This window comes from Capricornis sumatraensis, chromosome 6 (assembly GCF_032405125.1).
Source record: "Capricornis sumatraensis isolate serow.1 chromosome 6, serow.2, whole genome shotgun sequence".
In the NCBI taxonomy this organism is placed as follows: domain Eukaryota; kingdom Metazoa; phylum Chordata; class Mammalia; order Artiodactyla; family Bovidae; genus Capricornis; species Capricornis sumatraensis.
The window spans coordinates 112,501,301-112,603,212 of NC_091074.1; the positions used below are offsets into that span (position 1 = coordinate 112,501,301).

The window sequence follows — 101,912 nt, forward strand, 5'->3', positions numbered from 1 at the left end:
CTTCATTCCAGACAAAGACTCCGGCATCGGGGGATAGGCCAGGTCCTAGCTGGCCAGGGAGCACTAAACCCAGAGTTACAGGCCCTGGGAGGCTTCAGGTGAAGACACAGGTGCTCCACCCTTCCCTTTTCTTTCTCCCCTTCCTGAGGTTTCACGCTTGTATTGAGCGCCTACTGTATACCAGGCATTGCATTATACCCTGACTTGACCTTCTGTTTGCCTCGCCCAGCTCTCTTCTCCTGGTTCTGGTCCAAAGGGCCAGTATGGAATGGGGGGAGGGATGTCTTCCTGCTACCCTGGCCATGCAGCTCCAGCCCCCGAAGGAGCTCAATAGTGCCAGGAGGGAGGAGGGACCAGGGCTAGGGGCTGGGCAGCGATGGGAGGCCCTCCGGCCTCGGCCCCTAGAGCAGCACGTTGAACTCGGTGACCAGAAAGTCGATGTAGTCGCGCTCCTTGGTCTTGAAGGCCTCCGCAATGATGCGCGCGGCCTCCCGGTGCTCCTTGCCCCGAAGCGTCACCCCGTTCACTTCCAGGATCACATGCCCCACCTTGAGCTGCCCGCAGTTGTGGGCTGAGCCGCCTCGCTGCAGGAGTGAGACACAGGATGTGTAACCTGGGACACCCTAGGGCTGGCCTGGACTGCCCCCCACTGCCAACCAGGGAGCCACAGTCTGTGTGTCCACGGCCCTGATGAGGAAAACTGAGGCTCGGCGAGAGCCAAGTGCTATGAGCCTGGGGCTGCCTGTGGGTGCCGGGTTGCCTCTGGGCATGGCAAACCCCTGGGGAGGCTGAGAGAGGGACCTTTGGGGTAGGGAGAGATGGTCAAGCAGGTCCCTGGGGACGTACCTGAATTGTGACGATCCTAGGCAGAGGCTGGCGGGTGTTGGCACCACCCTCGATGGCAATGCCCAGGGTGGCTGCACTTTTCTTCACGCGGATGAGGGTGGACGTGGGCTCCAAGAGCCCGGGCTGCAGTATGAAGAAGGAAGGTAGCGGCAGGCCTTCTTGTGGGGTGGGCCTGGCCTGGGGGCTGGCCTGGCTACGACAGGCCCCTAGGTCAGCAGGACGCAGACTCCAGCCCTTTGCTGGGAGCGTGCTGTGTGCTAGCACTGAGCACAGCGCTTGGTGCGCCCAGCTGTTTAATTCTGAGGCTCGGGAGGGTAAGCAGCTGCCCCAAGGCTGCTAGAGATGGCCTCAGGACTTGAATCTGGCCTGATTGCCTCACCTCCACCCTACGCTGGAAGGGAGCGTAATGATCCATGAGAACAACCATCAGCACCTGGCCTGTCTGCATCAATGGCAGAGCGGCGGCCTTCGGACTCTGAACACAGAGGTCTCTCTGGACACCCACATCTGCCCAGTGACGGGGGTGCTCAGCACCTCCCTTGCGGTCACTTGCCAAGCTGAACCCTGGTCGGGACTTCCTGTTGTTCACCCTCAACCAGACTTCCCCCCGCCTGCCTTCTGCACACCCCCCGTCTCACTTACAGGTTTGGTGGCCCCCTCGGCGGGCCTCTCGTTCCGAGGTGTCTCCTTGCCACTCCTGCTCCTGGCGGGCGCCGTCTGTCTGCCTCGGCCGGGGGCACTGGCCTCGGCCTCGCCGGCGTCCACGCCACTGTCCTCGCTCAGGGTCTGCCCGCTATCTGAGAGCTGGGAGAGCGTGGAGGCGGCTGTGGTGGGGACAGGAGGAGACGGATGTGTAGAGCTGGGGTCAGTAAGGGCTTCCCGGAGGAGCTGAGGGGCAAGTCAGAAGGCTGGGCGGGGGATTCCCTGGGCAGAGACTTCCTGCCACCCTCCACCTATTGAGACCTGCCCTTCCAACGGGGTCTGGCCCCAAGGCTGCCAATTCCAGGATGTCTGCCTTGACAGCCTCTGGCAAAATGGTTAAAAAAAAAAAAAAAAAGTCAGGAGGCAAATCCAGCCCACAGATATGGGTTTTTTTGTTTGTTTTAACTCTTAGTGTTGTCAATATTTAATGATGGACCAACACATTCAAATTTCACATAAAAGTGGAATTTTAAGCTTCTTGGGGGGAAAAAAAGGAAGGTCTGCCATGCTTGGTCTGTGCCCTGGCTGACCCCACCTGGCCTGAGCTAAGGGGTTGGCACGTGCCCTCTGGCGCGATAGTCAAACCCAATCCACTCCTCTAGGTATGTAACGGCTTGGCCCCTGAGTCTGAGACACTCTGGGGTCTGGCAGGTGGGGTCTGAATCCCCTCTGACCAGCTGGGCAATCCTGGGTGAGTTACACAGCCTCTCTGAACCCCAGTGTCCTGGTTCCAACCCAGGGGCAATGATGCCTATCCCATGGATTATCATAAACACTAACAGACAGGACATACGGGGTGACCAGGCTTATGCTAGCCTGCCTGGCTCCACAGTCACTGCGTCTCCGTCTCTTTCGTCTGTAAAATGGGGGTGATAACAGTACCAGCCTCACAGAGCTGCTGAGAGAACTGGGTGAGTTACTAACACAGGCACGTTCCCAAGAACACCTTGGCTCACGGAGAGTGCGGCACACCTGCCAGCTTTATCATCATGTGTGTGCGGCTCAGTGCCAGGTCCAGGGCCATCTATCTGACATGACAGCTTGGGTTTCCCACCCCCCACTCCCCCGCCACCTTCTGCCTTAGCAGCCTTCCCTCAATCAGCTACTGAATGCAGGCACCCCGCCTTCCGCATCCTAGTCCGTCCCTTACTGGCATACCACAGGCGCTCAGCAAATGTCCCCTGACCTGGCTGGCCACCCACCCTCCTTGGCCACGGCAGTCCTACGTGTCACCTTAGCCACGAGATGGCAGCAGAATCCAACAAAACGGACCCAACTCACGACCAGGAGGGAGGGGACGCAGGCCTCGTGGTGGGCTCAGGCTCACAGGGTGGAAACCAGCTCTCCCTTCCTGCCACCTCCCCAGTTGGACATCCTCTGAAAACCCCGGGGCTACAGCCCCGGGCTGGCCTCCCAGGTGTCTGGAAGGTGGACCCTGCACTCTGACCCTGCAGCCCCGAGCCAGGAGACCTCCAGGGGTCCAGAGGTGACAATTTCAATGTCCACCTGTCCCTCGGCACCAGCTCTGGGGGACAGAGATCACAAAGCCAATCCTGCCCTGAACAGGCTCCGTCTTCTTGGGGAGACCGGTAGGTCGGTGCAGGGTGACCAGGTCCTAGAGGAGAAATCCCACCCTCACAGCCAGCTGGCAGAAGCAACAGTTACAGAACTGTTCCAGCCCCCATGGGACAGCCCAGCAGCCCACCCACAGTCAGACAGCCAGTGACAGCAGAGCTGGGACTCTCGTTCCAGCCTCTGCCTCCAAAGCCCCTCCGGGCCGGCTCGGGGCCCTGTTCCCCGGCTCCCCTGACCTTTAATGGGGGAGGACTGGGTTCGAAGGCCTCCCACTGGGAGGGCACCTGGCCCCACCTGAGCTGCGCCAATGAGCAGATCAATCCCCCAGTGGGACACCCCTAAGGTGACACAGCGGCTCCCCGAGCCCAGCCCACTGGGGCCTGCGGTACTCACTGCGTGTTTGGGGCAGCGCCCTCACTTCATTCACGTCTGGCTCACTGTCCGGGCGGTGCACCTCCACCAGGACAAAATGCTGGTTCGTGCCCGCCTGGTCTGGGCGGCTGGAGGGGGAGGGTGGGGAAAGGCCACCGCCAGCCAACGTGGCCTCTGCGGGGGGGCTTTTCAGGTGCTGGGGTGACTGGACCCGCGGGAAGGGGCCGATGGGGTGCTGGTTGACCAGGGCCAGGTGGGTGTCCAGCGGCCTCTTGGAGCCGGGGTTGGCCGGGGAGATGGAGGTGTAGATGGGGGAGGAGGGCGAGTCCTGTGCTGTGGGGGCCTCCGGCGCAGGAGCGGTACCCGCGGGCGGGCTCCTGTTCCGCGGAGCCGAGAAGACGATGCCCGAGTGGGAAGACGTGGAGGAAGGCGGCTGGAGGTCCTCTCTGTCTGGCTTCCTCGGCTGGATGAGGAGGTGGTCGTGGCCTTGGGTCAGAGGGGGAGGGGGAGGCGGCGGCTTGTAGCTAGGCAGCCCCTTGGAGGTGGACTTGACATCATCCTGCCAAAAGACCCAACAGGAATAGAAGGAGTCAGAGCCCATTGGGGCCGTTAGAGGGGAGACCCGAGCGCCCCAGTGCACTGGACCCTGGCTGGAATTCTGTCCTTGCTCTATCAGCTCCTGGCCATGCTGCTCTGAATAATGCAACACCCGAGTGGAAAACTTCTCCTAGCATCTGAGCAGCTGATAAGCATCGGGATCTTGTCTCTGGGGATGGCATCGTTACCTTCAGGAACTGAAGTTCTTGGCATCGGCCAGGGCTTGTCACAGGGAACGGGACTTAATTAGAGGCGGGATGCAAAGATGAAAACAGAAGAGGCCTCTCTGGCTTTTCTCTTTAGGGGATTATCATGGCTCCTGGAGCCTGGAGATGTGACAGGACTGATGGGAGAGGATGGGTAGAAGGTGGACAGAGGTGGGCCAGGCTGCTGTGTGGCCCTGGGCAGGGCACAGCACTTCTCTGAGTGCACCTCGGGGCCATGGAGGAAACGACCTACTCAGCAGAGTCGTGGGGAGGTGAGCAGTAGCGCGTGTGCTGCACTAGCAAGGGGCCTGAGATCCAGCAGGTGCATGGTGAGAGGAAGACTCTGTCGTCACTGTGCCCCCTCCCTGTGCCAGCATCCAGCATTGGCATGGCTCTGTTCCCGATGTTTTACTTAGAATAACTGATTTGCCCCTTGTTGCGGGCTTAGGGGTGGTACACTATTATTACACCCCATTTTACAGATGGGGAAGCTGAGGCACAGAGCAGTTGAGAAAGTTGCCCAAAGTCACACAGTCAGCGGCACAGGGTGGGATTTGGACCTGGCAGTCTGGCTTCAGAGCCCAGGCGATTCGAAAGCCACGTGAGTCAGATCACAAAGCAGACTCTCCGGATTGCTGCTGAGTGCGCATGGGCGTGAGATCACGTTTCACCCCCTTTCCCAGCGCAGTCACAGGGCCTCCTTGAGAAGCGCTCTCGTCACACAATTCATGTTTCAGTCCTTGCTATGATAACGTTCAGATAACGTATCAAAAGTAACACCAACTCAGCAAACAGTCAAACAGCCTGACAGCCCTGCCTCAAATCCTGGAACTCGCTGAGAGTTCTTTGCTGAGGGCTTCAGTCCCCTCCCTGTGGTCTCACCAGGGAGCCAGCCCCCAGGGGCCTGAAAATACAATGAGACCCAGGAGGGGGAAAATACAATGACATGGTTTTCCCAGAGGTGGGGGGTCTCACCAGGGAAACGTCTGAGAGGGTGTTCACATTGCCCTGGACGGCCTCCCCGGTCTCCTCCAGGTCCAGAGTGTTCTAGAACAGAGAAGAAAGCCCCGTGAGCAAATACACATTGAGGGGGAGAACCACTTTGCTCTCTAGGACACAGAACTCTGCAGGCCCTAAGACACCTTCGTGGGGCTTCCGTGTTTCCTGACAAGCCCCACTCCGTGGGAACTTACATGGTAAAACGAATGATGATTTTCCTGCCTTTCACTTTGAAATCAATTTCAAGCAGTTCAATTTCTTGGAGACTTTCCAGGCCTCCCCGGAACTACGTAGAAACGCTGCAGGGTGGCTTTGGCCTTGACTGGCAATCCCTGAAGCTCGGCCCACGCTCAACAGGCTCAACTCCTCAACCCGAGGGTTCTCTCTCCACGATTCCCCAGGGAGGTGTGAAAACGGCAAGTGAGGGGCGGATGGGGAAGGTCTCTAGCTCTTTTTAATTAATCAGTTACTCACTTATTTTGGCTGCACTGGGTCTTAGCTGTCGCATGCGGGATCTTTCATTGCTGTGCCCAGGCTTCCTTCTAGTTGTGGCTGGCGGGCTTAGTTGCTCCCTAGCAGGCATGTAACATTTTAGTTCCCCGAACAGGGATTGAACCCATGTCCCCTACACTGGAAGGTGGATTCTTAACCACTGGACAACCAGGGAAGTCCTTCTCTCTCTGTTTTAATTTTAAGGGTTTTTATGGTGTATCCTGGGGGAGGGGGGAAGGGTTATGGTTTCAGTGGCGCTTATTTTGCAAAGATGCTCATTTCTTCCTTCTTTTCCTAACTAACCAGATGCCTAATGCTTCCTCAAGTGACACTGAGCTGCTGTAAGGCCATGGATAGACACCCCACACCAGGAGGTTGAGCAGAGCTCTTCTTTAAACTCCTGAGGGGGGCTCCTGAGGGCTCTGCAGTCACTTCTCTCCACACCACAGGACTCAGGATGACAACAAACTTCCCTGACCATCACCCAGGTCAAGTCTCAAGTTTAGGGATTAATCCTGAGCAGTCTCAGTGCTCCTGACTGAGGGCCTGGGGACTTAGAGGAAGTGAGACACCTCCCCTGCCTTCAGTAGCTTAGCGATGGTGTGCGTGCTCAGCTGCTCAGTCATGCACGACTCTTTGTGACCTCAGGGACTGTAACTCGCCAGGTTCCTCTGTCCATAGGATTTTCCAGGCAAGAATACTGGAGTGGGTTGCTGTGTCCTACTCCAGAGGATCTTCCCAATTCAGGGATCAAACTCGAGTCTCTTGTATCTCCTGCACTGGCAGGCAGATTCTTTACCACTGCCCCACCTGGGAAGCCTTAGAGACAGCAGGGTCGACACAAATAAGCCAGGAGGAGGCTGCACAGGGTGAGGAAACACAGTTATATAATGCAGCTAAGGAAGGGTCATCCAGGAAGTCTTCCTGGAGGAAGGAGCACAGGTTAAAGCTGGGCAAAGGAAAGAATGATGGGTGTTTCAGAGGGAGGGATGTGCATAACGCTGGGAGGACAGAGGATGCTTGAGAATCTTCAGGGGTTCTACAGCAGTCAAGAGCTGCTTAGACCTAAGCCTGAGGACAGTGGGTTGCCATGGAGATGTAGTCAGGTCTGCCTTGGAAGAAGATCCCCTTTGCTCACTTCCTTTCGAGTCACGCTAGAGCTGTGCAGGCATGTCAGGGTTTTTATACTGGCTCTTCCTTCTGTCTGGAACATTCTTCCCCAGAACTATCCGCAAAGTGAGCTCTGTTTGTTCACCTCCTTCAAGACCTTACTCAAATATCACCTCCACAAAAAGATCTACTCCGACAGTTCAGTTCAGTTCAGTTCAGTCGCTCAGTCATGTCTGACTCTTTGCGACCCCTTGAATCGCAGCACGCCAGGCCTCCCTGTCCCACCTAAAATCACAACCTTCACCCCTGCCCTGCTTTATTTTTCTCCTTTGCACTGATCACATTGTTCCTTACCAGCAGCCAGGATGTAATCTTGAAACACAAGTCAGATGATGTCTCACGCCAGCTCATAACCCTCCAGGCTCTTTCCATCTTAAGTGGAGGAAATTCCAAACTGCATTCACTGGGCGCAATGAATTCTGGGCCCTTTCTTGCTACTCTTGCAGCAGGATGGGATGGTTCCTGCCTCAGGGCCTTCGCACTCGCTGCTCTGCCAGCACAGCGCTCCTGGTTCACTCCCTCATTTTAGGCCTTGGTGAGGCTTTCTTTGACCAGCCCTGTTTCAAACAGCACCCCCTCCACCCCCACAACTCTGTCTAACCCTTGACCCTGCTTCATTTTTCTGTGTAAGATTTAGCACCACCTGATGGGGTACTATTGGTTTGCTCATTGTATGTCTTCCTACTAGGTTAACTCCTCAGAGGCAGGACTTGTGACCACCTGGTCCCTACTGTATTCAGGATAGTGTATTCAGGATAGTGACTGCTTGATAAATATTTATTGAGCAAACTAATTAATCCATGAATGAATTGATGGGTGAATGAATTAATCAATGACTCTGGCTGTTATGGGGAGGAGGCCTGAGTAGACATAGAATTGACCCAGGCTGCTACCGTAGGTCATGGAGAGCAGCGATGATGGTTTGAATGAAAGTGAAGGTATAACGAGAGTGAAGGTGCGGGGGGATGGGAGGAGGCCCCTGACTCCATACCCCCAGAGCAGAGGCTGCCAGGTCACTCCTTACTGATCCTTGTCTCAAATAAGCCTCCTGAAGCCTTGAGTATTCTGGGCAGGCACCATGGGAACCCACCGGGCAACAAGACGCTCTGCCTTCCCAAGCATGAGCCTTTCTCACCCAGGATGCCTCATCTGGTCTTGTGATGCCTCTGGGGCAGTGTCAGGCCAGGTCAACTGCCTTTTACCAGCAAACCTGAGCTTGTGCAAACATCCTGACATCTCCTGCCCACCCCACTCTGATCTCTCACATACCACTTCACAGGAAGATGTTCTTGACGGCCTCGGTGATACAAGGACAGGGGGCACCCTTGAGGAGGGGAGAGCTGCTCCTTCCCACCTTGATCAGAGGCACCAGTTCTGGCTTCTCTGAGATCACTCCCAGCTCTGCCACTCACAGCTGAGTGATGGTGGACAACCCACTGGACTGCTCTGTGCCTCAGTGTCCTCATCTGTAAGGCGGGGAAACAGCAGTCCTTCCCTCATGGAGTTGATGCATTAACACTTGAAAAGTGCTCAAACAGAGCCTGGCACAGTATCTGAAGGGAAGTGACTGTCACACTAGAACCCTGGGATCTTATAAATCTGCCCCAGGAACTGAATGGCTGCACATGCCCTGGCCTAGGTGAACACTTCGATGGAAGGAAACAGTGGTCCTCCGATACACCCCCTCCCCCAAAATCGTAATGTGTCCAGTGCTCCCAGGAGTCAGTCCGCCTGGGCAAACAAGCCATCTAGGGTGAAGGTGAATGGCAAGACAGGCAGGTTACATGCAATGACTTCCCAAGACTGGGCAGTCATTGCCTTGGCCTCAGCAGGAGGCCCCGAGGAGGTCAGAGACCTGGGAGGTGTCTATAGCAAGGATGAGAGGGGCCTCCATCACCTGAAATGTAGCTAGCTACTGCCGCCTGCCCCCAAAACTCAGCCTGCAGACACCCTGGGGGCTTAGATGACAGTCCATGGTTGGACCAAAGATATGGGATTCTGTCCTGTTCTGGTATCAGGAGCTTTGAACATTCATTTAGTTGATCAACAAGCATTTAACAGGCAGCCTTGACTTATGAGGAAAGCTCATTGGGATAAAAGATGAGCAGGTCCCCGTGTTCCCAACACCCACCAGAGGGCCACGCACACAGGAGCTGCACACAAACTCTTGTTCGGAATCACTGATGGAAGCTGGCGTTGTGATAGGGCCAAAGGGAGGGAGCAAGGAAAGGACCCGGAGTCTGATAACACAAGCATGTCTTCGCCCAGCACTACAGGGCAGGTGTGACTTTTTCTTAGAAAGGGCATGGGAGAACTCCAAACTGTGGCAGGCCTTGCTGCATGCTAGACCCCTGCTGGGCATTTTATTTACATGGTCTCACTGATTCTCCTTATGACCCTGTAAGGTAGGCACTCTGATTGTCCCGGCTCACAATTTTTACACTTAAGCTCAGAGAGAGCAGTGACTTGTCCAAGGCAACAGGACTATTCTACAGCAGATTAGGTTTCTAACCCACATCAGGGTGACCCCAAAGCCCATGCAATCTTAGCAGGACCCCAGAATTAGATGCTGTAAGAACCAAGGGACTCCAGGAGGAGGACCCTCTCTGAAACAAGAAAGAACAAGGCCATCGCTGGCCCCAGACCTCAGCCACTCCGTTATTAATGACATCCTGGAGCCAAGATGGAAGGCAGGGATAGATGGGCGGGAGGGTGAGGGTGGAGTGTGGACAGGCGTCCAGCCCTGGGAGGAAGGCCTGAAGTGGAGCAAACGGCAGACGGGTTGGAGCCTAGCCTTGCCAGACTCCATCTGCCGAATCCAGACGCTCAGGAGCCCCGAGTCCCCGAGCCATGTTCCTTGTGCGTCTGAAATAGCTGCAGACAGCAGGCTAAGAACCCGGGGGATGCGTCAGCAGAAACGCTTCCGGGACAGGCTTCGAGAAGAGGACCAAGGTCAGAGCTCGCGCAGGAGCCGGCCGGAGCATCTTGGCCTTCTTCCCGTCCCCCTCTCAGCCCCAGCTGCTCCGTGGTCGGGGGTTGGGGGGGCTCCTCCTGCACCCACGGAGGCCAGAGACGAGCTGAGGGTTTAGATCTGGCAGCTCAGTGAATCCTGCCCGGTGGGACTCTTTTTCATCAGTTCTACAGCTGAGGTGACTGAGGCCCAGAAACGGAAGGCCACTTGCCCAAGGTCACACAGCAAGGACAGAGCAGAAAGCTGAACCCTATTCAAGGTCTGAGTCTGTCATCCAGAGGACTTCCCCCAAGAGCCGGGATGCCCTCAGGACCTGCGGCGGTGGCTCCCTCACCCCCTTCTTCCTCAAATCTGTGGCGGTTCAGGAAATCTCCCTTTCAGAGAGAACTCGTTTTTTTTTTTTTTGTCTGAGTTGGCCCAATCAGGGTTCTAGATATTCCAGGGTCTGGTTTGGGGGCACTGTGGGGCAAAAATGAAATGAAATCACGAGGGGCCATCACTCGAGCTGGCCTCTGCCAGATGGACTCATGGTTCTGGAAACAGAGGCCCAAAAGGCCTTGGGTGGCCCAGGTACCACCCCCAGCAGAAGGAGGCTCTCTGCTCCCCGCCCCCTCCTCCCCTCTCTCTCCCCTCCCCACTCAGCCCCTTTCCTGGGCTCCGCTACCCCGCCCTCTCATTACAAGGGGAGGGCTCTTACATAAAGGTGCTATTTTCAGCTCTTTGTTCCTCTGGCTTCTTTACTCTGAAGTCTGGACAACAGGCTCCCCAACACCTCTGCCCCCCACCCCTGCCGAATGCACCGGAGGCCCAAGGCTGGGGGTGCCCTCCTCTCTCTGTCTCTGGAAAATTGAGGCAGGGAGTCCCAGCGGCTTCTGGAAGGTTGCAGCGGGGCGGGGTGGGGGGCGGGGGGTGGCGGGGGGCGATGCTGAGCGGAAGAGGGCCATGGGAGAGAGACAAACTACAGAGGGGGAGTGAGCATCAGAGAGGACAAAGAAGGGAGGAGACGGGGAGAAAAGACCAAGAAGAGGAGGCCAAAGGGAGGAAGAGCAGGAAAAGCCAGAGGCGGTGGCCCTGCCGGAGCTGGAGAAGAGGAGCTTGTGGACCCAGCCACGGTGTGGGCAGTGGGGGCAGGAGTGACCACAGCCGGCGGAGCCAGAGAGTCCTGGCATTCTTGGGGGGCAGAGGAGGGGGCTGCCCAGAGTGAAGGGGACAGGTCTGGGGATCTAAAAGGATCGAGGGGTGGACCCCGGGCGCTGGCTGTGCTGGTGGAGACCCATCGATCAAGCAGCCCCCAGCCTCTCTGAGCACCGGCCTGGGTGGAAGTCTGGATGCTGGAGGGAAGGGCAGAGACAGGGCAGGGAGAGGACCGGTCCCCACACTCACAGAGGGCTGGGAGCCCGCGCTCACCGACCAGGCTGAGGCCGTGGGGACCGGCACGGGGTCTTTGAGCAGCTGGCCCACTGCTGCTACCATGTTCGGCCACCGAAGCACAGAGGCAGAAAGGGCCCAGGGAAGCCAGTGCACAAAGTCCTCCCGAGACGAGGGTGTCCCTCGTCCCAGCACAGCCCAGGCTTCCTTCTACCCCTTTGCATCTCCCTCCCAACGCTCTTAAGAAAAGGATGTCATTCAGCGGACAGAGGGCATGAAGCGGAGTCTCCAGGTCAGGCCCAGAAATGGAAAGCAGGGCTTCAGGAAGGAGTCTGAACTTGCTTGGAGGAAAACCCTGGATCCTTTATTTTCATTAACCTCTAACTGAAATGTAGCATCTCCTTCCATTATGAGTGGAGGCAACACAGCCTTGTGGAATCAGCAGCGCCTGGGACACTGTCACAGTTCTTTCGTATCACACTGCAGATGCCGCAAAGTCCCATTTATGCTCATCACGGCCTCACAATTGCAGCTGTTACCGACGTGCCATCAGACCTTGTCATGGGGCATACTAAGAAAAAACCACACCTTTCAATATTTCTTCCCGTCTTTGAAAACAGCATTTTATGATGTTTCCTTTGTCATTCTACATGTTTTCTTTTTAAACATTTAAAACTGTTACTCTGAGAAAGGTCCCCAGGGCTTTGCCAGCCTGCCAGAGTGGTCCATGGCACAGAAAAGGTGAACCCCCCTCCACCAGTCCTAAAGCAGCGTTTAGTCTATCTCTCCTAGGTGGTAGCTGGAAAAAAGCAGGCTCCGAGGGGAGCAGGGGCTGGCCTCCATGGACTTGGTTTTGTTTCCTGGAAGCAGTTTCCAGCACCCCCAGTCCTCACACAGAGGGGAGGATGCGCCTCAATGCACCGGCTTGGAGGAAGGGTCCTTGTTTCACACGCTGGCCCAGGCAAAGCTGCACCCACCCAGAGGGTTACTAACATCCTCTGGTGAATCTACGGTTCTGCGGAGGTAGGGGCATTGCTGAGGTCTCTCGGAAGGGAATGGGATGTTCTACTCAAGGGAAAAGACTAATTCCAGCTTCACCGTGTCCCTGTCTGTGCACGGGGCAGCTTCCTTGGAGGGGGGCTATAGACAGCACGTCTGTGTGAATGAAAACATTGCTGCTGTAGCAGTAAACAAAGGATGCGGCGGCCACCAAGCCACCACACTAGAGCTGTGGGCCCCGAGGGAACTCAGGGTGAGAAAATACAGGATACTGGCCCCAGAGAGCTGAGGTGCATAGCCAAGGAATGGTTTCAGTGAGCCCAGACTCTTGCATCTTCCCATATACAGAAAAGCATCAAATTCCTTGAGATACCTGGTTTTCTTTAACGAACCGTAATCTCTTGAGGGTCTGACTGCCTGATTTTTGTTGCAAAAACTCCTATATATCCTGGCTCCTCTGGCCCTTGCCTCTTTGGAGCAGTCTCCTGAGTTTTCTGAGATGTTATGTCCTCAGTTCTCTCCACCAAGTAAAACACAACTCTCAACTTCTAGGCTGTGAATATTTTTAAAGTTGATATCGTATAAATAAGGAGCAGCAGTGACTGGGCTCCATAGATGGGCTCCTTCCTGCTCCCCCACTAGGGAGGGGTCTGCCTAGCAGAGGAGCTAACCCAACCGGGTTGGACCAGAGGCCGATTGCAGTAGGTGGGATGTCAACCTCTCATCGCTTGCTCCCTCTTTCTGGGAAGGGGTGCTTTAACAGTCAGGGGTCTCTGCAGCAGGAGGCATCCAAAACAGGCTGGAGCTTCTCCATCCTCCTCTGGCCCAGGCTGAGCAGGAAGGCATGGAGGCCAAGGGGAAGAGGCTGGCGCTACCAAGTGCTGACAGCCACGCCCATACCCCCTTCTCGCATTATTGCAGGGGAGACTGCAATGGCCTTTAGAGGCAGTGACCTCAGCCCAAGCATCCTTTGACAAGATGGGGAGCCCCTTTCGAGACACATGAGGGGCCTGGAGGGCAAATCCAGGAGGAGGAAGGCTCTGGTTAAGGCTCTCAGCAGGGCAAGTTCCCCTGCGCCCCGACCTCAATGACATCTACCTGGTGGGCACAAGGTTGGCCTTGGCCTCTCAACCCCTTTCCCTCTGCAGTTCTCTGCAGTGACCTTTGCCAACCCTAATTTCCTTCCTTCCTTCCTTCTTTTATTTTGCTGAGCTGGGTCTTAGTTGAGGCATGTAGGATCCTGACTTGCAGCACGCAAACTCTTAGTTGCAGCAATGTGGGATCTAGTTCCTTGACCAGGAGTCAAACCCAGGTCTGCTGCATTGGAAGCTTGGTGTCTTAGCCCGTGGACCACCAGGGAAGTCCTTGCTGGCCTTTAGAGTATCAACAGAACCAACTTCTGAGTACTCCACACCTTGGATCTCACTTGATCTCCACAGCAACCCACAGATGGCTGATCTTATCAGCCAATTGTACAGATGCAGGAGCTGAGGCTTCAAAAGCTTAAGTCACCTGCCCAAGGTGACATGGCTACCAGTTGGGAGAGCCAACCCTAGTGTGTGAGATTCCAGAGGCTGTTCATTTAAGCCCCTCTGCCTCAGGAATTCAAGAAATGTCAGGCAGCCCTTTCTTCTTTTACAAAGCTCTCCTGGCCGACATCTTTATGGGAGGGTGATGATACTGTCTGGAGGCGGCAGAAAACTCCCAGGGCTGACTATCTATTAGACAAATGGAAACTAAACACAATTTGTTGAAGCGGGAGGCTGCATCTGATTTCCTCTGATCGATTGTGTCTGGTTTGAGGGAAAATGGCTGCAGAAGGAGCCGTGTTGAACCTGGGATGGATAACCCGTGCAGCGCAACCCAGGGACTCTGGGCTAAATGGGAACTGGCTCCAACTGGGGCATCTGTCTGGGGCAACTGGGTCACAAGAGCCGGCGCCTGCCACCCTGCCCGTCTGAGCGCCAGAGCAGAGGACAGTTTCCTATGACAGAGGAGGTAACTGTTTAGGAGGCTGGAAAGGGAGACGGTGATCCTGAGTGACCAGGGAATGAGGTTTCATTCCAGTTCCTGCTTCGCATTTCCTTGGCCTCCACCCTGTCCCAGGCCCTGGGCTGGCACTGGGGACACAGACAGGAGAAAGCTGAGGTCCCTGCTGGTGGACCCCACCAGCTCTCCTTGTGTGCCGAAGAAAACATTCAGCAAGAGGTTAAAGCAACGGGGCGGGCGTTTTAATGGAGACATGAAAAATGCGTGTGTTTCCTGGGTGAAATAATTTTTGTGCATGAGCAAGAAATGTTGTGAGTTGATGTCCATCTAGATCGTGGGGGTTGTTTGTTACTCAGCATCTCTGCAGCAAAAGCTCACTCATACATGGTAGTTTTGTGGGCTAGTGCTGGGCACGTAGTAGGGAATAAGTGAATGTCATTTCGACCCCTTAGGAAGAGGTTCCTTAGGAGGAATGATGCAACCCTTGTTCAAAAACAGGGAAGCAGTGGGAACACAGGGCAGCCATTCCTTGTACTGCCTCCCCTGGAATATTTTCTAGACTCTCTCGACAGAGAGGACTCTCAGGGTTGGAGGAGCTTTGGGAGCCTACCTGGGTTGTACAGATGGGAAGACAGGCTGGTGGTGGGTGAGGGGCTTTCCCATGGGTGCCACTGCATGGTGGGGACAGGGCAGAGGAAGGGTGTGGGCTCCTACCTCCAGGATGGGTCTGGTGCCCTGCATTCCCACACAGAGGGGCTTCCAGGAGGAGGTGTCTGTCCTGTGGCTTCGCATGCAGGCAGTGTGGGGCGTCTAGCCTGAGACCTGCTGTGTGTGTTTGGAGGGAGGGGGTTCCCAAGAGACGCTGAGGCCATGGTTGACCAGGCAGCAGGAAGAGCTGGCCCCTGTAGAGCCTGTTATCACATCTCTTAGCAGCTCGGGCTGCACAAGCTCCCCAGCACCTGCCTGGGAATGAACCTGTTTTTGGTTCAAACCCACACTCGTCCACTCTCCACCAGCAGCGGCATCCAGGTACAACTAAGGCAGACCAGTCAGACCATGTCGGCCCCTGTTCCAATTTGCCAACAGCTCCCATCACACTCAGACACAAACTCCAAGTCCGCAGCACTAATCCGCCACTGCCCTTCCCCTCACTTACTGCTCCAGTGTTTGGCTTCGTGGACTTTGCTCAGACACTCTGGGTACCACCTCAAAGCCTTTGCACTTGCTGTTCCTTCTACTAGAAATGCTCTCCCCCAGCTGTGGGCAGGACCATCTTCCTTCCCTCTTTCAGGTCCTATTCAGGTGTCACTTCCTGACCACGCCCCTTTCCAGTTTCATATTCTCTCCTCAGCACTTCTCACCACTTGGCACGCTGCGCGTTTCAGTTCTTCATCTGGTTTAGTCTGTCACTCCTGCTCCACTCTAAATCCCACAATGGAAAGGATTTCTGTGTTGCTCACCACTGTATTCCCAGCACTGCAACTGTGCAGACCCTGGAGCAATCACTCAATCGAAATTTGCTAGCAGAACAAAAGGGAGATAAGGAGGAAGAGAGCAGAAACAGAGATGGATCGATAGATTGATAGGCAGATGATGCTTAACAAGGATCCGGTTGAGCTCCTTCAGGGAAGAATCCCAACCAGAGTGCAGTGTTAACAGCACCAGCTCAGAGGTAAGCAGGCCCGGGTTGGAATCCACACTCTACCGTTCGCTAGCTGAGCAACCTTGAGAAAGTCACTTCTCCCTGAGCCTCAGTCCTCTTCTCTGTAAAATGGAAACCAGAGCACAGAGCTGTCATCCTCGTTTATAAAACTGAGCTCAGGGAGGTGCAATCATTTCCTGAGGTCACACAGCAAGGAACTGGCAGAGCTGGGGTCTGAACCACTGCAGAGCCTGAAAGCCCTGATGGGTGGGCAAATAGGAGAGACAGAGAACGCCAAGAAGAACCTGGTCTCCCCGCCGGGCTGGGTGCTGGCACAAAGGAGTGAGGGAAGGGCCACAGCCCCCTGCCTCCACCCCAGCTAAAGGATTCCCAGAGCCCCACTCGGCAAGAAGGACGGTACCTCCATCAGGTCTATAAGCCACAGCAGCCGCTCCTGGGGAGGAAGGGTGGGCAAAAGGCAAAAAGAAAAATACATCAAATAAACATAAGGGATGGAGTGGGCACAGCAAACCCCCTTCACACACACACTCACACACTCACACACACTCACACACACACACACATTCACACACACACATGGCAAAACAAGCAAAAATTCCCCAAACTTCTTTTCTCTTCACGTGGACTGCTTTGGGCAGGAATAAAGGAGGGATGAGGAAGACCCCACAGGGACAGTCAGCATGGCTTCATTCTAACTGCTTCCTAGAAGGAAACCAAGAAAGAACACTGTCCTTGAGAAGGGCCATCAGGAGATGGCCTGCCCCCTGGGGGCAACCCTGGGAGTCTCCAGCAGGTGAAGCTAGGATCATTATTCCCACTTGGCAGATGGGAAAACTGAGGCTAAGCAAAGGGAAGTGGCTTGTCCAAGGTCACATCTGTGGTTGAAAGGCAGAGCCTGAAGGAGTATCTTGTTAGGAAGCCTCCATCAGAGAAGACCCGGATTCCAGGGAAACCCAGGCCCCATGTTGGCAGAGAACCTCAGCGCCTGTGAACAGGAGCCCAGGGCTGTGCGTGTGGAAGATGCCCAGCGTGGGATGACGTTTGGAAGGGGAATGGCAGAACCTCAGCCCCGCACTTTCCAGAAGACCTCAAGTGTCTGCAAGGCCCTGGATACAGGGTGGTTACCCCAGCCAGGCTGGGAAACGGGGAAGAACAGACACTTCCTCTGCCCTCCGAGTGTGGGCAGCATGTCTGGGAGGTTGCTTGTCCTTTACTCTCCCAACAAGCTGGGGAAAGAAGCATTGCTGCCCCAGTGCAAGGAGGGAGAGCCAGGCGCTGTGGAGGGAGGTGCCTTTCCACGTCGCCTCTCCTGCCTGTACATGGTTCTCTTAGCACCCGCCTCCCAGAGCTCGTCCTGACCTTGGTCAGTCCTGATTTGACATACCTGTGCTCTCCAGGAGGTCTCAGACTCATCAGTTCAGTTCAGCTGCTCAATTGTGTCTGACTCTTTGTGACCCCATGGACTGCAGCACGCCAGGCCTCCCTGTCCATCACCAACTCCCAGAGTTTGCTCAGACTCATAGTTATTCACATTTCAGAAGCTGGGAGACCCTTTCCATCTGTCCTACAAACTTCCTGCTCAAAATCATCCTGTAGCTTTTAAGAGCTGTGCCTTTCCCAGGGTGTTCCAATCTGGAGGGAAGGTGTCTTTGACAAGGCAGGGTCAACTGCCATAGCGGGGCCTCAGATGGTCAGGGACAGTGCCTTCCAGGTACAGGAGAGACCCAGGCGCTGAGCTGGGGCTGGGACCCCTGCCCTGAGCCCTTCCTGGGGATACACCTCCAAGTCCTGCAGCCTGGCCTGCCCTCGGGGCCTCAGGCTGCTGTGGCCAGAGTCACAGGGACCTCAGGTCATTCTACTCACAGGGAAACCAAGGCCCAGAGAAGCTGGGCTTAAACCTAAGCCCCTTACCTCCCAGGCTAGAACACACCCCATCCCACCCACTGGATCTCTCATCCTCGCTTCTAAAGGGATCATCCCAGAACTGCAGTATGCAACCCCCTAAGTTTTAGAGCAGTGATTTGTGGCTCCTGAAGCCCCACGTGGACATGCTTAAGCCAATCTCAGTGGAGCTGGACGCAGAGAGAAATGAACCGTCGGGCCAGGGCTCCGCAGCCTGAAGCCAGCTCGTCACCCGTGTGTGCTGTGTGCCACATCAGAGCCAAACACGCAGCCCCAGGTGGGGACAGCCTCCTCCCTGCCCCAGAAATGGTCTGCAGCCGTGTCCAGAGCCTGGAGGAATGGGCAGCAGCTTCCGAGCCACCCCAGGAAGGATGAGGACTCGGGGGATGAAGGTGACTCAGGATGGTAGGGACAGGAGGTAGAGGAATAGAAGTTTCCCCAGAAGCTCAGATCCCCAGAGCTTTAAGAGAAAAAAAAAGCTGCATTGGGAGCTGAAGCCCACAAAGCGGGCATGCTGCGGGGCTGTCTCCTGGCGGCTGTGAGCGCACCTGTGCCCGCTGACCACCTGTATCTGCAGGTGGCCATCATCGCATGTCCTCCTCCTCCGACAGGACAACCAACACTGTCTAATAGAGATTCCCCCCGTGAGAGCTCCCAGTTCAGTGTCGGAAGTAACCGTGGTTAGAGCACTAGACCTCCTCCTCCCCTTCCACAGGAGAGAGGTGCTGAATGACCGACCGGCAGGGAAGCAGAGGGTAGAGCCGAACCGGCCCTCCTGACCTCCAGCTCCGACTTTTCCCACGGCACCGGTCTCGGTAACTGGCTGGGTCCTGCGATGGATAATAAGGCACTTCCGCTGCCCTTTCCTCCCCAAGGCCTCCCAGGGTTCATCCGCCTCTGAGCATCCTGGGGGCACAGCCACACCCTGAGGTGGCCCAGATGCCTTTCTGGGGGCTGGCGAGTCTGGGAGAGAGTCAGGCTGGGTTCCGGGGCCCCAGAGAATCAGGAGTGGGTGTCTCAGGGAAGATCCCGGTCACCACGACCATTACCGTGAATGAGACCACCAGCGTGATGTCTCATGGGATCCTCCCGCTACTGGTTCTGTTTGTCTCGTTAAGAAAAATGTTAGTTGCTCAGTCGTGTCCGACTCTTTTTGACCCCATGGACTACAGCCCAGCAGGCTACTCTGTCCTTGGAACTCTCCAGGCAAGAATATTGGAGTGGGTTTGCTATTCCCTTCTCCAGGGGATTGAACCTGGGTTTTACACATTGAAGGGAGATTCTTTACCATCTGAGCTACCAAGGAGGCCCATTTATCTCATTACCTGCATTTTCCGCCTTTCTTCCCCAGCCCACCCACCTGCATCCCATCCCACAGCCTGTGAGCGCCTGAGGCAGGGTCAATCCATCTTGTTCCATTGTGTCTGAGAGCCCATGCCTGGCACACAGGAGGCACCCAGCAATCAGGAGGTTTTCACAGGTGAAGAAACCGAGGCTCTGAAAGGGAAGGCCCAGAGCTGGCCAGGAGTCCCGTCCTAGCAGAGACTCCCAGGGCTGGATTCAAACCCAGATGGGCCTTAACTCCCTTGCTGTCTGTAAGGTGAGGCATGGGGCAGGGGCTGCTCACCCTGGCCGAGCTGACGGTGGTGGAGGTGCCGTGGCTGCCTGTGGACGAGCCTGTGTCGCTGTAGGAGACCGTGGAGTAGGTGTCCCCGGCTGCAGGACCCGGGGGCTGCCGCGCCTTCATGGACTCAATCTCCCGTCTCAGCACCAGATGGTCGAAGCGGTCCAGGTCTTGGGGGCAGATGGTGCCTCTCACCTCAGAGAGGAGCGAGAACTGGAGGCCGGGACAAGCCGGGCACTCAGCACGGAGCTCCACCGGCAGGCACGACAGCCCTCTGCCACCCCAAATGCAGGCGTGCATGCTAAGTCGCTTTAGCCATGTCCGACTCAATGGACTGTGGCCCACCAGGCTCCTCTGTCCATGCGATTCTCCAGGCATGAACACTGGAGTGGGTTGCCATGCCCTTCTCCAGGGGATCTTCTCAACCCAGGGATCGAACCCACGTCTCCTGGGTCTCCTGCATTGGCAGGTGGGTTTTTTACCACTAGCACCGCCTGGGAAACCCCTGCTACCCCAAACAACCTTCGTGCAAACTTGGCCACTGCCCACCCCTCCTTAACCCTCCGTGGCTCACCACTGTCCTAGGACAAATTCCAAACCCCTAGATGCTGGGCCCAGCGTCATCAACCCCTGCTCCTTGCTCACTTCTTCTTCCCTAACATCTCACCCTTCATGTCCAGCTCCAAGTCCCTGAACAGGAAGCCCTTGCCTGTCCCTTCCTCTTCCTTCTTTTCAAACTGACTTCCCTCTGTTAAGTCTTCCCAAAGGTAACCACTCCCAGTGGATTTAATCACTTCTTCCTTGGTGCAGCTTTTGAATCTCAAACAGGCTTCTCCACTAGAGCAGCATTCTCAAAGAGGGTAGCATGGTTTGGTCACTTGGGGGCTTGTGAAATATTCGGAGTTACCCAGCCTGGGGTGTGGCCTGGGCATTGCTTTTTAAGAGCAATCCAGACAATTCTAAATCCACACCCAGCATAAAAAGCTGCTACAGTGGGACCCCAAACACAAGGCATGTGGACTGTTCCCTTGAGAGTCTGAGGGGTTCGGGGGTGGGGGCTGGGGGCAGGGGTCTGTCTCGGTTACCAGTCTCTGCCCAGGCTTCAGGCTGGGTCTGACTCTTTGTGGGTTCTCAGTAAAGGAGTGGGGTTCAGAGGGAGGCAGGGAAGGATGTAGAACCCCCGGGGAGCTGAAGCCAGGCCCCTCCAGCCCCGCCTTGCCCGAGGAGGCACGGGTCACCTTGGCGTGGGTGTTGAGCAGCTCAAACAGGGCCATGACTAGGGCTTCCACCGATACGCTGCCGCCGCGGTACTCCTCCAGGTAGTAGGCCATGGTGGCACGCTCCTGCTCGGTCAGCAGGTGCCGCGCCTGCTCCTCCAGCAGCACCCGCGTCTGGTTCCCCAGGCTGCTCAGGGTCACCTGGGAGCCGGCTGGCCCCTTGTAAAACCCCAGCTGAAAGACAGTGAGGCAGAGGCCCCGGGGGTGCGGGTCTGCTCTGGAAGTCGAGCCAGCTACCACCCTGCAGACGGGTGGGGTGGGCCCCTCTGAGGTCTCTGCCCACGGGTAAAGCCGCAGGTGTTCCTGGACGTTTCTCAGGGCACCGGGTCTCAGTTGCTTGTAGCTGCAAAGTGCTTTTCTGGCTCACGTGGCACTTTTACACGTGTTGTCTCATCAGAGCCCCATGACCATTCAGGGTCAGGCAGTATTATTATGGTTCCCATTTTACTGTTTAGGTTGCTGTCTCTCTCTGGGTACATTGGGGATAGTAGTAATGTGATTTCTGAAACGCGGCTCAGACCTGCATGCACACCACGCCTCCCAGCACGGCCTCCACCACCATCAGCCGTGTCTAAGAGGCCACCCGGTCTCCCTGCTTGTCCCCTCTACCTCTCCCTGTCGCCTGTACAGAGCTGCTGAGGTGACCTCATGAAAACATAGATCTCACATTGCGCCCCTGGTGAAGACTTTCAGTGGCATCCCATCATTTCGGCTTAGCAGCCAAACCTCTTCCCCGGCCCACTAAGTCCTATGGGATCTGATGATCCCACCAACAAGGCGTGCGTGGCGCTGCCCCCGGGCCCTGGCACGTGCTGTGCCCTCTGACTGCATCCTCCCCTCCGGCTCCTGCCCAGACTCTGATCTCACTAACCTCCACTTCATGCTCAGCTTACAGCCCAGACACTGTGTTGCCACTTGGAGAGCCTTCGCCCTCTCCCTCTGCCCTCCCCGCACCTAAACATCTGCCCTTCTCTCTCCTAGGGCCCGGCACCTCTCTTGGAAGGCATTGAATGCCTTTGATGATGAGATGCGCATGCAGGCTTGCTTTGCTTTGATGTGCCTCTCCGTCACTGGGCATAACCCCCACTGGGGAGGGGATGTGATTCGTGCTGTTCGTGCCGCTAACTCCGGGGTCCAGGGTGCTGCCTGGAACATGGTGGCCTGGAATCTTCCCACAAGTGTGGGAAGGAGGCTACGCAGGCAGTCGGCAGGCTGCCCACCCTGCTGGGCCCAGAGCTCCCCACTCGGCACCAGTGAAGAAGCCAAAGATACCCGCAGACAGAGAGCAGCCTACCTTGTTGGTCCCTTCTGCTGTGAGATCCCCAGGAAACCTACGAAGAAAGACAAGCACGTGTCTGAGCAGTTCAAGCAGGCACGGGCCAGGGGATGGCTGCTTTGCAGGGAGAGGAATGAAACTGGGAGAACCATGGGCTGTGCTCACCGGGGCCTCTCAAGGGAGTATCAGGCCCTGGACAGATGGGCAGTTTCTGAACTCCTGACCAACCATGTGGATGGCACTTCTAAAACCAGGCAAGGTGGTCTGCTGAGTTGTTTCACGCCCTATAGGGCCAAGTCAGGTGATACACAGAGGAGAGACTAAATAGTAAGTGCCACGTGGTCTTGGGGTCAGGCCAGCCCAGGGAGGGTGAGGATGGGGCACCTGGAGATGTTAAGAAACAGCTTGCAGGTGCAGCTCTCTTCCAGGCTGTTTCCATGGAAAATAATGTGGTCTCAGGCTTCCAGAATCCCTGATTTTCAAGAAGCAGCCAGAAATCCAGGTGTCCACCCCACCCCCACCCATGGGAAACCCGATGTCTTTTTAAATGTTGGTAACTAATTTTTAAAAATTACTGTACTGGGAAGGTGAAAGGAAGAGAGGAAGGAGGGGATGAAGAAACGGAGAAAGAGACACCCTGGGTGTGTTCGGCTTGGGGTCACCAGTCAGTCTGAGGTTTCAGATGGAAATCCAAAGGTGACACTTTACCTTATTAGCAGCTATGCAGCCACCTGGCAACTGTCTCTCACGTTATGACTCCCAAGACCCTTTCACACAAGTCACTCATTGGATCCCCATCCACACATCTGGAATGGGGACCGCAGTTAGGATTCCCACTTTTCAGACAAAGCAAGTAAGGGCCAAAAAGGAAGTTATGAGATTTGCTAAACAGCAAGTAAAGAGTGAGAGAACTGGCTGCTGCGGTCCAGCTCTCCAAGGAAAACCGAGGCCAGAAGAGCAAAGGGGATGCGCCCCCGGTCAGGCCCCGCAAACAGGAGGGACCCTGGGGTGGGACTTCAGGCTCAGGGAACCGGGGCAGTCCTCACAGATCGGGCACAGAGCATGGTGCGGGGGTGGAAGGGGCTGTTACTGGCTTTCAGGGATGGCCCTGGGGTCCTGGGGCTCAGAGTGAGAGCGCAGCACGGCCGCACCCTGCGCAGTTGCCGGCAGCGTCTCCGATCCGGGAACTGGCGATCCACTTGGTCTCGTCCACGGTGGTGCGGGCGTGGGGCAGCCTCCCGACGTCCTTCACGGTCAGGATGAGATGCTGGGATGACTTGAGCAGCCTGACCGCCTCATCGTGCAGGATGTTGAGAAAGCTCCGCCCATTCACCTCCAGAATCTGGTCCCCAACCTGCCAAGCCCACAACACAACACAGTCACCTGGGCTGTCTGCAGGACACTGACTCATGCCAGGGGGTTCAGAGTCCAGATCGCAATTTTCCTCCTGGGTAGCCTAGGAAGGAGGTCACCAAGGCTCAGACAGGCTATGTGGGTGCTTGAGGGTCACACAGCAAGAGACTCAAAGAGGTTATGTGAATACCTGAGGGTCATACAGCAAATCAATGGCAGAACCAACCATCCAATCTGGATCCTCAGCCCATGACCCTGTCACTAGAAAGGGCCACCTCCCTCAACCGAACAAGGGCTTTGAGGGGTGGAGTTCCCGAGGGTCTCCTTATCTAGAAAACAAAAGCCATTTCAGAGGCCTGGATGCAGGTGGAATTGGGGGTAGATGAGATGTGAAGGTACTGTTCCCATAATTTTCCTTTTACACTTCTACATTATTAAGTTTGTTACCTTAAACATGCATTCTCACATTGCCTTAGTGTAAACATCATTTTAATTTACTTAAGAGAAATCAGTAAATGAGAAAACTAGCCTACTGATAAAGGAATAATATATTGCTTGGATTTTTAGGACAAGAAGGTGATTTTATTTGGTAATGGAAGAACATATTTTTTAATGAAAGGATGAAAAAATAGAAGAAGAAAAAACTAGCCTTCCAATAAACAGAACTATGTGACAAGACCAGAAGGGGTTGTCCAGGAAGCTGTCGCAGGGTCAGCTGGGGCACTTTCAAACTCAGACGGTTTGGTGCTTTTTTTACGTTAATTGATGGGTGACCGGAGGGGGCTACCCAGGGTCACAGCCCACCGTGGTCTTGAAGGGCAGCCCTATAACACCAGTTATTTCTGGCCCCTCTTCCTTCTTCCCTGCATCCCAGTCTGCTGATGGCACATGGTCACCCCTAGGGGTGTTTTCCAGCATTTTTAAAAGCAGAACTTGGAAAAGGTGAGCCAAACACTAATTTGGGAAAAAAAAAAAAAAGAGAAGAAAAGATACGGTGATGAGCCTAAGAATCAAAACCCTGGTCCCCAATTTCCTGTTTTTTCTTTAACCCTTCACCTGCAACCGGGGAGTTTCCAGAATAGAAAGTGGTTATAAATTCAGTCTTTCCGTCTCCCCTCTGCTCCAGTGTTGATGTGTTCAGAGAAGGCCCTTTGCCTCCACGACCCATCCAACACTTCCTGCATACTTCCTGTGTGCCAGGCTCTGGGCTGGGACACGGAGCCAAGACAGACAGACCTCTCCTGCTCACATGCTGCTCAGCGGGCTCTACCTTGTGCGATGAGTAGGTTTTCCCGCCAGCTTCTCCACACCTGGTCTCCAAGGCCCAGCACACAGTGGGAATTCAATAAAAATTAATCCAATGAATGAAGAGTCAGATACCAGTCCCCCGCAGTCCTAGCTCCAGGACCATTTCTGCTGCAGCTCAGGGGGCGCCAACACATGACACCAGCCTGAAGCCCCAGATTTCAAGCCACTTCTGACCGGATGCTGACTGCATGCCAAGTACCTTGTTTGCCCCTTTACATAGCTTTCCCTATTTAATATCCTCTGCATTCGGCCAAGTAGGGATCATTTGCTCTGCATCTGACCAGAGAAAAGACAGAGACTCAGACAGGTTAAGGAAATAGGTTGTGGTTACTAGTGAAGAGGACAGCAGGGTAGAAACACAAGTCAGGCTCCAAGGTCCTAACACTATCTGCTACTGGGCTGCTGTCAGGCTTCAAATCCAGCGTGCTCAAAGCCCCCATCCTGCTGTTCCTCCCTAGCCCTGCCTGCAGCATACAGCTCTGAAAATCCACCCTCATCATCAGCTCTGCCTTTGTCCCCCCAATACCAGAGACCCAGGTTTGATTCCTGGGATGGGAAGATCCCCAGTGGCAACCCACTCCAGTATTCTTGCCTGGAGAATTTCATGGACCGAGAATCTTGGCAAGCTACAGTTAATGGGATTGCAAAGAGACGGACATGACTGAGCAACTAACACACACACACACACACACACACACACACTCTCTCTCTCTCTCTCTCTCCAGGAAGTCTCACCTTCCTCCCCCTCCATCAGTTCCCTAACCTGCGCCCCCACCTGCTCACTCCTGGGGTCCTGGGCTGGCATTCTCCTCCGTGCATTAACTTCTAAACTGGCCTCAGACCTGGCACCGGGTTACTGTTTATTCCTCCTGGCTTAAAAACCTGAATGACCCCTATAACCCAGCAGGTGGCATAACCCTATGGTTAAAGGTTTTAAAGACCATCAGACTTGGGTAGACACTCTGGCTTTGCTACTTTCATGCCACATGAACTCAAGCAAATCCCCCAATAAACTTCTTTTCTTTTTTAATCAATTGAAAGAACACATTCATTTTATTAAGGTATTTTTCTGTTACTTTAGGAGAGGAAAAAAAAAAGCTTTCAAATAGTGGCCTGGTTTCAAAATTCATTGTTTTGGGTTTTATTTCACACTATTTCAGCCCTGCTTCTTGGGAATAAATCTATAGCAAAATCTCAGAAGATCTATTACCTCCTATGAAGGCAGAAAAAAAGTAAAACTGTAGGTCAGGTTCGAGAGGAGTTTGGGTTATACCAGCTTATTATTAGAGGCGTATTTAAATTTTTCTCAGGAAATTACTTTCCAAATTACATGTAGGAGAACATTTTCCACTGTTACTAAGAACAGGGGACAAAAACCCATTAAACTTTTGTCGCTTAGTTTTCTTGCACATAAAGAGGGAATCCTAGCCCAGTCCTCCAAATTTCTATAGTCATCAGCGTCATCGGTCATCAGCGTCGGTTTTCAATGCCAGCAGCAATACCCACAATTTTCTCTCTTTCCATATCTTGGAGCTCCCCAGTCGAAAAATCCCTGAGAACTTGTGTGTCCTAAGTCACTTCAGTCGTGTCCGACTCTTTGCAACCCCATGGACTGTAGCCTGCCGGGCTCCTCTGTCTATGGAACTCTCTAGGCAAGAATATTGCAGTGGGTTGCCATTTCCTACTCCAGGGGATCTTCCCAACCCAGGGATTGAACCGGTGCCTCTTACACCTCCTGCTGGTGGGTTCTTTACCACTAGCGCTGCCTGGGAAGCTTAGGTAGCCTCAGTTGGTCTCCTTGTAAAGAGCTTAAGGGAAGACCCAATGTCTGATTTGAGGCTCGGCACACAGTAAGTGCTCAATAAGTGCTTATGTACAGGAGGTGTGGGTTTTGCCTCTTTGCTCTGTGCTTCTCTCCCAGCTGGTGTTCCCTGATGCTGAGAAGCAAAGCTGTGTTAAAGAGGACCTTCGCAGGCAGGCACTAGGGCCTTACTGGGAGTGGACTGTGATGCCAGCCCCCTCCAGCCCACTGTTCTGGGTCCCCACGTTTCCCTGAGTAGCGGCTGCACCTCTCCCCTCTGCCCCCAGCTCCCCCTTCCCCACAGCTCTGAGCTGGAGCCAGGCTGCACTCTCCCCTCTGCCCCCAGCTCCCCCTTCCCCACAGCTCTGAGCTGGAGCCAGGCTGTACTCTTCATCTGCTGAAGTGCTCTGTTTGCTTAAGTATCCCTCTCAATAGCTCTGGCTTTTGTTAAGCTAAGGGAATCAATTTTAATCTTTCCCACACACTTTATTTCATCTCAGCAGTTTAATTAAAGGAAGTAACATCTGAGAGACCAGATATATGGGAGCATCCTTTGTGAGCAAACCCCTCCCTACAGGTCTAGGCACCGGGGGCAAACAACTCAATTCCACAAACAGATACCTGGCCCTTTACAGTGAGGAATATCCCAGATATTGCATGGGACTTGAGTACACTAAATCAAGTATTCGTTGTTTAACTGGAACTCAGATTTACATAGTGGCATGTGTTTTTATTAGCTAAAAATGGCAGCGCTGGGTTGGGGGTATCAGTCTCCTCTGGAGGCAATGCTTCTTGGTGGGGGCGGGTGGGGGCGGGGGTGGGCCGATTTAGTGCTATGGTTTCCAACTTCAGTTACCTTCCCTTGCCCTGGGCCGGGCACCTGTCATTTGTTCAGTCCTGTGAATCACCAGTGGACAGGTACTCCAGCTTCCTTGTAAGAATTAATAGCCGGCAAATCGAAGGTCTGCTGTGCTAATCACATGCCTGTTGAATAAATCCCTACCCAGTCTGTGCGTCAGCATGGGGATCATGTGCGATCCACCGGGGAACAGACGTGAAGCAGGAGTCACTCTCTGCCGCTGCTGCTGCTAAGTCTCTTCAGTCGTGTCTGGCTCTGTGCGACCCCATAGGTGGCAGCCCACCAGGCTCCACTGTCCCTGGGATTCTCCAGGCAAGAACACTGGAGTGGGTTGCCATTTCCTTCTCCAGTGCATAAAAGTGAAAAAAGTGAAAGTGAAGTCACTCAGTCATGTCCGACTCTTCGCGACCCCATGGACTGCAGCCCACCAGTCTCCTCCACCCATGGGATCTTCCAGGCTAGAGTACTGGAGTGGGTTGCCATTGCCTTCTCCAGTCACTCTCTGAAAACCCTGATTTAACGGGGGTACATGAGCCTGTCCTTCCCATCTCTTCCTCTCTTCTCCTATCTTTCTTCAGTGAGTGAAAGTCACTCAGTCGTGTCTTACTCTTTGCAACCCCATAGAATAGTCCATGAAATTCTCCAGGCCAGAATACTGGAGTGGGGTGCCTTGCCCTCTTCCAGGGGATCTTCCGAACCCAGGGATCGAACCCAGGTCTCCAACATTGCAGGTGGATTCTTTACCATCTGGGTCACCAAACCAAAACTCTAGATGGGGCTGTCTGGAGACAGCCCTTCTTGGCATCTGAGTTGGTCTGAGTGACTCCCATTTCTGTGTCCAGCTCTCTCTCATTCCTTCTACTTGTTGGAAAGCTTCCCAAGGCCTGCGAGCCCGTGTCAGAAGAGGCATCTGCATGTTAAATGCCATTTAAAGTTCACCAGCCACTTTCAAATAAACCCAGCGTCTCCCTGTTGACCCCAGCAGCCCCAGGCCAGCAGGCTCTGCAGTCTTGTCCCCGCGCTGCAGCCGAAAGATACCCGTCACCCTGAAGCCAGGCAGCCAGGACTCAGTGGCCGTGTGGCCCTGCCCAGCTCAAGGACACTCCGAGTCTCTCTCCTGCTCTGTACAAGGCACACGAGACTGCCTGTAATCCCCAGGTCACTGAGAAGCAAGTGGGACCCCTTGGCATAGGGCCTGACATGAGAGAGGCTTTCGAGAGCTTTTCATCCGCTTTCTTTCCAAACGGCAGGGACAGGTCGACATGTCAGCTGGCTCAAGGTCACCGTCACGTGCACAGCGAGCCAGCATTTGGGCCCAGCCTCTCTTGCATTCTCCCTCAACCCCAAGGCACTTTTATCCCCGCGCAGTGTCTGGCACACAGGAGATGTTTGTGGGGAAGGGATGGCAGAGACCCCTCCTCCCTATTCTCCCAGGCTTACTTTCACTCGTTTCCCCTTTTCCTTTGGTTTGTGCGATGCGAAGTACAAGTGGAGTGTTTAAAGGTCTTCACCTAGCGCTTCCCCTAAAGCCCACCCTTCCAGCCAACCCCCCGCCCAACCCCACACTGCCGCCCCAGGCAACAAAAATCCCAGCTAAGAGTTCTATATGTTCAGTCATTGGAATGTTCCTCTCCTTCCCACGAAAGCCAGCTCTGAGTTAGACAGCCGGGGGCCGGGGGGTGGAGGGGTGGGGTGGTAATCAAGGCAAAAGGTAAAGACAGGCAGTGACTGTCAGGCCTTCAGGGTCCCCTACAGATGGGGAGACTGCCCGGACAGGCAGCACGGGGACCTGTCGAGGGGACGCAGAGCGAGGCGACAGCCAAGCCCAGACCCTGAGGCTGATTAACCAAGGAAACAGCACCCACCCAGAGCTGTCAGGACACGACCCGTTAGAGAAGGGAGAGTGTGATCGAGTGTCTAATATTGCTCAGCTTGCAGACGGGCGCCGATGGGGAGGACGTGGAAGGATAAACGAATAAAGGAGGCTTTATTTTATTTGTCACCATGGGCGTCCTATTCATCACCAGTGACGGAGGAGCGGAGGGCGGACCGCGGGAGTGCCCTTCATTTTAAGGCAGAGCAAAGACTCCTCCATCATCCACAGCCCATCGAGTGACAGGCTCAGGTTCAGGACGCTCCGTGGAGAGTGGGAAGGGACTTTAACAAGGACAGGACACTGATTTTCCCTGAACTTGGCCAGCCAACCACCAGGAAGCAGGAATTCATTTCCCCTGGGTCTGCAGTTCTTGGAGCAGCAGAAAGTGCTCAAGTCAGGCTTGGGAGTGAGCCAGCCTTGGTAAACAGTTCCCTGTTACTCCCTGAGAGACCGGGGGAAAATAATGTTACATCTCCAAGCCTTTCTTCCCTTAAAACAAAAATAAGACCACCACTCACTAGAGTGTTACATCGTCTAAATGAGATGCCATCTGCTATGCGGTTACTGAACACAGATTCAGGAGTCTTGTCCTCCGGGTCTAATTCCAGCTGCCACTTCCTAGCTGTGTGACCTTGGGTGATTTCCCTACCCTCTCAGTGACTCAGTTACCTTCTCTGGAAAACGGGTTAAGCATCAGTGCCTACCTCATTGTCTGAGGGTTAAAAATGAGTCTGTGCACTCTCCGCTGTAGCCCCAGCATCTAAAATAGCCCTTGGCACGTGCAAGGTCCCCAGTGAATATTCATGGAATGAACGACTATAGAGCAAGTGACAGTGTCCAGGATGCAGTAAGTGCTCAATAAATGTTAGCTGCGTTCTTGAAAACCATGCTAACCCTTAAGGGACCCCCTGGTCACTCACCAACCAAATCTTGCAATTCTGCCTCCTCGGAGCCTCTTAAAGCCACACGACCTGCCTTTCCACTTGCCCTCTCCCTGGCCCTGCCTCCATCTCAGCACTCACATGGACTGACCACACCCATGAGGCACATACTCATATCCCCATCTTACAGGTGAGGAGACTGAGGTCAGGAAGCGAAGTGAGACGAGCTGGCATTTGGCCGACGTTCTGCCAGCCTGCCAAGCCCCTGCTCTGACCAGTACTGGCTCCTCCTTGAAGAAAAGCCAGCCTACCCATCCACCTCTGATATGATCCTCAGCCCTGGGGCATGCTGCCATGCATACCGTCTGTGCTCTGTTCATGCTTGGTGAAGGGAACAAATGAGCCCACAGAACCCAGGGCAGGATGGCGGCGGGGCTACGCTCCTGCATCAGAGGGAGTTGGGGCAGAGACCTGCCAACAACTTGACCCCTGTGCTGAGCTGGGTGGGTGGGAATCTTCCCTCTCCGGACACACACAGCCCTCGCTGGGCCAGGGCCCGAAAGGAAGCTGACTTCAGGACCTTTTTCCCCACCTTCCCAAGGTTTTATTGAAATGGATTTTGCGGCTTCCAATGAGGACTCTGCTGATTGTACTATCACCGCAGTAAAAATTCAAATTCCACTGGAGAGTTTTATTGCAATTATGAATCTTTAATGGTCTTCCATATCAGGTATGAAACTTTAATGGGCTTGTTTTTTTTTTTTTTGGTACAAGTGAGCAATGCAGTTTTAATGAGACACCAGTAGCTTTTTCCAACAGTTCAGAAGTCAGTAAACCTTGTCTGTATTTAATAAAAAAGATCAAGGTAAATGCTCAGAAGGTTCCTGGAGGAACCAAGGTGGGGGTAAGAGCTGGGTTTGGGTGAGCTCAGCACACACCCTCTCGGGTTCAGGGTTAGGGTTGGGGCTCTCACAAGTCAGAACTCCCTCAGAGACGCCACGGATGGAACTGGCAGATGGTGCATCCTCACCTCCTTGTGGTTCCTCCTTCTTACACAGTGCATCCATTGTCAGTCCCTGCTTATTATTTTCAGGACACGAAATGAAATGTAAAACGCGCTGTGCTGTCGTGTCCAGCTCTTTGCGACCTCATGGTCTGCAGCCTGCCGTGGGATTTTCCAACCCTTGCATATCCTGCGTTGGCAGTGGACTCTTTACCACTGCGTCACCTGGGCTTCCCTTTCAGAACAAGAGCAGTCCTCAGGGAAGGGCTGTTCTAACCCCAGGTCATCAATGGAAAAACTGAGGCCCAGAGAGGGGAAAGGACATGCCCAAGGTCACACTTTGAGTCCATGTCAGAGCAAGGGCAGAGAAGTCACTCCTGAGTCCTTCTCACAGGAGAGTCTGGCTTCCAGATAAACACATCAGAGCAATGACAAAGGTCAAACTCAGGAGAAAGAACAGCTACCAAAACCCCCTGAGCACCTCGCTTAGGCCAGCTACCTCGTACGATTTGACTCTGCACTTAGAAAGCACCAATCGAGGCATGCACGGGTATAGCCTGTTCTAAACCAGGGCCATGAAACTCAGAGAAATGAAGTCCCTTGCCCAGGGACACCCATCAGGATTTGAGTCCACAGCAGGATTTGAACCCGGTCCAACTGCTAGGCTGAGCCTGAGACTTATATTTGCCTGTGCAACATTTCAACTAAGATGACGCAAAGGCATCGGAAACCAGCACTGCCCAAGCACTTTCTGCAATAGCAGCTCCACAGTCCTCATCGCGGTTTGAGCCCATGCTGGGCTGTGAGCACTGAGCTCCGAACCAGAGTACTGCATTCCGCTAGCATGGCACGCGGGAGGCGCCGTTCCAAGGCCTGACAGCATCAGTGACCTTGTGAATAAACAATCAAATCAATGGACAAGCAAATAAACAAACAGGCAAGCTAGTCCCCTTGCCCCTTCCAGCTTCTGCAGACGGGCAGGAGACATTTTCCATTTATGTAAAGGTCTGGTTTGACAAGGCCAGACTGTGTAGAGAGGCTGGGTACCTGCAACCCAGCTCTGGGCATTGCAGAGGGGAAAGAATGTCCAATTTTTTCAATCACAAGGAAGGCAAAGAATTAAAAACACAAGGCGCAATTTACTTTTGGCTGGAGTTTCACTCTGGGGAATAGTGCACATCTATCCAGCTCTTCATTTTGGAAGAGTGAAAACTGGGATGATGGGAAGAGGAGAGATGTTAGGAGTTGGAGGCTTCCTGATAAATCAGGGTAAAGCTGGCCTGGGCTAGCTCGCCCACCTGCTTTGGGCTGCTCCACAGACCTGTAAGAATCAGTGAGTTCTCAAGTTCAAGAACACAGCCTTCACACACAGAGTGGCCAATCAGGAAATGAAATCTCATTTAAAATGGTGACAGAAGAGAGAAAATATTTAGGAAGAAACTTAACAGGAAATGTGCAACACATATGTGAAGAACACTGCACATTCAAAATGACTCAACAAATAGGAAAAAAAAGATGCCCTGCTGTTGGAAAGGATTCGGCATCATTAAGATGTCAATTCTGTCTCGTTTGAAAATTTACCATTATCCCCTTAAAAACACCAACGGCTTTTGTTAGATAAGCTGACACAAAGGTCCATGTGGAAAACTAAAATCGCACATAGAGGAACCCCCAGAGTATATTGCTAAGTGGAGGAAGCCAATCGGAAAAGACTACATATTATGTGATTCCAACTGCATGACGTTCGGGAGGAGGTGAAACTATGGAGACAGCAAAAAGATCAGTGGTTGCCAGGGGTTTGGCGAAGGAGGGAGGGATGAGCAGGCAGAATGCAGAGGATGAAACTATCCCATATGATACTGTAATGGTGGGTACATTTCATTATACATTTGTCCAAACTCATAAAATGTACAAAACCAATGGTGAAACCTAATATAAACTATGGATTTTAGTTAATAATTATATGGCTCATCAATGTAATAAATGCAATTTATGAACACTAATGAAAGATGTTAATAATAACAGGAAATTGTGTGTGGAAAGGGTGAAGGGAGAAGGGATATATGAGAACTCTATATTTTCTGCCTGATTTTTTTATTAACCTAAAATCACTCTAAAATGAATCTATTAACTTTTTAATAATAGTTTTTAATTAAAATCAAACTGCAAGAATAGTTATGAAAACCCTGAGATCGAACTGCTGCAGGGAGAAGTCCTAGATACTAAATCCTGTTCTAAAGCCTCTATATGAACGATGGGGGACCGATCCATCAGAAAACAGATGGGCATACAGGGGAACAGACTAGAAGTCAGTCCAAGGACACACAGAGAAGTGCAGTATATGATAGAGAAGCCATCACAAATCACTGTGGTAAAGACATGCTTTGTAATACACAGCGTTAGGATAACTACGTAGCCATTTGGAAAGACATAAGATTGAATCCATATCATACACAGCACACAAGAATAAATCAGATCGACATTCGGCTCAGGGCCAACATGTTGATCAGAGATTTAAAAAGAAAAAATGTATTTACAGGTATTCAAAGAAAAAATGGATAAACTAACTGCTCTATATTAAAAATTTTTTTCTAAGGAGAACTCAGATTCAACAGAAGGAAGAATTGGTAACCAAACTAAATGATAATCAAAAACTTGGACATAGGGGGAAAAATACTCTGTAAGCAGTGTTGAAAGAAAATGACAATCAAGGAGAAAACATTTGTAATATTTTTCACCGATAAAGGGATAGCAAGGCCTGATATATAAAGAATTCTTAAGTTTAGGGGAAAAAAATCCCAAATCTTGACAACAGAAGGATAATAAAAGACACGACCACAAAACCATTTTTATGTTACAAAAAGACTTAAAATGGCCCATAAACTTACTAAAAGATGTTCAGTTTCACTCATAAGAAGAAAATCACAGGTTAAGCTACATCAAGATACACTTTCTCGCCTATCAGATTGGAAACAATAAGCAACTGGACAGCGCCTGTCGGTCATGCTTAGACAGGTCTGCTGGGAACTCAGGAGGGAGCAAGGCTTCCGTCCACTTCTACAGTGAACGCGATTTTGCAATATTCAGCAAACTATGTATGTATTTACCTGTTGACACAGAAATCTCACTTCTAGAAATTTACCCTGAAGATACACTTCCCAAAGTGATAAAATACATACGCACAGGCACTCACTGCATCATTGTTTGCAACTTGGAAGATGCTGAAAGCAGCCTTGAGTGCTCAGAGGACAGCGGGTGCATTAAAGTGCAGCACAGCCACAGAAACAGAGTCCTACGCAGCTGTATAAGAAAATGACAAAGATTTCTGCGCACTGACATGTAGTGATTCCCAGGATACTAAATTTATAAATTAAGTGAAAAAGAGTATCTATTGCACACTGCCTTCTCTATAAGAAAGGCAAAAGAACGTATACATGTCCTTGCTTATTCTTAAAAAAAGAAACAGAAATAGGTCAGAAACTAGCTCATTTAGTTGTCTTTCAAGGCGTGGTGGGGCGGGGGTGGGCAGAAGGGATATGAGGGAGAGGTAATACTCTGAGTATGCTTTTTTGGTAAAGTTTTGATGTTTTTGTTACTCAAAAAGTAAAATTAAATCAATCAGGATGCCAGTATCTTCAGTCCAAATCCTTCTCACAGAGCCATCTTTCTCGTTCTCTCATGATTCTCTCCCCCACTTTTAGGGCCTCTTGTGATTACACTGCCCCGTCCCCCGGATAATCTAGAAATCTCCCCATGTCAAAGTCAGCTGATTAGCAACCTTAATTCCATCTGTAAGTTTAACTCCCCTTTGTTATGGAACCTAACATATTCACAGGTCCTGGGGATTAGGATGTAGACCTCTTTGGAACTCACTATCCTGCCTACCATATGTTGTTCAGTCGCTCAGTCGTGTCTGACTCTTGGTGACCCCATGGACTACAGCACGCCAGGCTTCCCTGTCCTTCACCACCTCTTGGAGCTTGCTCAAACTCATGTCGGTCAAACCATCCAACCATCTCTTCCTCTGTCACCCGCTTCTCCTCCTGCCTTCCATCTTTCTCAGCATCAGGGTCTTTTCTAATGAGTCGGCTCTTTGCATCAGGTACCCAAAGTATTGGAGCTTCAGCTTCAGCATCAGTCCTTCCAATGAATATTCAGAACTGATTTCCTTTAGGATTGGTTGATTTGATCTCCTTGCAGTCCAAGGGACTCTCAAGAGTCTTCTCCAACACCACAGTTCAAAAGCATTAATTCTTCAATGCTCAGCCTCCTTTATAGTCCAACTCTCACATCCAAACATGACCACTGGAGAAACTATAGCCTTGACTAGTCGGACCTTTGCCTACCACACAGGTGGCCCCAAATCTGGCGGCAATCACAGCTGTCCAGAAAGAACCACAGCACGCCACCTGTAAGCATAACACTCGGGGAGGACAGACCCACAACTGTCACTTGAGTTTTCCCCTTAGTGTGGATCTTCCGGCATTTTCTACAGTGAACATGCTTTACTTTCAAATTCAGGTTTTTAGATGATATCTTGAAATTGCCCATCTCACGTGTCTTCCAGTGTGTTAAAGAGACTGGGACGGAATATGCCAAAATGTTCACAGGTGCTGCCTCTGCGTGGTGAATTCCAAGCAATTTTAATTTCAAGCTCTTTAGGAATTTCCTGTGCCTTCTGGATTGCATGTGAAGACTATATTGTTGAGGCTAAAGAAAAAGTATTCTAAAAAGAAATGTAAAAATTTGCTGGGAGACATGATATAACGCTAACATCTCCCTCGACATTTGGTGGCTTGGGGAAGAACAGGCCTAGGCCCTTGGCAGATCTGCTGTGCCACCCTGGAGAAGAATGTTTTTTATACCAGCCAGTCCAATCGTTGTCTCTTAGTAATTCAGGATAAGTCATTCCTGTCCCCTACTGGGCTCAGCAGCTTGCTGGCACTGATGGGCTGAGAGATGATTTAAGCTCTTCTGGAGGGATCCTCAGAGGTTTTTCTCAACTGATGCTCCTTTTAAAACATTATTTCAACTGGAAACAACTAAATGCCTGACTTCAAGGGAATGGTTAGGTAAATTATAATTCAGCCAGAAGACGAGTATTATCATGCAGCTATTACAAACTGCACTTATGAGAAGTTTTTAATTACGTGGAAAAACACAAGTGAAAATGTGGGATGCAAAATAGTATATATTGTATAATGTCAATCGTGTAAAAGTGTACAGAGGAGGGGATGAAAGAAGCTACATCAAGGTGCTAACAGATGGAGACGACCCACACGTCTATCAACTCACAAGTGGACAAACAAAATATGGTATAGCCACACAGCAGAATATTGCACTATAAAGAGGAATTTACTGCTACATGTTACAACATTGTGCTGAGTGAAAGGAGCCAGACACCAAGGCCTCATATTCTACGATTCACTGATATGAGGTCTCCCAAACAGGCAAATCTATAGAGACAGAAATGGGGAGTGGCTGTTTAAAGGGTATAGGAATGTGGCCAGTGGGGGGAGTGTGAGGACATGTTTTGAAATTAGATGGTGATGGCAGTTGTGCAATCTTATGAATATACTTCACTGATTTATGCACTTTAAAAGGGCAACTTTTATGATACATGAATTATATGTAAAAAAAAAAAAAAACGATGTTAACAAAGGTTGTCTTTGGAAGGTAGGATGTCCGAGTCCTTTTGAGTGTATATTATGGATTGAATCTATTACTTTAATAGCTGGAAAAAATGAAAAGAAATAAAGTCCCCCAAACGGTGTGAGTTAACAGCCCTGGTGCACAGTCCCCCCCAGGCCGCTGGACTCCCCAGCCTCTGAAAGCTTTGGCCTCCCTCTGTCTGCCTTGACAGCAAACAGCTCCTTGATTCTGGAATTAATGCAGTCAGTGCAAGGACTGTGTGTCCCTCTAGGCCTGTCAGCCACCAGTGCGGTCTGGGAAAAGCCAGGGCATCCTTCGCCACCCCAGGCCCCCTCGCCCTGCCTCTCCTCTTGATCAGCCCCCAGGCTCTCCTCTGCAGACCTGTGCCCCCAGCCCAAGCCTCTGTGTTCCGGCTTCTGCTCGGCCCGCCCTGAAGTTCTGTTCCTTCACTGCTATGCCTGGTGTAACTGCCCACAGCCAACACCCCAGCCAGGCTACACAAGGGCCGAAAGCACCTGTCTTTTGGTCCCTGCTTCCTGGTCAGGCACACACGCACATGGGCAGCAAATCTCTAGTGAAGGCCCAGCTTAGGGAGCGACTTCCTCTCTGCAGCCACACTGACCCTCCTCCCCTGGGCTGAGGGCTCCCTTCAGAGGTCCCAGCCCAGGCAGGGTGGTACAGTGGTTACTGCAAGGATTCTCAACCAGCCCTGTCTGGATTCAAGTCCTGGCTCTACCACTTCCTGGCTGCGTGACCTTGGCCAAGTCATTTAACCTCTCTGAGCCTCAAATCTGGGACCAAGGACAAAAACCCTTATTACAAAGCTTAAATCCGATCATTGGCATCCATAGAAGAGAAGAGAGATGGAGACATGTAGGGAAGAAGACCAAGTGAGGATGGAGGGAGACACTGGAGCAATGCTGCCACAAGCCAGGGAATGCTAGGGACGCCAGGAGCTGGCACAGGCAAGGAGAGATTTTCCCCTAGAGCCTTCAGAAGAAGCATGACCCTGTCGACACCTTGATTTGAGTTGTTTTTAAGCCACTAAATGATCAGGGCTTCCCTCATAGTTCAGTTGGTAAAGAATCCGCCTGCAATGCAGGAGACCCCGATTCGGTTCCTGGGTCAGGAAGATCTGCTGGAGAAGGGATACGCTACCCACTCCAGTATTCTTGGTCTTCCCTGTGGCTCAGCTGGAAAAGAATCTGCCTGCAATGCGAGAGACCTGGGTTCAAACCCTGGATTGGGAAGATTCCCCTGGAGAAGGAAAAAGCTACCCACTCCAGTATTCTGGCCTGGAGAATTCCAAGGACTGTATAGTCCATGGGGACACAAAGAGTCGGACACAACTGAGCAACTTGCAGTTACCACTGATGAAGCCACTAAAGTTGACAATCATTCGCTATCACAGCTCTAGGAAATGAAAACAGGAAGTAAGCTATTCACCCTCCCTTGAACCTGCCTTCTGTTGTTGTTCAATCGTGAAGTCGTGTCTGGCTCTTTGTGACCCCCAAGGGCTGCAGCATGCCACGCTTCCCTGTCCATCACTATCTCCTAGAGTTTGCTCAAACTCATGTCCATTAAGTCAGTAATGCCACCCAACCATCTCATCCTCTGTTGTCCCTCTTTCCTCCTGAGACTGGGTCATAAAAAGAATATAGCTCTACCTGCCTCTCTCTGGGACCCATGACTTCAGAAGCCCCTTCTAAGCCGCCATGCTTAGAAGAAGCCTGAGCTAGCTCTGTGAGAAGATGGCCCCAGCCAGCAGCCAATGTCAGCCTCCAGACACGAGACAAAACGAGCCTCCCAGCAGCTCCAGCTGCAGCCTGAAGGGTCATGGAGCCGAGACAAGCCGCCCTGCTTTGCCCGGTCCACTTCTTGACTTAGTGGACCCACAGCAAGGCAGAGTAGAATCCGGGGCTATTACATACGTCTCGGTTCAGGGGTTGTTATGCAGCCATAATAATGGTATTAATAGCACTTGCGGAATCGTTATCTGCACTTGACAAGGTCCCTGACCATTCGTATGCACTGTCAAGTGCCGGAAGCACTGCCCAGCCATGTTTACTGACCTCTCTCAAAGTGTGTGTCCTATCCTACAGCAGGGAAATGCTGCTGAAATGCTCATTGATCACTGTTTCCCCTGCAAAAAAGGAGAATAGGCTGACCTTCGATCCAGCAACCCACGCACATCCTGGATTGTCGTTTAGCTGCTAAGTCGTGATGTCTGACTCTTTGTGACCCCATGGACTGTAGCCTGCCAGGCTCCTCTGTCCATGGGATTTCCCAGGCAAGAATAGTGGAGCGGGTTGCCGTTTCCTTCTCCAGGGGATCTGCCCAACCCAGGGAGCGAACCTGCATCTCCTGCATTGGCAGCAGATTCTTTACCACTGAGTCACCAGGGAAGCCCACACATCCTCAATATGCATCCTCGCTTGGCATGGCCACAGGTGGAGCCAGAGGGCAATTGCTGACCCCTTGTGCTGGTTAGTGGCCACCCAGCGTCTCAGGCTCTTCCCTTGGCCACTTGGGATGAAGGATGAGAAGGAAAGCCAGCCCTTGCTGACCGTCTCCCTCCTGTGGACAGCGTGGTTCACAGGGCTGTGGGAGCCTGAATGAATGCTATCACCTTTTCCTGTGACCGGGGTAAGTGACAGCTGGGCTCCTGCTCCAAGTGGCCTCCCTGTAGAAACTGTTAATCTTTTTGGCAGTAGCCTGCCTGGCAGCAATTACTACCCTGGCAGGGGCCCCTTTTAAAAGTCAGGCAGTAGGACTAAGCAACTTGAACACTTGCAATTTACTGAACCTCCACTCAGAGGCCAGTTCACAAACTCGGCTAAGAGAACAACTACGGAAGGCCTGAGAATGTGGTCCAGCCGGCAGGGGTTGGGGCAAGTAGGGGTGGGCTGGGGGGACGCTTAAACCGGGCCCAGCCTGTGCTGGGATTCTCAGGAAAGAAACCATCTTCTGGCTCCTCGGAAAGGTGTTCATCATCAGGGCAGGTTCCAGCTACCGGAGAGTTTCAGATGCCGTCAGGGACCAGCCTCGTCCACCAGCACACACACTGGTGTGGATACTGACGATCACTCACACAACCAGAGCCATCATTTGGGGAGGGCTTTTCCTGTGCCGGGCACTGGACTTTCTAGCACTAGCTCATTGTGTCCTGACAATATAGGACCCAGGGCACAGGTGGTGGCGGCACAGGTATCATTATTTTTAAAAAATTATTTTTAGAGAACCTGGAATCTATGGAAAGCACAACTCCTCTCCCACAGTCCTTGGAAGGGAAGCAAGATGCCAGTTCAGAAGTTCATGGCTCATGGACTCCTGGGCAGGGAGAGAGGTGGCCACTCCACCCCAGGGAGGGGCAGCCCCCAGGGACACAGAAGGCCCTGCTCCAGCGAGGGGCTCTGGAAAGGAGCCACAGCCAGTCTTCTAAGGCAGAGCTCGGCAGTGACGTGAAAGTGTGATCCCACCCTTTGCTGAAAGAGCGGGGGACTGTCCAGACCTCCAGCAACCAGGGGCTGCTCTGCCATGATTCCTCGCAAGCAGGCTCCGTGCCAGGCCAGGGCTGGCTGGTCAGCGAGGAACTGAAGCAACTGCCTGAGCTTATGCCATCCTGAAAGGGCAACACCCGATTGCCCCTTCACCCGGGAGACAGGCCCCACAGTGGAAACGCCATGGATGGGCATTAGAGCTGAGAGCCAGGCTCGTGACCTTGGCTGTCCCCTTCTGGACATACGACCTTGGGCAAATCACTCCCACTTTCTGATTCTCATTTTCTCATCCATATACAGAATCAAAGTTATTTACATTAAACAGTCTTATACTGAAACCAGACAGAATTTTCTTAAAAGCCAGCACATTGTGAATACCTTTATCTGTATTAAGTGTCTCTATAGAGATTCTCTGGCTACATCCTCACAAGTTCCTAAAGGTACTATTTTCCCAGTTTTATAGATGGGGAAACTCAGTCCGTGCAGATACAGCTGGTAATTTTGACTCCAAAATGTGTGCGTTTAACCACAATGTGACACCGCCTGCCATGGCTCACAGGGCCTGGCACAGTGGGTATGAGAAGTGGCAGCCATCGTTATGAGCTTTCTCCAGATAATACTTTCTTGCCGGAGGACAGCTTTAGTCATAAATTCTTATTTAGATCATCTTAAAAGTTGAGCTGGGCCAGTGCTCTCACGTGGAGGTGGCACATGCCCAATCATCCGGGCCCCAGACCCCCTTCCGCCCACAGCAGATGCTACTGCGAGAGCCTTAGCTAAGTCCTCTCTCTGGCACAGCCCAGTTGCTCACACAAGCACAAGCGCTTTTGCAACCACACTAAATTGGTGGTGCTGGCATACACAATGGAGATTATCTGCTGCCCTTGGGAGTGGAAAAAGCACTGAATGCGGAAGCACAGAAATATGGACAAAGCCTTTCTCAACATACAATTTTAAAAACCACGTTACCAATCGGAGACATTCACCCAGTTGGCAGCTGAGGTGAACATGTGACCTTGGACAGCCCTGCATTTGAACCGCCAACTCTGCCAGCTAAGAACACACTTTGGGGCAAGCTGTTTAAACTCACTGAGCCTTAGTCTCTTCATCCATAAAATGGGGATGATGACAATCAATACCTCTGCGTGGGGCTCAGATGAGGACAGAACGAGATGATTCTCGCCGCCCCCCTCCCCACTCTCCCTCCGCCCCGGCTCCCAGACAGGACTGGGCTGGGAGTGGTCAGTGACTACTAGGGCTTTTGTGCTGTGGCAATTATGCAGATTTCAGGAATATCACTGGGAGTGTGTGGACATGAGCACTCACAGCACATATACAACTTGGTTTATACATGTGGGGCTTCCCTGGAGGCTCAGTTGGTCAAGAATCCACCTGCAAGGCAGGAGACCTAGGTTCAATCCCTGGGTTGGGAAGGGAGGGCATGGCAACCCACTCAAGTATTCTTGCCTGGAAAACCCAATGGACAGAGGAGCCTGGCGGACAGCAGTCCATGGGCTCGCAAAAAGTCAGATACAACTGAGCAACTAAACACACTAATGACTCACCTCCAGGGGGAAGTAAGCTCAGGATGCCCAGTTGTGAGAAACGTTTTGCAAGGGGATGAACTTCTAAGTCTCGTAAGAGCCACTGGAGCTGGCCAGAGGAGGAGTTGTGAGGGGAGGAAGCGATGAGAACTGGATTTCTGTGACTAAGCTCCAGAGCCACCTTAGTCTTCAACCCCAGCTCCTCCACCTACCTAGCTGTGTGACCTTGGGCATACTGCTTAATCTCTTTGGGTCTTGGGTGCCCATCTCTAAAATGAGGATGATTCTGCTCCCTCCTCACAGGGTGCTGGGAGAATGAAATGACTCAGAGCAGGAGCAGCCTTCACTGAGCACCCTGGTTGATACAGAGGGAGCACTCCCCAGATGCTCATGATTCCTATGAGTATTACTGTCAATCAGAAATAGACGACTCCTCTGCCCTAACTTATTTCCTTCTGTGGTTATTTTCCCCTATCATTATCATTACTACCCTCACACTGCCATACCTTCTGCTATTTCCACCACACTTTTACTTTAACATATTCTGAAACGCCAGGAGAATCCTCCAGGCTCCAAATTCAAAAGCAGAGTGCGCAGAAACCCCCAGCAGGTGTCACAACTGTGCTGACGGTAGAGAACCCGAGCAGAAGCAGGGAAGACTGAGGGCCCGGCTGCCAAGGATCGTCAGGCTGCTTGTTTCTTTCCATCACAGAAGCTCAGGGGTTTAGAATCTTGTGGCTAACGGGGGAGGCCTTAGAGCCAATCCCCACCCAGTTTCACCACTTCCTTGCTGTACGATCTTGAGCAAGTGATGACCTCTCTGAGCCTCAGTTTGCTCATCTTCAATTAATGGTACAGCATCTATGTCAAGAATTGTTTAGGGATTCATTAAGGTGGAACCTAAAAAAGCACTTAGGGTGCCAGCCTGGAATGATCACTCAGTGGACGCACGCTGTCACCATTTCTGTCACCATTTCTGTCACCGATGCTCAGCCAGCTCATCACCTGGGGCACCAGGAGTCTTCACCGCCCTCTGTAGCCCACTCCCACCCTCCCCATTCAACACGAGTTCCATGCAGAGCACACAGGGGACACAGATCCAGGCTCTGCATCGCACACACCTCGTTCTGGCCCCCAGATCACCAGTATGTGATGCCCTCCTGAATGCCCACAGAGCTCTAACCACAGGAAAGACTCCAAGGGGCCTGGGGTGCCTGAGGAGGGACACGGCTGCCCACCCTCCCTGCCACTCAGCCGGCAAGTCTCTCTCCAAACTCCGGTCAAGGTGAGAAAATGGACACGCTCAGGAGGCATTCTGTCATTTCTCCTTCGTTTTGTCTCCCTCTAGCCGCATCAGAACACTATAGGTACTAAATCGCAGTAGTGAAAAATGATCACGAGATGGCCAAGACACATTTTTTTTTTTTTGCTACATTTTGTGCTTCGACTTTTGAGGAGGGCCTTCTATGACACACTGAAGTGGCAACAACTTAGTCCAAATCTTATTAATCAGAGATGAAAGGTTTTGAACTGAGAAAGGAAGCACTTTTCTAAAAAGTTGGTGGTTGGATCATAAAAGGAACAAAATGACCAAGGGCCCCCAAGTCATTGTATGCACAACAGGTCAGGGAGAAAGGGGTCTGGAAGGACATGCCAGGTGCTGACAGTTGTCACATCCTGGGCTGGCAGGGGCAGGGGAGGAAGGAGGGTCACTGCAAACCCGAGTCTGCCTGCGTATCATCGGACTCCTTCACAACCACCAAGTGTTACATTTACAACTAGAAACAAGTGAAGATTGTTTTCTCAATACTTATTACACTTGGCTAACTTGATATCTGCCAGGAATCTCCACTGTGAACTCAACAATTTCCCCCTTTATTATTACAAAATACATTGATAGAGGTACTTTGAAATCATGCAAAACATCCTGTTTCTGCTATTTAGCATCCTTTGGTGCACCTTGCCTACAGCACTATAATAGAATGCTCTAACTGTGATTTTCTCTTCCTTTATTCCTGCTATGCTTTTTCATGGCAATGTGTCTTTAAGCAGGAGTTGTCACTTCTCCCCCATTGTTTGATTTATCCTGTTCTTTACGTAATTACGTTAGTATGGATCCCTGGATATTTACTTCGCCTTTGGCCATGGGTGCTTTCAGGCTGACTCTGTACACATATAGTAGGCTGATTGACTGATTGATTGGGTAGTACATCTTTATTTTTCAGTCCTAAAAGATACCCCAGGGTGCTCTACCCTAGACCTGGAATCAATGATTCCTACAAAGAGCCCTGGTTCGTTTCATTTGGAGAATAGTATTTAGAAACTAAGATCTCAGTACTAGCTGTACCCATTTTTATTGGGTACGTCCCCCATCAATGGATCGAGTAGGGAATTATATGTACATGTATTAACTCATGCATGCATACACAGCTGTATTGGTTTCTGCATCTATTTATCTGTGTATATACATACACAGATTTTTTTCTTTTTTGTGAATGAGTCCGAATTGACATCTCCAATAAGTCCAGCACCACGGGGTTTATTCTACTTGCGACCCTTTCCTTCCTTGTGACTTTCTTTGAAAGTAACAACCTGGCTCTCATTATCTAAAATGTACTAATTTTTAAAAACCTGTACAAATGAAGTAGTTTCAGAATTCCTAATCCATTCCCCTTCGAGGCAAAGAAATTTGCCAACTGGAATGCAGTGTCTGAGGGCAGTTCTTCTTGTCTTTGCCTTATAGTATCAGTTGAAACGATGTTTCTCAAAATCACTTCGGTCAGCTTCCTCCTTCTCCACCCCCTTTCAGGGTGGCTACAGGAATCGTTTGTAATACAGTTAGATTCGTTTGTCTTCATTTGTCTCAGTCTGCACTCCATCTATCCTCCAACAACCAGGTTGAGTTTTTAAAAATTTTATATATAGCAACATCACTCTGTGTACAGTTCTATGGGTTTTGACAAGTGCACAGATTCATGTGTCCATCACTACATGCAACCAGTTTTCCATACAAAACCATTTCCCAGGTCTTCTGCCCATTTTGAGAGTTCTTTATACATTCTCAATGCAAGTCCTTTGTCAGGAATGTAATTAGAAAATACTGACTTCTCCAAGTCTGTGGTGTGTCTTTTCATTCTCTTAAGAGTGCGTCTTTTGCAGAGCAACATTTTTAACTTTCATAAAGCCCATTTTGTCCATTTTTTTCTTTTATGGCCCATGCTTTTGGTGTCTCATCTAAAAACTCTTTGCCTAATGCGAGGCCCCACAGATTTTCTCCTGTGTATTCCTGTAGCAGCAGCGCAGGGTTTATTTTACCTTTAGGGCTATGATGCATTTTGAGTTCATTTTCATAGAAGGTGTGAGGTTGAGGTTGAGGCTGAGGCTCATTTGTTGGCGTGTAAATGTCCACCTGTCCCAGCACCATGTTGAAAGAACCACCCTTCCTTTCTCCACTGAATCACCTTTCCACTTTTGCCAGTCATGGGTTCAGTATGCAGAGGGGGGTTTATTTCTGAACGCTCTGCTCCGGTCCACCGGTCTACACGGCCGTCCTCTCACGAGCACCGCACCTTCTTGCTTATCGTAGTTTCACAGTACGTCTTGACATCGGGTACGAAGTCCTCTAACTGCTCTTCGGCTTCAGGAGTATTTTAGCTCCTCTAGTTTCTTTGCCTTTCCAGTACAAAATTTACAGTCAGTGTGTAAATATCTATAAACATTCCTGCTGGGATTGGAATTGGGGTTGCTTTGAGTCAAGATCAAACTAGGGAGACCCGGCATCATAATAATACTGAGTCTTTGTATCCATGAACAAAGTATATACCCATTTATTTAGGTCTTTTTTCGGAGTTTTCAGCATACAAATAACTGTACATATTTTATTATTTATTTGTACCCAAAACTGTTTTTTTTTAATTGATGCTAAATTTCAGTTGTTCATTGTTAGCATACTGAAATGCAGATGACTTGTGGAAATAGTGTCAGACTTTATTTTGGGGGGCTCCAAAATCACTGCAGATGGTGATTGCAGCCATGAAATTAAAAGACGCTTACTCCTTGGAAGGAAAGTTATAACCAACCTAGATAGCATATTCAAAAGCAGAGACATTACTTTGCCAACAAAAGTCCATCTAGTCAAGGCTATGGTTTTTCTAGTGGTCATGTATGGATGTGAGAGTTGGACTGTGAAGAAAGCTGAGGGCTGAAGAATTGATGCTTCTGACTTGTGGTGTTGGAGAAGACTCTTGAGAGTTCCTTGGACTGCAAGGAGGTCCAACCAGTCCATCCTAAAGGAGATCAATCCTGGGTGTTCATTGGAGGGACTGATGTTGAAGCTGAAACTCCAATACTTTGGCCACCTCATGCGAAGAGCTGACTCATTGGAAAAGACTCTGATGTTGGGAGGGATTGGGGGCAGGAGGAGAAGGGGACGACAGAGGATGAGATGGCTGGATGGCATCACTGACTCAATGAACATGAGTTTGAGTGAACTCCAGGAGTTGGTGATGGACAGGGAGGCCTGGCATGCTGCAATTCATGGGGTCGCAAAGAGTCAGACATGACTGAGCGACTTAACTGAACTGAATTGTGTATGCTAACTTTGTGTCCCTCCATCTTGCTACACTCATTATTTCTCGGACTTTTTTTGTAGATTCTTTGGAATTTTCTATGCAGACGAGCAGTCTCTGTAAATGGAGTTTTATTTCTTCTTTTCAGATTTGTATGCCTTTTCTTTCTTTCTATAGACTTACTGCACTGACTACAGCTTCCAGTAGGATACTGAATAAGAGTGGTGAGGGAAGATATTTTTGCCTCATTTCAATCTTAGAAGAAACTGTATAGTTTTCACCATTAAATATGTTATCTATTGCTTTGTGAAGATGCTCTTCAATAGGTTAAGGAAGTCCCTTTTGACTCCTAATTTAATTAGAGTTTTAAAAAATCATAAGTGGATATTGTGCTGTGCTTAGTCACTCAGTTGCGTCCAACTCTTTGTGATCTCATGGACCGTAGCCGGCCAGGCTCCTCTGTCCATGGGGATTCTCCAGGCAAGAATACTGGAGTGGGTTGCCATGCCCTCCTCCAGGGGCATGGTGGATACTGAATATTGTTAAATGCCTTTTCTGATTATATGGTTTTTCTCAGTAACATTAATTTTCAAATGTCGAACTAGCCTTGTGTTCCTCGGATAAAACTCATTTGGCCATGGCATATACATTTTTAATAGATTGTTGGGGTTGTCAAATTTCGATGGGGGTTTTCATATCTAAGTTCATGAAGAATAGTGATCTGTAGTTTTCTTTTCCTGAAATGTGTTTTTCTTGCTGTTATACTGGTTTCATAAAATGGGTTGGGAAGTATTCCCTCACTTTTTATTTTCAGAGAGAGATTGCGTAATAGTTCTTCCTTAACTATTTGCAAGAGGTCATTAGTGAAAGCATCTGGGCTTGAGTTTTCCTTTTTCAGATGGTTTGTAACTACAAATTCAGTTTCTTTGACACACATATAAAATTTTCAGGTTATCTATTTTTCTTTCTTGAGTGTTAGCAATCTATATCTTTCAAGAGATTGGTTCATTCATCTAAGTTGTAAAATTTACAGGCAGAGAGTTGCTTGTAACACACCCTTATTATCTAAGGTTTTTTCTTATTGTTAGAAATATTAAGAGGTAACTTTTGTCATCTTCATTAGGACTGCTATAAAATCAGTCATAATCACAAGTAAAAATACTTTTAAAATATCTTTACTAAACAAGTATTATGTAGCAGCCACACCCTTTTTCCCCACTGAGAATACACAGAATGCATCCTTGGAGAGTATGCCAGGCTCATTCTCTCCCAGCAGGACTATTTCAGGGACTCACGGAGACAGAGTCAGCAGGCAAAGTCACGCTTCCTGATGATGAAGAGGCTCTGTCCAGGGCTCTGTGCTGGGGACTCAGACACCTGAATCCCCTTCTCTATGATCCTCAGCCAGTCCTTCCCCTCCCTCTGGTCTTCAGTCTCCCCAGGTGGGAAATGGGAAGCTTGGAGGCTGAGATCTATGCATATAGATGGGTTCCTGCCACCACCTACCCTCCATCAGGGAAGAGCTGAAGGTGGTCCTGAATGTCCATCAGTACCTTTGATGAGCAAACCTCACTATGGGCCATGGCGCTATTCAGCTTTTTCATCATGAAGGCACGTGTCTCTAAAGGAAAGGGTCTGACTGCTCAGGTCCATCCCAGGCGGTTATAAAAACTACTAATGCCTCTTTGCAGGAGTCATTCCTCAATAGAAGTCCAGTGCTGTGCTGTGTTCAGACCAGGATGCACCATGAAGTAGTGGTCAAGACTGGAGCTTTGGAGTCAAAAAGACCTGGCTTGGGGCCTGCCTCAGCTGTAGCCACTCTCCCCTTCATTCAAGACATCCACCGTATGCCGGGCACTGTCTGGACAATGTGTAAGAACATGCAGTCTCTGCTCCACGCTGCTGGGATCTCAGAGGAGAGACAGTCATTACTCTCTATGTGCTCAGCCGTTCAGTCACGTCTGACTCTGTGTGACCCCATGGACTCTAGCCTGCCAGCCTCCTCTGTCTATGGAATTTTCCAAGCAAGAACACTGGAATGGGTTGCCATTTCCTCCTCCAGGGGATCTTCCAGACCCAGGGATCGAACCCGGGTCTCCTGCGTCTCCTGCATTGGCAGGTGAGTTCTTTATCCATGAGCCACCTGGGAAGCTTATAAATAAGCCCAAATTATGATAGGATTCTAAGTTCCTATCTCACAGGGCTGCAGTGAGGGCCAGAGCTGACACGTGGAGATCACCAGCTCCTGGGTGAGTGCTCCATGAAGGATGCCATCCCAGGCTCAGGCCAGAGAGGACCAGTCAGCAGAACAGACCCTGGTAAAAGCCAGTCCACAGAGAGGTCAGCCCAACCCAGCTGACACACAGCACACGTGACAGAGCTGCAAATAGTGGTCCGTCCCCATTGTCACTGAGACACCCAATCAGCAGCAGGTGCCCCCTGGCCAGCCCCAAGGCCACAAGCAGCACAGTGGTGACCCCAAGAGTGCAGCATTCATGGGAACAGAGTTTCTGCCCCCACAAAACCCCAGCCAGGATGGAAGCCTGGCTCCCGTTGGCAGAAACCAGATGGGTCTTCCACCCTGGGATGACCTCAAGGGTGAAAGCCATGGAGCCTGGCAGGATAAGCTCAGTGATTCATAAGAAGACTAAATGGCCTTTGTTTCCTCTTTCTGCATTCTTTTGATAGTTGACCAATACAGGGTCCTGTGGAGGTGGTGGAACAAAGCACATGGCTTCTAGAGGGCCTGAAGGGCTAGGGCTGGACCCCTGTGTGAGCCCAGGCAAGGTACTATGCCTCTCTGAGCCTCAGTGACGCATCTATGAAGTGTCCACTTATTAAATGCCATCTATTAATGCCCACCAAAGGGCTACTGGGAGGATTAAATAAGCATGTATCTAAAGTGTTTAGCACAATGCCTGGTTCATAATAACTGGTTAATAAATGGCTTTATTATTATTAAATGCCAGTCAACTCTGGCTGTCCTTAAAGGAACAAACAAGGTTTTATGGTCCCTTCTCTGGTGGGGTTTGCTGGGGGCAGGTATAAAGGCATAAGAGAGGCCTAAGATAAATGCCGAGGCAGGAGTCACCCCTGCCAGGAGGGTGGGACAGTTCCAAGTCCCAGGCGGCCACTTCCTGGGTGAAGGCTGGCAAGTGCAGGGCCTCCTCCTCTGAGCTCTCCTCCCAGCAGTGTTCGCCGGACTCACAGGGCCCCTCAGGCGTGAAGAGAGCGGCTGGAAGCCAGGCACTATCGCCCCAGGTGAGCTATTGCCCCAGGAAAGCTCCGCACGGTGGCAAGGAGCCCTATTTACAAATAAAGTTTGTTCTTGGCTCCACCACCCACACAGCCAAACCCCTTTATTCCATTTCAATATGCTTAATTACATGGAAAGTGCACTGGCAATAAAACAGAATTAATCAGTCCTGGATGTTCGAGTGAGTGTAGGCAGGTGTTAGCATATGTGAGGGCCCTGGGAGGGGAAAGTCCAATAGTGCCAGGGAATATACTGATAAAATGTTTTACTACAGTGGGGATGGAAGGGCCTTCACTGAAGGGAGGCATTTTAGGAGCAAATAAAGCTTCTGATTGCCTGCAACTGAGAAGCAGACTAAAGTAACTGAAAAACTTATACAGGATATTTTTCTTTTGCCTTGTTTCAAAACGGAAATCATTTTCTTGTTGCTGCTTCCAGGATTATAAAAGTAGCATTTGCTACATTCCGACACTGTATAAGGATGTAAAGAATAAAATGAAAGTCATCCATAATCTTATCACCTCAGGATAACCACTATTGACATTTTGGTGTGTGCTGCTGTAGATGGTTCTCTGGGTATGTTTTTGCATACGTATACAATATGCATGAGATCCTATAGACACGTGGTTTGGCAGCCTGTTTTCCATCGAATAACACACCGTGGACATCCTTCCATAGTAATAACTGAAGATCTCGAGCATCATCTTTTCACGGCTGCAGAGTCTTGTGTGCATTATATGACCTGTGTGATCTGGCTATTTGCCTCCTCAGCATGGTCTGGCATCTTCTCCCTGCCTGGATTTCTGCATTTAGCCAACACCAGTCTTCCTTTGCATCCTAGAATACTTCTTTCCGCTTCAGGGACTCAGCGTTAGGTGTCCTTTCTGCCCCAAATTCTCCTTTCTCCTTCACATAATTCATCTTTTTCCTTTCAAATTTCCACTGAAATGTTTCTTTCTCCAGGAAGTCTTCCTGGATATCTACCCCCAGACACTCAGAGTTCCATGTGCTTTGCCATCTTGGTATTTATCACGTCTTAGTATTTACTGCAATTAAATACATAGTCGTGAAACTTATTCCCCTCCCCCTTGTCTTCCTACTAGAAAATAAGCTCTTGGAGGGCAGGGGCTGTGTCTATCTTTCTCAGCTCAGAAGCCACAGGGCAAGTACAGTGTCTGGCATGCAGGAATCCTCAGTATATAAGCGCTGATCACGCGGAAGGAAGCGAAGGAGGGGCAGCCAGGGATCCCCACTTCCTGCATTAATGCCTACTTCTTCCTGCCTGCCAAAGGATCTGCCAGCAGGTCACCTACTTTGGCATCTCTCTGTGGGTACAGGAGCCTGCAGGTGAAGGAGAATAGACCATGGTCCTGTGCCTGGGCACCCGCTGGTGCTCTCCGGCCAGAGATAGTCCCAGAGATCTGCCTGCCCAACTGTTCAACTGCTCACGGCCCAGGCTGGGAAACCAAGGCCCAGAGATGGTGACTGCAACCACGAAACTAAAAGATGCTTGCTCCTTGGAAGAAAAGCTATGACAAACCTAGATGGCATATTCAGAAGCAAAGACATCACTTTGTTGACAAAGGTCTGTTTAATCAAAGCTATGGTAAAGGATGTAAAGGACGTAAAGGATGTGAGAAGTGGACCATAAAGAAGGCTGAGTGCTGAAGAATTGATGCTTTCGAACAGTGGTGCTAGAGAAGACTCTTGAGAGTCCCTAGGACTGCAAGGAGATCAAACCAGTCAATCCTAAAGGAAATCAGTCCTGAATATTCATTGGAAGGACTGATGCTGAAGCTGAAGCTCCAATACTTTGGCCACCTGATGTGAAGAGCTGACTCATTGGAAAAGACCCTGATGCTGGGAAAGACTGAGGGCAGGAGGAGAAGGAGGTGACAGAGGATGAGATGGTTGGTGGGCATTACTGACTCAATGGGCATGAGTTTGAGCAAGCTCCGGGAGATAGTGAAGGACAGGGAAGCCTGGCGTGCTGCAGTCCACGGGGTCACAAAGAGTCAGACACGACTTAGCTAGCTACTGAACAACAGCAACAAATAACTGCTTTGTTACTGTTGTGTTGGTTTTGTTGTACAACAACATGAATCCACTATATGTATACATATATCCCTCCCTCCGAACCTCCTTCCCACGCACCTGCTCCCCACCCCTCTAGGTCATCACAGAGCACCAAGCTGTTTCCTGTGCTATGCAGCAGCCTCCCACGAGCCATCTGTTTTACACATCGGTTCAGTTTAGTCTTCTCCAACACCACAGTTCAAAAGCATCAATTCTTCTGTGCTCAGCTTTCTTTATGGCCCAACACTCACATCCATACATGACTACTCGAAAAACCATAGCTTTGACAAGATGGACCTTTGTCGGCAAAGTAATGTCTCTGCTTTTTAGGTATGGTAGCATATATATGGGAGAAGGCAATGGCGCCTCACTCCAGTACTCTTGCCTGGAAAATCCCATAGACGGAGAGGCCTGGTAGGCTGCAGTTCATGGGGGTCGCTAAAAGTCGGATATGACTGAGCGGCTTCACTTTCACTTTTCACTTTCCTGCATTGGAGAAGGAAATGGCAACCCACTCCAGTGTTCTTGCCTGGAAAATCCCAGGGACGGGGGAGCCTGGTGGGCTGCCGTCTATGGGGTCACACAGAGTCAGACACAACTGAAGGGACTTAGCAGCAGTAGCAGCAGCATATATATGTCAATGCTACTCTAAATCCATCCATGGGGCTACACCTTTATAACCTAATCACCTTCCAAAGACCTCACTTTCTACTATCATCACTTTGGGAGCTAGAGTTTCAAGGTATGATTTTGGGAGGAACACATTCAGTCCGTAACACAGACACACAATAATTTTAACCTTTATCATTAATGCCATCGAGTGTATTCCTCATTTTTTTCTGAGAAAGAGATGCTGTATATTATCATTATCTGGGAAGGGAAAGGGAAATTGAGGTGGAGGGATTCTCCAAGGTCACAGGCTACGACAACAAAAGCAGCAACACTGGGGCCCGGACTCCAGACGCAGAGCTGGTCTCATCGTGTTGTTTCCTAAGAGAATCCCCCTGAGCCACGTCACGGTGGAGGGAGTGGGGGCAGTCTCCTGACCCCCACTCTGACCCGCCGTGACCCTTCTTCTTATCCACATGGAGAACCAGCTTCCCCGGGTCAGTGGAGCACTCAGGCCCTTTGTTACGAAGACACAATCTCATCTCCTGCCTTCTTCCCCAGCCTCACACGTGGCTAGTTGCCCATCGGGTCACACATGGTCAAACCACATGGCTCCTTCAGCCAGAAAGCCCTGCAGTGCAGCCCCTTCACACACAGCATCTCGTCCACCGGACTTGGCTCAAATGCCACCCGTACTCAGGGTCACTGCCGCCACAGCACCCCCGGCCACAGGATTTAGCCGCAAAGCATGCTGCTGTTTATCTAAGGGATCTGTGTCTGGGGTCCAGTGTAACACAGTCTCCACCTCACCACCCCCCCCACCCCCCAAAGCCCTGGGGCAGTTCCTGGCCCTCCCCAGCAGGGCATACAGTGTAGCGGTTAAGCCCATGGGCTTTGGAGCTAAGGCTGCTGGGCTCAAACCCTGCTCTGCACACCATCAGCTGCATGACCGTGGACAAGTCTGTTTAACCTCTACAGCCTCAGTTTCCCCAACTGGACCACATGGATAAGAACATCCCACCCCACAGGGCAGGATATGGTTCAGGGAGATGATATGTGTGACATCAAGGACGAATGCTGGGCACGCAGCTGGCCCTCTTCAAGATGAGAGCTAACTGTTGGTTGCCCTGGATTGAATGCCAGCCCTGAAGCTGCCTGATGCAACCCCATCCCAGCCCACAGCTGCCTCTCCTCTTCCCTCTCCAGGTGCCACAATAAACCCTGAAGTCAGGGCCATCACCGGTGTTTACAAAACAGCAGTCTTGAAGAGCCCAGGCTGGCCCGCTGCCCTCAGCGTGTGGGAGGGTGCCCTGTGGGAGGATCACTAGGAAAACTTGGGGCCTGGGAGCAGGGGGGTGAGGTGTCCTGAGCTGTGAGCTGTGAAGGAGAGTCGTGGAGCCAGGGGAGGGCTCCAGGCTGGGACAGGTCCTTGAGGCGGGGTGCTGACCGCTCTGCCGGACGTCACATTGCAATCAGCGGCCCAGAGTTCCACACATAGGAACCTTCCGTCCCTCTCTCCCAGGCCTGCAGCGCGGCGCCCCACCCCTCTCCCTGGAGTCAGGGGTCTCTCACCTTGAGCCCGCTGCTCTCTGCTTCGGAGCCCGGGTCCACGCCGGTGACGTAAATGCCCAGGCCGTACTCCGCTCCCCCGCGGATGGTGAGGCCCAGGGACCGGCCGTCCCCCAGCACCAGGTTCACCTGCGGGGGGAGAGGAGACAGCGTCGGAGGGCCTGGAGGGCACCGGGAACTTCGGGCGCGGGGGCGGCGACCTGAAGAGCCCCCTCCCGTACTCTGAAGGGCACACCTACTCGGGCTTGCAAGGTGTCCTGGAACATTCTGGTTTCTGCCCCATCTCTGCCCCCGACTCACTGAGCGATGTGCGGAAGTCTCTCTCCCTTCCTGGGTCACAGGCAAAGTGAAGTAAAGGGAAGGCCCTGAGGAAATGACCTCTAGGGACCCCCCGGTATTGACACCCCAGGTTTTCATGTTTCCCTCACACCAGGGGGGCCACGGACTCTCTCAGACCCTACTGGCCGCCCTTGACTTCACACCCTTCAGTCAAGGAGTGCCTGTCAGGCCCCAGGCCTCCACCCAGCTCCCGTCCTCTGATCTGAAGATCCAGGCTGAGTCCAGGATCTGGGGCCCACCACCTGGCAGGCCACCCCCAGGGTGCCCCGCCTGCCAGGGGCCCGATCTCCTGGCTCCCTGGGGGTACGCTGCTCTGCCACCCATCCTCCAGGCCACGGCAGTGTCGCTTCAGCAGCCCTTCATTTCACAAACACGGGGAGTGCCCACCGAGCGCAGACCCAGTGCCAGGCCAGGGATGTGGAGATGACCCAGACACAGGTCTGCCCCAAGGGCGCCGAGTCCTGAGGGGCAGAGAGACCAGATCAGAGCCGGATGGGGCGACCTGGGGGCCATGTGGGTGCAGAGAAGGAGCCATGGGCCTGCCTGGAGATGGATGGCAGGGGAGCTTCCTGGAGAAGTGACATCCTTCACGAAGAACCGGAGAAGGGAGGCATGGTGGCTGGAGCAGGAAGCGCTGGGGGAGGTGGGGGAGGCTGAGGGGGTTTGGCAAGAGGCTGGCGCCGAAGCCTCAGGATCCAAGAGGGAGACTGGTGTGCTTGGCCACTTACAAAAAGAAGTGGCCAAACAGTTGAAAGTGCTAGTTGCTCGGTCATGTCTGACTCTTTGGAATGCCATGGACTGAACCCTGCCAGGCTCCGCTGTCCACGGGATGCTCCACGCAGGAATACTGGAGGGGGTTGCTATTCCCTTCTCTAGGGGATCTTCCTGACCCAGGGATCGAACCCAGGTCTCCCGCATTGCAGGCAGATTCTTTACTGTCTGAGCCACCAGAGAAGCAGAACAGCTGAAAACCTACCCCCCAAAAGGACAGAAAACACCCCCAAATAAGTTAAGACCCAGTGGCACGTAAGGGACCCAAAGAGAGCACAGTGTGACTGCTCACAGGAGGCGGAGGGCGAATGTCATGGAGTCAGTTCGGGAAGCCCTTCAACTGGCTATCTCTTTCCGAAAAGTCATTCACGTGACAGTTGTCAGGGGCTCTGCACCCATCAGGCGTCCCTTACATCTGTCACCTCCCTTCATTCTTCAATCCCCTGCTCTGGAGGTCAGGGGGGAAGGAACTTGCCCAGGGTCACATAGCCAGTCCCCTACTGGTCAGGGGGAGGTCCTGGAGAAGACAGACTCAAGTCCAAACTGACCACGAAGACTGTGGGGGAGAGAGCAGAAAGGAACCCGGGGGCACACGGATGGCTGTGTTCCCCCTTTGAATGCTAAAGATGAAAACAAACCCCACGGCTTGCCAGTCACTTCCCCATAAATCCTTTACATGGGAATAAGACGGAGTCTTCATCACAGGACTGTAATAACAGACCTGCCCACAGCAGGGTGTCTGCTTCAATCACCTGCTGGCAACCCCACCCGCGCTTGGCAGGAAACAGAACTCCTCTAAGGGAAGGGGCGCTCACTATGTGAGAGGCAGCCTGGCACAGTGAAAAGGAGACCATGCAGGCCAATAATAAGAATATAAAAATGATAACGCATGAAACCAATTGGTTCCTGAATGTGCTGCGTCTTTCCTAAATCCCTACTCAGCACTTCACACACCTCACCTCCTTTAGTTCTCTTTCCTCTTCTGCGGTTTCTCTTATCATCCCGTTTCCAGACAAGGAGACTGAGGCTGGAGAGGTGAAATGGCCTGGCCAAGATCAAAGAGCTGGCAGCTGGCAGAGCCCAGCCGTTTAACCAGCTCGCGGCATTGCCTCTCAGAGGACTGAGTTCACATCCTGGTTCTGCCCTTTACTCCTGGGTAACTCTGGGGCAAGGCCCATTGCTTTTCTGATCTTCAGTTTCCCCATCAGTGAAATGAGAGCCACACAGCCTAGCTGGGGCAGGCACTGCCATCCTTCTTCCCAACACCCCCCCCACCCCGCTTAGAACCCCAAGGAAGCAATGTGAACAGCCCGGGGAGATGACGTCCATAAATATTTGGGAGCCAAAAAAAGATATGAAAGGTATACCTGGCAGGTAGGCAGTGATGGATAAATGATGGTTGTTGCTGCCATGAATTACTGTGTCCCAGGCACCATCCTCTGTGCACATGATCTATTGATTCTTGAAACAGCCCCATGTGGCTCCTGTGATCACCCCCAAATCACGGCTAGGGAAGCTTAAGTGACTCACCCAAGGTCAGGTGACTCACCCAAGGTCACACAGTCAGGGAGTTCTGAAACCAAGGGTGATACTGTGATTTATACTACGAAATATATATTTTTTGTCTTTGTCCTCCGTCCTGGCAATAAGCTCCAGAAACTTTGTAGATTCCTAAGTGATAAGACCACTAGGAGCATCTTTTGTTCTCATAAGGCAACTCTGACTGGGTGCCTGGAAGGTGTCTGGTCACCAGAAAGACCCAGCCATGATCAGAAGCTTGGAATTTTCAACACCACCCCCATCTGCTTCAATTACCTGCTGGAAACTCTATCTTCCCCATTCTCCAGAGATGGAAGAAGCACTGGAAATGGAGTTAATAACTGGTCATGCCCATATGATGAAGTCTCCATAAAAATCCCAATTGCATGGGGTTCAGAGAGCTTCCGGCTCAATGAACAGGTGGAGGTATGGGGAGTGTGGTACATCCGGAAGGGGCGTGGAAGCTCTGAAACCCTCCCACATACCCTGCCCTACGCATCCCTTCCGTCTGGATGTTCACCTTTATCATGTCCTTTAGGATAAACTGGTAAACAGTAGTAAACTATCTACCTGAGTTCCATGAGTCATTTTAGCAAATTAATCAAAGCTGAGACAGGGTCATGGAAGCCTCTGAGTTATGCCAATTGGTCAGATGCACAGGTGACAAACTAAACTTGCCACTGGCAACTGGAGTGGGGCGGGGGCGGGGGTGGTGGTGGTGCTGTTCCGTCCGACTGATTCTTTAACCTGTGTGACTGGACACTGTCTCCAGAAAGAGCATGTCAGAATTGAGTTAAATTATAAGACACCCAGCTGGTGTTTCAGAGAATTATTTAGTGCAAAAAACCTACACACATCTGGTGTCAGAGCACCGTGAGTGTGATGGTAAAGGAGAAAGAGCACTGTAGGTTTTCCTTATACGGACTTCAGACCCAGTTCCAAACCCTCCTCTCCTTCCGCACCCAGCTGGTTCCCAGCCTGAACCAAAGGGGTGGGTCCCACCTTGTCTCTGCAGTTGCTGAAGGCATGAGCTCGGGGGAGGGAAGAGCTGCTGCTGCTTCAGAGGATCTTCCTGCTTAGCCCAGATTGGGGCCCTGGCTCAGTGACCCTGGTCAGGGGTGGGCAGTAGGGGACATCTGAGTCCTACATTTTAAAACAGTCACTCATGCAATTAATACTTCTGACTAGTCAAGGCTATGGTCTTTCCAGCGGTCATGTATGGATGTGAGAGTTGGACTATAAAGAAAGCTGAGCACCAAAGAATTGATGCTTTTGAACTGTGGTGTTGGAGAAGACTCTTGAGAGTCCCTTGGACTGCAAGGAGATCCAACCAGTCCATCCTAAAGGAGATCAGTCTTGGGTGTTCATTGGAAGGACTGATGTTGAAGCTGAAACTCCAATACTTTGGCCACCTGATGCGAAGAGCTGACTCATTTGAAAAGACTCTGATGCTGGGAAAGATTGAGGGCAGGAGGAGAAGAGGGCAACAGAGGATGAGGTGGTTGGATGGCATCATGGGTTTGGGTGGACTCCAGGAGTTGGTGATAGACAGGGAGGCCTGGCGTGCTCCGGTTCATGGGGTCGCAAAGAGTCGAGTACAACTGAACGACTGAACTGAACTGAAATGAAGCATATACACTATGCCAGGCGTTGATTCAGGCACAGTGAGTGCACCAAAGCACAGAACCAGTGGTGGGGAGAGGAGGCCCTACCATTGTCTCCATTTTATAGAAGAGGAGGTTAAGGCTCAGAGAGGTTATGTAACTTCTCCAAGGTCACACAGCTGGCAAGTGGTGGGGTCAGGATTTGAAGCTAGGCAGTCTGGATCCAGTGTCTTACTCTTCCTGTCATGCAGACATGATCCCGTCTAACCCCCACAACAGATCTGTCCTAGGTGTTTTCATACAGAGACTACATCTGTACTATAGAGACGAGGGGTCAGCACAGAATGGGAAGCTGGAATGATGAACAGCTCTGCCCCCTATTCACCTCTGAGCATGTGACCGTGACTTGACAGCAGACAGGCTTGATTCTCGCGGGAGTTACCTTTGCTCTTCCCTTCTGTTCCTTCCTGCAGCCTCTGGGCTGGTTCTCACACTCCAGTGTAGAGAAGAGCCTTACTAGCAAGGGCTGAAAAATCAGAACTAGCTTCGGTGGGCAGTTGAGTGGCTTTCAACTTATTTGCCTAGGAGGTGTGTCCCCACTTGGGTTGAGGTTAGGCTTTTTGAAGTTCGGCATGGGAAGTCCAGAGTCTGGGGTGGCTATCTGGAATACTGGATGAGACCAGGCCGCTGGAGAGAAGAGAATCGGGCCAAGGAGCCAAAAGTGAGGGCTCCGGAGACATTTCCCCTATGCCCGTCCTCAGTGGGAAGACAGGGGCTCCACACTGTACCAGCAGGAAGAGGAACGGGACAATGGAGAAGCTTCTCCGGTGTGGGTCAGGGCATTTCCTGCCTCCTGAACTGTCTGTGTTCCTGCTGGAGCCTGACTGTCTCAGCTTCTGCCTTCTGCACACACACGTTCATGCACGCTCAGTCACTTCAGTTGTGTTCGACTCTTTGCAACCCTATGGACTATAGTCTGCCAGGCTCCTCTTCTCCCAATAAGAATACTGGAGTAGGTTGCCATTTCTTCCTTCAGGGGATCTTCCTGACACAGGGATCAAACCCACGACGCTTGCATCTCCTGCACTGGCCTCTAGCGCCACCTGGGAAGCCCTTCTGCCTTCTACATTCCTATATAAGTTACTCCAAGACACCCACAGGGCACCTCACATCCTCCCAACCTTCCCACCCATTCAATTCCAGTGCCAGGGTCCTTTTCTCTAAGCCTTGAAGATGCCACATTTACTCCCACCTCAGGGCCTTTGCACATGCTGTCCTAGCCGCCTGGCATTTTCAGTGCTCAGAATGATACACAGCAGCTCCATCTTCCTCTCGGTCTCAGCTCAGAAGTCACCTCCTCAGAGCGACCCTCCCAGCCCACGTCATCTGAAACAGAGGCTCGCTCCCCGTCACTCTCCATCACGCTTCCTGATTTTACTTCCTTCCATCAAGCCTCACCATCTTAATTATCTTGTTCACATATGCCCATTTCTGGACTATCGTCTCATTCCTCCTATGACCTCCAAACTCACCCGTAGCTTCCCCAGGGCAGGGCTTCTTGTCTCCTGTCCATTTCTCCATTCCGACCTCCCGTGACAGCACCAGGTATACCACAGGTGCTCACTAAGCACGGGCTGACTCACTCAACGGATCCTAGTTGCCGCAGCCCCTGAGTCTTGGATTCTGCATCTCCAAAATGTTGCTAACGACACCTACCCCATAGAGCAACCACAAGGATTCAGGAAGATGCTGTAAGCACAAGCCAGCACGTGGCGAGCTCTCCCCTGATCATAATGACTACCCTAAGATCATGCGCTCCAGAGGGAAGGCTTGAGAAAAAGATACAACAAGTTCTCTGCCCAGCCCTGGAAGGCTGGCCTTGAAAATGACTCAGTGCCACAGCCTGTGCGGCTTTCTTGAGACGGACAACAGAGAACAACAGCGCCTGGCGGGGAGGCGGGCACGAGCTCCTTTCTGCGGCCAACCAGCCCTGGCCCCCTTGAAGAAGCCCAGGCAGGCGCTGGTGGTGCACACTAACTGGCTACCCCGCTGCCTCTCTGCCGGCGGAAACCCCCGCCACCTCTGCTGGACCCAGCATACTGATATTTGAGCAAAGAACACAAAACACATTAAATAAATGTTATGGTCTTATCGACAGGAAAGGAGAGCTAAGAAAGAGTCTCCAGAGGGAAGGCGCTTGGCTCAGAGCCCCAAGCTGTGCCAAGGTCTTCAAACATCAGAGAGCTGCTTACAGGAAGGACTTCCTTGGTCCCAGGGGCAACGAAAGGGTGCAATGCAAACAGCACCCCGAATTAACCTTAAAAATCACAGGGGACCATCTCTCAGTCCTTTCTCAATTTTATTAAAGAAACAATCGTGGTCTTAGGGAAGGAAGGTTCTGTAGAAGGCATTGAGGCCCCTGCCCTCTTCTTTGGGTTACAGCATCCCAGGGTGCTTTGGGCTACAACCCATCCCCCACCAGCCACAGTACTGGTGTTTCTGTCAATCAAAGGCACCTTCCTGCCAGCCAATCAGGTGCTCCCTCCCCGATACACGAATGTTCAGCAAAAGGATGCAGAGAACGGAAAACACGGGGACCCCTTTCTTCCTGGGGGCTGCATCCTGAGCCTCAGCTTCAGTTCTGGGCCTGCCCACACACTGCCAGCCAATTCTGACTTTGTGGAAGGTGACCAGGACCAGTTTCCATTCCTTGCAACCCGAGACCCACACTGCAAAAGGTGCCCCGTGAGGCTTGGAGTCCTGGCAGCTGCATGTGGGCATGCACCTGGATCTGGGGCACTGAGGAGTTAAACCATCGCTAGTGTAGACCATCTGAGCGTCCTCTCTTCCACTTCCAGAGTCCTCTTCTGTCCACTCTCGGGGCTACATGAAGACTAGGCTTCAACCATAGGGGGCAATATCACAGAAGAGGGCAGAGGGAGAACGGAGCGGCCCCCCAAGCCTAGAGGGTTCCCTCTACTCTGCCATGGAGAACTGATGCTTTCCAACTGTGGTGCAGGACTCTTGAGAGTCCCTTGGACTGCAAGGAGATCAAACCAGTCAACCCTAAAGGAAATCAACCCTGAATATACATTGGAAGGACTGATGCTGAAGCTGAAACTCCAATACTTTGGCCACTTGATGTGAAGAGCTGACTCATTAGAAAAGACCCTGATGCTGGGAAAGACTGAAGGCAGGAGGAGAAGGGGACAACAGACGATGAGATGGTGGGATTGCATCACTGACTCAATGGACATGAATTTGAGCAAACTCCGTGAGATGGTGAAGGACAGGGGAAACCTGGTGTGCTGCAGTCCATGGAGTCACAAAGAGTTGGACACAACTGAGCAACTGAACAATAACAACAAGGGAATTGAGGGAGATGAAGACCAGAGCCCCTACAAAACCAAGGCCTTTCTTCCAGGCTCTAAGAAGTTTCCCTGTTCTGGGTTTGGCAAGGAGAATGGCAACTCAGTGGCCAGCTCCCCCACCCCGACTCCCACCAGCCCTCCATCTCCAGGAGGCCCTGCAAGGCCAAGGCCAGGAGGCTCACCTTTTTCTCATCCCCGCCTTGCAGGAGGCGCAGGGTGCTCCTCCGGTCACCCTCATGCTGCCGCAGGGCGCTGCCGTGGGGCTGGGGCAGGCCTGAAGGTGGGGAGATGCTGCGGCCCTGGGGGTCCACCCAGGTGTAGATGTGGTTGGTGACATAGCCACCGGGGATGCGCCCCGCTGAGTACACCGACAGCACCAGCTTCTTGGAGCCCTTGAGAGCCTAGAGAGAGAGAGAGAGATACCTGTTAGCAGGAAAGGGGATTGTGAGAGATTGTTCAGAACTTGCTTCCTCTTAGGACCCTGCACACGGAGGAGGCAGCCAGCCCCTACAGCTCTTCCCTTTCCCAGCCCTCAGTTTTGTCCCATGGAAATGAGGACATCTGTCCCTCCCCACCCCACCTCTCACCTTGAAGTGGTCCAAACACAAGAAATAGGACCTCTCAGCAAATCTTTGCTGAAGAGTTAATGGAGCAGGCCTACAACTGCGTCCTTCCGAAGGCCTGCTGGGCTGACCTCTGGGCACATGGAATCTGAATGTTCCCACCATTCCTTACTTGGTATGGGAGGCTCACCATGCCGGGACTATTTGTGCAAACAACGTAGTGGTCTGGAATGTGGGTACAGGCAGAGGTGCCTACATGACCAGCTCCCACATCAAAATCCCCTGCTGTGAGTCTCTAAAGAGCGTCCCTGGAAGACATTTCACACGTGTTGTTGCGACTCAGTGCCGGCGGAATCAAGCCCACCCTGCGTGACTGAACAGGGAGAGGGCGCGGGAGCGTGTGCCTGGCTTCCTGCCGCTCAGCCCTGGGTGCCGTTCTCCACGCTCGCTGAGCTGTGTATCCTTTTGCTGTAACAAATCTTAGCCACTAGCACAGCCATATGCTGAACCCTCGAGCCCTTACGGAAACTGGGGAAGACCTCGATGACCCCAATAGAGGGTTAAGAGATAAAAGTACTGATAATAATGACCATCACTTTATGGCAAAGAGAAGGGGAAAAAAATGGAAACAGTGGCAGATTTTATTTTCTTGGGCTCCAAAATCACTGCAGATGGTAACTGCAGCCATAAAATTAAAAGACACTTGCTCCTTGGAAGAAAAGCTATGACAAACCTAGACAGAGTGTTCAAAAGCAGAGACATCACTTTGCTAACAAAGGTGCATATGGTCAGAATTATGGTTTTTCCAGTAGTCATGTATGGATGTAAGAGTTGAACCATAAAGAAGGCTGAGCACTGAAGAATTGATGCTTTCAAACTGTGGTGTTGAAGAAGACTCTTGAGAGTCCCTTGGACAGCAAGGAGATCAAATCAGTCAACCCTAAAAGAAATCAACCCTGAATGTTCATTACGACTGATGCTGAAGCTGAAGCTCCAATACTTTGGCCACCTGATGTGAAGAGTTGACTCACTGGAAAAGACCCTGATTCTGGGAAAGATTGAGGGCAAGAGGAGAAGGGGAAATAGAGGATGAGATGGTTGGATGGCATCATCGACACAATGGACATGAGTTTGAGCAAGCTCCGGGAGACAGTGAAGGATAGGGAAGCCTGGCATGCTGCAGTCCATGGAGTTGCAAAGAGTCACACATGACTTAGTGATTGACCAACAGCAATAATGGTGGCTTAATAATGATAAAAGGCCTGTATGTATGAGACATTCTGCTGTGTACCTGATACGCTTTATCTCCTGAAATCCTTATGGAATCCAATCTTGGTGAGAAGGGGTTCCATGATTCAGTTGAAGTAAGTTCAGTTGCTCAGTCGTGTCCAACTCTTTGCAACCCCATGAATCGCAGCACGCCAGGCTTCCCTGTCCATCACCAGCTCCCGGAGTTCACTCAGACTCACATCCATCGAGTCCGTGATGCCATCCAGCCATCTAGTCCTCGGTCGTCCCCTTCTCCTCCTGCTCCCAATCCCTCCCAGCATCAGAGTCTTTTCCAATGAGTCAGCTCTTCGCATGAAGTGGCCAAAGCACTGGAGCTTCAGCTTTAGCATCATTCCTTCCAAAGAAATCCCAGGGTTGATCTCCTTTAGAATGGACGGGTTGGATCTTCTTGCAGTCCAAGGGACTCTCAAGAGTCTTCTCCAACACCACAGTTCAAAAGCATCAATTCTTCGGCCCTCAGCCTTCTTCACAGTCCAACTCTCACATCCATACATGACCACAGGAAAAACCATAGCCTTGACTAGATGGACCTTAGTCGGCAAAGTAATGTCTCTGCTTTTGAATATACTATCTAGGTTGGTCATAACTTTTCTTCCAAGGAGTAAGCATCTTTTAATTTCATGGCTGCAGTCACCATCTGCAGTGATTTTGGAGCCCAAAAAAATAAAGTCTGACACTGTTTCTACTGTTTCCCCGTCTATTTCCCATGAAGTAATGGGACCAGATGCCAAGATCTTCGTTTTCTGAATGTTGAGCTTTAGGCCAACTTTTTCACTCTCCACTTTCACTTTCATCAAGAGGCTTTTTAGTTCCTCTTCACTTTCTGCCATAAGGGTGGTGTCATCAGCATATCTGAGATTATTGATATTTCTCCCGGCAATCTTGATTCCAGCTTGTGTTTCTTCCAGTCCAGCGTTTCTCATGATGTACTCTGCATGTAAGTTAAATAAGCAGGGTGACAATATACAGCCTTGATGTACTCCTTTTCCTATTTGGAACCAGTCTGTTGTTCCATGTCCAGTTCTAACTGTTGCTTCCTGACCTGCATACAGATTTCTCAAGAAGCAGGTTAAGTGGTCTGGTATTCCCATCTCTTTCAGAATTTTCCACAGTTTATTGTGATCCACACAGTCAAAGGCTTTGGCATAGTCAATAAAGCAGAAATAGATGTTTTTCTGGAAGTCTCTTGCGTTTTCCATGACCCAGCGGATGTTGGGAATTTGATCTCTGGTTCCTCTGCCTTTTCTAAAACCAGCTTGAACATCAGGGAGTTCACGGTTCACGTATTGCTGAAGCCTGGCTTGGAGAATTTTGAGCATTACTTTACTAGCATGTGAGATGTAAAGGAGGAGAAATGACCTGCCCACACAGCTAGTAAGGGATTCCTTTCCCACAGCAACTAATGTTGAGTGTAGATACCACTGTGACTTGACACTTTCTGGGCCGGGGATGGAAGGACCACAGGGAGAGGTGAACCCAAACTCTGCCCCCTGGGAGCAGCCATACTGCTTTCCCATGATGCACCTGTACTGACATGAAGCCCTTTATTCTGGGAGGTGGTCATTCAGCACTGGGATTAACAAGCAAACACACCCCAGAACCGGGGATTTTGTATCCATGATAGTACCTACACATGGGTAAGTTCATACTGCCATTAAAATCACATTTACAATCATTACAAAGAATTTTAATGTGATAGATTTTACAATCATTACAAAGCATTTTAATGTGATAGATTTTAATGTTAAGTGGGGTCAGAGGCTATAAATCCTGTCTCACAGTGTGATCTCAGTTATGTTAAGAGAAAAATTACACAGGGGAAAGAAATTGAAACCGAGGGGTAATAATGTGCCAAGATGCCAGCAGGCCTTCTCTCTGGGGGGCAGGATTATGGGTGGTTGTTTTGTTCTTCCTGTTTTTCTATATCTTCAAAATGTTCCAGAAGGAAGGCGTAGTGCTTTCAATATCGGAAAATAGCAATATGCATAAAAGGGGGGGCGGCACTTAACTCTCTGAACCTGCAGAGCGCTGTGTAGTACTGACCCCCAGTTCTCTGCACGGACTAAAGGGGTCAAGGGCGGGGCTTTCAGAGGCAGTGGAGAGCCCTGCTTGGGTAGAGTTTCCGGACAAGGACACTGGACCACAGGCCTGGACACTTTGACACCTGAACCTCTTCCAGAGGAGGAAGGTCGGGCTGGGAGGGCCCCTCGATCCCACAGTTAAATGCCAGTCCCCGGGCAGAGGGATAACGAGCAGATGGCAGCTCTCCAAAATCCTGCTTGTAAAAAAGATTTCTGAGAAGATGAGCAAAGAAAGATTTACAGTGTTCTTTTCCCATTCCCCGGGACTCCCCTGACAGAACAATTGGGAAAATAAAATCTCTGTGAAGTTTAAGACGCAGGATGGAGGAAGTCTGAGACCAAGCAAGCTTTTGCTGGAATTTAGCGCACGGCATCCGCAGAAGCCGCTGTGGCCTTTGAGGGGTCTTCCTGATCCCTCTGCCCCGCCCCTGGCTGCCTCCTCCATGAAGGCGCTGCTGCAGCTCTGACACTGCTTCGAAGGGCTTGCATCTTCTCTGCTTCCTCCCTGGGACAGATGGTGAGTCTGAGCCCTCACTCATTCCACAAGGCCTGGCCAAGAGCCTACCGTGTGCCGGGCCTGGAGAGAGCAATGTGAGCGTATCTTCAGGGCACCTGGGCACCTGCAGCCTGAAGAGAGACAAGGCTTTGCTGGGCCCAGAATGTGTGCCTGCCTGTGAAGCCGCTTCAGCCGTGTCTGACTCTTTGTGATTCTGTGAACTGTAGCCCCCAGGCTCCCCTGTCCATGGGATTTTCCAGGCAAGAATACTGCAGTGGGTTGCCATGTCCTCCTCAAGGGATCTTCCTGATCCAGGGATCAAACTCGCATCTCCTGCAAACACCCGCATTGCAGGTGGATTCTTTATCCACGGAGCCAGTAGTGAAGCCCAGGCCCAGAGTAGGTCCTCAGAAAAACCTGCTTGCCCTGGCTGGGTGAGAAAGCAGATTTTTGGCCTCCGCAGGAACCATAACATGCACAGGCATCACCGTGCAGCCACCTTCCTCATCGGATCTGGAAGCCTGAGCTGGAATTTGGGACAGGGGAAGGCAAGTGGAAAGAATGGGACCTTGTGGATTTGGGCAGAACTGGATTTAAGTCGCCTCTGACACTTGTGAGTCCAGGGTCACTGAGGCCGGCTACTTCTGCTCTCAAAGCAGCCCACGTTGGTGGGCGGGGTGGTGGGGGGCACGCGGACAATGCCCACCTCTCAGAATCCTGTGGGTAAAATGGAACACCTAGCAGGTGGGCTTCTGCACACAGTGGGGGCGTCAGCATGTGGTGGAGCCCACTCCCCTCTTCTAGTAGTGACTCCGCATTGAGAAGGCAAACCAGGTGTAGAAAAGCATTATCCAAGGAGTTGGAAAAAAAAAAAAGAAGGTGTCTGAGAGAATGAAAATCAACGCCCAGTGCACAATTTGTATTCTGTATCACTGGCAATAGTGGCGTTTTCTTGGTCAGTTCTATAAATAGGCGAGCAGCAACCTTGAGAATGGAGAGGAGGTTAATGCCTTTGATGAGAACAAGAGGGAAAGCTGGCGCCGGAGAGGGCCTGGCAGGTCACCGAGTCTCCCATGCACCGCCGGCCCCCAGCACACTGCAGAAGGGGACCCTGGCAACCCAAGATGGGAGGGGACACAGAGGCACAGCCCAGACACAGGAAACCAGCCCTGGGCAAGCGGCTTCCTCTGTGCACCTCGGTCTCCCCATCACCAGCCTGTGGGACTAGAAAATCTGAAGGCCACTCTAGCCTGGACCATTCCAGAACCTCTGATATTGGCTCTTTAGGGGCAGGGGGTAAATGTGGGCTTTCACTGGGTCTTGGAGAGCTTGAATATCATCATCGACTGCTGCCTTATTTTTCTGGCAAAACTGCAGAAGAACAGGATTCCTGAGATAGCACTTTCCACACCTAAACAGGCTCTGGGAACACGGTCCTGGTGCCGGGGCCATTAGAATGCAGTGAGGAGGGCTCCATCTGTGGCGCCTTGACTTGACTGTGTGTGTCATGCAGGGAAGGTGGGGAGGAGGGGAAGGTCTAGGAGTGCAGTTTCTGCTTTTTCCTGGCTGTCTTATCTCTCTCTCTCTCTCTCCCTTTTTTTTTAGAAACAACCATTTGCTTATTTTTAAAAGGTGTCCCTGGCAGGAGGCGAAGGGGACAACAGGGGATGAGATGGTTGGATGGCATCACTGACTTGATGGACATGAGTCTGAGCAAACTCCGGGAGCTGGTGAAGGACAGGGAAGCCTGGCATGCTGCAGTCCATGGGGTCACAAAGAGGTGGGACACAACTGAGCAAATGAACTGACTGAATGGAAGGATTAATTCCTAAAGAGAGCTGGCTGGCACTTTCTCGCCCTGAAAGCCCTTCCACCTGCCTGTCTCACTCACTCACCATTGCCACCTTGACCCCTGAGGCTCAGGCCATCTGGAGGATAATGTGGTTCTCGTTCCCGGTTAGGTGCCCAGGCCACTCATTTCACAGAACTGGTGGCTTCTCTCACAGGCAAGCCTCAGTAGCAAGCAGCCTTATACAGCAAGGCAAACTAGAAAGGACTCTGGGTGTGAAACAGACACTCAGGCATATCTCCATTGTGTTCTGCTGGGTGGTCAAGGGCTGTGCCCTTCTCTTGCTGGCCTCGGTTTTGCCAGCTGGCAATGAGCGGGTTCCTAGGTGGTGCTAGTGGTAAAGAACCCACCTGCCAATGCAAGAGACATAAGAGACGCGGGTTCCATCACTGGGTAAGGAGATCCCCTGGAGGAGGGCATGGCAACCCACTCCAGTATTCTTACCTGGAGAATCCCATGGACAGAGGGCCGGGCGGGCTACAGTCCATGCGATCGCAAAGAGTCAGGCACAACCGAAGTGACTTAGCAGCAGCAGTGAGCAGAAGGGAATCCCTGATTGCTAAGGCCCTGCCCCAAGTTAAATTTGAATGTCCTCTGTTTCATTGCTATATTTAGGAGAAATGAGGTTGCTACCAGGTCCTTGAACCAGATCTTGAACCTCGGGGCTCTGAGGTTCCATGTCAGTTGGGAGGGACCAAAAGGGTTTAGAAAACACCAGAAGGGCAGATGAAGCATCTCAGGTGTGGCAGGATATGCACCCCAACTCAGCACTATCACAGCAGCAGAGGGACCTTCAAAGGGACCGGACGGCTGGGGAGACAGCCTCCAATGGGACTGCAACCATGTGTTTTTGTTCTTCATGGGCAGCTGCCTATGTGCGGTAGACAACATCCAAAAGCTGCCTAAAAGCAGTGTGCCAGTACCTGCTGGCGACTGGCGACCACACCCTTCCTGCTGCAGCAGCCTGCAGAATCAGCCAGTTTCCTGAATCAAATGCTTATAAGCTGTGCCACTTCACGCAAGTGACCAACCCTCTCTGTTCATCTGCTTCCCTCCTGGAAAACGAAGATCTCCTTTCCCCACTCTCTAGGTAGAAGAAGCCCATTAGCACAGTGCCTCGTACCTAAGAATTCAATGAGCTAAGGCTAAACACATCCCATGAGATCTGGGGAGAGTCCCCTGCAAGCAAGAGCCGTCATCACAGCCTCCTGCTCCCCTGCTTGCTATCACATGATTACTGGTGAAACTCCACCAGGGGGTTTGCCAGCATGCCACCAGGTCACATCACAGAGGAATCTCGATCTGCCCAGGCAGATGGCACAGCTGAGATATTACCCATCACCAGATGATGACGCAGGCAGCGTGCTATGATAGAGGGGATGTAAATTATATGTGGATGTCTTCAAATTTAATAACTGGCTAGTTGGATTAATGCTCTCAGGAGGCAAATCTGCCTCACTCAGCTCTTCAAAGCTGACTCTAACACCCCAAAATCACAGACCAGGCGACAGAATTCTCTGCTCAGCAGAAGACTGAGAAATAGACTGAAGGTAGCTACAGTATGAAGGGACTGGGGGGTGGGGAGGGGTTGTGTTAACACAGCAGGTGCACACATGTTCCCGTGTTTAAAACCATGCACCAAAGTGCAAGCACAAGGTCACAAGACCATTAGACTACCGTCTGGAGAGGCAGGTATGAAAGCCTTCCGGAAAAGTCTTGAGTGAGGACACATAATGGTGAGTCATCCAGCTTATTTCAGGGCAAGGTCTTCTCTTCTGGGGAACAGATCACTCAGAACAGAAACTCAGGAGGGAGGGCTGGTCTAAGACCCAGTTTACTGATGGGGAAGAGAAGGAAGGATCGTGCTGGCCTGCTCTTCCTGATTCCACCTTGCCTAGCTGCGTTTTGGGTTCAGAGTCTCTGGGCTCCCATCCTGGCTCTGCTGTTGACTGACTGTGTGACACAGAGCAAATGACTTAACCTCTCTGTACCTGTGCCTGCATTCAAAATGCCACTGTTTTAAGGATTATCAAGATAGTATAAACTACCTATACAGTACATATAGCGGCACGGCAGTAAAGAATCCACCTGGCAATTCAGAAGACAAGGGTTCAATCCCTGGGTTGGGAAGATCCCCTGGAGGAGGAAATGGTAACCCACTCCATTATTTTTGCCTGAGAAATCCCCTGGACAGAGGACCTGGCAGGCTATAGTCCACTGGGTTGCAAAGCGTGGGACAGTACTGAGCGACTGAGGAACAACAATCTGGTACGTGCCACAGAGTTGGTACTAAAGGCATGTGAATTCCTTTCCTGGGCCTGCCAGCTCCTTCTCTAAACAGAAGCCCTAGAAACCTCTAAAACTCTCATCTGTGTGGACACAAACACCTGAGCAACTCTAGCTTCTCCCTCCCAACTTTCCTGCTCTTCAGAAACGTCCTCTCTTTTGATCGATACTTCCTCATATCAGCCCTGACTTTGACACTCAGGCCCTTTCTCACCACCTCCAGGAAGCCTTCTTAGACAGTGACTGAGTTCCCTTTTCTGAGAGCAGCCGGCACACTTGTATGTTTTTGTTGCCATCTATAGTATAGCTTCTGTATCACCTTCATACATTCTGTCTCTAAGACTGCAAGAGAAGCTCCTTGAGGCACACTGATTATTCTGTTTTCTCTATCCCCTCTCCCTGCTCCTTCTCCTCCACTCACTACCCATTCATTCATTTCATTCATTTGCTCATTCATTCAAGATATCCATTGGGCTTTCAAGATGCTAGGCAGCCCCAGGAATTTGTTAAAAGAGGCCACAGAAAGAGCAGTGCACTGGCCTGGGGCCCAGGTGCCCTGGATCACCATCGCATGCTTGTTCACACTCATGTGAGCATACGTGTCTCAGACACACATGGAATTCAGAGACGCAGAAGGGGTAGTGGTTTCGAGCCACAGCTCTGAAGCAAGACTTCAAGGATTCCGTTCCTGGCTCTGCTATTCACCAACGGCAACCCCAGGCAAGTTAGTTAGCCAGCCTGTGTCCCAGTTTCCCAGGCATGAGATGGGATAATAGTAGTATTATCTCTCAGGGCAGTGGTGAGGATTAAATTCGTTAACATGCATAAAGTGTTTAGTGTCTGGAAGATAGGTAAGAGGTACAGAAGGGTTAGGTGTTGTTATTGCTATGGAGAACCCAGAGTAGAAGTCGCAACCCGCATATCCATGGCAACCGCAGCTACATTCTGGTGTCTGTCCTTCTCGGTGTGTTCTGTATATTTTACAGACACATGGATGTCCACATACAAAACCATTGTCGTCTGAGGTCTGCATAGGTTGGCTCATGCTTAACATCTCATTGACATCTTTTTTTTCAGCTAAAAAAACGTATTTTGGGGATCTTTCCTTAAAAAGATCATCTCTTCCCATAATACACGGGATTCCCTGGCTGAGATGCACCACTACTGAATTCCAGCTCCCCTACTGCTGGAAATGTATGTTGCTTCTCAGTTTTGCCAGCACGAACAATGCTGCGATAACATATTTATACTTGCATCCAATTTTCTACACCAAAGAAAAGTGGAATCGCAGAGACTGTGTTTTTTCATACGCAAACCTGTCCCTCTCTGTGTAGTTCCTCTAACTACCTGCAGGGGGCAGCACTATGACACCTGAGTCTGTAAGAGGCATGAATTCGCCGCCACCCCCACCACCCACCCCCATCCCCCGGCCATCTATGGGCACTGCGGATGGGACTGAGTGAGGGCTTTCCAGTGATTTTTTTCCCGAAGCAGAGTTCACTCTGGTGCAGGGATCCAGCCTCCTACATGCCTTCTTCCACAGGATCCAGAAATCTCCTAGTGTATGCAAATCTTTGCTCTATCTTCCAATTTCTTCTAGAGATGAAGTATTGTATTGCAAAACACCAAAATTAAAAGGTGGCTTGGGGGAAGACCCCCTCAAGAGTTTTAAAGTAATAGATGTACTCACTAGAGAACTATTCCCAGACAGAGGACCATGTTGTCCCGGCTACGGGACTCCAGGCAATTTCCTTAAGCCCTACAGCCTGCACCGTTCTCACCTGTTTTGCTGTGGCTGCTTAGTCACTAAGTCGTGTCCAACTCTTTTGTGACCTCACGTTCTGTAGCTGGGCTCCCCTGTCCCTGGGATTCTCCAGGCAAGAACACTGGAGTGGGTTGCCATTTCCTTCTCCAGGGCGCCTTCCTGACCCAGGGTTCGAACACTGCTGCTACTGCTGCTGCTACTGCTACTGCTAAGTCGCTTCAGTCATGTCTGACTCTGTGCGACCCCATAGACAGCAGCCCACCAGGCTCCCCCGTCCCTGGGATTCTCCAGGCAAGAACACTGGAGTGAGTTGCCATTTCCTTCTTCAATGCGTGAAAGTGAAGTCGCTCAGTCATGTCCGACCCTCAGCGACCCCATGGACTGCAGCCTTCCAGGCTCCTCCATCCATGGGATTTTCCAGGCAGGAGTACTGGAGTGGGGTGCCATTGCGAACACACATCTCCTGCACGCATCTCTGGCATTGCAGGCAAATTCTTTCACTGCTGAGCCACCAGGGAAGCCCTCTCACTTGTTAAGTGGGGTTATTCATGCCTACCATCACAGCGTTGAGTGGACAAAAGGAGGACAGACAAGATAACAGACACAAGGCTTCTTGCACTGGGCATGGTACATAGCAAGCGTCCATAAACGATGGTTAACATTGATCACAGCAAAATTACAGTGATGACTGTGCGTTTTCTTCCCACTGCACCTAGGAAGAAAGACTGGGTGGTCAAGTGTCTTATGCAAGGTCAGAAAGAGGAAGAACGGCAAGGCTTGAACTTGAATCTTGGATTCTTCAAACTCATGTATCTTTTACCAGTAGTTCAAGAGGGTTCAGACAGGGACTTCCCTGGTGGTCCAGTGGTTAAGACTACAGGCTCCCAGTGCAGGGGACCCAGGTTCAATCCCTGGTCAGGGAAGTAGATCCCATATTCCACAACTAAAAGATTCTGCTTGCTGCAATTAAGACCTAGCACAGCCAGATAAATATATATATATTTTTAAAGTAAGTTCAGATAACACAAGGCCAATCATATGTCAAAGCCACAGAAGATGGACAAGGAAAGGGCCTGAAAAGGGGGCTTGGACTTACAGGCTGCAAGTAAATGAGACACCTTGGCCTCTTGAACCCTGAGCTGGTCCCAGGTGCAGCCACAGACACTGGAAAGACCCTCCCCATTCAGCCCCACTTGGAGGGAGGGTGGAAACTGGCTTGTGGACTCTCTCTCTGTGGCATATTTTAATGTCACGAGAAAGTAAAGCCCTAATTAACACTCTGTCTTCAGAACTCCTTCCTCTGCACCACGTTTTATCTGTGTTAATTATCACCTCTTACAGGGACCACTAACTGCAACAGCTTTCCAGCCTCCTCTCCCAGCCTCCAAAATTAGTCTCTGCAGGGCAATCTGGACATCCTTTTAAAATGAAGTGGGCCCTGTCCCTGCCCTGCCCCAAACCATCACAGTGCCTCTCCAGCCTGCACAGTCAACCCTGCTGCCCAGCCGGCCTCCTCTCCTGCCCAGCCGGCCTCCTCTCCTGCCCTGCCACCTGGCCTTTTTATAGTATCAAGAGCTCCAAGCTGCTTACATGTGCTGCTCCCTGTCCCTGAATGTTCATATCTCAACGTGCATGCATGCTCCCTCGCTTCAGTCATGTCTGACTTTTTACAACCTTATGGACTATAGCCCACCAGACTCTTCTGTCCATGGGATTCTCCAGGCAAGAATACTGGAGTGGGTTGCCAAGCCCTCCTCCAGGGGATCTTCCTGACCCAGGGATTGAACCCGAGTCTCCTGCATCTCCTGTACTGCAGGCAGATTCTTTCTGCTGAGCCACAGGGGAAGCCCTACCTCAACATACTCAACTTACATATAAGTGATTATTTTATCAACATCTTTCACAACAGAGAAGACAGCAGATTCTGGTTAGGTCATAGATGTGACCAAATGTATCAGTGACAAGATGTATCAGTAAATATGTATAGATAGGAGACTGTGGGTGATCCCACAGAAAATGAGAGACACTGAAAAATGCAACTAAAATTTCTTTCGTCCTGAAACTGACTTCTTGAAATTGAGTGCCAATGAGGAATTTTTACCTCTGCTGAGGTACCAGTGAGTTTTCTATAGAATCTGAAAGAATGTATTAATTTCTCTTTTTGCTTTGGTTACTAGGAAGTTCAGAATTCCATTTGAATATGTAATATCAATCCTATAAGGGCAACACCTTGCACATGCCTATGTGTGTTAACATACACACACACAGTACACTTTCCAATATTGTTTCTGATCTCTCTGCCTCTTTCATGATATGCTTTTTAGTTAATTCATTCAGTTATTTTTGAAATAGGACGTAATATTAATTACAAATATATTAACAAATAAGTAAATGGGATACATGGCTTCCCACGTGGCTCAGCAGTAAAGAATCCTCCTGCCAATGTAGGAGATACAGTTTCGATCCCTGGGTCAGGAAGGTCCCCTGGAGAAAGGAATGGACCCCACTCCAGTATCCTTGCCTGGAAAATCCCCGGGACAGAGGAGCCTGGCAGACGACAGTCCATGGAGTCTCAAAGAGTCAGATATGACTGAGTGCACACGTGCACACAAATGGGATACAAAGAGTTAAAAGAAAGTGTTAACCATTTCTTTGTTCACTTCTACTTCTTGCATCCCCAATCTCAATCCTGGAAATTCATCTTCTATTATTCCTTCATGAAGATAATGGATTCTCTCGATTTTTAAAAATAAATAAACAGGGAGTTTGGAGGAGAATGGATACATGCATATGTATGGCTGAGTCCCTTCGCTGTTCACTTGAAACCATCACAACGTTGTTAACTGGCTATACCCCAACACAAAATAAAAAGTTTAAAATAAATAAAGAGGATGTTCAGTCACACCAGTCACATAGGAGGTGCTCAATAAAACAAGTGCCGAGCGGATTAATGAATGCTAAAGGCCATCTCGACGATTAGATCTCCTCCACATGCAGTTGGAAGCAGAGATACTTTTCACAGACGCTTGGGCAGTAACTGCGCTTTCTCATCCTACCTCTCTATCTCCCTCCACTTCTCAGAAATCCTTTGCTGCTGCTGACTTTGGTCTAAGAATGCACGTCATTTACAAGCAGAAGTCCAAACATCGTCAGTCTAAATTCTTACGGAATGTCGACATCAATCGGGTGGCAGTGTGGTAAGAATTCACTCTGTCTCCAAGAAGGGCAGCTTCATTGTCATGTACCTAACATCTGCATGCCCACTGGGGGCTAGATCGAGACCAAGATGAGCCCTGACATGGCCCATCCGTTCTGGCTCTTTGAGGCCACTTCACCGCCTTGAGCTGCTGCACCCAGGGAAGATCAACTGAACTGCAGAGCAGCTGTGTGAGCCCAACCGAACTACCTCCCAGAAACGCAGCTCCACATAAAGGTCAGGAAGCACCATGACAACACACGTAGGAAGCAAACATGAAAGGAGGAAGGTAATTAACCCATTGGGAAAATGTGACTGCGTAGAGATACAGGCCAGGGGAGGTGGTAGAGAACTGATCACCAGTTGCCATCTTCTTTCCCCCTTTGCAGTTTTCTTAATGATGTTTAGATTTTCCTTGGAACCTAAGTAGATTTTCCAAAATCAACTGTGCATCCCCCTCCTTCTCTTTTCTTGTTTGACCTTCTCCAAAGGCTCCAGTGTGAAGATACAGATGCAAATCTTTGCTCCAGTGCTGAGAATGCCAGGATCCCAAAGGCTGGAACGGGCACCTGACATTTCAAAGCCCCTGCTCTCCAGCGTCTTTGCTCCTAAATGTCTGAGTGAGCCAAGGCTGGGCAAAAAGGAAAAACATGGAGGATCAAAGAGAGGGAAAAAAGTGCTGTCCTTGGGGATAATGCCATGAGAAATTTACAAGAAGATAGTGACAGAATGACCCTCCCTTTGCAAAACATCTCATAAGATGAGGACCGAGCCGATTCCAGAAAGATATTGATTCCTTTTTAATGCAATTCTTCAATTATCCACTAAGCCTGGCTTTTAGTCTCTTATAATTTAAGTAAATTGCTTTACAAATGTTCTCTTAAATTTTGTCTCTATATTCTTTTCTTTTTTTCCTTTAAGGAAGAACTAACAAGTTTCTAGGAGTCATAGATATAATCATGAGATGCACCTCGATGGGTTTGCAATGGACTGTTTGTTGTCCAGAATCAATGTCCATAGCACATCCATCCATCAGGAAAATCAGTTTCTGTCAATATCATTTTCTCAGTGTACAAGTGGATACAGAGATGGGGAGTGGTCAAGAATCCTCCTGCCAGTACAGGAGATGCAGGTTCAATCTCTGGGTCTGGAATACTCCCTTGGAGGAGGAAATGGCAAACTACTCCAACATTCTTGCCTGGGAAATCCCACGGACAGAGGAGCCTGGCAGACTAGAGTCCACGGGGTCACAAAGAGTTCAACGAGACTTAGCAACTAAACAAACAGCAATTATCTATGTATATATGTATTTAATATATGATATATTCTATATGCCACTTATATGTACGTGTGTGTGTGTGTTCAGTGGCTCAGTCGCATTGGACTCTTTGTGACTCCACAGACTGTAGCCCACCAGGCTCCTCTGTCCACAAAATTTTTCAGGCAAGAATACTGGAGTGGGTTGCTGTTTCCTTCTCAAGGGGATCTTCCCGACCCAAGGATGGAACCCACATCTCCTGCATTGGCAGGCAGATTCTTTACCACTGAACCACTTTGGAAACCCCTATATATGTATATACAGCTATTCAAACACTAAATATGCAACGGGGTTCAACTTCACTATTTAAATTATATAAATTAGAGTAGGATACATTTTGTCTATCAGATTGGCAAAAATGGAAAAGGAATATGATATCCAGTGTTGGCAAGGCTGGGGAAAAATGAGGCATCATGAGATTAGTCCACTGCTAATGTTGGAGCAGGGACTGTAAAAAAACAAACTCTTCCCCAAGAGCACTTTGGCAACAGTTACCAAGCCTGAAAAATCTGCCTGTTCCTGGAGCCAACACCACCTCTAGAAAGACAGTCCAAAGAATTATTAGAGATGTGCTTCAATATTAATGTACAAGGATGTTTAAAGCAGAAATAAAGATAATGCTTTTTTAAAAAAAAACAGTCCAACAAGAAGAAATTGGTTAAATAAATCATGTATCTCTTTGTTGTGATATATTATGCAAGCATTAAAAATCATTTTGAAGAAATATTTATCAGAGTGGGGAAAAAAACAGTTGTGATACATTGTCTGGTGAAAGAGGCAGGTTTCATGACTATGTTCAGAATGGCAGTTTTCTAGGAGGTTCCCAGGGCAAATTTACAGGCACAGACACACAGGGGACTGGAGAGACAGGAATCAATTGTCCACAGTGATGGTTTAAGGGGGGATTATCAAGATTTGGGGTTTCTTCCTTTGTGTTTTTCTGGGTTTCTAAGTTTTCTAAATGGAACCTATCTCTCTTAGGTCATTAAAACACACACACTTGTGCACACACATACACGTTGGTATTTTAAAAGCTCAAACAGACTCCTCTGCTCCTCATGTTTCCTATGAGCTAAAGAAAATGGCCTTTGATTTGCCCAGTCTGCGATGGGGCTGACAGCCCCCAGTCTTCTACACAAGGCCCGGCAGACTCTGTCCTCATCCTGTCCAGAGGGCAGACAGCAAGACAGATTCAAGCCTCCACCAGTCAGTGAGATGATTTCATAATTACGGGTTTATCTTGATGGGGGTGGAGTTGAGGTCACAGTTATCAATTTAAGGAATTTCCACAGACAACGTACAAAATAAAATCCTGACAAAGGCCAGGGTATAGTGAGAGGGAAAAGAGAGGGGACAAGGAGAAGCAGCAGCGTGGACGTGCCACCTCCGTACCTGCCATCTAGAAAATGACACGCATAGAGACTTCCTGGAAAGGGGTAGGGCGGCCACGGCCTGGGTTGTCTGGCTCCTTGTGGCTTTTCTTGCTAAGTGGAAAAAACTGGGAGAAAGACGTACATTTACTGACCCAGCTCTGACCAGCACCACGGCTCATGCACCCCACTTCTCAGTTGTTAATGGAAGCTGTCGAGGGCAGTGGCTGTGAGCAATGCTTTGCAGGCAGAAAGACCTGGGTTCAAATCTTAGGCCTGCCAACACCCATCTGTATGCAGGCGGCCAGTCACTTCCTATTCCAGACGCTGTTTCCTCTCCCTGGGGGCTGTGTGAAAAGTCAGTATGCGAAGCCCCGGCAGAGTTCCTGGAGCCACACAGACGACCCTCCATGTGGCCATAGGTATTAGTGTGCTCAGTATTGCCAGTTTGTAAGCATCTTGTGTTACGCATTTTATACCAAGTAGATCATTTGGCAGGAAAACAGACCCTAACACAGTGGGTAATCAATCAGTGTTTGAATGAAAAGATATGCACAGTACTTCAATACATTACCTGTAAGGCCATCAATATGGAGGAAATTGAACAGAGAAGGAACACAGAAGCTTAGTAACTTGTCTGCCATTTGACTACTCTTTCCATCACAATTTTATGGAAGAGGAGTTTGAAAATCAGAAAGGTTAAGAAGTTTGTTCAAGACCCTACAGGTCCAAAGTGGCAGAGTTGAGCTTGGAACCCAAAAGGTCTGACTGCAGAGCCCAGATTCAAGCACAGCAGGATGCCCCCTCTCTCTGGTGCTGGGGTGATGGTCACAGTCCCTCAAGTTGACAAAACCTGGCTTGAAATCCTGGCTCTGCCACTTTCCATCTTGGTGACAACAGGCAAGTGACAAATTCGCGGCAGTTTTGCAAAAGGAAGTGAAAAACGTGGTACGTATTAATAAGGCTGTCGTGATGGTCAATGAATTTTATATATACAAAGGTTATTATTGTTCACAGAGCAACGCTAGGAAATACATACTCGGTGTAATGATGAGAGAAAAGGAGGCCACTACCTGGAGGAAGCAGAGGGGAGAAAAGAAGGTTTCCCATAGGTGGAGTAGCTGCCTGTGGGCAGCAGGTCTGCTATGGGGAGGCACAGGGGCCGTAGGACCATGGGTGGAGAGAAACGGAGCCTTGCTGCTTGTCTGACCAAGTGTGGACTACACTCTGGCACAGCTGGGGAAAAGGACTGTCTGTGGGTAAAAAAGGATCGGATCATGAGCAGCCCGAACGTCAGGGTCAGGAGCTCAGCCTCTGCCCCGCAGGTTCCCAGCTCCACTGTGAGGCGTAGGCAGAGCACGGTGGCATCAGACCCAAGTTTCTAAAGTTCACTCTGCCTCCTGGACACGGAATGGACTGGCGAGTAGATGAGCACGATGGGAGACAGACTGGCAGACAGCAGGGAGGCCTCTGCCACTGGCAGTGGTGATAGGGGTCGGGGGGAGCGGCCTGAGACCTGCTGGAGAGAGGTCAGGACGGGAGAGTGTAACTCGCCACAGGCGGGCGCAATCCCCGACAGGGATCATGGAGAAGGTTTTGAGCTGTGGTGTTGGAGAAGACTCCTGAGACTGCAAGGAGATCAGATCAGTCCCTCCTAAAGGAAACCAACCCTGAATATTCATTGGAAGGGCTGATGCTGAAGCCACCTGATGCGAAGAGCCAACTCATTGGAAAAGACCCTGAGGCTGGGAAAGATTGAGGGCAGGAGGAGAAGGAGATGACAGGGTGAGATGGTTGGATGGCATCACCGACTTGGTGGACATGAGTTTGAGCAATCTCGTGGAGACAGTGAAGGGCAGGGAAGCCTGGCGTGCTGCAGCCCACAGGGTCGCAAAGAGTCGGACACGACTGAGCGAGAACAACAGCAGAGAGGTGCCATCAGAGGCTGAGAGAGAAGTCAGAGCTTCCAGGGCAGATACAAGTTGCTCTTAATACTACAGAAGAGCTGAAAAAATAAGTGAAAATAAACACACGAAAGGGAAGAAGAGATCCTGTTCAGAGACGACACAGGTAGAAGATGGGTGAAGAGACAGACATTTGGAGGGAAAGAGGAAGGAATTTGTGGGTGACCTGAACATTCTGACATGCCCTGTTGACTTAAAAAATCTCAGGATTTGGAGGAACTCTTGGAAGGGGGAGAGGGTTCAGGAGAGTTGGGGAAAAAAATCTGGGAGAGGGCTGGGAAACCCAAGAAGAAAGAGGAAGGAGGCAGAAGAGAGAAGAAGGAAAGGATAAAGATGATGCTGGGTCCAGACACACCAAAGGACCCCACGCCCTCTATCTGGGGCCAGGAGGACAGAAATGGAAGAAGGAAAACCCATCCCCAGGGACTTCTGAGCAAAGCTTGTGATAGCTAGATTCTCTTATTAATCAGAAACCTCTTAGTGAAGCCTAGAACATCATTTCAGAAGTGGTTCAAATAAACTGCAGAGGGGTTTTTTTTGTTTGTTTCTTTTAAGAGTGGCTGCCCATGTTGTCAAATTACCACTTTCACCTGTATTAACTGCTTAAATGGGTTCTGCAAACAGCTCTATCTTCTCTACCTCCTCATCAGGGCCCCTGGGGAGCCCATCAGGGAAGGATGCCGGGGAACAAGGTTGGGGACGCAGCTGACCAGGGGGGCTGTCACACACTGGCCTCTAGGCCACGCATCTATCTTGCCTCCCCACATTTTTAAGGGAAGTCGAGACATACAATTCCACTCAACCCCTGGGCCTGATGACTGCTGCAAAATGGAAACGCAGATGCTGACATCCAGATAGGAGCAATTACATTTTTAAAGAAACTCTGTCTACGTGGGAACATTGATTACATTTAGTAAATGACCCTGCAATTCAAACAGTTCTAATGGAACATGAGAGCCTGAAGTTCCAATATTTTCTGCCAAATATATTTTTGCTTTTTTTTAAAAAAAAAGAAAAAAAAAAAACAGGCACAACAAAAAACTGTCAAAGCCAAGCAGATTCAGTCAATAACACTTTTCATTTCACTTCTTGCAGTGGGACCTCCATGGCCTTATTTCTCAAACTTTTGATGTGCAACAGCGTCAGTAACCTGTTCATGAGGACAGTGAAACGAGCTCACCGGTGGGGGAGTCTGAGTCACAGAGAGGCAAAGAGAGTTAGCTGCCCAAGGTCACAGCCAAGTACACTCTCAGATGAACCCAGGTCCATCTCCAAAAGCTGCCTCTTGGGTACAGACCTCCCTTCCCTTGATTTTCCAATTTATCAGCTGACCGTGCGCATCTGGGATTGTGCTCTGAAATAGTTAAAGATGGGGACAGGGTGGATCCACGTCTTTGATCAAATCTTTATGTGGATAAGTGGGGGTGGGGAGGGGAGGAGGGATGGAATCCAAAAGAAGACAGGCTTTCCAAACTTCAGAGCGGTTAAGAATTGCCTAGGGGGCTTGCTGGGCTTCCCTGCTGGCTCAGTGGTAAAGAATCTGTCCTCCAGTGCAGAAGATGTGGGTTCGATCCCTGGCCGGGGAAGCTCCCTTGGAGAAGGAAATGGCAACTCACTCCAGGATACTTGCTTGGAGAATTCCTTGGACAGAGGAGCCTGGTGGGGCTACAGTCTATGGGGTCACAAAAAAGTCAGATGCGAATTAGCAGCTAAACAATGGGGGCTTGTTAATTTGTGAATCACCTCTTCTAAGGCCCCAACTCCTGGGTGTTTGAAAACACCATTTGATGTCACTGTACTCTCTTCTTCCCTGTGGCCTGCATCTTTTAAGTCCTATAAAGAGGACATCTTGGGACCTGTTTATGGGAGGCTGATGTATTTGCTTTGCATTTGAGAGGATGCTGATATTATGAAAACTCAGGTAGAGAGAAAAAATAACTATGAAACTGGCTGCCAGCTGAAGCAAAGCCACAGCCAATTTAGCAGCAGGAACACAAATTCTCAAAGGGGAAAGGAGGCAAAGGGGCTGGGACTGGAAAAGAAGAAGAAGGGGAAAAAAAAAAAGAAATTATGCATTCTCAGATAAAGCAGCTTTGAAACACACATGTGATTAAGAGAAACTTGCCCTTCACGTAAAATGCTGAGGTTTCTTGAAACCTGCCAGAACGGTGTTTCTCTTTTTTTTTAATAACAAAAAACCAGAAGATGCAGAAGATATATCTCACCCGAAATTGGTTCATTGATTGCTTCAGAATGCATAAATGGTTCTATTTTGGAAGCTCACACTGTCAGGCTGGGGAAATAACCCACTTTGGGGAATGTGATTTTAAAATTAAGAGCACAGTGACACATGAAATAACCAAAGGGGTCTCATAGGGTAGACTTGGTGGGAAAAGGTATTGCCCACCCAGTCAGACTACACTTTTTTAAAGACTTTTCATTGAAACAGTTTCCTACTTACCAATGTTTTCACACTTGTTCAGTCATTTGATCCCTACAGCCCTGGGAAGGAGGCAAGTGGGAGACTGCTGTTGTTTAGTGGCTAAGGTGTGTCCAGCTCTTTTGTGGTAGCTATGCCCATTTCACAGTTGCAAAGCTGAGGTTCAGAGAGTCACATGACCTGCCCGAAGCCACACAGCCGACTTCCTGGCACACGACACACTGGAGTCAATGGCTTTCCTTGAGTTTTCTATTCAGCACCCACTACACTGCAACCCCTAGACTTCCTTAAGCTATGACACTCAAGAACTAAGGCATCCTGAACTGTCCATCATGGCATTAGTAGTAAGAGCATTCCATTCATTCGGCGAATATTTATTTATGTATTAAACACCTACTGTGCGCCAGTCACCGTGGAGGTATTGGGGTATGTGAGTGAGCAATGCAGATCAAATTTCTCACAGAGCTTACTCACAGTGGGGAAGGCAGATGATAAACAGTTAAAATGTCCTTCTAGTAGTGACAAGTGTGCTGAAGGAAATTAAAGCAGGTTATGAGGATGGATGCGGGGGAGTGTGGGAGCCGGAGATCCCTTTGGAGAGGGTGGCAGGGAGGCAGAGGCAGGCCGGTATCACAGCTCTTAAAACACTTGGTGTCCTGTGTCCATGAGTAGTTCCAAGTCTCCCTCATGACTCCCTGGGGGCACAGGCTGCATACATTCATCTCTGATTTCCAAGTATCAGCCAGTGGCCTGGGTGCAGTAAGCGCTGTTCAGAGCAGCTGTGGACAAATGACTGCCTGAAGCCAGGACTAAAACACGCTGCTTTCTCTGGATGTGTGAGCGTCAGGCTCCCCACTTGGTCGAATGAAGCCTTTGAAAGACCCCTGAACGTCAGGCACAAAATGTGCCTTTTGCCTGCCTTCCAGCAGGGGGCTGGCACTGCCTTCTATGCGGATGGCTGTTTAACCCTAGGGCTGAGTTCCAGGGTAGGGAGGTAAGTAAGGCAAAAGGGCCACTGAAGTCCTGATCCCATTGGTGACTCCAGGCTAGTCAATTTTACCTCCTTGAGCACCAGCCTCCTGACTTCCCTGCCTCCCCTGGGAGGGAGAAAGCGTGAAGCAGACAGCAACGGCACACACTAAGCCTCTTCTCTTCCCAAGAGTGTTCCGGTGATGCAAGGCTAAAATACAAGTGCACCGGCCCCACGGGGGTGCCTCCTGCAGTGATGCCAGGAGTGCACGGGAGCGGAATGCAGAGTCTGTTTCCTGCTCCTTGCACCCTTTCCATCCGCCCTGCTGGAAAAGTAAAATGGCAACGTCTGCAGCCCAGGAATCTTCAAAAGGTGACCCCCACCTTGGGGGAGCGCAATTAGAAGTCCTCGTGAGTTCTACGTTAACATCAGATTCTTGGTTGAGGGTTTTTAAAGAAACAGAGAAAAAGAATTGGCTTTGAAAGATCTGTATTGCAGCCTCCAGCTACCTTTAGCCATGAAATGCCATTCTTCCCAGCAGAGCCTCTGGTCTGGAGTCCCTAAACGGTGGAGACCAGACGCTGTCCTTCCAGGTCATCAAAGAACCTTGCAGGAAAGCCAGTTGGAGCCTAATCCCCATGGATGACTGCTTCAGTGCAAAGCCCTCTGAAGGACGGCAGGGGGATTACGACTCGGAGAAGCCTGTGTGGGGTGAGCACGAGCAGACAGGCAGGCGAGGGGCTGCGTGAGCTTGACAGGTGCATACAGGCTGTGTGCCGTGCGGCTGGAGGCAGGCGGAGGTGGGAGACAACAACACGGACAGAATCCAGTTGGTTGAGGGTTAAAGGATCATACTTATCTTTGCAGCTCCATCCACATGATGAATCTGTGGCAGGTAATAAACATTGCCGTTGGTCGGGAGGGGGTGGGGTGACAGAGAAACGAGAAGCTAGCGCTGGAGTTATTCCTATATCTCTTTCCTGTCCAGCTTAAGTCAGGAGGCAGGAATCGTATACTATAAAAATAACAATTCTGAAAAAAAAAAAAAGGTGTTCTCTTCTACCTTGCAAAATGTTTCTTTGATTTGAACAGTAAATAACCAGTTGAAAGGCACCATCATTTTTTAAAACCTTCAGGATCTACTTGAGCCAAATAAATACACAAGGTTAAATTAAAGAAATGGACTCTCTCAAGGTACTGCATCACACTCTGGATCGAGCAAGCAAACATCTATTCAATAAAGGTTTTATTAATAGTGAGCTTTCAACATGTTATGGCTGGCAGGACTCAGAGGACCCAAGAATGAATACAGGGCCAAAGGGAAGTCTGCGTGTCCCCATGAACACATCAGCCAGGGTTTTCCAAACTGAAAGACAGGAATGAGATAGGGAAGGAGGAGCTGCGTTTCAGACACCAAGTTGGAAGCGGTAATAATTTGTCATGGCTTCAGCTAACCATGTACAATGTGAAAATGACGAATGTGTCGTTTAGAATGTGCTGGACCAAATACAATAACATATTATTATGGGCAGATTCTCCCTGGGTTATTATGCAAAGGAAGGGAGAGTGTGATAACTCTAATTAAATGAAAGGGCCAGCCCCTGCTTTAAACTTCTGGAATATTTCATATTCTAATATGCTCCTTGGATGTACCCAGCGGTGGTGGGGGGTGGAAACTGAGAGACTGTAATGAAGCTGTTTAATTTTTATCAAGATGAAACACGGGCATTCATACACACATCCCAGTAACACATAGATAGCTCTCCCTTTCTACTTCCCGATGAATCAGGGACTCAGAAAGCAAGCCAAGCAGGCGAGTGAACTTGATCTTGAATACTCCCAGGGTGGTGCTGTGCGTGCCACAATCCTACTGTCACTTTCTCATGTACCCTGGAAAGTCACAAGGGCTAGTGTGTCTGGGCTGAGGGGAGCGGTCAAGTTCCTATCAGCACAGTGTGTAACCCACCAGTTTTTTGATTTTGTAGCAGGCTACCCAAGAGTGCCAAGATTCTTGTCTCCCAATCCTTAGCCAACTTCCTTTACTCTGCCTTAAACAAAAGCAATTCCAAAAGAGCACAGAAACCCCCACCGAATCAGACATATAAATACCTTCTGGGTAGTACATATGAAGCAAATCACAGATTGTCTGAGCTGGAAGGGACCTTGGGCAGTCCCTGGCTCATCCACCTGGGACCCAGAGAGGGTCCGTGACTGGCCCAAGGTCACACAGCAAATGTGCACCAGAGTCCAATACAGCATCCTTGGTCTGGGGACTTCTTGGCCAATTTATCAAGCATTTTTGGCTGAAAATCTTTGAAAGGTCTTCTTTTTTGTTAGTATTGGCTTGGCTCCTGTTCGTTCAAGACAGACTTTTCAAAAATCCAACGTTTCAACATAATTGCAAATAGTAAGTGGCTTGCCTTATCTGCACCTGTCACTGCTGATTTAGCAAATAGGCTTCAAGAGAGGGCTGGGAGCTTCAGTAGACAGAGGATAAAGTCCTCCTTAAATTTGCTATAACGATGGATACTTGATTTGTCAGACAGAGAAGTGGAAGAACCTTTGTATATTCAATCTCCTCTGTTCACTGAGAGGAGGTGACCCTCTCTGATTCATAAACTATTAAGTAACCTGATTTCTAAAATTTAATTTTCTTTTGACACACACACACACACACATACAGGTGTGTGCGTGCTTGCACACGTGCAATCTCTCCTTTGAGAAGCTCAGAGGATCTTTTCCCCCTTTCTACCTGGAGAAGAAAAATAAAGATTTTAAGACTGAAGCCATATTGCCTCAATAGCCAAGTGTCTATTGACAGTGAACAGAGAAGGTAAAAGTGGCATATATTTACATACAATGGAATATTATTAAGCTACTAAAAAAGGAAATCTTGCCATTTGTGACGACACAGATGAACCTGGAGGACACTGTACTAAGTGAAATAAGCCAGACACAGAAAAATATTGTATGGTTTCAATTACAAATGGAATATAAAAACGTTGAGCTCACAAAAGCAGAGAGGAGGATGGTGGTTACCAGGGTTTAGGGTTGGTGGAAAAGGGGAGATATTGGTAGAAACTTCCAGTTATGAGTAGCTTCTAGGGATCTAATGCACAGCAAGGTGACCATATTTATTAATAATAATTCTAAATTGTATTCTTAAGATTTTCTAAGTGTTTACATCTTAAGTGTTCTTACCACAGAAATAAAATAACATGTAAAGTGATGGATATGTGAATTAGCTTAATTGTGGTCATCATTTTGCGATATAAAGGTCAAATATCCCATATTCCATTGTATACCTTAAATAACCCACTTCAGTATTCTTGCCTGGAGAATCCCATGGACAGAGAAGCCGGGCAGGCTATAGTCCATAGGGTCGCAAACAGTCGGACACGACAGAAGCAACTTAGCATGCAGCAACACACCTTAAATATATACAGTTTTTACTTGCCAGTTAGTTACACTTCAATAAAACTGTGGAAGGAAGCAAAAAATAAATGAATACAATTGAAGAGGAAAAAGGAAAACATGTCTCCTACTAAAGGCAACGTGGTATCCTGGAACAGGAAAAGGACAGAAGCAGAAACACTGATGCCATTTGAATAAAACCCGAAGTTAAAAATCCCTACGCCATAGCTTTTAAGAGAGGCTGGCAGTGCAGAAATCCTGGTTAAGGGCAGTTTGTACCTAATGGAGAAGCTGGGGCCTCTTTGGACTTTCAGTTAAGGGCACTTGGCACCCTGAATTTTGTAGAAATGTGTCAATAGCTGCACGTGTTCTAAACTGTCCCTGAAACACCCCGCCCATCCTGCATGCCTAGGGCTCCGAGGCCTCCGAGATGAGGTTCCGCCTCCTCCGTTTTAAATTCCACCCATGGAAAGTCTGTCCCCCTCTCGTCCCTGGAGTTAAGGTGACACAGAGCTGCTCATTTGCCTGTTGCTTCTGAAGGGTCCAAAGGGGCGTGTTCCAGGCAGGTCACACATCTGGCGTTGGCCGGGAGGAAGCGGGTCACCCGAGAGGATGGTGTTGCCCCAGCTTGGGCAGGAAAAGTGACAGGGACAAGGAACTGCCTGGCTCCCACTGGCTCCCACCTGTCCAAGGGCTGTTCTGCTCCGATCAACCCCTCCCTCTGGCAAGGAGAGTTCTGGAGCTTCAAAAGCTATGCCCAGTGAGTTTAGGTCTGACTCCGGAGGCAACAAGAATAAACACACAAGCGAAGGCCTGGTGCCCGGGGGCAGCAGCACCTTGGTGTAGTGGAGGGAGGTTCGGGGAGAAGATGCAGGGCGCCATCGACAGATGGGGAGGGCAGAACGGAAACTCTGGAGCGTCTCCAGCCTCAGAGGCGTGGCTGAGTCTGGAGTGGGAACTGAAGGGGCGCTTGGTGTTTTTAATGCCCAGGTTTCCTGAGGCCTTTCCCAAGTCTATCACTTCCTGACGATTAAGCTACCCGAGTCCTTTTAAATTGCCACTAAAATTGAATCCACGTTTATAAATGACCATTTGGATCAAATATCTTTCAAGTAAAAATTTGTCATCTGGGAACTCCAGACCTTTCAGGATCAAAGGCTAATGGGCTATTTCTTTTTTTAAAATACGTGGAATGTCAGATAATGGAAAGAGATGAACTGTTGAGGGGTGAGGAGGAGACAGGAGGATGTTTGACCGGAAACCCAGAGGGAGCTTTATCCTCCGCACCCCCAAGCAGTGTGAACTCGTCAGCCTGTTTTCTGGGAGCAGCAGGGAAGTTTCTGAAATCCTCAGGGGCCTCTCTGAGGGGCAGACAGGTCAGGAAGCAGAGGGAAGCCAAGGTCAGAGGATGGTTGTGCCCCAGGTGAACAGTCAGGAAATGAGCTCTAGAGGCACTTGGTCACAGGTCACTAACAGACACGGGAAACAGCCCAGGGACCTCTGCTGCCTGAGTGTTTCCCAGCAGCCTGCGGTCCCTCCGCTGGAGTCCAAACACCTGCATGGAGGGGACCAGAGGCTGGGGTGAGGGATGGGTGGTGAGAAGCTGGGTCAGAAGCATTCCCTGGGAAGCATTTTCCTTGCAGAAGCAAACTGTGTCACTGTTCCTTTTCCCCAAAACTCTTCACTTCTTGACACAGAGGTGGCGTGTGTGCGTGCGTGTGTGTGCGCATGCGCAGGGCATGCACCTGCAAAGCATCGCTGAATCCACACATAAACCAAACACCATCCCATCTCTTACTGATTTTCAATAGCCCTGGGCATGAGATTAGCAAACGCATACATTCCTTTAAAGAGCATGTTAAATTCCTGAGTTAGTTGTCATGAGGTTATTTTTCTCAACAGACACGAAAAGCACAACTACTCTCAAGGGGGTGGGAGATTTATTCTTGACATTCAGGCAAACACCCCCTTCCCATCAAGGTTAGGGACACTTATGGTCCAAATGGAGAACCAGAGGTTCTGAGGGACCTGTCCCAGGATACACAGCCTGGTCCATAAATAGCAAGGTCAGGCCAGACCTCTGTGGGTCACCAACACAGCCTCCTTGGACTACTCTGGAGTTAACAAAACTTTCAGGAGCAAAAGCCTCCAGAATAATGAGAATAAAAACAGCTGAAGGGGAGCTCGCCCACTGATTACTAACCATATGCCAAGCAGACACAGTCCCTCTTCTAATGCTCATAAGAAGCCTTTTCCCACTTTGTGGGAATCATACCTTTGCAGGAGCGTTTGATAATGCCTGTCTCCCGCACACTAGCCTTTATGCCCCATGAAGGCAGGGTCCATGTCTTTTCGCCCATCACTATGTCCCAAGTGCTTGGTATCTATTTGCTCAAAAAACCTAGATGTTCGTGTTTTAAGGAAACACTTTTAAGAAAAACGGGGCCCAGAAAGGTCAAGAGATTTGGCTAAGGACACACAGCATGGAGTTACTACTAATATGAGGTGCTTCGCCACTCTGCCCCGAAGTCAACCCCAAGTCAGAGCCCTACCTTGACAGCTTCAGCGTGGGTCACTCGGGCCAGGGATTTGTCGTTGACACGCAGAATCTGGTCCCCGACTCTCAGACCCTCCTTCTCGGCCAGAGAGCCCGGCTCCACCAGCGACACATAGATGCCCACGCCATGCTCCGAGCCCCCGCGGATGCTGAAGCCCAAGCCCTCGTGGGCCTTGGCGCGCCGCAGGCTCACCAGGCGCACCTCCCCGGGCCCCGCGCCGTCGGGGCCGCCCCAGACGGGTTGCCTGTAGGGGGTGGTGGCGGGCAGGTAGAGGCCCTCCGCCGTATACTGGTCGAAGAGCAGCTGGTCGGAGCGCGGGATGACCAGCCGCAGCATCGGCAGCAGGCGCCGCTTGACCGGGCTGTCCAGCAGCACGCGCAGGGTGCGCACCAGGTCGAAGACGTTGCGGCGCGCGTGGTAGGCGTTCAGGCAGTGCGTGAACTGCTCCCGCTCCGCCTCGCTCAGCAGCGCGGTCAGCGCCTGGTGCAGCTGGCGCACGTTGGCAGACAGCAGTCGCAGCCCCGCGCCCCCGCCGCCGCCGGCCCCGGCCGCCGAGCCCAGCGAGCCGGTGGAGGACGAGCCCACCGACAGGCCGTCCAGCTGCGCGTTCATCTCCCCGCCGAGGCCCGGGCGGAATCGGGGCGCGCGGTGGGACAGCCGCGGCACTCGCCGGCACTGGCGCGACAGCTGGATCCCGGGAGCGCGGAGATCGCGGCTGGAGCCTGGGTCTGGGCGCTGGGGATGGCGGGGTGGGCGGGCGGGGGCCGGGGGGATGCCGAGACAGGGGCTGGATCCGGGAAGACCTGGAGAAGGCTGGAGTCTAGGTTTGGAGGGCACGGAAACGGTGCCTTAATCCTGGGGCGGGATCGCGGAGACCAATGCTAGATTCCCCGGCGCGCGAAGACCGAAGGGGTCGCGAAACTGGAGTCCAGAGGACGCGGAGACAGCGGCTGGAGTCCCGGCAGAGCGGAGACGGCGGCGGGGTCCCCAGGGACAAGGAGTTGGCGGCTGGAGCCCGGAGGTCGCGGAGACTGCGGCTGGAGTCCGAGGGGACGAGGAGAGAGCAGCTACATTCTGAGGGGCACAGAGACCACGAGTGGCCAGAGCCGGGAGGAGGGGCGCAGCAAAGCCGACCGCCCCGTCACACCATACCCGGGGCTCCCCCAGCCGGGACGCCTGCTCCTCTCGGGCTGGGGGACCCCGAAGTCATAAATTGGGGTGGGGGCGCTCTAGACCCTGAGTCTGCAGGACCGCAGCCGGTGGAGCCGCGCGGACGTCCGGCAGGGGGTGCGAGGCATGTCCAAGGCAGCCCCGGGATGCAAACAGCCCGGGGACCCCTGCGCCCCTGCACCGCCTGCGCGCAGACGGAGCCGCGCGGCCGCGAGCCCAGACTTTGAGAACTGTTGAGCCGCCCGGGGCCGATCTTCCAGTGAGTTCCGAAGCCGTCGCTGTCGCCGTCGCCAGCCCAGTCTAGGCCCCGCCCCTTGCCCCTCCCCCTCTCTACCCCCCCACCTCGGCGCGGGCACTTCAGGAAATGACGTCCCGCCTCGCGCCTGGCGGTTGCCTGGAGACGGGGTGAAACAGTCTAGCCCCAGGGAAGAAAGGGGTGAAAGTGGGGGTTAGGGGTGGGAGGAGCTCCAGTGTTGTGAGAGTTACCCCCACTTCCCCAGCAGGTGGCCGGGAGGGAGGAGTGCACCTCAAAAACTGTTCTCTTCCACGGTCGAGGCATGCTCATCGGGATCGCTTTGGAGCAGCTGGCCAGTAAGCTAATTCACAACCCGGGGGGGAAAATAACCAACGTCTTGCCCCTAAAATGTTAATGCCTCAGGCTCAGTTTTCTACCTTAAAACCTTGCGGTCCTTTCTTGCACGCACTAACATTCAAGTTCATGTGTTTATACGGACGATTGTTGAGCACCTACTGTATGCAAGAGATCTGTCTATTCAAGCATATTCGGTATCTGTGGGGTCCAACTCCAGTGCAAGGCTAGATCAGACTGGACCCCTGCCCTATATTCAGAAGGTAGGAAAAACGTTTTCACAAATATAAAGTGGACACGACACGCACACATGGGCATATGAAATATAAAAGTGTAAAAGTTTAAAATACAAAATATTAAAGTTTTATACAAAATATTAAAAGTTCCAAATAAGGTTGGTGGATTGTATCAATGTCAAGATCAGAGATGTGATCTTGTCAGCATTAGGGGAAACTAGGGGAAGGGCACATGTGACGTCTGTGAATTATTCCTTACAACTGTGTGTGAATCTACAATTATCTCAAACACTTTAAAAAATGTGTTTGAAGAGTGTTGGGGAAAAACTATTCTGTTCCTTTCCATCCCAAGACAAATGGGAATATTCTCCAAGGTACCCCCTCCCTCAAACATAATCTAAGGGCACTCATTCTGTCCTGACTCTTGTGCTGAGTGCTGGAGACTCCAGTTAAAAAGATGAAATCTTTTACCTCAAGGAGGTTATCGTCTAGCAGGGGAGAAAGCCCACATAAATAAATAAAGTTAAAAATCAGAATGATAAGTTGTTGCAATGGCTGAGAGAGCCCAGGTTTAGGGGAAGAGAAAATGGCCAGGACTTAATCAGTCAAAGAGCTGACACCTGAATGAAGGGAACGGATTTTCTTTTCTGGACCACAGGGAACCATGGAGGGATTTTTCAGCCCTGTAGGTTTAGTGCATTTGCAAAACCAAGGCTAGGAACTGAAGCTATATTCAGTTCAGTTCAGTTCAGTCGCTCAGTCATGTCCGACTCTTTGCAGCCCCATGGATTGCAGCATGCCAGGGTTCCCTGTCCATCACCGACTCCCAGAGCTTACTCAAACTCATGTCCATCGAGTTGGTGATGTCACCCAACAATCTCATCCTCTGTTGTCCTCTTCTCCTCTCGCTTTCAATCTTTCCCAGCATCAGGGTCTTTTCCAAGGAGTCAGTTCACATCAGGTGTCCAAAGTATTGGAGTTTCAGCATCAGTCCTTCCAATGAACACCTAGGACTGATCTCTTTTAGGATGGACTGGTTGGATTTCCTTGCAGTCAAAGGAACTCTCAAGAGTCTTCTCCAACACCACAGTTCAAAAGTGTCAATTCTTTGGCGTTCAGTTTTCTTTATACATTATTCCTTTCAAATTGCCAATTCTCTTCTTTATTTCCCTAGAATAGGCCTCGATTAAATTAACACCCAGAGACCGTATGTGCAAGGGTGTCTGTTGAAAGATTTCTGTGTTTCTTTGTGTCTGGCTGCGCTGGGTCTTTGCTGCTGCGCGAGTCCTCCTTCGGCTGCGGAGGGGAGGGGGTACCCTCCAGTTGCGGCGCGCAGTCTTGTCAGTGCAGCGGTTTCTCTTGCTGCAGATCACAGGCTCTCGGCGTGCGGTCTTCAGTAGTTTCCGCTCATGGGTTCTAGAGTTCTGACTTAGTAGTTGTGGCACACAGGTTTAATTGCTCTGCGGCATGTGGGATCTTCTCTAGGGATTGATCCCCTATCCCCTGCATTGGCAGGCAGAGTCTTCACCACCAAGCCACCAGGGAAGCCGAACAGGGTGTCTTAAACAGCCAGTTAAGCTACCTTGGACATCCATCTGACAGCTCTGTTAGAGCAGTTCATGATGTGCATTCTTCTTTCTCATTGAAGGCTTTGATGTAACTAGCCAAAGATATTTTTTAAAAAATCAATCTCGCTCATCCCTAAAATATATTAATGGCAAACCTCAAAATGCCACCAAGCAGGGCTTAATTGTATGCAGTTCAGGTTCTCTGCAAATGTATTTCATGCTAGGCTTTTAGTTAGTTTGTGTTCTAATTATAATTACTGTGATTGGCTTGATAAATGCATCCCAGGAGCTAAGATCCCCATTCCCAACATTTTATTTCTGTGCAAAGGATATTTGCAAGAAGGTGTTTTGCTTTAGGCAGCACAAACTACCGTTGCACACACGTTTGAGTAGGAAAAGCAACACCTTCTGCAAACATCAGAAACCCATCTGGGATGCTGGGTATTGCTTCGTCATAGAGGCTGATTTGGGGGTCGGGGCAGACAAGTTCAAGGACGTGGAGAAAGAACTGACTGGGTCTTCTTCCATCCATCTTGCAAAACCTCCTTCGTATCAGTTTGCACTGTGTACTCTCGGATATAAGGCAGTGTGTAACTGTGTTCAAACCTCAAGAATCCTATTTCATGTCTGAAGATGTGTTTGTCGTTCAAAAATAAGCTCTTGGAAACCCAAGATGCCTGGGCTCCTGAGGGCTGCCCAGCCTCCGGCCTTAAAGACCTGGAAGGAAATCCTGAGTACTTGAGCAGACCTGGCCTTGGTGGCATACTGCCCTCTTCAGAAGGAAAATAAAATTTTCCGGTATCCGCTGCAGGCGTCCTTTGGCTGTCTTCACCAAAGCACCTTTTTGTATAGTCCACTGTCATTCCCCAACTCTGGCAAATCACTGGCCTTCTCCTGGGGATGTTCCTGGAAACTCGGACACACTGGTGTGGTTGAAAAGGCAGAGGGAAGAAGGCTGAATTGTCTTCAACTGAGAAGTTGTTTGTGTGGAACTGAATTTTTGGTTGTTTATTTCTCATGTGTTTGTTTTAACCAAGAGACAACATATTCAATTGCACCCTAAATATTGGGCAGAAAATGTGATTTCAACTTCATGATGTCCCTTTGCTGGTTGAGTGACCCATGGCAAATGGCTTCCCTGCTCAACTGCAAAATGAAGTTTCTAACCCTTCCTTGTCTCTCCTGAGGGCAGCTGTAAATACCACATCCTGTGCGGTAAGTGAAAACAGGACGCAGTGCATAGGGAGGCCTGACATTGTCAGTTTCTCCTCTTCTCAATAGCAATTTTAAAAATTCTTTTTCTATTTTACAGTCATTTGGCGCTTCCCCCCCCCTCTTCCCTCTTATCTATTGGAATATATCCTTAGAAGTCAGTAGAGATTAATTTCATTTGAGATGCATTTCCCAAGGGATATATAAAAAATAGAGCAAATGTTTATTGAGTGCCAGACACTGTTTTAAACACTTGTAAACATTTTAACTCACTGAATCTCCCAATTATTCTGTAAAAAACAAAACATACCGCCATCATCCTTGTAAAACAGACAGAAAACTGAGACATAGGGACATAGCTATGGTTACAGAGGTAGCTAATGAAAGAGTTGGGATTTGAACCCAGGCTATTTGGCTCTAGGGTTCTTCCTCAATCACTGTGCCACTCAGCCTGTCACCTGTCTGGTTCAAAGATGCTAAAAGGCCCCCAATGGGAATGGCATAAAGACTGCATCTTCTTGAAAGTAGGGCTGGGAATGTCAGAAGTTAAAAATAAGGCACGTACTAATGATTCTTGGTTGGTAAGCTGACATTCTGTGGTGGAGAGAATAAGTGGGGAGTTGATAAAAAGATATCCTTGAGAGGACTTCCCTGGTGGTGCAGCAGATAAGAATTCACCTGCCAGTGCAGGGGACATGGGTTCAATCTCTGGTTCGGGAGGATTCCACATGCCCCAGAGCAGCTAAACCTCTGTGCCACAACTACTGAGCCTGCACTCTAGAGCCTGCGCTCTGCAACAGGAGAAGCTATGCAATGAGAATTCTGGGCACCACGATGCAAAGTAACCCCTGCTTGCCTGCCGCATCTAGAGAAAGCCCGTGCAAAGCAACAGAGACCCAATACAGCCAAACATAAATAAATAAATATTTTAAAAAAGTATCATTCAGACAGATGGAGATGGAGAGGTTTGGGGGAACCCCGGGGCTCTCAGCCTGGACATAGGAGGAGGATATTCAAAGCCATTCAGTTCAGGGTGTCCTAGGGAGCCCCTCCCAGCTCTGGGATCCGTAAAAAAAGGAGAGTAGCAACCCAAGTTATGAGTTCTGCTCCAAGACCACAGCCTGTCTCTTCCCTCCAGTGAGTGTGGAATCAGCAGAGAAAAGGGACACATTCACCCCTGTGACTGGTAGATAATACAGACAATGTTGGTGGAAGTGCCAGGAGATAAGAGAGAGGTGAGAAATAGAGAAAGAACAAAAGCATCAGGAAAAGAAAAGAGATATAAATCTTTATCTTAGCCTGGATATAATCTCCAGAGTCTGTCTCATGGTAACAGACAATCATGTGATGCTTGTGCTGGAAAGGCATTAGAGCACAAAGCTGATCTCCAGGTTCAAAGCTCATCTCTGATATTTGTTACCTGTGTGACCTTGGGCAAGTCATTGGAGGGCTTTTGCACCTGGGTGCCCTTTCCTGTAAAATGGGGTCAGTGACACAGCCATCAGTGTTATAATGAATATCGATGGAACTCAGGTATGCAAAGTACTTTCCACCCTGCCTGGCATGTAATAGAAACTCCCACAAGGCTTGGCATGCATCTTGGTTAAAGCTCTTACCTCACAGGAGGCTCTCAAGAATAGGACCAAAGCTCCTTTACCTCTGTGTGCAGTGCTCAGCTAAAGGACAAGCACATGGGAGGTGCTCAGTAATTACTGTTGAATGCATCCTTAGTTCTCTCCCTCTGCTGCCGTTGGTTACAGATAGGACGACTAAGGTCAGAGAAGGTCATTGTCTTGTCCACAGTCCCAGTGGCAGCTAGAGCCGTCTGTCCCAGGCTTTCTCATTTGTAACTAAAAGGAAAATTTACTGAGTGCTTCCAGAGAGTTAAGCCCTTTACAAGCATTTCTTTCAATCCTCACGACGGATTCTGTAAAACGGATAATATTATTGTCCCCACTTAACAGATGAGGAAAACTGAGTGTCTGAGCTATGAAGTGGTTTCCCCAAGGTCTGTGCAGTTAGCCACCCACCATGCTAGCCCACTACCTACTCTCACTGTACTTTGTGTCAAGACAGATGCAACTGAGACTCACTTTTCTCACACAGCTTTGGGGAAACAGAGAACTGTGATGGCAATAATAAACGGCAGGGAGCTGATCTGTCGGCTGGAAAGAGACAGAACAGTGGAAGTGACCTCATCGGGAGTGCTGTGTGTAATCCGATTGCTATGAGGTCTGGAAGAGCTTCTTTAATCAGAGGATTATATATTGGTTAACACAGGGACATGCACTCCAAACATCAGCTTGGTTCAGATTGGAGGAGCCCCGAGAGAAAACATCCTTGCTATGCACACATCTCGTGTTAACTGGAGCATCCGGTTCATGCCTTCACTCTGTCCATTCATTCATCATTCAAGCAACTGTTGTTAGCTCGTCCTCTCTTCTCCCAGGGAACTGTTCTGGGGGATCCAGCAGGAACAAGATCACCATGGTTCCTGCCCTCCTGGAGGAGACAGTCGAGAGCTGCTGTGTTTCGTGCACTGAATGTACTATTAGGTGGCTGGAGGGGGAGCGTGATGAGCCCTGGCATGAGGGTCCCACACCAGACTCCCCAGCTGGCAGCCCCTTCTCTGTACCTTCTTTTGGCATTACAGCGAAGGGTCAGTCCTGCAGACAGACTTAGTTCAGTTATTCCTGCTTATGCAACCCTGGAGGAATCACGTCACCTCCAGGAGCCTCAGTTTCTTCATTTATTAAAAAATAAAGAAAGAGCTATAAAAACAGCTTAAAAAAAAAAAAGGAATAGCTGGAAGGCTGGTGGAGATAATGCATGTGAAGCAGATAGCTTGGTGCCTGGGACCAGGGCAGTTTGGGGCTGCTATAAGAATTGCTTTGAGAAAGTAACTCCTTAGCTTGCCTTATCTGTATTGATCTCCTAAAGCTTTTTGTTTTTTTAAAAGCTAGGGGCTTTGAATTTCTGGTTAACTGCCTCAGTTCCTCCCTGCTCCTCAAGGAAACTTTTTGCTTCCTGTGTTTCTAACTTCACAGTCTTCTGGGAATTCTGAAACAGAACACTGTTCTTAGGACCCTCTGTACCTTGTTGATCAAATCCTTTCTCTCCGTGCCTCAGTCTTTCCATCTGCACAATGAGGAGCTTATAGGCAGGGATCAGCAGGCTTTTCTAGTTCTAAGAATTGTGTTTTTCTTTCTAGGGCAGAAGAAGAGAAAGGGAGGGGAAGACAAGGACAAGGGGGAGACTTGAAGAGTTTTCTGGAGGATCTGAGCAGATTTAGGTTTAGAATTCTGTCTCCATGACTGACTGATGACTCTTCCTCTGACTGATTTGAGGCTCATAATGTCACCTTGCCTCCAGGTTTCAAATAGCAGCTAATGGTCTTAGCTGCCTTTCAGCAAGTTCTGTGATTTTTGCCTTTGACTTTGGCCATCTTCAAAGACACTCGACAGACATCATTATTACATTTACAGGGCCCAGTGCACCCAACTGCTTGGCAAATTGTGTCAGAGAATCTGTAACTGTTACAGAAGAATGCTTGCTCTCTGCATTCTTCTTTGTTTTTTGGAAATTCAATATTCTTATTGACCTTCTATGAAGGTAACAGTACATGGAATTCCAACATCCCAGAATTATAGTGATGTTTTAAAAATAAAGTGGATCCTTAAAGATCACACTTATTCATTCATTCAACAAACATATATCAGGTACCTACTATGTGCCAAGCACTGTGTAGGGCTGAAAGAGCTGAGCTCTAATCCTTGCTTTCTTGGCTCCCATCTACTTGGGAATAATACATAAAGAATAACGCTGGCCATGTGTGGTAATAGTGTATTAGCTATTATCTATTGCTCAACTGAAGCAACTTAGCATGCATGCATGCACTGGAGAAGGAAATGGCAGCCCACTCCAGTATTCTTGCCTGGAGAATCTCAGGGACAGAGGAGCCTGGTGGGCTGCCGTCTATGGGGTCACACAGAGTCGGACACAACTGAAGTGACTTAGCATCAGCAACATGTAACAAATTATAACAAACTTGGGAGTTTAAACAATACACATTTATTATCTCACAGTTTCCACGGATCAGGAGTCTGGTTTAGCTGGTTCCTCTGCTCAGGATCTCGAAAGACTGCAACCAAGGTGTTGTCAGGGTTGTGTTCTCATTCGAAGGCTTGATTAGGGAAGGAGCCACTTCCAAACTCACTCAGCTGATGACAGAGCTTATTTTTTGTGACCGTGCAACTGAAAAGGCCCCACCTTTTTGCTAACTGTTGGCTGGGGATTGCGCTCTGATTCTAGATATCAGTCACAGTTCCTTTGCCATGTGGCCCACTAGGGCAGCTGACATCTGCAAAGCTAGCAGAGAAATCTCTGTCTCTAGTCCACTAAGGCTAGGATAGAGTCTAGAGTAAACCCTAGACTAGATAGAGTCTAGAGTCGAGGCTTTTACAGTGTCAGGTAATCTTAGGACTGCCAAACCATTATCTTTGTCATAAAAGGTAACCTAATCAGGGGAATGATTCCCTATCACTTTCACCATATATTGTTGGTTAGAAGCCAGTCACTGTTTCCGAGCATAGTGATGGGGTGAGGAATGTGAAAGGGTGTAACTCACTGTGGGAGTCACCTTAGCAGGTGTCTGTCACAAAGAAAATGGGCAAAGTGTAGCAAGTGCCAGAGGAGAAGCCCTGATTCTTCCAGGTGAAGTCAAGAAGGCTTCCTGAAAGAGGGGAGACGTGACAGGCGACACTGGGAGAATGAGTAAGGGGTCACCAGGTAGGCATGCTGGGAAGGACACTCTAAGAAGGAACAGCATGAAAAAAGACATGGAGACAGGAAAGAGTGCAGACTGTTCAGGAAACGACAAGGAAGTTCTGTATAGCTGGGTTCAGCAAGCATGTGGCCAGAGATCTGGCTGGAGACAGGGTGGGCAGAGGCGAATCATGACAAACAGGGAAGGCTAAGTTTGGCGATTTTGACAATATCCTGAAAGCAATAGAGAGCCATCAATTTGCAGGTGCAGATTCTGATTCTTCCTAGAGGAGCATCCCATATCTTCTCCAACAGCTCTCGAAGATTTATAGCAGCACTTGTATTTCATAAAGAATTCTCAGCAAAGGTGGCACTCTTTCAAGAGTATGATAGACAGTGGAGCTGGCTAAAAATATGTCTGCGCACCAAACCATAGACTGTTTACCTTGGAAGGGACTTTTAAAATTCATGCAGGCTAGTGCCTGCCTTGTCTCCCCATCTTAAAATTTTATGCAGCAGTGGGTGGCAGGCAGCAAAGTCGGACTGGGCTGGATTCAAATCCTGGTTCTGCCACTCGCCTGCTGAGAAGATCTTGAGCAAGTGACTAACCTCTCTGGTCTGTTTCCTTGTCCATTCAATGCAGATAGTAAAGAATGCAATGAGGATTCAATGTAATCATATTTGTCAGGCACTCATCTGCCATATTAGTTTGCTGGGGCTGCCATAACAGAATGCCACAGGCTGAGCAGCTTAAACAGCAGAACTTTCTTTTCCTACAATTTCAGAGGTTAGACGTCTGAAATCAAGGTGTCAGCAGCGTTGCTTCTTCTGTGATCTCTCTCTGTGGCTTGTAGATAGCTATTTTCTCCCTGTATCTTCACATTGTCGTCCCTCTGTGTCTATCGGCGTGTCTCTATTCAGATTTCCTCTTCTTGTTGTTCAGTTGCGAAGCCATGTCAGATTCTTTGCGACTTCATGAACTGCAGCACTCCTGCAGGCTTCCCTGTCCTATGCTATCTCCCAGAGTTTGCTCAGATTCGTGTCCATTGAGTTGGTATGCTATCTAACCGTAACCGTTTCACCCTCTGCCACCCTCTTCTCCTTTTGCCTTCAATCTTTATCAGCATTGTCTTTTCCAGTGAGTCGGCGCTTCGCATCAGGTGGCCAAAGTATTGGAGCTTCAGCTTTAGCATCAATCCTTCCAATGAATATTCAAGGTTGATTTCCTCTTCTTGCAAGGACACAAAGCATATTAGATTCAGGATTACCCTAAAGATCCCCTCTTAACTTATTCACTTCTTCAATGACCTTGTCTCCAAATATAGTCATGTTCTGAAGTTACGTTAGTTACCTCCTGGGGTTAAGACATCAGTGTATGAATTTGGGGGTACACATTTCAGCACACAAGAGTATATTCTTAACTCATGTTAGCTACTTCTTCCTCTACCTCTGATTGGTGAAAACCCTTATCTTCCAATTTCAGGCATGATTTCTCAGCCTCTCCTAACTATTCCATGAGAATTAGTCTCATCAATAATCTTTCAGAAGGATGTGTGTTCATGCCTCACTCTGTAAATAACAGTAACAGCCAGACAGTCCGTGATGCTATCCCACCACCACTGAGATATGCCTAACGAATCAGTTGAATAACCTTTCTTTAATTTAACTCGATGGCAGTCATTTTCTGGAACACACCATTACAAGGGAGCAGTATGATCTCCAGGGCTTTTTGATGCCTAATTAAAAGGCAGTGTAGCAGGAGATTGCAGTTACATCTCAGAATCACTTTGTCCTGATTTGGGAGTTGGAGGGAAGGAGTTTTTTACTGAATTGTAAGGAGGTTGGGCAGGGTGGCCTAGAGAGACTGTGGCTGGGGGTGGCTCTGCTGGTCTCATTGAGAAGGCTCTGTGCTATTGTTTTTGCTTGTCAGAGTAAGCCAAGGTCATTCCTCATTCCTTACAGGTGATGGGCCTGGAAGACCTTCTCACAGGCTGAGATGGTCATTGACTAAAAAATTTCAGGAGAGTTGATCCATTTTTAAAACTAACTCATTCAGCAGCACCTCCTTATGGAGCATTTATTAGGTACTCCTTGGAAGGAAAGTTATGACCAACCTAGATAGCATATTCAAAAGCAGAGACATTACTCTACCAACAAATGTCCGTCTAGTCAAGGCTATGGTTTTTCCAGTAGTCATATATGGATGTGAGAGTTGGACTGTGAAGAAAGCTGAGTGCCGAAGAATTGATGCTTTTGAACTGTGGTGTTGGAGAAGACTCTTGAGAGTCCCTTGGACTGCAAGGAAATCCAACCAGTCCATCCTAAAGGAGATCAGTCCTGGGTGTTCATTGGATGGACTGATGTTGAAGCTGAAACTCCAATACTTTGGCCACCTGATGTAAAGAGCTGACTCACTGGAAAAGACCCTGATGCTGGGAAAGATTGAGGGCAGGAGGAGAAGGGGATGACAGAGGATGAGATGGTTGGATGGCAGCATCGACTCAATGGACATGGGTTTGGGTAGACTCCGGGAGTTGGTGATGGACAGGGAGACCTGGCAGGCTGCGGTTCATGGCGTCACAAAGAGTTAGACACGACTGAGCGACTGAACTGAACTGATAGTGGACATAATAAAAAAGACAACCGATAATTTCTGAAAGTCACTCAGTCATGTCTGACTCTTTGTGACCCCATGGACTGTACAGTCCATGGAGTTCTCCAGGTCAGAATACTGGAGTGGGTAGCCTTTCCCTTCTCCAGGTGATCTTCCCAACCCAGGGATGGAACTCAGGTCTTCCGCATTGCAGGCAGATTCTTTACCAGCGGAGACACCAGGGAAGCCAAATAATTTATAAATACTTCTAAACTATGGGCTGTTAACCTTGAGCTGGTGCTTCAGTGCATCTGTTAAATCCTTGGAACTGTGCACATATTTTTCCGCGTGTGGGTATTAATGTTTTGTTCCTCTAAATTCTGTGGTCCGTGACCCCCAAAGATTAAGACCTCCCTATTCCAAATAATGGGCTTCCTGGGTGGCTCATTGGTAAAGAAATTGCCTGCCAATGCAGGAGACGAAGGAGACTCGAGTTCTATCCTTGGGTCAGAAACATCCCCTGGAGTAGGAAATGGCAACCCACTCCAGTATTCTTGCCTGGAGAATTCCATGGACAGAGGAGCCTGGAGGGACACAGTCCATGGAGTCACAAAGAGTCAGACACAGCTGAACAACTGAGCACACACGCATGCACGCATGCATTCCAAATAATACTTCCTTCTCTTTGGAGCTTACTCCCTATCGGTACATTA

General features: G+C 50.2%; 1 protein-coding gene across 2 annotated transcripts; it reads right to left on the reverse strand.

Moving 5' to 3' along the window:
- Positions 1-401: 401 nt before the first annotated feature.
- On the reverse strand, positions 402-89,679 carry WHRN (whirlin). 2 transcript variants are annotated; one of them, XM_068974363.1, is made up of 13 exons: positions 89,062-89,679; positions 61,690-61,908; positions 53,887-54,012; positions 23,172-23,382; positions 22,604-22,607; positions 22,047-22,083; positions 20,714-20,926; positions 19,479-19,688; positions 5,274-5,345; positions 3,517-4,054; positions 1,489-1,670; positions 847-969; positions 402-584 (listed from the first exon to the last, which is right to left on the reverse strand). In XM_068974363.1, the coding sequence occupies exons 1-13, from the start codon at positions 89,677-89,679 to the stop codon at positions 402-404; spliced, it is 2,736 nt and encodes a 911-aa protein (XP_068830464.1). The 2 variants fall into 2 exon arrangements, with proteins under 2 accessions (XP_068830464.1, XP_068830463.1); XM_068974362.1 differs by lacking the exon at positions 22,604-22,607 and having other exon boundaries at positions 23,180-23,382.
- Between the last annotated feature and the right edge of the window lie 12,233 nt (positions 89,680-101,912).

What these genes read in the sequence shown, in the direction of transcription:
- WHRN (XM_068974363.1), bottom strand. Translation starts at nt 89,679, where the DNA reads ATGAACGCGCAGCTGGACGGCCTGTCGGTGGGCTCGTCCTCCACCGGC. An exon ending in CAGAGAGCAGCGGGCTCAAG is followed by an intron (nt 23,383 to 53,886) that starts GTGAGAGACCCC and finishes TGGGCTTGGCAG; the next exon opens with GTTGGGGACCAGATTCTGGA. An exon ending in CTAGGATCGTCACAATTCAG is followed by an intron (nt 585 to 846) that starts GTACGTCCCCAG and finishes TCACTCCTGCAG; the next exon opens with CGAGGCGGCTCAGCCCACAA.